The 139,298-nt window shown below is 54.0% G+C and overlaps 2 protein-coding genes across 16 annotated transcripts; one reads left to right on the plus strand and one right to left on the minus strand.

The window, feature by feature from the left end:
• Nucleotides 1-25,984: 25,984 nt before the first annotated feature.
• Nucleotides 25,985-72,068, plus strand: ADCY7 (adenylate cyclase 7). 8 transcript variants are annotated; one of them, XM_062177326.1, is made up of 26 exons: nucleotides 25,985-26,074; nucleotides 50,271-50,677; nucleotides 52,370-52,581; nucleotides 53,270-53,378; nucleotides 54,081-54,230; nucleotides 54,458-54,606; nucleotides 55,329-55,440; nucleotides 57,066-57,193; nucleotides 58,219-58,377; nucleotides 58,547-58,679; nucleotides 61,498-61,689; nucleotides 61,965-61,999; nucleotides 62,264-62,347; nucleotides 62,538-62,610; nucleotides 63,267-63,364; nucleotides 63,954-64,038; nucleotides 64,272-64,397; nucleotides 64,665-64,763; nucleotides 65,435-65,628; nucleotides 66,134-66,227; nucleotides 66,505-66,660; nucleotides 66,966-67,112; nucleotides 67,935-68,039; nucleotides 68,133-68,247; nucleotides 68,699-68,823; nucleotides 68,956-72,068. In XM_062177326.1, exons 2-26 carry the CDS (start codon nucleotides 50,507-50,509, stop codon nucleotides 69,100-69,102), a joined length of 3,198 nt encoding a protein of 1,065 aa, XP_062033310.1. In that variant the 5' UTR covers nucleotides 25,985-26,074; nucleotides 50,271-50,506; the 3' UTR covers nucleotides 69,103-72,068. The 8 variants fall into 8 exon arrangements, with proteins under 8 accessions (XP_062033310.1, XP_062033304.1, XP_062033306.1 ...); XM_062177320.1 differs by having other exon boundaries at nucleotides 52,370-52,573; nucleotides 53,217-53,378; XM_062177322.1 differs by having other exon boundaries at nucleotides 52,370-52,573; nucleotides 53,217-53,378; nucleotides 66,137-66,227.
• Nucleotides 67,470-115,497, minus strand: BRD7 (bromodomain containing 7). 8 transcript variants are annotated; one of them, XM_062177331.1, is made up of 19 exons: nucleotides 115,387-115,497; nucleotides 114,797-115,005; nucleotides 105,263-105,439; nucleotides 100,503-100,632; nucleotides 99,804-99,861; nucleotides 96,806-96,950; nucleotides 92,495-92,605; nucleotides 87,316-87,500; nucleotides 86,122-86,245; nucleotides 85,131-85,206; nucleotides 81,892-81,999; nucleotides 81,374-81,509; nucleotides 78,768-78,879; nucleotides 76,739-76,795; nucleotides 73,928-74,039; nucleotides 73,570-73,713; nucleotides 73,237-73,380; nucleotides 72,594-72,658; nucleotides 67,470-67,663 (listed from the first exon to the last, which is right to left on the minus strand). In XM_062177331.1, exons 1-18 carry the CDS (start codon nucleotides 115,433-115,435, stop codon nucleotides 72,597-72,599), a joined length of 2,139 nt encoding a protein of 712 aa, XP_062033315.1. In that variant the 5' UTR covers nucleotides 115,436-115,497; the 3' UTR covers nucleotides 67,470-67,663; nucleotides 72,594-72,596. The 8 variants fall into 8 exon arrangements, with proteins under 8 accessions (XP_062033315.1, XP_062033316.1, XP_062033314.1 ...); XM_062177332.1 differs by lacking the exon at nucleotides 67,470-67,663 and adding an exon at nucleotides 68,741-68,759; XM_062177330.1 differs by lacking the exon at nucleotides 67,470-67,663 and adding an exon at nucleotides 72,044-72,289.
• Nucleotides 115,498-139,298: the final 23,801 nt, after the last annotated feature.

Genomic DNA, 139,298 nt, shown 5'->3' on the forward strand with positions numbered 1-139,298 from the left:
GTTGTCCACTTGCTGCTCACATCTGGGAGCTGCAGCTTTTCTGTGTGGTTCCCCTCCAGTCTTCCAACAGTTGATCATAATTCCATTTTTTTGTCCTAATTGTGTGTATTTGACCTTTGCTTGCATTTTGAGCCTTGGTGGATTTTGTTCGGCTCTCCACGCACTCCTGGATGAAGTCTTCGTAGGGCAAAGCAGGTGTAGGGAGATCGGTTTTCACAGTAGCTTTCCTCCGGAGGCCTGCGTCTCCTGTGTTCTGTTCTCATTCCCTTCCCCACGTGTTGGTAAGCAGGAGTTGTGTTTGCCGTCACCCATAGCCTAGGGTTTCCAGAGATGCAAGATGGTCAGGAGAGAGGAAGATCCCCTTGACAGCAGAACACCTGCTCCTGCTGAGGCCTCCCGGTGGTTCGGAGGTGTTAGCTTTGCTCTGTGGAAATCTCTGGAAATCACCACAATCGGGTGTCCCCGAGAAGCATTGCTGATATTTGTCGTTCACGACTGCATGTCTCAGCTGCTTTCCACGGTGATGTGCGCTTGGTGCCTGCCTTGGGTTCTGCCGTGTGGTTGATGGCCCAGCGTCTCAGGCCTTAACGTTTCCAGGGAAGGGGTTGCTTCCCAGTTAGCTTTTCAGAAATTAAATAATAAGCTCTAAAAGAGACATTCCAGTTTTGCTGTGACAGACGTTGAAATGTTAGAATTAATTATGACAATAATTTATTGTTAGCCATCTATTTTTTTTTTTTTTTAACAGAGTTAGAGAGACAGAGAGAAAGGTCTTCTTTCCGTTGGTTCATCCCCCAAATGGCCGATACGGCTGGCGCACTGCACCCATCCGAAGCCAGGAGCCAGGTGCTTCCTCCTGGTCTCCCATGCGGGTGCAGGGCCCAAGCACTTGGGCCATCCTCCACTGCCTTCCCGGGCCACAGCAGAGAGCTGGCCTGGAAGAGGGGCAACCGGGACAGAATCCGGTGCCCCAACTGGGACTAGAACCAGGTGTGCCAGCACCACAAGCAGAGGATTAGCCTAGTGAGCCGCAGCGCCGGCCAGCCATCTATTCTTAAATTTCCGGCTCAGAAAGTATTTTGTGAGCAAGGTATTCTGTAAATGGCACTATTAAAATGAATTGAGGGGCTGGCGCTGTGGCTCAGCAGGTTAAAGTCCTGGCCTGAAGCACCAGCACCCTATATGGGTGCCAGTTCTAGTCCCGGCTGCTCCTCTTCCAATCCAGCTCTCTGCTGTGGCCTGGGAATGCAGTGGAAAATGGCGTAAGTGCTTGGGCCCTGCACCCATGTGGGAGACTCAGAGGAAGCTCCTGGCTCCTGACTAGATCGGCTCTGCCCCAGCCATTTTGGCCATTTGGGGAGTGAACCAGCAGATGGAAGACCTTTCTGTCTCTACCTGTCTCTGTAACTCTGTCTTTCAAATAAATAAAAATAAATCTTAAAAAAAAAAAGAACTGAGGAGAAAAGTTACATGTAACGGTTACTCATTCAGGTGATTTTCCTCAGTAGCGGGGCTCGGAGGGCGGTGTAGAGTGGCTGGTGGTGAGTGGGGGCCAGAGCAGGGCAGTGGTCCCTGGCCAGTGTCAGCTCTGTCCTGTCTCTACCTCGTAAACTTCAAGCTAGCTGCCTACCATTTTGTCATGGCATCTATGGGTGGCATAAATGTTGGACAAATTTTATTTATCTTTTTTAAAGAACACCTTTTATTTATTTATTTGAAAGATGGAGTTACAGAGACAGAGGTCGTCCATCCTCTGGTTCACTCCCCAATGGCCACAACAGCAAGACCTGTGCTAATCTGGAGCCAGGAGCCAGGAGCTGCTTCTGGGTCTTCCACATGGATGCAGGGGCCCAAGCACTTAGACCATCCTCTATTGCTTTCCCAGGCGCATTAGCAGGGAGCTGGGTTGAAAGTGGAGCAGCCAGGACTTGAATCGACGCCCAGACAGGATGCTGGCACCGCAGATGGTGGCTTTATGTGCTATGCTATGGTGCCGACCCTAAAGAACAAATTTTATAAGCTCCTTGATGCTTCGCACAGCTGACACCAGCCAGATTGGACTGTGGACGTTATTTGCATGGCTCAAGAATGTGGCATATCTGGAAACTTTCTCTCGAGCTGTCTTGACTTCTCGCCTTAAGCAACTTTTTGTTTTTGGTCCAAGATCAGGAGCTAGCTGGGATGGACATTTGGCACAGCGGACCAGATGCTGCCCAGGACGCCTGTATTCTGTATCAGAGCAGTAGCTTCCAGTCCTGCTTCCGATCCCAGCGTCCTGCTCATGTACACCCTGGGAGGCGGCGGGTGAGGGCCCAAGTGCTTGTCTCCCTGCCACCCACGTGGGAAGCCCAGATGCAGTTCCAAGCTCCTGGCTATGGCCGGGCCCAGCAGCCCCTACTATTCTGGGCTTTTGGGGAGTGAAGCAGCAGATGGAAGATCTCCGTTTCTCTCTCTCTCCTTGTTTGCCTTTCAAATAAAACAAGGAAAAGAAATGAGCTAAATGTATGTATATACTGTGTTGGTAAAATTATTAGGAAAACTGCTTTAAAAAAAAAAAAAGGTTTGTTTATTTTTTTAGAGAGGCAGAGTTACAGATTTTCCATGGGCTGGTTCATTCCCCAAATGGCCTCAATGGCTGGAGCTGGGCTGATCCGAAGCCAGGAGCTTTTTCCAGGTCTCCCACCTGGGTGCAGGGCCCTAAGCACTTGGATCATCTTCCTCTGCTTTCCCAGGTACATTAGCAGGGAGCTGGATCAAAAGTGGAGCAGCCGGGACTTGAACTAGTGTCCATATGGGATGCCAGCACTGCAGGTGGAGGCTATTTGAGATATAGTATTAAATTTTTTTTTAAAAAAGATTTATTTGAAAGAGTGACAGAAAGAGCTCTTCCATCCACTGGCTCACTCTCCAAATGTCTGCAACAGCCAGGGCAGGGCCAGGCTGAAGCCAGGAACTGGTCTCCCAAGCAGACTTAGGCCTCACCCGCTGCCTCCACTTCCGTTAGTAGGGAGCTGGATGGGAAGTGGCAGGAGCCAGGACTGGAACAGAAGCACGCAGATGTGAGATGCCAGTGTCCCAGACAGCGGCTTAGCCCGCTCTGCTCAGTGCCTGTCCCCCGGAATCGAATGCTTATTTAAGGATAGTTTCTAGTTTGTAAGTTGCTAATGTTTATCTTGCTCTATCAGGTTTGGTGTTTTAAAAAAACATATTTGGTCTTTCCATTTGCTGCTTACGTCTGTGCCAGGATGAGTTTAATTCAGAATCTCCCAGCCTGAAGAGGGAACACTAGAGAGGGCCCAGCAGAGGTGAACCGGTGGGTGCGTCCCTTAGCGCACTGGAAGCCGGCTGTCTCCCGGGCGCACTGAGAGGCCGGTGGCCGTATGGGTTCAGAACAGAGGACCGTGTGAGAGTCAGGTGTTCTCTTGGGTATTGCAGTGAGAGCTGTGCTTGGCACGCGCTTCCATTTTAACTGAAGTCCTGTGTTCCCGCACGTTGGCTGCTTTTCTCTGGCCCAGCTTCTGGCGGGCCTGGTAGGAGGGAGGGTCTTCCCAGGAGACACTGGGCGGTTTTTAGAAACAAAGTAACATGCAGTATCCTGCCTGGGAGGGGGGGGCGGAGGAGCAGGGCTCCCAGAGAGGATTTCTCTAAAGCCAGGAACGTGGTGGCCAGCAGGCAGCCCCGGTTGTGGGATCTCAGCCGCATTCTTGGAGTTTAAGACCGGCTTCAGCTTTCGGTTTGGGTTCTGTTCAGTCCATGGCTGTTCCCCTAAGGTCATTTCATAACCACCTTTTACATTTACCTGCGACTTAGTGCAATACCGCTTTGTTCTTGAACCCCCAGTTTTGGGAGCAAGAGAGCGAGTGAGCATGTGCTCCTATCCAGAGAGAGCACATATCTCCTAGTTTTTTTTGTTTGTTTGTTTTGTTTTTTAATATTTATTTATTTGAAAGAGTTACACAGAGAAAGAGAGACGGAGGGCGGGAGAGAGGTCCTCCATCCTTGGGTCACTCCCCAATTGGCCACAATGGCCGGAGTTGCACCAATCAGGAGCCAGGAGCTTCTTCCTGGTCTCCCATGAGGGTACAGGGGCCCAAGCACTTGGGCCATCTTCTACTGCTTTCCCAGGCCATAGCAGAGAGCTGGATCGGAAGTGGAGCAGCTGGGACTAGAACCGGTGCCCATATGGGATGCCACACTGCAGGCGGCGGCTTTACCTCCTACACCACAGTGCTGGCCCCAAATATCTCCTAGTTTTAATCCCCGAAATTTCTGCAGTGGCTGGGACTGAGCCAGGCCAGCTGGGATCACAAGCCTGGTCTCCCAAGGGGGTGGCAGGAACCTGATCAGAGGAGTCTTACCCACTTGACCAAAAGCCCGCCCCCTAATCTCCAAATTTTAAGATTCCCTCTCTTTGTGGTTCCAAGTACCCGAATCTTCACCCGTCACTGTTGGAAAGGTAGCCTGTTACAGGTGACAGGTGAGGGGCACCAGTGTGATTTCAGGATGAAAAATTGGAAGGGCCATGGGGATAAGTGTTTTCTGGTGGAGTAGACATAGATCGGTGGGGTTGGAAAGCTGAGTGAAGCCGAGTCCGTTGTTAATAACCTTATTTATTTCCTCTTTTGATTAGCGTTGCCGTCCGTGTTAAGGAATTCGGACTCCTGCGAGGTGCTGGAGGTCTGAGCCGCCTTGAGAACTTTCCAGTCTTGTCTAGTTCCCGCCGCAGAGGGAGGCACTCAGGAATTTGCCAGAGAAAAGATTTGATACAAATGATTGATGAAGTCGCCACATGTCCTGGGGCCCTGTCACTGGGCCCCAGTTCTGAAAACTCAATGAATTGCACACACCTGCAAAAAAAATTTTTTTTTAAGTTCATGACTCTTGTCTTCAAGAATGTCCATTATCTGCCTTGGAATTTTTATAAATTGTGTTTCTATGCACGTCTGCCTCCAGTGCTTACCACGGGGTTTATTTATCATCATCTACAACTCAATAAAGGCCTTGTACTTTCATTCCTGCTATGAGCCTTTATGTAAAACCTGAAGGACTACTTTTTTTTTTTTTAATACTAATTCTAAAGACAGCCCTATTTAGGCCAATGGGAGGTTTTCCTGTGCCCATAGCATTTCTGTGGCTGGTTCTGGAATAATCACTAAGCGAGCTTTCACTCTTGCTTTAATGCCAGCAATGAAGAGTGGGGGTACTTTGGGGTGCTCCTCTGTCCTAGACAGTTGTGTCTCCCTGACTGCCCCCTCAGCCATTGCAGGACCCTGGAAAGTGACCGGCAGAGTTCAACAGTCTGCAAACACTGGCCCCTTTTATGTTTGGCTTCAACATCGAGCTGTGCTCGCTGTGGTAAGAAAGTGACTTTTGGCCGGCGCCGTGGCTCACTAGGCTAATCCTCCACCTTGCGGCGTGGCACACCAGGTTCTAGTCCCGGTCGGGGCACCGGATTCTGTCCCGGTTGCTCCTCTTCCAGGCCAGCTCTCTGCTGTGGCCCGGGAGTGCAGTGGAGGATGGCCCAAGTGCACCCCATGGGAGACCAGGAGAAGCACCTGGCTCCTGGCTTCGGATCAGCGCAGTGCGCCGGCCGCAGTGCACCAGCCGCGGCGGCCATTGGAGGGTGAACTAACGGCAAAGGAAGACCTTTCTCTCTGTCTCTCTCTCACTGTCCACTCTGCCTGTAAAAAAAAAAAAAAAAAAAAAGGAAAGGAAGGAAGGAAGGAAGAGACTTTCCCGAAGGTTCGGGGAAGCCTGAGCCCGGTGGGCCGTGACCATCGAGTGTTGGAAACAGTTCAGAGGCTGCAGCCCCAGCGCAACCTAAGCCATGTTTGCGCAGAATCAGCCCAGTGCTTTGGGCTTGGACTGCGTGCGGGGGCCTTCCAGGGTCCCAAGTGAGTGGTGGTCCCAGCCATACATATACACAGGAGACTAACCCAGGGCCGTGGGACCACAAGTGGCAAGGTGGAGGCTCCCTCACCTCTTCTCCCGTCCGCTCCCAGTGTTTGGGGATGATGTCTCCTGTGCTTGTCTTTCTTAACGTTTATACACAATTTTAGGGATCTTTTTTCCTTTAATATAAGTGAGCTCATACTGTAGTAGAAAACTCAATTTTTTAAAAAATATTTATTTATTTGAAAGGCAGTGGCCAGGAGGGATGGAGGCAGAGAAAGAGATCTTCCATCTTCTGGTTCATGCCCCAAATGCGCCCAGTGGCTAGGCGAGCCCAGGCCTAAGCCAGGGGCCAGGATCTCCGGCCAGGTCTCCCATGTGGGTGGTAGGCACCCAAGTGCTTGGGCCATCATCTGCTGCCTCCCGGGTGCGTTAGCAGGAGCTGGATCGGAAGCACGGAGTAGCCGGGACTCTGATTATGGGGTACGGGTATCCCAAGCCCATGAGATCTTCTAACCCCTGGTTCACTCCCCAAATGCCTGCAGCAACTCGGCAGTTGGCCAGGCTGTCGACAAGAGCTGGGAACTCCGTGCAGGTCTCCCATGTGGGTGCCAGGAATCCAACTACTGGAGTCCTTGACTGCTTCTCCCGGGGTACCCACTGGCAGGGAGCTGGAATGGAGAGCGGAGCCGGGGCAGTCGGGCGTGGGATGTGGGCGTCCCAAGCATCGTGGCTACCACCCCCCTCCAGGCCCCAGGCTCTTTCTGTGTTGTCCTTCCATGTTGTAGCAGAGGCTGCCCTTGCAGAGCTGCTGAATGTTAATAGATTGGGGCCGGCGCTGTGGTGTGGTGGGTAAAGCTGCTGTCTGTAGTGTCCACATTCCATATGGGCACCGGTTCAAGTCCTGGCTGCTCCACTTCCAATCCAGCTCTCTGCTATGGCCTGGGAAAGCAGTAGAACATGGCCCAAGTGCTTGGGCTCCTGCACCTGCTTGGGAGACCCAGAGGAGGCTCCTGGCCTGGCTTCAGATTGGCACAGTTCTGGCTGTTGCAGCCAACTGGGGAGTGAACCAGCGAATGGAAGACCTCTCTCTCTCTCTCTCTCTCTCTCTCTCTCTCTCCTTCTCTCTGTGCGTAACTCTTTCAAATAAATAAATAAATCTAAAAAAAAAAAAAAAAAAAGAAAATGTTAATCGATATTGGCCCTCACCTGCCTCTGAACCGCAGTCTTTTAAGAACTTTTGACAACGGTGGCAGCAGCAAGTCCCAGTCCCTCCTGTCTGAAATTGAAGAGAAAGAAGCCAGGCAGGGAGGGGGGAGGGGGGCCGAGGGCGGACCAGCCTGGGTTTGGTTGGGAAGTCTGGAGGCGGGGCTGTAAGGGAGCCTCGGGAAGTTCCAGGCAGCGGCTCCCTGAGCCTCCTGGCACAGCGTGGCTTGGTTTTCCTGAAAATCACCCTGGAGCCACTTCCATCCCTAGGCGATGTTCTGTGTTTACCAGCTCAGCTTAGGGATGCTTTGAGTTTTAAATTGGGAACATTTCACCTTTTAAGTAAAATGTTTATACTTCTTGCTTGTCAAAGAAAACCATTTTAAACTCTTATTAATAATATGAAATAATCCAGTTATTTGTGTGTGTGTGTATGTGCTTTAAAGCATGTACCTGCTGTGTGAAAACGTGGGGAGCGGGCTGGCCTGCGGCACAGTGGGTTCAGCTGCTGCCTGTAACGCTGGCTTCCTGTATGAGCACAGGTTCCAGTCCCAGCTGCTCCACTTACTTCTGCTCCAGCTCTGCTGATGTACCTGGGAAAGCAGTGGAAGACGGCTCGTGGGCTTGGGGTCCTGGCACCCCCGTGGGAGACCCAGGTGAAGCTCCTGGCTTCTGGCTTCAGCCTGGCCCAGCCCCAGCCTCGCAGCCATTTGGGGAGTGAACCAGTGGATGGGAGATCCATCTCTCTCTTACTCACTCATTCTCTGTTGCTCTCTGCCTTTCAAGTAGATGAAAATAAGCAGGGTGGCCGGCGCCGCGGCTCACTAGGCTAGTACTCTGCCTGCGGCGCTGGCACCCTGGGTTCTAGTCCTGATTGGGGCGCCTGATTCTGTCCCGGTTGCCCCTCTTCCAGGCCAGCTCTCTGCTGTGGCCCTGGAAGGCAGTGGAGGATGGCCCAAGTGCTTGGGCCCCGCACCCGCATGGGAGACCAGGAGAAAGCACCTGGCTCCTGGCTTCGGATCAGCACAGCGCGCTGCCCGTATCAGCCATTTGGGGGGTGAACCAACGGAAGGAAGACCTTTCTATCTGTCTCTCTCAGTGTGTAATTCTGCCTGTCCAAGAAAGAAAGAGAGAGAGAGAAAAAGGAAAGAAAGAAAGGAAGAAAAGAAAGAAAGAAAGAAAGAAAGAAAGAAAGAAAGAAAGAAAGAAAGAAAGAAAGAAAGAAAATAAGCAGGGGGCTGGCACTGTGGTGCAGCAGGTTAGGGCTCCAGCCTGCAGTGTGGGTGTCCAATATGGGTGCTGGTTCGAATCCTGGCTGCTCCACTTCTGATCCAGCTCTCTCCTGTGGCCTGGGAAAGCAGTAGTTGCACCTGTGTGGGAGACCTGGAGGAAGCTCCTGGCTCCTGGCTTCAGATCAGATCAGCTCTGGCTGCTGCAGTTATCTGGGGAGTGAACCAGCAGATGGAAGACCTCTCTCTTAAAAAAAAAAAAAAAAAAAGCATTTTTAAAGTGACCATATTGTTAAAAAAAATACGAATAAAACTGTGTTGAAGAGGAACCATGCAAAGCTCAGAGGAGCATAGATGAGGATGTTTAATGTCAATGTTCAGATGAGGCCGGAGGCTTATTAAAAGCATCAGGTTGCCCCCTAACCCTGCACAGCCACGTGCAATGAGTGGTGGTTTCTGTGGAGAGACACAGGGGTCTCAGCAGTACACCGCCAAGGCCAGCCCTTGCCTCTGAGTGCTTGAAGTGTTCACCTCCACCGCCCGGAACGTCTACGCCCCAGCCTCCCAAGAGTTTTACCCAGCACAATATTGAGTGATTGCACGGCTGTGCCAGTGCCCCAGCCGCTCTGATCAACCGACAACCGAGTTGTGCACAGGTGTTTCTGTTTGTTTCTGCTTTCCCAGGAGTTTGCTGTCCCAGCTTTCCAGGCGTCTGGCGAGGCCCCCTGCACTCTGCAGTGTTCGAGCCCCGCGAGTGCTTGGCAGCCTTAGGGCACTTGCACATCCATCTGCCCAGCGGGCCTGCTGGGCCCGGTGCACAGCTGTCATCCTGGCCCCTGCCCCTTCCCCCCGGAGCCCCTTCCCCCACCCGGGCCATAGCCCCATTCTCTGGGCCCTGTTTCCATCTTTATTGAGATGAACTCTCCGCGGTCCTTGGTGCACATCCGCCAGAAGCTTCCGGAAGTGCACAGGCGGTAAACAGCCGAGAACCGAGTGTTCTTCAGTGATGCTCAGTTGACAGTTTGGATATGAAAGTCTGGGTTGAAAGATTTTTTTAAAAAGATTTTTTAAAAATCTAATTTATTTGACAGGTAGAGTTATAGATAGCGAGAGAGAGAGACAGAGAGAAAGGTCTTCCTTCCGCTGGTTCACTCCCCAAATGGCCACTATGGCTGGCACACCGCGCCAATCCGAAGTCAGGTTCCAGGTGCTTCCTCCTGGTCTCCCATGCGGGTGCAGGGCCCAAGCACTGGGCCATCCTCCACTGCCCTCCCGGGCCACAGCAGAGAGCTGGACTGGAAGAGGAGCAACTGGGACAGAATCCAGCGCCCATATGGGATGCCGGCGCAGCAGGCGGAGGATTAACCATGTGAGCCATGGTGCCAGCCCCAGATTTTTTAAATTTTAAAGTCAGAGTTACACTGAGAGAGGAAGAGAAAGAGAGAGTAAGAGAATCTTTGATTCACTGGTTCACTCCCCAGATGACCACAACGGCCAGGGCGGGGCCAGGCTGAAGCCAGGAGTCAAGAGCTTCTTTTGGATTTCCTACATGGGTGTCGGGCTCAGCACTTGCGCCATCTTCCACTGCTTCCCCAGGCCATTAGCAGGGAGCTGGATCAGAAATGGAGCAGCCGGGACTCAAACCAATGCCCATATGGGATGCTGGCACTGCAGGCGGCAGCTTTACCTGGTACTCCACAACACCAGCCCCCAAAGACATTTTTCTTCAATATTGATTTCTTTTCATCTCTTGAATGGCAGAGAGAAAGAGAGCTCTTCTATCTGCCAACTGGCGGCAACAGCCAGGGTTGGGCCAGGTGGAAGAGGGGCCTGGAGCTCCACCCAGGTCTCCCACGTGGGTGGCTGGCAGGGGCTGGAGCACTTGAGCCATCATCTACTGCCTCCTAGGATACATTAACAGGAAGCTGGATCGAAGTGGGCACTCTGTTTTGGGATGTGGGCGGCCCAGGCAGTGGCCTAACCTGCTGTGTCGCAACCCGCACTCCAACGTTTTCTTTTTAGAAATTGGAAGCTCCCGGTGCTACGAGAAGCCTCAAGGGAGTCACCTGGTTTTCCTCTTGACACTTGTGGGGACTTTGTTTCCATGTGAGATGTCGCCTCCACGGAAGTTAGGCAGATCTATTCTCATCCGCTGTTCTGGGCCCGGGTTGCGGCTGCATTTATCCTGTGCCACGTGTCCTTCAGTCCCTGGAAATCTTGAATTCTTATTTTTTTAAAAAAGATTTATTTATTTGAGAGTGAGAGTTACACAGAGAGAGGAGAGGCAGAGAGAGAGAGGGAGAGAGGTCTTCCATCCACTGGTTCAATCCCCAATTGGCTGCAGTGGCCAGAGCCATGCTGATCCGAAGCCAGGAGCCAGGAGCTTCTTCCGGGTCTCCCACATGGGTACAGGGGCCCAAGGACTTGGGCCATCCTCCGCTGTTACCCCAGGCCATAGCAGAGACTGGATTGGAAGAGGAGCAGCCGGGACTAGAACCGGTGCCTATATGTGATGCCAGTGCTGTAGCCAGGGCATCAACCTACTGTGCCACAGCGCCGGCCCCCTTGGGCTGTCTTCTACTGCTTTCCCAGGCCATAGCAGAAAGCTGGATCTGAAGTGGAGCAACTGGGTCTCGAACTGGTGCCCATATGGGATGCCAACATTGCAGGCCAGGGTGTTAACCTGCTGCACCATAGCACCAGCCCCTTGAATTCTTATTTTATTACACACTTTAAAAAAATTTTTTGTAGGTATTTATGTATTTGAAAGGCAGAGAGATTAGCCATCCCAAATTCACACAATAGCCAGGGCTGCGCTAAGCCCAAGCCTGGAGCTGGGAACCCATCCGGGTCTCCCACATTGGGGGCAGGGACCCAAGTACTTGAACCATCCCTTGCTGCTTTCCAGGGACATTAGTAGGAAGCTGGATTTGAAGCTGAGACAGGACTTGACCCAAGACACTTGACACTAGATACAGGCATCCCACGAGGTGGCTTAACCCCCTAGGCCATGGCGCTGGCCCCCAAAGAATTTATTTTTTTAAAAGAAATGGCTGGGGCTGGGGCTGTGGCACACTAGGTTAATCCTCCGCCTGCGGCGCCAGCATCCCATATGGGCGCTGGTTCGAGTCCTGGCTGCTCCTCTTCCAATTCAGCTCTCTGCTGTGGCCTGAGAAAGCAGTAGAAGATGGCCCAAGTCCTTGGGCCCCTGCACCCATGTGGGATACGCGGAAGAAGCTCCTGGCTCCTGGCTTCGGATCAGCTCAGTCCGGCCGATGCAGCCATTTGGGAAGTGAACCAGCGGATGGAAGACTCTCCTTTTTGCCTCTCTCTTTCACTGTCTGTAACTCTACCTCTCAAATAAACAAAATCTTTTTTTAAAGAATCGCATTGTTGACATTTTAGTGGCCTTCAGGAAGCAGCATGCATAGGTCATGGGCTCAATCCACTCTGTCCTGGCCATTTTTCTGACATAAAATTTTTTTACAGATTGATTTGTTTATCTGAGAGGGAGAGAAACAGAGGGACAGGGAAGGGGAGAGAAAGACACCTTACGTCCCCTGGGTCATTCCCCATATGATGATGACAACCAGGGCTGGGTCAGAACTCCATCCGGGTGGCAGGAACTCAAGCCCTTGCGTCATCGCCTGCTGCTCCTGGGTGCATTCGCGGAAGCTGGACGGGAAGCAGAGGCAGGGCTGGGTCCCAGGCACTCTGATGTGGGACACCCGTGTCCCCAGCAATGGCTTCACCCACTGCACCACAACCCCTGTTCGTCTCCTGATGTCAGAGTGCATGGCCAGGGGAGAAGGGTGTACTTCAAAAGGTTTGTGGAAAGTGGAATTAAAAGATGTTTATTTTGGTGCAAAAAACAAAAAACAAAAAACACTTTGGAAATCCCTGCATAGTTTTTTCCTGAAATGCATTTTCCATGAACTTTTTAAAAAAAGATTTATTTATTTATTTGAAAGGCAGAGTTACACAGACACACAGACACACACACACACAGGTCTTCCATCCGATGGTTCACTCCCTAATTGGCCGCAACAGCCAGAGCTGTGCCGATTGGAAGCCAGGAGCCAGGAGCTTCCTCCTGGTATCCCACACGGGTGCAGGGGCCCAAGGACTTGGGCCATCTTTGACTGCTTTCCCAGGCCATAGCAGAGAGCTGGATCAGAAGAGGAGCAGCCAGGACTTGAACCAGTGCTCATATGGGATGCCGGCGCTTCAGTCCAAAGTGTTAACCCGCTGTGCCACAGCACCGGCCCCTCCATGAACGTTTGAAGGCTCCTCAGAGGACTTCAGAATCTGGCATCTTGAGGAGTCGAGGAGCGGCTGAGACTGGGGGTGGGGCACAGGCCCACTGTGGACAGCAATTCTTATCTCTCGGGCCTATCAGCTTCTGCTCCGAAGGGCCTATCTCTGTTCAAATTAAAAACCGTGAGCCAGAAACAGGCACTGTGGTGTGGTGAGCTGAGCCGCTGCTTGGGACGTCGCATCCCGTGTCAGAGTGCCTGGTGTGAGTCCTGCTTTTCCACTTCCCATCCAGCTCCCTGCTAATGCACCTGGGAAGGCAGCAGATGATGGCCCCAATGCTGAGACACCCGGATGGAGTTCAAGGCTCCTGGCTTTGGCCTGGCCCAGGCCTGGCTGCTGTGGCCATTTGGGGGAGTGAACCAGGGGACAGAGGATTTCTCTCTCTCTCTCTTTTAAAAACCATTGGCTGCATTGCCCGTGCCTGGTGCTCCCAGAGCGTCTATGGCAAGGTGAGCACCCCTGGAGGACCCAAGGCAGGGGAGGAGGCCCCTCCCTCCGCGGGGGCAGTGGCGAGGACCTTCTGGGAGGCAAGCAGCAGCCCACACAGTGCTCTGCACAGGGACTGGAGATGGTGGCCAGGACAGCGCCGGCTTGGGGGCCTCGTGTGCTGTCTGCCTTGGCCCTAAGTCCCACTGCTGAGGAAAGTGGCGGGATGGAGACACAGTGGTGGAGACTGACTCCCAGTGCCTCCAGGGTCTGCACACCGCACATAATGAAAATCACAGGCACAGGTGGCGGGGGCCTCCGGAGCCCTCCTCACGGGATGGGGAGGGTGAGCGGTGAGCGGCAGCCTCCAGCGTGGACTCGGCTTCCCGTGCTGACTCCTTCAAAATGAGTACAACTTTTCTCCTGTAAGTTTTCAAATAATCCTATCCTTAGGGGTGGCACTGTGGTGTAGTGGGTAAAGCCGCTGCCAGCAGTGCCAGCATCCCATATGGGCGCCGGTTCTAGTCCCGGCTGCTCCACTTCTGATCCAGCTCTCTGCTATGGCCTGCGAAAGCAGTAGAAGATGGCCCAAGTCCTTGGGCCCCTGCACCCATGTGGGAGAGAGACCAGGATGGAGTTCCTGGCTCCTGGCTGGAGCCAGGAGTTCCAAGGCCTGGTCATTGCCATTTGGGCAGTGAACCAGCAGATGGAAGATCTCTCTCTCTCTCTCTCTCTGCCTCTGCCTCTCTGTAACGCTGCCTTTCAAATAAATAAATACATCTTTTTTTAAAAAAAGTCTTATAATAAAAAAAATAAATGTACGGGTAGCAAGTGGACTTAACTATTTCTCCCCTCAATCTACTACCAGTTCATCCAACACCATGTGTTGAGAAGCCGTTGCTTTTCCTGTCTGATTCGAGAGGCATCCTTGTCACTAACTAAACTCACCCAGGTTTCAAAACAACACATCTTCCCAGCCCGCAGATCATGATCAGACTCTTCATCACCTGAGAGCCAGCGGCATTGGCATCCCCTGGGGCAGGAGGAGGTGAAAAGCCCAGTGCCCACCCCGGCTCTGCAGTGGGCCTGGCGGTACCCACCACAGTGGGAGAAGCACTGAGGACCAGGCCATCTTCCCACCCCGAGATGCCACCTGCAGGGATGGGGGTGGAGGTCTCAACAGGTGACAACAGTGAGTGCTGGTGAAGTGTCACTCACTGTCTCCATCTCTGTCTCCATCTCCCTGTGTCTGGTCAGCAGTGTTGATCACAGATTTTGTGGGAAGATGATACACAGGTGCTGGGGTGGGAAGCCACAGCACTGCTCCCCGCTCTGTGTGCCACAAACAGATCAGGGGCTCCTGGCGCTCTGCTGGGAGAGGAGAAGCCCAGGGTACACACAGCTGGGGTGCAGAGGCACTGGCTGTTCGGGGGGCCTTGAGGCCAACAGGTGGGCCCAGTTGCTTCTGGGAGGCTGATGCCTGCTGCTCTCGGGGCAAGGTGGGGAGGGCTTGCTGCAGAGACGGGAGCCTAACCTGAGACTGCTCGCTTGCTTGCCGGCTGCAAGGGGAGCTGGCTTCCAAACGTGATGCCTCAGCCTGGTTTCAAAGAGGGGGCCTCTGAGCCAGGTTCCAGGCCTGCCGTGGGCAGCAAGACTATGCCACACCAGGAACGTGGGGGTATGGAACTCCAGGATGCCACCATAGGGTTCCAGTAGACCAGGAGTTCTCCAATAGATGGCCGGGGCTGGGGGCAGGCATGCAACGCAGCGCTTCGAATAGCACTTGCGATGTCTGCACTGGGTCCAAACCACTCTGCTTCCCATCCACTTCATCCACTTCCTGTTAACGCACACGCTGGGAGCCAGCAGCAGGTGGCTCCATGCTTGGATCCCTGCCACCCACATGGGAGAGCCGGGTTGAGTTTCCAGCTCTTGGCCCAGCTGCTGCAAGCAGGTGAGGAGTAAACCAGTAGCTGAACATGGCCCTCTGTCTCTTGGCCTTTCAAATAAAATGAAAGTAAGTTTTTTTATATGTTAAAGATTTATTTATTTTACTTGAAAGGCAGAGTTACGGGGAGGTTCAGTCCCCAAAGCTGGGCTTTCTGAAGCCAGGAGCCAGGAGCTTCTTCTGGGTCTCCCACCTGGGCACAGGGGCCCAAGGACTTGGGTCATCTTCCACTGTTTTCCTAGGCCATAGCAGAGAGCTGGATCAGAAGTGGAGGTGCCAGGACTTGAACCAGAGGCCATATGGCATGCCGGCGCAGCAGGTGGCAGCTTTACCTGCTAGGGTACAGCGCCGGCACCAAGTTAAAGTTAAAGTACAGATTGGCTGGTTCCTCCTGTGGCGATCTGGCTGGCAGGGGGAACCGGAGGTTGGACCTGAGACCTGGGCACGACAGATGCCCTTGTGACCCCCCTCCCAGCCATGAGCGAGCCCTGACCACCGGCCCCACCCCCCATTTGAGGGAACACTGGCTGGGCCGGGTGCGAGGGACTCTCTGAGGTCGGAGTGCCAGGCCCTCCTGGACTTGATGACCCCGCCTTTGGTCCCCTCCCTCCCTGGTGACTCAGAGGAGCTTTCTTGCTCGCTACCATTTCTGGGGCCCCGCCCTGGGTGGCAGGGGTCACAGCAAGGCTACCACACCTACTTTCTTAGGCAGGCTTTGTCTTCCGGGCTCGGGGCAGGGTCACCCGGAGCGGCAAGGCTGGGGGTGGGCGGCAGCCCCCTGCGGACCCCCTGGGAGGGCACGTGCCCGCCGACCGCGGAGGATTCCAGAAACAGGGGCAGGCGCAACTGAAGGAGTTTGCTAGAAAGAGTTTTCCTGGGGCTGGGGCGGGCCCGCGCTCCGAACACGTGCGTGAGTCACTGGGGGAAAATACTTCTGCAAAGCTTTTATTTCCTGCCGGTGTCCGAAGGTGGCCGGGGAGGCGGCGCCTCCAGCCTCTCCGGGGCCGGCAGGGGCAAGCCGCACCCCGGCCGCCTCCGCCGCCTGGGCCCCGCCGCCCGCGCCCGCGGCCTGGGCCCGGCGGCCAGCGGGGGGCGCCTGCGGTCGCTCCCGCCCTCCACCCAGCCACCCACCCACCCGCAGCGCCGGGCCCGCCCGCGGACACTCGGGCGGCGGTGGTGGCGGCGGCGGAGCGGAGCCGCGAGGCAGGTGAGAGCGCTCGGGCCGCGGCTCGGGGGCGCAGGGGCCGGAGACCCGCGCCAGGGCGGGTGTGGGCTCGGGGCGCCTCCAGCCGCTCCCCTTTCTTGACCCCGAGGGGTGGGAGTGAGGGGATGAGGGGTCGCGGGCCTGAGCGGGGCTGCCCGGGGAAGCCCCTCCCAGCGTGTGTGTGCCAGCTGCCGCTGAGGCTTGGTTGGGTCTTCTCCGATGCCCGCTCGCTTGGCCCCCAAGCCTGCCGCCTTCCCGCAGGGAGAGGCTCCGTGGACAGTGCCCCAAGCCCACTTCCCTGATGGCAAGACTGAGACCGGAGCGATGCGCAGGGTGCCCCGGCGCTGTCCTCCTCGGGGCTCCCTGGCATGCTCGCTGACCGAGGATGGCAGAGTCGCCCTGCTGGCTCTGTCTGGCTGCTCAGGGCCCGGCTACAATCTCACCAGGGAGAGAGGCTGGGTGAGGGCCTCGGTGAGCCCCAGCAGGGGTGAGGTGGGGACAGGCGGTGAACCCCAACCGTCCCCACAGGAAGGGGAGGGCACAGGTGCCCTGCTGGAGCCTGTCACGCGTGATGTGGGCTCTTCCCCCTCCTCTCGTCCATCCGGGTCTCCTCTCTCAAAACCTCAGGACTCGGAGTGAAAACTGAGGGTGAGCCCCTGGCGCTGTGCTGCACAGGGCATTGGCTGGCCGTGGTCTCCGGGCCTGCCGTGAGGGACTCTGGACTCGCTGTGGCTTTCAAAGGTGGCCAGGTGCCCTCGTGGGAGAGGGGCTTGCTTGGGGGAGGGATGAGAACCCAGGTCTGACAAACAGGGTCCAGGTGCAGACCGCCGCTGCCCCCAGTGCTGTGCGCAGGATTCGCACCGGCCCTGGTGCCCAGTGTCTGTGCACTGGTGAGAGGGGCTGCCCCCCACCCCCACCCCGGGCGGGTTCTGGGGGAGGGCGGGGAGAAGGGGAAGGCCAGGAAGTCCTCCGGTCCACAGCTGCTGCCCCTCCCTTGTTTCATTCGAGGTGAATTAGGCTGGGCTGGGAGCAGCGGCCCCTTTTACAGGTGGGGGAAGCTGAGACCCTCACAAACCTCACCGAGTTGGGCCAGGAGCTGGAAGTAGGGCCGGTCTTGCCGTGCGCTCAGATGTGGTTTGGGGGTTCTGATTGAATATAGGTCAGTGAGCCTGGCCCTGTGTGCCCCTGCAGGCGGAGCTCAGAGGTTCTCTAAAATTCCCCACCAAGGGCAAAACCCTTCAGCTCCCCGCCCACCCCACTCCTACCCACACCTGACCCTGTGCTCTGGACTCCCCAACCCCCGTTGGATCCCCTGTCCGTTAGCTGGTGCAGGGACTGTGCATGGGGACACGGTGGCTGTGTTGGCTCCCGGCTGAATCGGTGGGGCTGCCTGTGTCTGGGCAGGAGGCGGAGAGCTGAGTTCTGAGCCCCTTGGCCAATGGTGGGGACAGGGTGGCCACACTTTGGCCCCGGACGCTCACCCAGCAGGCAGGCCGAGCTGAGCCGTGCGTCATGCGTGGATGCCGGGGCAGGGCCCTGTGCGTGTGTGTGTGTATTGGGGGGTGGATCTTTGGGGTTGCTTTGTCCACAGGTCATTTTCTTTTATTCATGCTTTCCGTAGTCCCAGGGTTATCTGTGATGAGGAAGAAGCAGAACGCTCTTTCGTTTCTGTCCGTCCTGGTACCTTTTCCAGAGCAGTTCTCCTGCCTCACACTTGGAGTTGGTTTGCAGGTGAGCGTGCGAGGCTGCTGCAGACTTCTCAGCCTCCTGGGGTGTCCAGTGGTGCAGCCCCAGAATTTGGAGCTCTTTCAGTACAGACGGGTCTCACGGCCCGGACAGAATGGGCAGAAGGTGCCCTAATGGGGGGCCTGTCCTTGTCCCCTGGGTGTCTGCTGGCATCTATGGCTCAGGCCATTGGGAAGCTGTCTGATGAGCCCTCCCTGGAGGGAACCAGGCGTGCTGGTGGCCCCTCTCGTGAGGGGCACTGGGTGAGGGCGATGGCCCTGAGCCGCCGCCCCCTCCCCGAATTCGAGAGTCAAAGGCAGTGATTTTCTTTTTTTTTTTTTTTAAAGATTTATTTATTTATTTGAAAGAGTTACACAGAGAGAGAAGGAGAGGCAAAGAGAAAGAGAGAGAGAGAGAGAAAGAGAGAGAGAGAGAGGTCTTCCATCGGATGGTTCACTCCCCAGATGGCCACAACGGCTGGAGCTGTGCCAATCCGAAGCCAGGAGCCAGGAGCTTCCTCCGGGACTCCCATGCGGGTGCAGGGGCCCAAGGACTTGGGCCGCCTTCTACTGCTTCCCCAGGCCATAGCAGAGAGCTGGATCCGAAGTGGAGCAGCCGGGTCTCGAACTGGCACCCATATGGGATGCCAGCACACAGGTGGCAGCTTTAACCCGCTATGCCACAGTGCCGGCCCCAGGAAGTGATTTTCTAGGATGATGTTGCCAGGCCTGGGTTAGAATTGTGGGGCGGGAGTTCTGGGCCCCATGGGGAGTGGACACTGCACCCACATCCCTGTGGGCTGGGCCCTGGGCAGTACCCCGAGGACCCTCGCTGAGGAGGCTGAGTTCGTGTGGTCTGCCTGTAGGTGGCAGGCCCTGCTGCGGCTCCCTGGGGTCCTGTCTGCTCTGTGCTGTGAGAACTTGCAGCTCCCAGCCTCCCAGCCCTCGCTCCAGCTCTTCCTGGCCCCTTCTCTCCAGCGCAGTCGCATCCTGTGGCTGCGACAGAGCTCACAGCCCTCCTGATGCCAGGAGCCCCCTCCAGCCTGGTCAGGCTCTGTGGCAGGGCTGTGGTCTGGGGACTCTGAGGACTTCCGGTTGTGCCTCTGGGGCTCCACCTTCCTCTGCCTTTTGGATGGACGTGGGCACTTGGGCCTGGGCGTTGCTAAAAAAGAAGAGAAATGCGAGCCCAGTCCTCCAGACCTGAGCGCATTCTTTACCTGGAAATGTCTCGGTGCAGCCCCACGGGGGTGGGGGTGGGCATCCAGCCAGGGCCATGGCCAGGTGCAGGGAGCTGGTGACAGGAAGCCGAGTGTGTGCACAGGAGGCTACCCCTTCAGTTCATGGCCACCTGCCCGGCGAGGTGGCCTGAGCGGCCATCTAGCTGTTTGCAGAGGGAGCCGCCGCTGTGTTCTGTTAGCAACAACAAAGGCTATTTGCTAACTCTTAGGTCTGGAGGACCAGAGCCAGGCTCTTGAGGCTGGAGCCCCTGGGCCTGAGGCCCAGCTGTGTGAGTCTAGGTGAGCGCTTTCGCCTCTCATAGGCTCAGTTGCCCATATGTAAAATGGGGACGATACGAGAACTCCCCTCAGAGGTTGGGGAGACCAAAGAGATGCGACAAACGCAGTGTGTGAGCCCAGGCTGCAAAGAAGGGTGCAGAGGGCGTCATTGGGACAGCTGCGAAGGCTGTGGGTTCTGTGTCGCATCGGCATACAGAGTGCAGCTGTTGGTCGTGGGAACCGTGCACCATTTAGGAATAACGCAACAGCCACTCTCAAAAAGAAGCCAGTATGTATGGGGGCACCTGGAAGAGTTGGTGGAAATGGAATGAAGATGTTGGTGCGGTTTGGCCTTGGTGGGTTGTGTGTAGGTATAGTCTTTTCTCTCCTGCCTGCCTCTGCTTCTCTGGGGTTCGGGGTGGGGGGGACCTTGCCACTTCCTGGAGGGCGGTGGGAGGGATCTGGCCGCGGCTGGTCGGCCGTGAGCAGGCCAAGCTCTGCAGGCTTGTGGCCCTGGTGCGGGCTCCCCAGCAGCAGGTGCGGGTCGGTGGGAGGGTTGAGCACAGGCAGGAAAGGGGTGTGCCTGCTCGTGGGGAGGGCAGTGGCAGGGCCAGCATGGCTCACATGACCTTGTTAGTGGGCCCTGAGGTCCCTCTGACAGAGGAGGAAGCAGGCTCAGTGCGGGTGTTGGGGGAGCTCACTGGGAGTTTAGTGCGTGAATACTGGGGAAACTAAAGGCCCGGGGCCCCCCAAATGGGCGGCCGCAATGTCTGGTTGGAAGCCAGCGTTCCTGCTTCCTGGACCGAAGCTACGAGCTGCAATTCCAGGAGGAGGAGAAAGTCAGCTCATTTCTCATGTTTAAATGGTTCTAATTTTTATAAAATGTATTTGAGACAGAGAGAGAGAGAGAGAGAGAGAGAGAGACAGACAGACAGACAGAAGGTACAGGTGGAAGGGAGAGACAGACAGAGGCAGACACACGGAAACATAGAGGCAGACACCAAGATGAAGAGACTGAGAGAGAGCTTCCATCTGCTAGTTCAATCCCCACATGCCTGCGACAGCCTGGCGGAAGCCGGGCACCAGGAACTCCCTCCAGGCTTCTCATGTTAGTGCCAGCCATCACCGCTGCCTCTCAGGGTGTGCATTAGCAGGAGCTGGAGTCGGGACTCGAACCCAGGCACTCTGATGTGGGATGCGGCCGTCTTAACTGCTAGGCTTCAAGGAGCTTTAATTTTTAATTAAAGGAATAATGCACATTTAATTATTGAAAAATCATAAAATATAAGCAAGAAGTGGGAGAAACCTTGGAACCTGTTGTTTTTGCAGTAACTCCTTCCAGCTGACTTTGTAACCAATACTAAGAAAGCGAACATGAGGTGCACGGTGCTCCCCACGGTCCTCCATGGAGAGCCCTGTGCCTGCGGGGCTGTGTGTGCTGAGTTGGGCGGGGGAAGAGGCCACGTCTCTGATCCACCCCCTGGGCTGGATTCAGGCTGTTTCTGAGGGCTCTACTGAGCGGCTGGCAGCTGTGCCCTTGTTCGTGGATTCCCTTTTTTTCAGGGTAAAACGGGTCCGTTCCTCAACCTGGTGGCGCCTGCAGGTGGGATGCGGCAGCGCCATGTCTTGGGGCGTGGATGTCCCCAGCGCCAAGGGCCTCCTGTTCCCCCGGTCAACTCCTTAGTGGAGGATGAGACAGGGAGGAGTTCCCAGGAGAGCGCTAAGATGCTGCCAGGGCTGCTGTGGAAGCTGTTAGGGGGCGGGGCTGTTAGGGGGCGGGGAAGGTGGACGGCTGCCCCCTGCGGGTGGTCTCCGGGAGCTGGCACCTGTGGCCTCCTGTGCTTCCTGCCAGAGGCCTGTGGAAGCTGCGGGGAGGGCTGCACCTGTCCCTGTTTCTCTCTCCCATCCGTAGGGAGTGGGGTCGCGTCCCTGGCTCTAAGATCTGGGCGAGTCACTTTGCTTTGACATCGCCGTGGTCCTCCGCTGTGAGAAGGGGCTAAACTCGATCCCTTCACTGTGTGACTCAAGGGAGAGCAGGGGCCCTGAGCTCGGGTGACGACAGCGTTTCCACGTTTCCGGCCGGAAAGGTGAGAGAGAGAAGGTGGAACAGCGTGCCTGCCCCTCAGCCAACCCTGGCCAAGCTCAGCCCCTCCCGACGTGGGATCACGTCATCTGTCAAAATTGTAGGCCACAGCGTGGAACGATAAGGACTCTCGTACAAGCACACGGGCCCCGAATGGCTGTTAGAACACAGAACAGCTGCAGGGTGCCGGCCAGGCGCGCAGAGGCGGCAGTGTTTCTGTGCCATTCACTTTCCAAAAACAAAACCAAGGAAACCGTCCCATGTAGTATAGCATCAAGAACAGCGAAATGCTTAGGAGTAAACAGTGCAGGGACGGGAAGGGTTTGCACGCAGAAACTAGGACGAATTAATGAGACGCGGGAGGCAGAGTGGAAAATGTTCACAGATCGGAAGGATTAATCCTTAAAGTGATGCGCGGAGTCAATGCGGTGCCCATCAAAATTCCAAGGACCTGTTTTCATGGAAATGGAAAATGAGCCTAAAATTCTTGTGACACCTCAGACTCCCAGTGCCCAAAGCAATTTTGAACAAAGCTGGAGACGTTACATTATCTGATTCCAAACTATATTACAAAGCTGTAGTAATTACGACAGCATGGCACCGGCATAAAGATAAACACATTGGGGGCCGGCGCTGTGGCTCACTTGGTTAATCCTCCACCTGTGGCGCCAGCATCCCATGTGGGTGCCGGTTATGGTCTTGGTTGCTCCTCTTCCAGTCTAGCTCTCTGCTGTGGCCAGGGAGTGCAGTGGAGGAAGGCCCAAGTGCTTGGGCCCTGCACCCACATGGGAGACCAAGAGGAAGCACCTGGCTCCTGGCTTCGGATTGGCGCAGCGCCAGCCGTAGCGGCCATTTGGGGGGTGAACCAATGGAAGGAAGACCTTTCTCTCTGTCATTCTCTTACTGTCTGTAACTCTACCTCTCAAGTAAAAAAAAAAAAAAAAAAAAAAGATAAACACATTGGCTAGTGGAGCAAAATGGAAAGCCTAGGAGTGAACCCATGCGTTTATGGTCAGTTGATATTTGACAGAGGCTCTAGAAAGGAAGTTTCTTCAATAGAGGGATTTGAGAAGACTGGGTGTCCACATTCAGAAGAATAACACTGAACCCTTGTTTCAAACCATACGCAGAAATCAACTCAAAACGCATTAAAGACTTCATGTGACGCTTGAACCTATACAACTACTAGGAGGAAACTTACACAACGTTGGTCTGGGCGGGGCTGGCATGGCATAGCAGATGGGGCTGCCGCTTCCGATGTCATCGGCCTATCCTGGGGAGCGCCGGTTCAAGTCCCGGCTGCTCCACTTCTGGTCCAGTCCTTTGCTAATGCGCCTGGGAAAGCAATGGATGATGCCTCAAGTACTCAGGCTCCTGCCACCATGTGGGAGACCCGGATGGAGTTCCAGGCTCCTGGTCTGGGCCCAGGACTAGTCTCAGCCATTGTGGTCATTTGGAGAGTGAACTGCAGATGGAAACTTTCTCTCTTTCTCTTTCACCTTTCAAATAAAGAAAGAAATCTTAAAACAAGGGGCCGGTGCTATGGCGTAGTGGGTACGGCCACTGCCTGTAGTGCCGGCATCATATGTAGGCACTAGTTCAGGTCCTGGCTGCTCCACTTCCAATCCAGCTCTCTGCTGTGGCCTGGGAAAGCAGTAGAAGATGGCCCATGTCCGTGGGCCCCTGCACCTGCGTGGGAGACCCAGAGGAAGCTCCTGGCTTCAGATTAGTGTAGCTCCTGCTGTTGCAACTATTTGGGGAGTGAACCAGCAGATGGAACACTTCTCTCTCTCTCTGCCTCTCTGTAACTCTTAACTAAATAAAAAATCTTTCAAAACAAAACATTGGCTTGGGCAATTTTTTTTATTTGACCTGAGAAGCTCAGGCAACAAAAGCAAAAATAGACAAATAAGGTTATATCAAATAAAGTTTCTTTACAACAAAGGAAAGACCAGAGTGAAGAGGCAGCAAAATATTTGCAAGCCAGATATTTGACAAAAGTTTATTATTGAAGGCATATAAGGAACCCAACTCAATAGCCAGAAAACAAATATCCTGAATTAAAAAATGGTCAATGACCTTAACTAGATACATTTTAGAAGACATACAGATGGCCAGGAGATACATTTTTTTTTTTTAAATGTGGCATAGGTAAAGGCACCACCTGCAGTACCAGCATTGCATGTGGTGCTGGTTCATGTCCCTGCTGCTCTACTTCTGATCCAGTCCCCTGCCAACATGCCTTGGGCCCCTGCCACCTATGTAGGAGACTCAGATGAAGCTCTTGGTGCCAGCCTAGTCCTGCCATGGCTGTTGCAGCCATCTGAAGTGTGAACCCATGGATGGAAGATTTCTCTTTTTCTCTTTCTCTCTGTAACTCTTTCAAATCAAATACATCTTTTTTTTATTTTTAAAATCTTTTTAAAGATTTATTTATTTTTATTTGAAAGTCACAGTTACCTGGAGAGAGGAGAGGCAGAGAGAGAGAGAGAGAGAGAGGTCTTCCATCTGCTGGTTCACTCCCCAATTGGCTACTACGGCCAGAGCTGTGCTGATCAGGAGCCAGGAGCCAGAAGCTTCTTCCAGGTCTCCCACGTGGTACAGGGACTCAAACACTTGGGCCATCTTCCACTGCTTTCCCAGACCATAGCAGAGAGCTGTATGGAAAGTGGAGCAGCTGGGACTTGAACCAGTGCGCCCACATGGGATGCCAGCACTGCAGGCAGCTTTACCCACTACACCACAGCTTTGAAAGGCATAGTTACAGAGAGAGAAGGAAAGAAAGAGAGGTCTTTTATCTGGTGGTTCACTCCCCAAAGGACCACAGTGACTAGGGCTGGGCCAAGCTGAAGCCAGGAGCCAGGAGCTTCTTCTGGGTCTCCCATGTACGTTCAGGGGCTCAGGGACTTGGGCCATCTTCTGCTGCTTTCCCAGGAGCATTAGCAGAGAACTGGATTGGAGCTGGAGCAGCTAGGACTCAAACCGGCACTGCAGGCCGCAGCTTAACCTGCGGTGTCAAAGAGCCAGCCGCCTGCTATTCAGCTCCCTGCCAATGTGCCTGGGAAAGCAGCAGGTGATGGCCCAAGAACTTGAGTCCCTGCCACCCAGGTGGGAGACCCCGATGGAGTTCCTGGCTCATGGCTTCAGCCTAGCCCAGCCCCAACTCCCCAGCCATTTGGGGAGTGATCAAGCAGATGGAAGCTCTGTCTGTTTGTCTCTGTCACTCTGCCTTTCAGAAAAATGAATCATAAAAGATAAAAAATATTAGCCAAGATGTGTAGGCAAAGGAAGCCTTGTTCACTGTTCGTGGAAATAGACATTGGACTATAGTGTGATCAGCAAGCCCACTCCTGGGTATTTATCCAAAGGAGCTGAAATCGCTGTGTTGGAGAGCTGGCTTTGTGCCATGGCCATTGCAGCACTGTTCCCAATAGCCAAGTGTCCGCCGCCACGCGAGTGGGTGAAGAGAGCGCAGTGGATAGCCTCAAAGGACGGAATTCTGTCCCTCGAAAACACGTGTGCGCCCGGAGGATACTCTTACGTAAAATGAGCCAGGCACAGGGAGGAGTGCTGCCGGAGGTCCCTTGTGAGTGGAAACTGAAACAGTTGCACTCAGAAGCCGAGGTGCAGGTTAGCAGAGGGCCATGTGGGGGGAACGGAGGTGCTGGTCAAAGGTGTGAACTTTCCATTAGGGAGGGGAACACTTTTTTTTATACCGTGGTCCCTATAGTTAACAGTGCACGTTCTAAAATTGTTAAATTTCAAATGTCTTCATCACAAAAAAAGTCTTTGAGATGTTGGAAATGTTAACTGGCTTGATGTAAACCAGATTATATGTATCATAACATCACGTTGTACCTCATTAATTATGCAACCACAGTCGGTCAGTTTATATAATAAAATAGTCAAATATGTAATATGATATCTGAAAACCAGCAATAATTCCTTAAGATCATAACTATCCAACGTTCAGATTTCCAATGCTTTCACAAGCATCGACAATACATCCTTACTACTTTTTGTATTAATTTCATGTTGTTTGAAAGAGAGAGAGAGAGAGAGAGAGAGATCTTCCATCGGCTGGTTCACTCCCCCAGTGCCAGCAATATCCAGGGCTGGGCCAGGCTGAAGCCAGGAGCCAGGAATTCAACCAAGGTCTCCCACGTGAGTGGCAGACATCCGAGTACTTGAGCTGTCGCCTTGCAGGGTGTGGATTAGCAGGAAGCTGGGGCTGGGAGTGGTGCCAGGACTCGAACCGGGCACTCCAATGTGGGATGAGGCATTCCCAGCAATGTCCCAGCTGTCACACCAGATGTCTGCCTGCTCTTTGACTTTTTTAGAATCAGGATCCGAATGAGGTCCACACGGTGAGGCAGGCTGTGTTTCAGCAGGGTTTCCCACGTGGGACTGACACGTGTTCTGTGTCTCTTCCAGTGGTTTTGTTGCAGCTGGGTTCCCTCACCTGTCAGAGCCTCCTGTGATGTCTCAAGTGCTCCGGACCCCTGAGTGCTGTAAATCGTTACTGTTTCCAGAGGCTGGATCTCATCTGGTATTGACGGTTTCAGGCAGCTGTGGGAGGTGGTGGGAACCCTTTGTGGAAGGCTTGCATGGTCTGCTTGAGTCTCCTTTAGTGACACTGACAGCTGATGTGCGATGGCTTTAATATATTTTTAAGGATCACAAAAACTTTCAATTTTCACCCAGTTACAGGCGCTGCTGATTTTGGCTGTGAGTGGAGAATTCCCAATCTTGTACTTGCCTTTTTTTTTTTTTTTCCCATTGTAACTTCCCTCCTTTTTTTTTTTTTTTTTTTTGACAGGCAGAGTGGACAGTGAGAGAGACAGAGAGAAAGGTCTTCCTTTTGCCGTTGGTTCACCCTCCAATGGCCGCCGCGGTAGCACGCTGCGGCCGGTGCACTGCGCTGATCCGATGGCAGGAGCCAGGTGCTTCTCCTGGTCTCCCATGGGATGCAGGGCCCAAGCACTTGGGCCATCCTCCACTGCACTCCTGGACCACAGCAGAGAGCTGGCCTGGAAGAGGGGCAACCGGGACAGAATCCAGCGCCCCGACCGGGACTAGAACCCGGTGTGCTGGCGCTGCAAGGCGGAGGATTAGCCTAGTGAGCCGCGGCGCCAGCCTTTTTTTTTTTTTTTTTAGTATTATTACTTTTTATTTTATTGAGAGGCAATGAGAGAGACAGACAGACAGTTCCCATCTGCTGGTTCACTTCCCAAATGCCCACAACAACCAGGCTGCGCTGGGGTCAAAGCCAGAAGCTGGGAACTCAGTTCAGGTCTCTCGTGTGGGAGGCAGGAACCCAGGCACTTGAGCCCTCACCGTCACCGCCTGTGGTCCGCACTGACAGGAAGCAGAGGTTGAGAGGCGGAGCCCGGTGTGGAACCCAGGTGCTCCGAGGTGACACAGGCACTCTCACCGGGAGGCCCCATGCCCGCTCTGCTGTTGACTTTTATGTGGGGATTATGTTTTCATAGTGAAGAGTTGGAGACACAAACAAAAATGCAAATGTTAAATTACTCTTATCCCCTGGAAAAAACTCTTAAGAATTGGAATGTATTCTTGGTTTTTTTCAAATGCAAAAAAACCACATAGGCACCTGTGTAACATAATCAGACCACAGAAAGCTCCCCTGCCCTTTTTTTTATGAATTATTTATTGGGGCCGGCGCCGTGGCTCAATAGGCTAATCCTCCACCTTGCGGCGCCAGCACTCCAGGTTCTAGTCCTGGTTGGGGCGCCGGATTCTGTCCTGGTTGCTCCTCTTCCTGGCCAGCTCTCTGCTGTGGCCTGGGAGTGCAGTGAAGGATGGCTCAAGTGCTTGGGCCCTGCACCCACATGGGAGACCAGGAGAAGCACCTGGTTCCTGGCTTCGGATCAGCGCGGTGCGCCGGCCGCAGTGTGCCAGCCGCAGCGCGCTACCGCGGCGGCCATTGGAGGATGAACCAACAGTAAAGGAAGACCTTTCTCTCTGTCTCTCTCTCTCTCACTGTCCACTCTGCCTGTCAAAAAAAAAAAATTAAAAAAAAAAAAAAAGATTTATTTATTGGGGCCGGCGCTGTGGTGTAGTGGGTAAAGCCGCTGCTTGCAGTGCCGTCATCCCATATGGGCACCGGTTTGAGTCCTGGCTGCTCCAATTCCAATCCAGCTCTCTGCTATGGCCTGGGAAAGCAGAAGAAGATGGCCCAAGTCCTTGGGCCCCTGCACCCATGTGGGAGACCCAGAAGAAGCTCCTGGCTCCTGGTTTTGGTTTGGCCCAGCTCCAGCCGTTGTGGCCATTTGGGGAGGGAATGCCTCTGCCTCTCTGTAACTCTGCCTTTCAAATAAATAAGTAAATCTTCAAAAAAAAGTTTTATTTATTTATCTGAAGGAGTTGCAGCATGAAGGAAAGAGAGAAACAGAGAGAGACAGACAGACAGATCTTCTATCTGCTAGTTTCACTTCCCAGATGGGAGCAATGGTCAGATCAAAGCCAGGAACTAGGAACTTCTTCCTATCTCCCACATGGGTGCAGGGGCCCAAGTAATTGCTCTCTTCTGCTGCTTTTCCCAGACACATTAGCAGGGAGCTGGATCAGAAGTGGAGCAGCCGGGACTTGAACCGGTGCCCACATGGGATGCTTATGTTGCAGGTGGCGGCTTTACCTCCTACACCACAGTGCCTGGCCCAGGGCTCCCATTCCTGGGTGGTTCTGTGAGCTGCTCTTCTCAGCTCTGCCTTAGCCCCCTTCCCAGGGCCTGTTGGGAGGGGCGTGGTCTTCCTCCCTGCCCTTCCCGGTCATACTGGGCCGGGTGTGGGGAAGGACGGGTGGCTGCTGGTGCGGCCCAGCTGCCAAGTTTTTCAAAGGAAATCAGGCCTTTTGGTTGCCAGGGCAGTTGCTTTCCATCTGTTCTTTGAGGATTCACTGCTGTTACTCAACACCGCGTGGCCTCGGCCGCCCTTCCCTTCTCCTAAGTTCTGACCCCCAGGGCTGGCAAGGACTAGGGCCCGGGGCTGGGTGAGGGTGGGGAGGTCATGACAGCTGGCCCCCTGCCCTTGGGCGGGCTGCACCACCCACATGCCCTAGGCCCACCTGTGCTTGTCCTGCCGCTGGAGCCGGGCTAAGCAGCAGCTATTTCGATGTCCACATGGGAGGAGCAGTGGCTCTGGGGCTCGCCCTGGCGACCCCTCGGGACCACAGCTGGTCAGGGCTCAAAAGGCCCCGCTGGCCTCTGACGGGTAGGTGGCTGCAAGGCCTCAGTTGGCGCCTCTGGAAGCCACACTTCCGGCCCGTGAAATGCAGGCAGAACCCGGGCATTCCTTCAATGCCAGCCTGGCGAGGCAGAGGATCCCCCACACGGCCCTGAGCCCACAGCTGGGGAGAGCCGAGGGCGCAGCCGGAGGAGCTGAGTCGATGCGTTGGAATGCTCCCCAGCCTGCCTGTGACAAATCCATCTGGGGACGGCTGAGTGACAGGACCACAAGGCTGTGCCCGCCCCTGGCCAGGGCTGAGCTCTGTCGTCTGGGGCTGGGGAGCCGGCAAGGGGCTCACACTGCGTTGTGTTTCTGTCCTATGTTCTCCAGGGCAGCATCTGAGCCTGGCAGAAATAGCACGAGGGCTGCCGAGTGAGTGCCCAGTGCAGGGAAGAGAGGGTCTTGGCCCTCAGCAAGGCGGGTCTGATGGGAGAGAAGCTGGGACCCTGCTGGCACCCGAGCAGGCAGGTGCGCGTGAGAGGGTGTGAGTCCGGGGAGCCCTACTGCAAGCGAAGGGAAGGGGAAGACAAGGAGACCTAGTGACTGCCGTAATCCCAGGGGAGATTTTGTGTGCATTCAGGTATGGCTGGATCCAGGGGCTCATCTGGGATCATGAAGACTCTGCTTCTGTCTTGGCTTCATTTTTTGGCGAGTTCTCCTGCCTGATGATCGTATTCAGGATCTATTATCCCACAATTTCCCTAGGCTGGGAATTTAGGGTTCTGGTTTAGTCTCTGGAGGTATAGTCACTAAAGGCTGGGCTGGGCTGAGGCTTTGCCCCCTAGCTGGAGGCTTGCTCGTGTGGATGGAAGGTTGGTGCTGGCTCTTGGCAGGAGGTCATAGTTCCTCACCCCCGGAGGGAGGGATCCAAGAGGGAGCTGGGGGCCGCAGCGAGGCCTTCACGCCCTCAGAGGCCTCGTGGGGTTTCAGAAGCGTTTTAATGACCACTCTGGCGTGGGAGGGGCTTCCAGGGTGGGAACACCAGGAGGCAGGGGTCAGAAGTGGCACAGCCCTGGCCCGGTGACAGGAGGGCGCCTTTCCCCGACTCCCAGTGGCCCGGTCACGTGCCCACTCTGCCGTGAACATGGCCGAGGTTCCCCGGGGAAACGGGGCTGTTACCCGTGGTGCGAATGGCGGCTGCAGTGGAGGGGAGGGCCAGTTATGCGTTCTGTCTCGCGGGAGGCCTGTGGCGCTGTGGCCCAGCGGAGAGAGCAGCAGTGGGTGCAGTGTTGTGGTGGGACGGGGGGGGGGGGGGCAGCATTTGGATCCTTCCAGGAGGCAGTAGGCGACGCAGCAGCGGGAAGGTGGGGTCAAGGAGGGGAAGGGAGGGTGGGTGGGCCAGAGGAGGAGACAGGCCTTGACCTAGGAGGCCCAGGCAAGCTGTGGCAGGCGGGCACGGAGGACAGCTGGGATGCAGGCTCTGGGGCTAAGAAGGCGCCTTCAGCCTGGGCTCCCTAGCCCGCCAGCTGTAATTAAGCCCTTACTGTATGCATCACACAGGTACCTATTAGCCGCCGCTGCCTCCCAGACAGCTGTGTGGTGTTGTCCTGACCACAGTCGGCCGCCTTGAGCTCCCGGCTGGCTCCCGTGGGCTGGGCTGGCCTGGGTTTCTCCATGGAGCCCTCAAGCCCCGGCACCCCTAGAGAGCTGGGAGTGAGTGGCCCACAGCTCAGATCCTGTCTCTGCCGGGCTCCTCTGCGGTTTGGTGAGACCCCGGTTTAGGGAGGGGGGAGGGGTTGTTTTCTCTTCTTATACCCACTCCGCCCCCGGCCCCCCCCATCCCCGCCTGGGTTTAAATCATACTGGGGGCCATGGGCTTCTTCCTGTGGGGGAGGGGCCACACTGTTCGCTCAGCACTCAGTGCTACTTGTCCCTTGGCCAGCAGACAGCGCCGTCTGCCTTGTGTTTGCTGCATTTTGTTCCTTTCTTTGCGCTGTTTCACGGCCTCGGCTTGGGCCCCCTCCCCAGCGAGGCCCTGGTCCCTCCCAAGGCTGGAGCTGCCCGCTCTTCCTTGGGTGAGCAGGTCCTGGCCTCGGAAGTGGCACAGCGGGCGGCTGGCTCCAAGATACCCCTGGGCCCTGTGCACTGGTCGGGGGGTGGGAGCTGCTGAGTGGTGCAGGACACGGTTGGGGCCATGCTGTGAGGCCTGGCCGCTTGAACAAGCGGAAGCAGTGTGCCCCGTGGGATGCCATGAGGCTGCCCTCCTCGGGTGGAGTTTGCTCAGCCTTGGGAGTGCTGGGTGTGAGGGGAGATTGGGCGAGGGCACCTACCGTGGGAGCCTAGTGGGACAGGGGCACCGCATCTCTGAGAGCCCTTTATTTATTTTTATTTGAAGGTTTTAGCAGCCAGTGTTGTGGTGCAGCAGGTTAAGCTGCCACCTGCGATGCCAGTGTCACAAATGAGTGCCAGTTTGTGGCCTGGCTTCTCTACCTCCCATCTGGCTCCCAGCTAATGCACCTGGGAGGCAGCGGAAGATGGCCCAACTGCTTGGGCCCCTGCACCCATGTGGGAGACCCGGAAGAAGCTCCTGGCTTCAGCCTGGCCCAGCCCAGGCTGTTGCGGCCATTTGGGAACCAGTAGATAGAAGACCTTTCTCTCTCTCTCTCTCTTTCTTTCTTTCTCTCTTTCTATAACTCTGCCTTTCAAATAAATTAAAATTTTAAAAAATTTATTTAAAAGGCAGAGTTAGAGAAAGAGGTTGGTCTTCCATCTGCTGGTTCACTCCCCAAATGGCTGCATTGGCCAAGGCTGGGCCAGGCTGAAGCCAGGAGCTAGGGGCTTCTTCCAGGTCTCCCACGTGGGTGCAGGGGCCCAAGGACTTGAGCCATCTTCCGCTGCCCCCCAGGTGCATTAGCAGGGAGCTGGGTGGGAAGCAGAGCAGCTGGGACTCCAGCCGGCGCTCCAAGAGGGAATGCGGTGTCAGGCGGCAGCTTAGCTCCCTGTACCCAAGGAAGCCTTTGTAATGAGTTCCCGGGAGGGCCGGCTGGTGAGCTGCTACGATCACGGGCTGGGCAGTCAGGCGGACCTGAGTTTGAATCCCAGCGCTGCCTTTTCCCGGCTGACCTCGGGCTGGGATGTGGCCCTCGGCGCCTTGGGTCCCTGGTCTGGAACAGGAGAGTCGTGGCGGGGAGTTCCGGGAGTCGGTGCCCGTTGTCTGAGCATGCAGCCCGGGCAGTGCTGGCTGTGGTGCACAGGTCCTGCCCCCTGCGCCTCACTGGGTGGGCTCTCAGGTGCCTGTGGCTTGGGCTGGGGTGCAGCAGGAGAGTCTGAGCACTACGTCCTCCAAGGCCACAGCTGGAAGGAGGCCTGGGGCGGACAGGAGGCCTTGCTGGGTGGGACAGCAGCTTTTGTCATCGCGTGGTGGGTTTGTCTTCCAATGCCCCTGCTGGCAAGGCTGGGCCCCTCAGCTTGCACTGAGAGCGGAGAGCGATCCTCCTGTGTGCAGGCTGCCACGGTGCCCCCTCCAGCCACCTGCCATGCTGCAGCTGAGGCCTCTGGGAGATATCAAGCAGGCAGGTGCCTCCTGACTCCGCCGTCCCAAGGACTCCCAGCCCACCTGGACTTTCCCTATCACCCCCGGCCTCCCCTGTGGCCCTGCTCCTCTGCTCACTGCTGTACCTGTTGCACGCCCGGCTCCCTTCAGGGTTGGCACCCAGGTATCACCTTGCATGCTGGTTCAAGTCAGGCCCGTTGTGTTTCCCAGGTGACTGAGCACCCAGTGCCCTGTCCGCTTGGATAAACCTGTTAAGAAATGGACGTGTAATGTACACACAGTCAGGTGCACGACCTTCAATGTGCAGAGCCGTGAGTTGCACTTGTGCGCACACGAGTGCAGCCAGGTGGGATGTTCGCACCTCAGGGCAGGCGTTCCCACTGCATGGGAAGCCCTCATCCAGTCTCAGAGTGCTGGTCTGGGGAGTCCTAGCTCCTCTGCTTCCAATCCAGCTTCCTGCCAGTGTGCCTGGGAGGCAGCAGGTGCGCTGTGCCTGCCCCCAGTGTGGGAGACCTGGATGGAGTTCCAGGCTCCTGGCTCTGGCCTGGCCCAGCCCCGGCTGGTGTGAACATTTGGGGAGTGAGCCAGCAGATGGAGGATCTCTCTGACTCCCTATCTCTCTGCCACTCTGCCTTTCAAATAAATAACTATTAGGAGGAATAAAGAGAACCTTCTGGCTCCCCAGAGAGTCCCTTTTGCCCCTTCTCCATCTGCAGTTTCCCCAGGGACAACTCCCGCCCGGCTCTGAGCCAGCAGCTTTGCTCCGTCTCTCCTGAAGCTTCGCGTCTGTGGACGCACGCGAGCGTGCTCTCCTACGTGTGCTTCACGCCTGGGGTGTGCATCAGGCGTCTGTTCCTCTATTGTGGAGAAAGTTTCCGTCGTGGGAGTCGGTGCACGCTCGCTTGTCCTGCCTGGCTGGGTTCTCGGGTGACTTCCTGTTTGACTGCGTAAGGACCCAGGTCTGTCTTGGTTGTCGGTTCCTGGATGGTCCCTGGGTCACTGCATTCTTTTGGGTGCAGCCCGGGGTTGGCTTTGGGCCGGCCTGCCCATTTTCCTCCCTGACTGTGCCGTTCTACACAGTTCCTCCCGGCTGGAATTGCTCCACGGCCCTGTCGACACTTGGTGGCCTCTCTTGGATTTCGGCCCTGCTGGCGGCGGAGTGCAAACTCCATGCGGTTTTGTTGATGATTTCTCCGTGTGCATACTGATCGTTCTTGGTATCCTGTTTCTCCAACGACCTGTTGAAGTCCTTTGCCCATCTTTAGTTGGGCCATTTCTATGTTGGTTTGTGGGAGATTTTCTTCCGTCCTGGGGCGGGGTCTCTTGTCAGTCCTGTGCGTGGTGAGTATCTCCCCTAAGAATGTCTGTCCCTTCTCTGCTTGGAATGCCCAGGCCCAGGGGGTGTGTGCTTGGTGAGGGGGCCGGGGCAGGGCCCGGATGGAGGCAGAGCTCCCGGGCTCGTTGGAGTGTCGACATGTAAAGAAAATGAGCTTGGGACCCTGCCATGTGTGCTAGGGAGTGGGCCTTCCCAGTCTGCTGCTCGCCACTGGGCTTCCCCGACCCCAGTGGGGAAACTGAGGCTGGCAGAGCAGAATGGGAGCTGGGGTTTGATTCTTAGCCTCATGGCGTCTGGGGCTGCTGGGGTTCTGCAGGGGCTCCAGCTGTTGGGAAGAAGACCCACGGCTGGGCCTGGGTCTTGCCCCCTGCCCTGCCCCTAGTGCAAGGCATGTGTGGAGTGCAGAGGTGGGAGGCTCACCTGGATGACCTGTGGCGTCCCAGGCTCTCCTGGACCCTTCTTGGAGGTGGACAGGGCCACCTCCCTGCACAGACGGGGAAACTGAGGTCCAGGCGGGGCCGATGATGAGGCTCGGTGCCAAGGATGAGGAGCCAGGATGAGGCTCGGTGCCAAGCTACTGGTCTAATAGCTCGTTAAGACTGCGTCGACTCCCTGCGTGGAACACACGACTCGCAGCTTCTAATGAAGGCTCTTGGTGCTTGTATTATTTTTTTTTTCAAAATTGTTCCAGTTTCAAGCTTCAAATTTCCATGAAGTCATTGGAGCCGGGAGCCTGGCGGCTCCCCTCACTGCTGCAGAGGGCTGTGCTGCGGCTGGGAGGGCTCCCTGCCCCCGCCCGCACCCCGCTAGGCGCCCAGCTGAGGCCCCCGTGCTGCCACCACCGCCAGAGCAGGAAGTGGCAGGTCCCCTATGTGACTCACTCGCAGTAGGTAGCCGGGGACGGAGCCTTCCCATGTGTGAGTCTGGACGCCATCCGAGGAAGCCCAGGCGCGAGCCACACCACCTCCCTGCCGGTGCGGACCCTGGCCCAGCTGCAGAGGGGCCCCGGGACGACCAGGTAAAGCGGGCGTGGTGCTGGGGTGTTATTAGCCGGGGTGGCAGGCCGTGCAGCCCCAGGCAGACGGAGGCGGGCTCGGCCTGCGGGCCTGGCTGCGAGAGGACCGGGCAGGCTGGCCCGGGGGAGGCCGTCTGCTGGAAGCTGGACAGACACAGCTCGTCACTGGCTCCCAGCCTGCTGAGGAAATGCTCTGTGACCACCGTGCTGTGGGCCGGGCCCCTCCACTCAGAGTTCTGTGCGCCGCAGACTCTCAGACGTCTGTATGTCGTCTCAAGGTGGTGATTTTGTATTGTATTTTTTTCTTTTAAGATTTATGTATTTATTTGAAAGTCAGAGTTACAGAGAAGAGGGAGAAACAGAGAGAGAGAGATCTTCCATCCACTATTTCACTCCCCAGGGTGAAGCCAGGAACCGGGAGCTTCTTCCAGGTCTCCCATGCAGGTGCAGGGGTCCAAGCACTTGGGCCATTTTCCACTGTGTTCCCAGGCCACAGCTGGGAGCTGGATTGGAAGTGGAGCAGCCAGGACTCGAACTGGCGCCCATATGGGATGCTGGTGTTGGAGGTGGTAGCTTTTCCCGCCATGCCACAGCGCTGGTCCCATGATTTTACATTTACAAGTGCACTTCTTTTTTCTCAAAGAAATAAAAAATTGGCAAGGGAAGGGCAGCTCAGCTTAGTTTATGAAGCCAAATAACAAGTAACAGACAAAAAGCTCTCAAAGCGGCCGGTGGCCAAGACAGAGCCAGGACGGCCCCCGAGGGGGAGCTCTTTGTTCTGTGGCTGTGGAATGGGCTTTCCCGGGTGCCCCTGTGCTCATCACAACACTCGGACCCGGGGAGCAGCTGCCTCTCGGTGCCAGCACGCTGGGTTCAGGGCCAGGGAGGCAGAGGCTCGAAGGTGGCTGAACGTGTCTGTTTGGGACAAAAATGTCCATGAGGAGGATGCTGAGTCTGCGAGGTCATGAACGTGTGACAGGCTCGGACACGAAGAAGACGCCCAGGCGAGCAGACCTAGAGGAAGTCCCTAGAGACCGGCAGGAAGTGCTGCGTCTGGGACCTGCAGCCTGGGGTTGCTGCCTCCCCGCCCCCACCCCCACAGAGCCCTGGGGTTTCCTGTGGCTCCTGGTGCTGGGGCAGGGCAGGCTCTCCGTTGCTGCAGACCCCGTGGCCCTCAGAAAGGAAAAGGTTAGGTGGCTGGAGGCCCAGTCGCCAGGGGTGTTTTATGGAAAAGCAGCAGCCATGGGGGGCTGGGCTTGGGGTAGCAGGGCATAGCTGGGAGGGGTTTGCTTGGGGGTTCTGGGGGATGGGTTTGTAGGCAGGGAGAGGTAGGATGGGGCAGGGGTGAGCCCTCTGTAGAGGCCAAAGGTGCTTCTCAGAAGGGCTGACCTGATGGCTCCTTCACAGTCTGTAGCTATTGGTTTACCCCCTGCTCCCCACAACCCACACTTGATGGGAGGAGGGCAGAGACCCCCGGGACCCACTCACATGTCTTCAGGTGTGGTCAGCTAGAGCCCTGCCAGGATGCTGGGCCTCGCGCGGGCAGGGCAGCCCTGAGGAGGGGGCTCTGGGTGGTGCTCCCCACTGCGGGAGGGTTGGGGTCAGACCAAGCTTTGGTGGCTGGGTCGAGGGAGCTGCACCGTGTGCCCTGCGCAGGCTTGGGGGGGGGGATTTCCCATGCCTCGCCATTCCACGTTACCAAGGAGCCTGCACATGTGGCTGAGTGGTCCAACGCCTGGCGCTGGGCTTCTCCTTGTCAGCTCGGCCTGGAGGAGGTGGACGTGGGGCTTGCCCACGCTGCAGCCGCGGCAGCCTTTGCCACGCTGTTGCGATGTTGCGCCTGGCTGCAGAGGGCCCCGGGCTTCCGGGGGAGCAGGCAGCATGTGCCACCCTGGGAGCCTGGATCACGGCCTTCCATGAGGTCAGATCTCAGGGGTGGGAGGGAGAAGACCTTTGTGGCCGGGAGCTGGGGGTCCATGGCATCAGCAGCCCTAGAAGCCAGGGCCTTTGGAGGCCGGGAGGCTCTGGCGCCTGCCTCTGCACACAGCAGGGCAGAGCTCGGGTCTGTCAGTCTGGGTTCGAGCCCCACCCTGCCCCCTCCCAGCTTCTGCTGGTATGCGGCCACCAGCTGGTTGTGAGGATTAAGCAGTGATGGATGTCCAGCACTGGACGCAAGGTGCTGCTACCCCGGTGGAAGTGTTTGTACAACTGGGATCACAAGGTTCCCCCCTGCCTTGGGTGGGAGCCCACATGCCCCTGGGGGAAGCAGAGAGGCGAGCTTGGGTGGAGCCGGGCTGAGGGACATCCTTTAGGTTAGCCACTTGACCCGTCTCTCAGTTTTCCTATCTGTGAAATGGGGCAGATGGCAGTGCTCGGGGAGATTAGTAGGAGGGTAACAGGCGTGGAACATGTCCCTGAAGCATTGGAGACTCGGGAGCTCTGGCTGACAGGTGTGGGTGGGGGAATTCCTCCAGCCGCCCCCTCTGTCCACTGCCCCCCCCCGAAGGGTGGCACAGTGCCTCAGGCTAGCCCTGGGCATCCGGCTCAACCGGCCCCTGCCCACGGATTTCACAACCAGCACGTCATGGCTAGGCCATTGCCCAACCCTGGGCACAGACCTGCTGGGCTGCCGCAGCCCCACTCCCTGGCAGCCCTTCTCCAGGGGGCTGGGGGCTGGGGGTGCCGAGCCTTGGGCTCACTTCTCTCAGGTGGCCCTGCTCCCCTGGACACCTGGGATCTTGCTCTTCTGCCACCACCTGCCGTCCTCCGTGACTGTGTCACAGGCATTGGCGGAGCCCCCCACTTGGGACTGTGCCATGGGATAAAGCTGTTGTGCAGCTGGGGTGGGGCCGGCTGACCCTGGACCCCCAGAGTGGAGGCCAGGGCCCCAGGTTTTTCTGACACAGCCCTTGGGCCAGTTTCTCCTTGCCTGGTCAGGTGTCAATGTTTCTGGCTTCCGCAGCCTTCCTGGCCCTGGCCCTTTCTCTGGTTGCAGTCCCACCTCTGGCCCCCCTCCTGCCCCTCCCCCAACTGCATGCCTTGTGTCCCCCAGGGAGGCGCCTCCTTTGGGAGACCTGGAGCTCTGGGGGTGAGGGGTATGCTGGTGCCTCCTCCTGGGTCGTTTTGGCTGGCCATGTCCCTCCATGAGCTCCCTCCAGAGAGGGTCCCTTTGTCTCCCTCTGTCGCAGCCAGCCCCCCCCCCCACTGGGCCTGGGGGACACGGGGAGCCAACTGAGGTCTTTATTGCGGGACCCCTACTCTCAGCCATGACTCCTGCCCCCCAGGCCCCACCTCTCCTCTTGCCTCCTCCTACGTGCTGGGACTGGAGGCAGAAGGAATGACCATGACCATGGACACAGGAGGAGCTCATGGCCACGTGGGGTGCAGTGCGCGCTTTGGGGAGCGTGAGGCCCCAGCGGAGGTGCATGTGTGGGTGGTGCCACCTCCTGCCTGCTGTGGTCACTGCATGCAGAGCTCGGATGGGGGCCTCCTTGTCTTCCCCCTCTGCAGAACTTGCCTGCCCATCAGGCTGCCCAGCCACCCTCTCTGAATGGCTCCGTTGTAGCAGCCCAGGCCCCGCTGACTTAAAGATCCATGGTTCCTAGAATTGCTGGCGTTGCTGGGAGAGGCACAGGCGGGGAAACTTGTCCAGGGAGCTCCCAGCCTCAGGCTGGCCTGGGTTTTCCTGGGTGGAGCTGTGTTGGGGGTGCTGACCACCCCCTGCCCGTGTGCCTTCTCCTGGGTCTCCCCCAGAGGGAAGGGTGTGGATTTGGGCCTGTCCCTTGGGCTGGTCCTGGCCCTTCCTGCTGTTCTCTGGGGGACCCTGGGGGCTATTCCTCTTCCCCCTTTGTTCTCCCCACTCTGCAGCGGGCGGGTGGCCCTACCTCTTGCCTGTCCTGCTCCAGGCCTCCCACACTTGCCTCCCCAGGCCCATCTGCTGGAAGAGGAGGAGCCCTTTGAAGTGGAAGGGAGCTAATGGGGAAGTGGCCGTCTTTGAAATGCGCAGACTCCCTGGAGCCACCGCCCTGGCCCCTGGGGAGGGGGTAGAGGGATGGGGGGCGGGGCCAGCACTTTTGCACCCCTAGTCGCCAGGCCAGTGTGGGCAGGAGAGTGAGGGAAGAGAGGAGCTGGCAGGAAGTGGCCCCGAGTGCCAGGGCTTGTAGTGTGTCCCAGGAGGTCTCAGAGCTGTCTCAGGCTGCCCTCCCTCGTGTTGGGAGCCGGCTGGGAGGGCCCTAGGTGGTGGCCCTCACTGTGTGCCGGCCTCTGTGTGAAGTCCCCGAGACAGTGGGGAAACAGGCCCGGAGAGCTTGTGGCCATGACTGGATGCACACCCCATGTTTGGTCTCAGAGCGGCGCTGTGGAGCCCTCGTCTCGCCTGCTTCTCGCCTGCTTCGTCCGCTGTCCGCCTGGGGCTGCACCTTGGCCTGCCCTGGCATTTCTTCTCAGCCTTTCGCTCCTTTACTGCACGTGTCCTCCTGCCCCCAGCATGCGCTCTGCACCCCCCACCCCGTCCGCCTTGCTGGTTGTGGCGTCAGCACCTGGCCCTGTGTTGATGCGGGGCAGGAGCCCAGTGAGTGCTTGCGGGGTGAGGGCCCAGGGATGCCAAGCCGGGGTCTGCCCCCCCCTTGCCACGTGTGGTTTGGGGGTTTATGAGGTTTTGGAGACATGAGGTCATTGACTGCTAGCACAGGCCCGGGGGGGGGGGGGGGAGGTTTTGATGTCGGCCTGTTGATGAATAATTTTCCATATTAATAACCTGTGGGTTCTTGCCATGTATTCAGAGAATTCTGAATGCTGGCTCAAATCGACCAGGCGACATGGGACATTTCTACGCTTTCTATTCAGTGAGAGGAATACACAGGAGAGTGAGGGCTTTATTTAGGGGAGAAAGAGAGGCCTAGAAGCTACGTCTGGTCCGTACCAGGCAGAGAGCAGGCCAGGAGCGAGCCACGTGGAGCAAGCATGTGGTTATGAGCAGCCACAGGTAGCTTAGCAGGGCAGCAAAGCCAAGGCAGGGAGCAGGCCACGAGCCACGTGGAGCAAGCACACAGGCAAGATAGCAGAGAGCAGGCGGCCTGCAGGCCACGCCCATGGGGCCTTTTATATACTCCCAAAGGGGGCGTGGTTACGTAGTCTGATGGGCAGGTGGGCGTGCAGGTGGGATCAGGTAGGGGCGTGGTCTCCCAGCTCACATATCTAATCAATCCTATCCTCTCTGCCCACCTCCATCAGTCTCATCCCCGTTGCTCAGGTGAGAAGCTGTCTTAAGAGGCAGGTGCCTTACCTCATGCAGGTGGGGTGGGGGGCGCCGCCGTGGGGGCCCTGCCCCTGCGGGCTAGGTCCATCCTGGCTGTCTTAGTGCACAGAGGAAGGGGTTTGGGTGGACCCTGGGTGGCCAACAGGGCGGGCGCAGATGGCTCAGCCTTGGAGGGGCCCAGGTGACATGGCCAGTGCCTCCCTGGGAAGTGCAGGTGCCAGGGAAGCTAAGGCAGGCAGGGAGGTCTGATCAGGAAGGAATTAGGCAGCCTTCCTGGGGGAGGTGGCAGGGGAGGCTGGCTCTGAAGGGTGGGCAGGAGCTGCCCGGCAGAGGCCGTGTGTCTAGGTTGCCAGAGTCTGGCGATGGAAGGGTGGGGCTCGTTTGGGGAAGCGAAATAAGTCAGAGCACGCAGCAGTCAAGAAGGCTCCGGAGAAGCTTTTCTGGCTGGGGGTGAGCAAGGACCGGGTTGGGTATTTTGGGGTCCTGGACAGGTGTGGGGGCCCTGGTGGGCTGCCCCACGGGGAGGCCTGGGCTTGGGACCGCAGGGGTTGCTGTGCGCTGCTACCTCCCCTGTGCAGCCTGGGGCTGGAAGGCGGGAGTTTGTGTGAGCCCCCGAGTGGGTGCAGTTCTGGAAGGCAGAAGGGGGAGGCCGGGCGGGGCTTGCCCCCAACCCGCTGTGCACAGGGCCTCTTCGGGCTCTCAGCTGGCTGCACGAGGCAGTGCCTTGCCCCTCATGTGTCCCTTTGGCCTTGACCAGGGTCTCAGGCCCGTGGGTTAGGCCTGGGCGCTCTGGCCGCTGGGCCAGGCGGTGGCTTCGGGCTTCCTGTTGGGACAGGGATGCGCCAGGCAGAGAGGACCTTGGCCTCCCGGGATGGGCTACTGGGCTCTGCATGGTAGCTGCCTCTCCCCCTGGCCTCTCTGTTGGTCTGAGTGGGAAGGGACCACGGAGACCCTGGGAGGAGTGAGGCCCAGAGAGGGGGAAGCACTGTGGTCACACGGCAGTGAGAGGTGGCGCCGGGACTGTCAGCCGTGTTCTCCCTGCACTGCCTTGCGTGTGCCCGGGCTGGGGGAGGGGGTGGATCTGGGCAGGTGCATGGGAGTGGCAGGAAGCCAACAGGAAGATGCCCTGGGGGCTCTCTGCTTGCTGACTCTCCCCAGGCTGGTTTCTTCCCAGCTGGCCCGAAGACTGCCCAAGAGACTGCTCTCTCTGGTGTCTCCTCACCTCTGCCTGGTCCCCACCTGTTGTCAGCTCCCCCAGGCGCTCAGAGAAGGGGAGGAGAGAGGCTTCCATGGGCCCCAGCTCCTAGGGGCTTTCTGAGACTCCAAAGGCAGCGCCTGCCCAAGGAGGTTCGCTAGGGATTCGAGGGAACCAGAAAGGTGCGGACAAGTTTTGCAGGGTTAATTCAGCGAGTCTCTTTGCTGCAGGACTTGTCAGAGCCTTTGCCAGGAACACAGGGCATCTTGAAAGAGGGAAGGGAGACTGTCAAACCCAGCTCCACTTGTGAGCAGGCACTGCTGTGGGGGTGGGGGTGGGGCGCGCCTCAGCAGTTGCAGGTACAGGGTTATGAGAGCCTGGGCTTTCGGTAGGGCGGGCCTGGCTTCAAATCCCAGCTGCATGTTTTCCTGGCCTGTGGGCTTTGGACAAATGGGCTAGGGTCCCACAGTCGGTTCCCCTGGACTCTCCCACACTCAGCTGTGGGGAGTCAGCCTGGGGGGCCCTTGCCCAGCGCCTCCCTGTGCTCCACAGGCTGTCAGAGGCGGGAGGCCAGCCCGTGTTGCTGCTCATGGTCCTGAGCGCTGACCACTGCTCCCTCCAGCCCCACAGGCCAGGCCATTTCCAGGGCAGAAGGGGTCTGGGTCTCCTCCACTCCCTGCAGTGCTGTTGGGCTCATGGCAGGGTTGGGGGTGGGGAAGGAGCAGGCCTGCTCATCTCCGCACCCCACCCCCACCCTTCCTGCTAGCTTTGTAGTAGGTGTTGTGTGCCACAGGTAGGCTCAGCTCTCTGCCCGTGTCGCCGCCATGTAATTCTCAGAGCCCCGTGTGGCGCCCGCCATGCCAAAAGAGGAAACCAAGGCACAGGGGAGGCCAGGCGGCTTGGCCCCGATGGACCTGGGATTTCCGTCTTTCTGTGCAGACTGCTCTTGGTCATGCACACGCAGTGAGCGTAGGAATAGAAAGTGAAAGTGAGACGTGCGCCTCATCCACGCTGTCCACGCAAGGCTCGTTTCTGTCTCGGGCCGGCACCGCTGTACCCTGTGGGCTTTTAAGGGAGCCACCCGGCTCCCGGGGTTCCAAGCTGCCCCTTGCTTTTGGCAGCTGCACGGTGTCCCCTCGTTCGTTCTGGGTCCTGGCCTCTGAGGGCGCCGCTCATCACCTCCTTCTGTACTTAGGCGTCACAGGGTGGTGATGAGTGACCCTGTGCAGGTGCAGTCTCCCGTGGTGGAGAGCGGATCAGGTGGGGCAGGTCCCGGGCACGTGTGCACCTCCGTGGCTTCGCTCGCGCTGAGCCGCTCTAACAGGGTGCATTCCTGCCCGCGGGAGCCCGAGTGCCCGGTTCCAGCCGAGTGCCTGGTTCCGGCCCAGGCTGACAAAATGCTTTGTTCCTTCCCGGTCACACAGGCAAACGTGGTATCCCACGGCGGCTGTAATTTGTCTCATTGCCTGCGAGGTCAGCTTCTTTCCAAATGTCTAAGAGCCACTTGGAGTATCTTTTCTGTAGATGTTTTTTTTTTTTAAACGTTTATTTATTTATTTGAAGGCAGAGTGACAAAGTGAGAGGGAGAGTCGGAAAGGGAGATCTTCCATCTGCTTGTTTACTTCCCAAATGCCTGCAACAGCCCAGGCTGGGCCAGGCCAAAGCCAGAAGCCTGGAACTCCACCCAGCTCTCCCATGTGGCTGGCAGGGCCCCACACACTTGGGCCGTCTCTGTTGTCTCGCAGGTGCGTTAGCAGGGAGCTGGATCAGAAGCTGGGTCCAGGAGCTGGGCCCAGTGCTGTGGCGTGGGTCTGGACGTCTTCGCTCCTGGCCCTGTTTTTCTTTTGGATGCGTAAGGGCTCTTTACATGTCCTGGAAAGAATCTCCCTGTGAGGAGTGGAAATTGTGATTCTCTGGTCTGTCTTTTGGCTTTTGGTGACGTCTTGATAGTTTTTACCATCTAGTCATTTTCAATCTCTCACGTGATTCATTTGTCAGTCTTGTCTTTATGGTTTTTGGATTTCGGTCAGGTCAGGAAGGCCTTTTCTACCAGAGTTAAGTGAGATTCCCTTGAAGTTTCTTGCTCTCTCTGGAAACCGTCCTTGTATAGGTTTTGGCTCCAGCTTGCTCGCTGTCTTCCAGGCTGTGCTGTTTTAAATTTTTTTATGGAGGGAGGTCTTCTGTCTGCTGGTTCATTCCCCAAATGCCCAGTATGGCCAGGGGTGGGCCTAGCTGAAGCCAGGATCCTAGAACTCCATCAGGGTCTCCCATGTGGGTGGCAGGAACCCCAATACTTTCTCCATCACCTGCTGCCTCCCAGGGTGCACGTAAGTAGGAAGCCGGAAGTGGAAGTGGAGGCAGGACTGGAACCCAGCCGCCTGGGTCTGGGACGCGGGCATCCAAGCAGCATCAGGACCGCTATGCCAATGCCTGCCTCAGCCGCTGCCTACAAAGAGGCTGCCAGCAGTGCAGGAGGCAGACTCTCACCAACAGCCTTCCTTCTGCCAGGGCGGGGTGGCTCGAGGGCCTGCGAGGCGTCTCCTGTCCCACCTCGCCATCGCCAGTGCACCTGTCGTCTGAGGGTGTGACGTCAGAGGCAGGACCCGCCCCACACAGGGGCCAGCGGGACCACCCTTCTGTTCCTCCTCCAGGAGGAAAGGCTCAGGGGTCTGTTTCCCGTGGCCGTGGGAGCGCTGCCATGCTAAGGGGAACCTGGCGAGGAGGGTGATGCGGGCGCTGAGTGAAATGAACTCCTGATTGTGGAATCTCAGGCCTGAGTGGAGGGGAAGTGCCGATGTTTTCCCCATCGGGAGCCTGGTGGATTGGCTTGCTAATCAGCACTGTGGGCACAGCCCCGGCATGCACCCGGTGAGTGGGGCACTATCTCTCCCTCCTGGGGCCTTGTGCCTGGAGCCTGGCACACGGGAGGGGCTAATGCGTGTCTGTTGCGGAGTGCACGCGTGAAGCCCTCTGGAGATGGATGAATGGACGGATGAGTTCCCTGGCAGTTGTCTGGAGAGGGGCCTGTGTTGTGGCACAGCAGGTTCAGCTGCTGCTCGCAGCCCACACTGAAGCGCTGGTTCGAGTCCCAGCTGCTCCACTTCCTCTCCAGCTCCCTGCTAATGTGCCTGGGAAAACAGCAAAGGTGGCCCAAATACTTGGACCCCTACCACCCATGTGGGAGACCCAGATGGAGTTCCAGACCCCTGGCTTGGGCCTGGCCATTCTTGGCCATTTAGGGAGTGAACCAGTGGATGGAGGATCTCTGTGTCCCTCGACCTTTCAAATAAATCTCTTTTTAGAGAAAGGACTGGCAGGTGACTGAGCAAACCTGGTGCACATTAGCAGGAAGCTCGGGGGGAGTGAAGTGGAGACTTGATCCAGGCCCTGGCTATAGGAGGCGGGGGTCGCAGGAGGCATGGCCTGCACCGAGGGTGTGCTTTAAAGGGGAGACTGACCGGCTGATGCTGGGCCGCAGCAGTGAAGTGGACCGTAGGCTTCAGGCACGGAGGCCACCAGGCTGGGCCCTCGGAGCCAGGTGACAGCAGCGGGCCCCATCTTTGTGTCGAGAGATTCTGCCTCCACCCCAGCCCAGCTCCCGGAGCCGGGCCTCACAGCTCTGGCACCACCACCCCTTTGTCAGAGGGGAAAGTGAGGCCCCCGGTCATGCCAGGGGCTTGCTCAGCGTCACAGGACTGGAGGCAGAAGTGGGATTGGCACGAAGTCCTCTGGACTCAAAGACTGGCAGGCAGCTTGCGGCATCTGGGGCCTGGGCTGGATCAGCCTGGGAGATCCTAGGGGCCTGAGAGCTGGAGCAGCGCTGGCTGGGGCTGGCGCCTTCGGGAGCTTCAGCTTTTGTTTTGTTCTGTTCATTTTATTTGAAAGATGGAGTTAGAGAAAAGGAGAGAGAGAGAGAGAGGTCTTCCATCCATTGGTTCACTCCCCAGATGACCAAAACGGCCAGGGCTGGGCTAGGCCGAAGCCGGGAGCCAGGAGCTTTAGCCAGGTCTCCTATGTGGGTGCTGGGGCCCAAAAGCTTGCGCCATCCTCTGCTGCTTTCCCAGGCGCATTAGCAGGGAGCTGGAATGGAAATAGAGCCGCTGGGTCTTGGACCCGAGCTGGTGCCCATAAAGGATGTGGTTAACAGCAGTTAACTGCAGGCATCGCAGGTCGCGGCTAACCCACGGCTGCATGGTGCTGGCTGGCCCTGGGAGCTTTCACCCTGCCTGGGGTTTGTCTTTTTTGAGTTTTTAATATGTTCTTTATTTACTTGAGAGGTAGAAAGAGAGAGAGAGTCAGGCAGACAGACAGACAGACAGCGCGAGTTCCCAGCTACTGGTTTACTCCCCCCAGATGATGCCTGCAACAAGCAGGCTGAGCCAGGAACTGGGACCTCAATGCAGGTCTTCCTGTGGGTGGCAGGGACCCGCCTACTTGAGCCATGGCCGCTGCCTCCCAGAGTTCGCATTAGCAGGGAGCTGGAGTCGGGAGCTGCTCTAGGGATCACACCCAGGCACTGAGATATGACGTGGGCTGGCTGCATCCCGAGGCCTTTCCTGCTAGGGTCAGTGCTGCCTGCCCTTGCCTGAGGCTCTGTCGGCTGACGTCAGGAGCTCCTGGGTGGGGGCTGTGATCCTGCAGGGCTTCCGCAGCCCCCGCTTGCTATTTGGGCTTCTTTGCCGCCTTCTCAGCTCCCTTGAGCAGCCAGAGGGTCCCGGAGTGCGAGGCCGGGGCAGCGGCATTGGTAAGGAGCCTGGGTCTCCCCTTGCCTGGCGTACCTGGAGGCCGTGTGCTGCGGGCACTTCCCGCCCCGCCCCCTTCACCCTTCCTCTCTGCCCCACAGCCTCCCTCCCTGCTCACCAGCTCGGGCTGGGGCCGTGTGCTGGCTTCCCTGCCCTGGCGTCTGGCTCAGCGCCGCCTTGCCCGGGCCGGCTACGGACACGGACACGGACACACGGCACGAAGGTTTGGTGAGGCAGTGTGCGCGGGCATTGGGGGTGTGCCTGGGAGAGAAGGCCCTGGGCAGGAGGTCAGTGCTGTGAGCAGAAGCCCAGCAAGGCCTGGGGACAGGGAGGGGACGAGGTGGGGGATGGGGCCTTGAATGCCTGCAAAAGGAGACAAGAATGTCGTGGTGCCCTGAGACATCCCGCAGCACCCTTCGGGCCGAGTGCTGGGCAGAGGGACTCTAGTGTTTAACGCAGCAGAGGGGCTCCTAGGACCACGTGCTGAGGGACGCCTTCGGCAGACAGAGCTCTCCCCGGGGCAACCCCACACACGTCCTGTCCCAGGAGTGGAGCCCCACTGTCTCGGGGCCAGACTGGGCATATGGGCGTTTGCCGCGTGGTTCCCTCTCCTCTCTGCAGGCCTGCCCGGCCCCCCTCGATGCTCCCAGCACCCCACTTCCGCTTTCTGAGGCCATGGGAGCCCCAGGGCCTGCCGGGGCTTGGCCAGAGGAAGCTGGGCTGGGGTTCTTGCCAGCACCGCATGCATGAGGAAGTGGTGCCTGTGTGCCCCTGTGAAAGCTGGGGGTGGCCTAGAGCTCACCCTCCCCGGGGACCAGCAGGGCCCCCGGGGAAGGCTGTCCTGAGGGCCCCTGAGGGCTCTAGCCTGAGCTGAACCATGGAGTCCTAGCCTCCTACTAACAGCAGCCTGCATGGCTCTTCAGCCTGGGCCCGGATGGTCAGGGCTTGGAGAGGAGCCACAGTTCTGTTCAGTCACAAGGAAAGGAGAAGAGGGTGTGTAGGGTATAGTTCAGAGGGCTTCCTGGGGGAGGTGGCCCTGCTGGATCTCCCTGGCCTGACCTTGCTCAGCAAGGGAGAGGGGAGGTCCCCAGTGGGGTCTGCTTGGCCTCCTGTCCCCCTGGCTGACGCTCTGGCCACGGTCTAGTGGCGGGGCAGGCTGGGGAGTGCGGGCATTTTGAAGTTCGAGGGACTTTGGACATGGGGATGTTGCAGAGCAGGACGCGGGGTGGTCCCCAGGTGGCCCGTGCTCAGCTCCCAGCTCTGATGTAGTAGCTGTGTGACCGGGACAAGTGACGGAAGCTCCCTGTGCCTCAGATGCCGCATCAGTGAACGGGGAGGAGCAGTCAGATCCACAGGGCAGAGGAAGTCACAGATCCGGGCACGCAGAAAGAGCCCGGGAGATTTTGCTTACGGCTGTATCACGAGCCCTGGGGCTGGGGACCGCTCAGAGCCACAAGGTGGCCTGGGTGTGGAGAAGTTGATTCCCCTGACGTCTATGTGCGCCTAGGTTCCCTAGACCCCTTCCAGAGGGAGAGGAGTCCCTGGAGGCCCACGGGTGGGGTGTGGGGAGCGCCCTGCTGCTCCCAGGCCCCTGCAGCCTGGGTCTTGTGCTTTCCTGCAGGGGGCCCAGGCCACGGGGAGAGCAGTTAGCTGGGGGGGATAGGGATGTCCCCTCCCTGGCCCAGCTCCTTCACAGAAGGTCCTAGCCAGGGCAGGAAGTGTCTACAGAGCCCACTCGCAGCTCTCTGGGGAGTGGGACCCCTCCCCCGGCTCTGGACCCACGGGGCCGAGGCATCCCCTGGATCAGGATGCCTGATGTCCACCTTGGGACTGGTGCTTGCAAGTGACAAACTCATACTGGCTTCAGGGAGTGACTGTCCCGTGTGATTGGAATACCGGGTGTTTGCTTGAGCTTCAGGTGCACTGGCTCCAGGCTTGGGCTGTTGTGACGACAGCCTCTGTCTCCCTCCAGTTCTCCATGTCGGCTTCCTGTTCAGGTGGGCTGTCTCCTTGTTGCAGCTCGGGTGTGTGCCGGCAGCTCTGGGCCACGGACAAAATAGCACCTCTTTCTTTTCCTAGGTCAGCAAAAGTCTCAAGAGGATTCTCACTGGGGTGGTTTTGGTCATGGGGCTTCTTGGCCATATCTGGGTTGTGTGGCCCCTGAGCCAGGGGACTAAGCATGGTGGGGGTCGGGGGGGGGTGTTACTCAGCAGAAGCAAGAAGCACCCTGCCCCAGCTGGGCCTTGGTGGGGGCCTCTCTCTCAGGGGCTGTGTCTCCAGGGTAGACGGGAGGTGTGAATGCCAGGGAGGGACCCAGCGGGTCACTGTGTCTCCAGGTGAAGGGGCAGATTCCCGCTTTTGGTGGGAAGTGTGGACAGGACTAGAGGGGTGGGGGGTGGGGCGGGAGGCAGGGCTTGGCTCCATACAAGGGTTAGGGTGGAGGGGATGCTTTGCAAGGTAACGGGCTCCCCGTCACTGGGTTTTGCAAGCGGAGGCCTCAGGGTCATTGGCTGGGGACGAGGCATCCAGGGCTTCCGAAGGCCCCTCCTGGTTGCCTGCAGGGTCAGTGACTGGGCCCTGGGCCTGGCCCCCTTTCCCCCGGGGCGGGGGTGGCTCCCAGGTGGGAGGGGCCTGGTGGTGGCTCCCAGGGCCACCTCTCCAGGAGTGATCAGTAAAACCTTTCCTCCCAGCCCCCCGCCTTGCCGCACACTGCATGGCTTGTTCAGGAGCTGGCCAAGGTCCTTGGATGGGCCGCGGTCCCTGCGCCCAGGGCTGTCCATTGTCCACCTCCTTTCCCGCTGGCTGTTGCCTGGGAAGTGGCCTAATTAGATCCCTGAGAGCCGTGTTTACCAGGCCTGGGTTCCCACGGGCCCTCGGGAACCTCTCCATGCCGGGGAGGGCAGGGTGGCATCTGGGCGCAGAGAGTGGCCTGGGCTCAGTGTGTGTGCCTGGCCCTGTGTGCAGGCTCCCATGTCGGGGCCACAGAGGGTGCCCGGGGCGTGGAGCAGCTGTGGGGCATCGTCCCAGGCTTTGCGGTTAAGCAGCACAGGTGTTTGGCAGCAGGGCAGAGGGGCGGGCATTTGCTATTGGTATGCTTGTGTCATCTGTGCCGGCCCCAAGGGTGTCAGAGGGAAGCCTGGGCTGCGGGTTTGAATCCCAGCCGGCTCCTGCCATGTGATCTTTGCCCCTCTGGGCTCAGTTCCGCGACCCTAAACTGGGTGGGCAGCTCCCTCCGCCTTTGCAGGCTCTGAAGACGAGCAGGGGGATGTGTGTACCGATGCGTGGTGGGACAGGAGTCGCTGCTGTCCTTACTGCAAAGCACTGCTTTTCAAATAGTTTTGAGGCTGGCACCGTGGCGTGGTGGGTGAAGCTGCTGTCTCTGGCGCTGGCATCCCTTGTGGCTGCCGGTTTGGGTCCTGGCTGCTCCACTTCTGATCCAGCTCTCTGCTGGTGCACCTGGAAGGGCAGTGGAAGATGGCCCAGGTGCTTGGGCCCCTGCTGCCCACGTGGAGACCAGGAAGAGGCTTCTGGCTTCACCTGGCACAGCCCTGGCCATTGCAGCCATTTGGGGAGTGAACCAGCGGATGGGAGATTCTCTGTCTCTCGCTCTCTCTCTCTCTCTGTCACTCTGCCTTTCAAAATAAGTAAATAAATCTTTTTTTTAATAAATATTTTAAATTTTTAAAAAAAGTTTTTAAAAAAGTTTTCTTTTAAAAAAAGATTTTTTAGAGATTTATTTTATTATTTGAAAGCAGAGTGACAGAGAGGAGGGGCGAGACAGAATCTTCCATCCGCTGGTTTCACTCCCCAAATGGCCACAATGGCCAGGGCTGTGCCAGGCTAAAGCCAGGAGTCTGGACTTCCATCTGGGTCTCCCACGTGGGTGCAGGGGCCCAAGCACTTGGGCCATCTTCTGCTGCCTTCCCAGGTGCATTAGCAGGGAGCTGGATCAGAACTGGAGCAGCTGGGACTTGAACCAAGCACTCCTTAGGGGACGTGGCATCCCCTGCGGTGGCTTACCCTGCTGGGCCACAGCGCTGGCCTGCTACTGTGAGGAAACCACGCAGGCGTTGAACTTTGAACAGAACCGAGGCTTGGTTTTTGGCTTGTGGCCCTGGAGGTTCTCAGTCTAAGATCAGAGGCCCCATTGGCTGGGCCTCTGGTGGTGGTGGTCTTGCTGGCACAGTCCTGCAGTGGCACTCAGCGTCACATGGCAAGACTGGAGTGTGTGTGTCTGGGTCTCCCGCAGAGCCACCAGGATCCGACGGTGGGGCCCCCCAATGATGTAATTCCAAGTAATCACCCCCAAGGACCCCACCTCTAAGCACCAAAGCTGGGTTATGTTCCTGCCCCCTCGGTACTGAACTCCCAGTGTTCCAGGGAAAAACAGTCAAACCCTGGCGGCTGGCAGCTGCACGTGCTCGGCACATTGCAAACCGGGGTCTGCTTTGTCTTTGCAGCGCTGAGGCCTCACGGGCCTGCTCAGCCCAGCCGGGCGCACCGGACAACACCAGCGGCCCAGTGAGCAGAGGCAACCCACATCGCCCATGGAGCTGCAGGCCGCAGAGGCCCCCGCCCGGCCCCACTCGCCAGCCCCGGTGAGGCCAGAGGCCTAGGCCCGGGCCCACGGAGGAGGGTGGGGGCCGCCAGATGCCCCCCAGGCCGAGGCTGGTCCTGAGGGTGCCCAGGGCCAAGGATGCCGGCCAAGGGGCGCTACTTCCTCAATGAGGGCGAGGAGGGCCCGGACCAGGCGGCACTCTATGAGAAGTACCGGCTCACCAGCCAGCACGGGCCGCTGCTGCTCACCCTGCTGGTGGCCGCCACGGCTGCCTGCGGTGCCCTCATCGCCATCGCCTTCAGCCACGGGGTGAGTCCCTGCGCCACGGGCACAGCTGTGTACGGGGGAGGCTGGGGCCAGCCGTGGTGTCTCTCCGCACCTGGAGCACTTGTGGGCTGGCCAGAGATGGGAGTTGCCTTTGGATTTTCAATGCTGAAGTCTGGGGGTGGATGTAGATGACTTTGGCCAAAAACTTCCCCTCGCTTTTCTCCACGAAGAAGCTGAATTTTCCCAAAGACCTGATCAGGGACGCCCTGTGTACCCCACTTCCCCCGGGTCCCCTGGCAGGGCAGGTGTCTGTGGGCCTCAGAAGTCTTCTGTATGACTGTTGGAAAGGCAGAGAGACAGACAGATCCCGTGTTGAGTGGCTCACTCTCCAAATGCTCACCATAACCAGGACTGGACCAGTCCAAAGCCAGGAGCTGGGAGCTCCATCCATATCTCCCACTCGGTGGCAAAGGCCAGAAAGTTGAGGCTGTCATGGCTGGCTCCTGGGGGACTGTGCCGCCAGGAAGCTGGGAGAGGGAGCGGAGTTGAGACTCAAACCCAGGCTCTGCCGTATAGGAAGAGGGCATCCCAAGTGTTGTCATAGCTGCTGTGCGAGACATCTGCCCCTCAGAATCCTTCTTAACCCGGCCCTGAGCTGATGGCATCTCTGACCTGGGCGCTTGCCCTGCTACAGCCGCTGTGTGGGTGCAGCCATCAGATGCTTGCCCTGGGACTAGCACAGCCACAGAGCTGCATGGTTCACTTTCCTTTTAAACTTAGCTCGTTTTTATTTGAAAGGCAGAATGGCAGAGAGGGAAGGAGGGAGGGAGGGAGGGAGGGAGGGGGATCTTCCGTTTGCTGGCCCATCCCCCAAATGCCTGTGGCAGTGGGACTGGGCCAGGTTCCAGCCAGGAGCCTGGAACTTCATCCGGTCCCCACGTGGGTGGCAGGGCCCCGAGTACTTGGGCCAGCCCCTGCTGCCTCCCAGGGTGTGCTTAGGCAGGGTGCTGGGATAGCGGCAGAGGCAGCACGGTGACCCAGCACTGAGAGGGGATGCGGGTGCCCCAGCTGCAGCTTAAGCACTGCACCAATGCCCAGCCCCTCATTTTCTTTCTAATTAATGTCGAGAGTTCTCGAAGAAAACCTCGGAGACCACAGGGTGCTGCTATGTGTAGGGTGGCTGGTTTCCCAGTGGGAGCTCTGTCAGTGCTGCTTGGATCTGTGTGTGTGTGTGCAAACCACGGGACACCGGAGCTTGGGGTGAACAGGGGCACAGGGGCACGCAGAGCCTCCCTGGGCCTCGCCAGCTGTGCAAGTCCTGGCCGATGCCGCCGCTCCCCTCCCGGGCACACTGCTGCGTCCTCGCTCCAGCTCCCTGCTGGGGGGCGTGGGTGCCTTTTCTCCTCAGTGCCCGCCCACACCCAGTGGTGTCCTCTGCTGCCAGTGGCTTTCCATGGCTTTGCCCGTGAGGGAACCGGGCAGCCTGTTCCCAGAGCGTCAAGGGGGCCTGGAGGGGGGCTGGGGCTGGGATGTGGGGATGCCGAGGCCCCTAAGGTGGCCCCTCCCCCCCGGAGATGGAGGTGAGGCGAGGGCCTGGAGGTAAGAGGGAAGCCAGTGTTTGATGTGGAAGTCGTCCGTATTGTAGAGGGTGGACCAACGTAGGCGGGCTTTCTGGAGGAGGTGGTGCCCTGCCGGGGACCACAGAGGCATTTCTGTGCCTGTCTGTCCCCCCAGGACCCCTCTCAGCACCAGGCTGTGCTGGCCACGGCGTTCCTGGCGCTCGCCGTGTTTGTGGCTGTCTACGTGCTGGTGTATGTTGAGTGCCTTGTCCGGCACTGGCTCAGGGCGGTGGCGCTGCTCACCTGGGCCTGCCTGCTGACACTGGGCTACGTGCTGGTCTTCGACTCGTGGACGAAGCAGGCCTGTTCGTGGGAGCAGGTAACAAGGTGGGGGATCCTGGCGTGCCTGGGGGCTGCGGCCAGCCGCTCCGCCTTGGGCATCAGGTCCCTGTAGCAGGGGCTGTGGCTCTGGGTCCTGGGGTGGGCTCTGTGCTGACGGGGCTGCGGTAGACCTGCTGTTCCCAGGTGAGGGCGGAGCTGGCCACAGCAGCCCATACTGTTCAACCTCCAGGTTCCCCCAACCCCAGCCAGGGGGAAGTGGGAGAGAGAGAGAGAGAGAGAGAGAGAACCCTTTCTGCACAAGCTCGTGCCCCAGGCCTGAGTGACGCTGGCCTGGCCCGCGGTGGTCCCCTCTGAGCCGGGCACCTGGGCCGTGTGACCACTCCTGTGGCGGGGGTGGGGTGAGGAAGGCTGCGGGTTGGGGGTGGGGCACTGCTCTCAGGAGGGTGGCTGCAGAGCAGGTGGGGCGAGCAGCTAGGAGCTCCAGCAGTGGACGGAGCCTCCCCTGCTGCCGCCCTGCCCGGTGCTCTGCTGGTTAACCACGATCCTGCGGACGGAGCCCCCTTGTTCTGCTGCTTGTCTTTTGCTGTATTCAGCGCAGCATGCATGAGAGGTGTGGGGGCCGCGGGGAGGACCGAGGTCCCGCCCCTCCGTCAGCTCAGGCTCCCGGGCCCTGTCCCCAGGTGCCCTTCTTCTTGTTCATCATCTTTGTGGTGTACACGCTGCTGCCCTTCAGCATGCAGGGAGCCGTGGCCGTGGGGGTCGTCTCCACTGCCTCCCACCTGCTGGTGATCGGTGCCGTGATGGGGGTCTTCACCGCGCCCAGCGCCCAGGTGTGGCTACAGGTGAGGGGCGGTTCTCGGGCATGGGGGGGCAGGGCCAGGCTGAGGCCTGCTCTCTGGGGAGGGGCATGTGTTTGGGCTGAGAGGCCTGTGAGAGTGAGCTCAGAGCTGTTGGCTCGCACAGGGCCCCAAGGCCAGGCTTTCTCTGCTGCTTGGAAGTTGCCCCCCGCCCCCTCCCAGACAGATGGGGGCCCTGTCCTGCCCATCTTGTCTTTGCTGGCTCCCGGTCCCCCTGCAGGCACAGCCCTTCCCTCCCAGGCCAGCGCCCTGTGTCGGGGGACAACCTGGCCTGAGGTCCTGCTTTGTCCCTGGGAGCCCCATCCTGGCAGGGCAGGGCTGTATTCCGGACCCCCTGTCTGTGTTGAGTGGGCACTCAGAGGTGTGTTCCTCCTCCAGGCCCAAGGGTCCCTTCCAGGGCAGGGCTACTCTTCCAGGCGGCCAGGCAGTGGCAGTGCCTTCCGGGACTGCCCTGTGCACACCCCTCAGGCCCTGGGCTCTGTGTGAGGGGCCGCCTCACTCCCCTGCTCACTGGCCGGGGCAGGTGCCTGGCAGGTGCAGCAAGGGCCGGTGGAGGCTCCTGAGAAGACTGGCCCCTGGCTGCGCCTCGGTTTCCAGGCCTGAGTGGGTTGGGTCAGGGGATGATGGGCGGGGGGCGTCGCCAGTCCCCACCGCAGGAATGCTGAGCCCCCACCCTGGCGCCCACAGCTGCTGGCCAATGCCGCCATCTTCCTGTGCGGCAACTTCACGGGTGCCTTCCACAAGCACCAGCTGCAGGACGCCTCCCGCGACCTCTTCACCTACACGGTCAAGTGCATCCAGATCCGCCGGAAGCTGCGCATCGAGAAGCGTCAGCAGGTGAGGACCCGGCCCCGCCCAGGCCCCCACCCCAGACACCTGCCTAGCAGGGTGCGTGTGCATGTGTGTGTGTGTGTGCGCCTGCGTGGGTGCGTGCATGTCTCTTGTGCACACAGGGCCAGACCCTGGGCTGCTGGGGCCGCGGGAGGCTGTGTGGCCAGGGAGATGGGGGCGTGGTGGGCAGAGCAGGAAGCGCGCTGAGCCCGCCACTCCGCTGCCCGCGCCAGGAGAACTTACTGCTGTCCGTGCTGCCGGCGCACATCTCCATGGGCATGAAGCTGGCCATCATCGAGCGGCTCAAGGAGCACGGGGACCGCCGCTACCTGCCCGACAACAACTTCCACAGCCTCTACGTCAAGCGACACCGGAACGTCAGGTGGGCACCCGCCGTGGGTCCCTCTCCAGGCCTCAGTGTCCCCAGGGGTCGTAGGGTCAGATCAGGGTTAAGTGAGGACTCAGCCGGGTGTAGCTCTGTTGAGGGAAGCAGCCTTGCAGATGGCCTTCAAGGGGCACGGGCCCCCCGAAAAGAGGTGGAGCCCCCAGGCCTGACACCTGTCCTTGGGCTGCCGGCTCTCCCCGGAGCCCTCCAGCCCCAGTTCAGTGTCCGTGTGGGCGCTGCCAGCTCCCGGGGCCTCCGTCTAGGTGGCCGGCCTCCTGCCTGGGCTGCGGACCGGTCCAGGGGCTCACGGACTTGGGATCAGCTTCGAACCACAGCCCTTGGCTTCCCAGCCCGTCTCGGCCTCCCCGGGCCTTCGTTTGCTCGTGCGGAGCCTGGGACCGTGTGCGAGGGTTGAGCAGGTCCCCGAGCCTGTGCTGAAGGGGGAATCCAGGTACAGGAGAGGAGGCAGCAGCTCTGAGCTGCCCATGGGAGCCCGTCATGGTCCACAGTGGTGGGGCAGGGGCGGGGGGACGGTCTTGGGGCCCCCAAAGGGCGTGGGAGTTTTGCTCCATTTTGCTTTATTGTGGAGTCTCTGGAGCTTTAATTTGCCATTAGGGCTGGAAGCATCTGTGCTGACCCAGACTGGGGCCCCGGTGCTCCTGCTCCCGGGCCATCCCAGCCCTGGCTCTGACGGCCCCCTCCCCCGGCCCCGCCCCCAGCATCCTCTACGCGGACATCGTGGGCTTCACGCGCCTGGCCAGCGACTGCTCCCCCAAGGAGCTGGTGGTGGTGCTCAACGAACTTTTCGGCAAGTTTGACCAGATCGCCAAGGTGAGCCCCGCCCGACTGCGCCCTGGGGGGTGCTGAGACCCGTGGCTGGACGGCAGTGTCCCGGCAGCAAACACTCGTGGGCAGCCACGATCCTGTCTCCGCAGAGTGAGACCCGGCCTCGCCCACAGGCTGCTGTGCACGGGCTCCCAGGGGCCTCGTGTGCATGTTAACATTTGGAAAACCTAAACAGGAGACCGGAGCAGGAAAGGGACCGGTGTTGGGGGGGAGGGCAGTGTGCACAGAACGGCAGCTCCGGGTGTGCATGGAACTGAGTGTGAGGGGCCTGTGCCCAAGGTTGGATGTGCAAGGATGGGGGAGCTGAGAGGCAGAGCGGGCCTTGTCCCCAGGACGCTGAAGAGTGTGGCAGGTCCCCGGCAGGGAGGGGTGTCTGGCAGGGTGGTTACTTTACCGATGGTCCCTGCTGAGGGCTGCCCCTTGAGTTTATGTAGGGCCTCCGGCTCACCCTCAAGTTGCTCACTTGAGGTGCTGGGTGCTAGGGAGCACCTAGGCCAGCCTCGGGTGGCCAGGGCAGGCTTCCTGGAGGTGGTGGCTGCTAAGCAGAGGCCGAAGTGTAGGTGTGAAGGCAGTGGCTGAGCCACGTGAAAAGCTGCCCGGTGCCCGCATCCCGTGAGCATGTGTAGTGTTTCACCCAGGTGCAGAGGATTAGAGGCCCAGGGCTCCAGGAGGGGCGAGTCTGGCCCCACGCTGGGAAGTCTTCATGATCAGAGCTGCTCGGGCCTAGGGTGGACTCCCCATTACAGGGGATGAGCTCCCCACCGCAGGAGGCAACCAAATTGCTGAAGGGCAGTGCTGGCCGGGGCGCTCTGGAGAGCTGCCCCACCTTGGACGTTGGGGACCGAGCGACTCAGAGGGCTTGTCTAGCCTGGAGCCTTCTTCTAGGAGCTGTGTGACTTAGCCACCAAGTGGGGCCCCCCAGAGATTGGGCTGTATGAGGCGGGGGTCTGGGTCCCGGGCCACATCTGGCCTCCCCCTGCCATGAAGCCTGAGGACCTGCCCTTGCCCTCTCTCCCGGCAGGCCCAGGAGGCTTGGCCTCATTGCACAGGTGGGAAAAGAGAGGCCGTTGTAGGTGCCAGCTTCCCAGATCTGGGCGGAGACAGGTGGGGCTGGTCCCTCCTCCCCATGGGCAGGACCTCCCCTCTCAGAGGTATCCCTGTAGCCCAGAGACCTGTCATTTGTGGAGAAGAGCTGCCTGGGGGGTGTGGTCTCCCCCGAATCCGTGGTGGCTGGGGTTGGGGGCAGCACTGTGGCTGCGCTGGTGTCCAGGCTCCCTCGGGGCCCCTGTCTGCGACAGCACCATCCTGTGTGCCGTGGTTGCATGGAGTTTTGTTTGCCTCTCTGTCCTAATGCCTGGCCCAGGGCCAGGTACTCAAGACACTCAAACACAAATTGAAAGAAGGTCTCCCTCCCCAGAGGCCCCAGGGCACCCTCGCTTTCAGCCCTGTTGCGTGGCTCCCAGGTCCCCGTCCTTTCGCCAGGCACCGCAGGAGACAGCCCCGAGCAGCCAAGAGCCCCGCTCACCTGTGGGGGGGGGGGGTTGGCTGTGGGTGTGAGTGACCCCAGCCCTGCACTGACCCCGCTGGCCTCCCCTCCCCACCCCTGGCAGGCCAACGAGTGCATGCGGATCAAGATCCTGGGTGACTGCTACTACTGCGTGTCGGGCTTGCCCGTGTCCCTGCCCACCCACGCCCGGAACTGTGTGAAGATGGGGCTGGACATGTGCGAGGCCATTAAGTAGGTGCAGGGCAGGCCTGGCCCTGGGTGGTGGGGCCATGCACTGCTCCCATCTTGTGGATGAGAACACTGAGGCTGGGGTGCGGAAGTGGCTTGCCCAGGCACTCAGCCTGCTGGAGGAGTCCTCTCTGGTCCGCCTGTGACTCCGAGCCCCAGCTGTGTGCCGGGTGGCGTGGGGATGGGCTGTGGGCTCTGTTCCTTCCGAGGACTGAGGGTTTTGGGACAGACAGCAGGAGGACCTGCAGACTCGGGTCCCATCCGAGCCTGTGAGGATGCTGGAGTCAAGACTGACCCCAGGCGCAGGGAGACGCCAGCCCCCTGGGGCTCCTTCCATGGGGGAGGAACTCGTGTGGGTGTGTTCACAGGTGGAAGGCAGTGGCTACACTGACCAGTGTCTGGGGTGGAATAGGGCGTGGCTGCTATGCCTGAAGCTGCCCCTCCCGGGGTAAATCCAAGCCCCACACCTCCCCAAGGTGACGGAGGCCAGGGGACCAGGTCCTCACTTGTCTCTGTCCCGCCTGGGTGGCCTCGGGCAGCTCCGTGCCTGATGGCACAAGGACATGCTACAGGTCCTCTCTGGCCTCCCTGGCGTTGGCCCCGGCTGGCTTGCTTCGCCCTTGCCCTGCTGGTAGACACATGGGGCCGACCACTTCCTCGTCCCTCGCCCACTTGTCTGAGGGACTCAGAGGCCCTGCCTCTGTTTGGGGGGGGGGGGCCCTGCATTCTAGGAGGCTCTAACTTGGGGTTCTTAGGGTTGGCCCCTATGTTCCTTGTGCACGTGGGACTTTGGGGGTTGCCTGGGCCCTATGACCTCAGCAGCTGGGCTGCGGGGCAGGGACCCCCGGAGATGGAGTTAAACAGTGGGGATCCTCTCCCCTCCTTCCTGCCCTGCCCAAGTGCTCTGGGGTGGCCGCATCTGCGTGTACACCCCCGGGGGAGCGGGGTGCTCAGCCCCTTCCAAGGAGGCGTTTGGTTGGGCAGCCTGCTCCTCAGCTGGCTGGGGTGACTGGACCGCTGTGCCCCAGGCAGGTGCGGGAGGCCACGGGCGTGGACATCAGCATGCGTGTGGGCATACACTCGGGGAATGTGCTGTGCGGCGTCATCGGGCTGCGCAAGTGGCAGTACGACGTGTGGTCCCACGACGTGTCGCTGGCCAACAGGATGGAGGCGGCTGGAGTCCCCGGGTGAGCCCTCAGCTGGGCACAGGGGCGATCGGGGCCCATTGGGGGGCTCAGGGGAACTGGGTCAGTCACTGAGTCTGGACCTGCTTGGCACCCCTGGGTGGGCACTGGCCCTCTTGGGAGCGCCCCCCCCCCACTCCCCTCCCGCCTTCCTGACTCAGGTCTCCCGCAGCCGGGTGCACATCACAGAGGCGACGCTGAGCCACCTGGACAAGGCGTACGAGGTGGAGGACGGGCACGGGCAGCAGCGCGACCCCTACCTGAAGGAGATGAACATCCGCACCTACCTGGTCATTGACCCCCGGGTACGCAGGCTCAGATGCAGCGCCCCAGGGGTCCCTGTGGAAGGCTGGTGGTTTCCCCTTCCAGGTGGGCGGGAGGTGGGGAAGGGGTGAGCGTGAGCATCCTGGCACCTGTCCCAGGCACCAGGTAGCCTGCGCTACGCAGTGGGAGTGACAGGTGGAGCGTCCTGACCTGGGGGCTTGTTCCCCCCGGGCTCACTCATCACCCCACTCCTCTTGGCCTGTGATAGAAAGGAGACTCCACGGGGCCTGGGCTGATGGACGGCTCTGCCACGGGGCTGGGAGGCTGTTCTGGGCTCCAGGGCCAGGTGGGGTCTGCCGGGTGGGGGCGGGGTGGGCGGTGCGCCCTGGCCCGACCGCTGCTCGCCCTGCGCCTGCACAGACTGCAGACAGCCGGCGGGTGAATCAGCCTTGGGGCTGGCCCAAGAATGTGGGCCGCGGCAGCCCCGGCCAGCTCTCCCAGCCCGACCGCCAGGCTTCCAGGGCGCCGGGGTGGGGGCAGCCCCGAGCCCCTGCAGTGTCTGCTTTCCTCCCACGGCCTCCTGCAGACCCTGCCCCGGCTCCCAGGGCCCATCCCCTCTCCCTGCCGACTGCACCATCCACGCCGAGCTGGCATCTGGGAAAACCCGCCTGGGTTCCCCACTGTGCTAGAATAAGATGCACCCCTCCTCCTGCACCCCTCCTCTGGGCCCTGCCCGCCCCTCCAGCCGCTGTCCCACTCCCCTCTCCCACCCCTGCCCCTGCCCTTCCAGGCGCTGCCACTGGGGACCCTGTTTCTGTACTCCCTTTGCCTGGAACCCCGGTGCCCCGAGCGCTCCTGTTTATCACCCCTGTCCCCTGGTCACTGCCCCCTCTCCTGCCTGGCCTGGAGCCCGTGCCCAGGTGGCTTTCGAATAAACGAAGCAGAGTCCCGAACCCAAACGGCCACGGCAGCGGCCACAGCTGTGAAACCACCCCCGCTGGCTGCCCGAGGCTCAAGGCCAGCTCCAGGATGCCCGGCAGACTGGAATTTCAGCTCAGCACTGAGGAATGCGTTAGCCTGAGCGTGCCTCCGGCTGCGTTTAATTGGGCAGCCTGCGTTGTCTCCTGCAGCCCTGCCTTCCTTGGTTAATTTCATTCATCACAGTAGTTGCACATTCAGAAGCTGTGCAGGGCCTGTCATACAGGGTTTCTCCTGTGGCCTTGCCCCCCAGCCATCACAGCCCCTGGAGGGGACTAGAGGGGCGACAGCCGTGTATTCTTGCCATGGAGTTTTGTGCGTGCACGCCTGTGTGTGTGTGTGTGTGTGTGTGGGTGGGTGGGTGCGCGCGTTTTAAAGATTTATTTATTTGACAGAGAGATTTTCCATCTGTTAGCTTACTCCCCAAATGGTCACAACAGCCAGGGCTGAGCCAGGCCAAAGCCAGGAGCCAGGAACTCCATCAGGATCTCCCACGCAGGTGGCAGGGGCCCAAGTATCTGGGCCATCTTCCATTGGATCGGAAGCAGAGCAGCCGGGACTTGAACCGGTACTCTGCTGTGGAATGCCGTTCTTATAGCTGGCAGCTTAACCCGCTGTGCCACAGCGCCTGCCCCTACCATGGAGATTTCGTGCAATCTGTGGATGGGCTTGCAAGAAGCCGGCCCGCCCTCCTCGCCCAGGCATTGACACCCAGAGGTGGAGGGGCCACCCATCCTATGTTTGCACTGTTCTCCCAGGGATGCAGCTGCCGCCTGCACATATGGGGTGTTTCCAGCTTTGGCTTCTGCACGCCCCGGCCCTCATTCATTCATTCATATTATTCTCTGTGTGTGTGTATGTGGGGGGTGCTGGTAGCTGTCGACTGCATAGAGGTGCAGGTGTCCCGAGTGGGCGTGTCTTCAGCGTACGTTGCCTTTGACTTTTGGGGAGCAGGGGCTGTCTTGCTTCCCGTGCTGTATAAGGCGTGGTAGCCGACAGGGTAGGGGCGAGACAGGGATGTAGCCCAGCCTGCAGCCCCCAGCCCTGACACGGGGCCCCAGGACACTCATCGGGGCTGAATTCCAAGTGGTCCCCTTGGGCCAGGCATACAGCCGAGGCTAAGATCTAAAGGGAGGTGGGAGTTTCCAGGAAGGCTGTCCCTGGTGGTGCTGGTGTCTGCAGGGGCGGGGGGGCAGGGAGGCCAGGCTGGGGGTGGGGAGAGTAGGGGAATGTGTGCAACGTTGGGGGTGGGTAGGGAGACTTAGCTGACCAGAGATGGCTGTTCGTCTCTGCTGGCCTCGGGGGTCTTTCTCTCCCCTCTGTTTTCCACTCCTGTCCGGCTTGGCCATGCTGATGGCGTGCTCTGTAGGGAGCCAGGGCCTGATGTGAGGCCTGGCTGAGCCCCTGGCCTGGAGCTAGGCTGCGGCGGGCAGGGGGCAGGTGACGAGGCTGTGCCAAGGTTTGAGGGCCACGGGAGTGGAACTCCTGGTACACAGCTCCTCTGCTGAGAGGTCCCCCCGGGGTTGGGCTCCTGCCTCCCGGAAGGGGCATGTGGCTGCCACATGGGGGTGGGTAGGGCTGCATGCCTGTGGCTTCCCCGGATGCCTCCAGAGGCGCCCTAAGCTGGGGACCACAGCCGCTGCTGGTGCAGCAGGCCCGGGGCCTGGGTGCAGGGCTGTGGCCGCCAGCCTCTCCCTGGCCTGCGGGAGGGGACAGGCCACCACACTGGGCTCCACCAGTCGGCCCCAAGGGCACCGCACTGCCGGGGGGCGCCGGGCCCAGAAGGGTTTCTGCACGCTTTGCCCCCGTCAGGCCAGGCGCTCGGGCAGTGGACGGGGCTGAGCGGGTGGTGGCACAGGCCCGTGTCTGTTCTGCCTGCAGAGCCAGCAGCCGCCCCCACCCAGCCAACAGCTGCCCAGGCCCCGGGGGGACGCGGCCCTGAAGATGCGGGCGTCTGTGCGCATGACCCGCTACTTGGAGTCCTGGGGGGCGGCGCGGCCCTTCGCACACCTCAACCACCGCGAGAGCGTGAGCAGCAGCGAGACCCGCATCCCCAATGGCCGGAGGCCCAAGGTAGCTGGGGCCCTCCCTCCGAGCCGCACTCTGCCCGGCTGTAAAATGGCTACAGTTGGCCAGCAGAGGCGCGTGGACAGCGCTCCGGTGGGGGTGGGCCTACCCCGTCCCCTGCCTTCCCCAGGCCGAGGTCAGCTTCAGTGTAGGCTGCCTGAGGCCTGGCCAGTCCCCGACACCTTGCACTGGGAGTCCCGCACATGACGAGCCCCAGGCAGCGATGGATGTCGGGGCTCAGCATGCTGGGGGGTGACCTCCTGTCTCCTCTCCCTTCCCAGGCCATTCCCCTACGGCGTCACCGGACCCCTGACAGGTACGTGTGCTGCCCCCTCCTGGTCCAACCCATGACTGGCAGCCCAGTGGACCCTGCGGGCCTCCTGGTCCTGGCTCTTCCAGGATGACCCTGATGGAGCACCTGTAGGGTACCCACCCTGTGGTGTGCTCGCCATGGGACCCAGTGGGCGTAGCCAGGAATTGGGGCCTCGGCTTCTTGCTGGGCAACGCTGGGCCTCATCCTCCCCTCTGGGAGACGGGATGTGGGGGCCCTGGGGTGACGCAGGCGAGGCTCTGATTCCAGGAGCGCATCCCCCAGGGGGCGGGCGGAGGACGACTCCTACGATGACGAGATGCTGTCAGCCATCGAGGGGCTCAGCTCCACCAGGTGAGGCCCCCCCATACCTCTGCCTGCCCCCACCCCCTCTGCAGTGGGGCCCTCTCTGCAGCAGACCCGCCCTTCCTCCAGACAGCCTCCCAGGGGGCAGCCCCTCCCCCTGCCCCCCTGCCTGCCTGCCTCCCTGCCTGCCACCTCCCTGACCCCTGCCTGCCACCTCCCTGACCCCCTCCCCCCGCAGGCCCTGCTGCTCCAAGTCTGATGACTTCTACACCTTTGGGTCCATCTTCCTGGAGAAGGACTTCGAACGAGAGGTGAGGGCCCCTGGGCTGGGCTGGGGTCCGGGGAGTGTGTGCTGCCAGGGCTGGGCTGGGGCTGATGGCACTGGCCTGGAGGAGCACCCAGCCCCTGCCACCGCCTCCGTCCTTGGGGGGCCCCGCCGGGGTGGCTGCCACCACGGCACAGTCTTTGTGCCAGGACCGAACAGAGCGCCCACCTGGGCCCGGCAGCGAGCGTAGTTTTAGAACCTTTCTGTCGCCGTCGGCCAAGGGGGCTGCTGCTGCCCACTTCACAGCCAGAACCTGGGGGGTCCTGGCCCTCTGTGCTCCGTGTTCGGGGATGGAGAGGAGGAGCCCTCCCCTTCACGGGACTCCTGGGCTCTCACCTCCAAGAGGGCCCTGTGGCCGTGATCATGCAGGGAGCCCCCTGCTGGCCCAGGCCCAGCCTCACTCATGGTTTGGGGTGGGGCCAGGCCCCCCACCCCGCAGGAGCGCTGGGAGCCCAGCTCTCGCTCGTGACCCAGGGCGGTGCGTGTTTCAGGGACCTTGGAAGGAAGTGACAAGTGGGTGGGGCCTCCGACAGGAAGTGCCCAGTGGGAAGGACTGAAGTTGGTCCACGTGGCATTCCCAGGGGGGCCTGAGTCGGGGCAGGGCCTGCAGGGGCCGCCCCTCACTGTTGCTCTCACCCGCAGTACCGCCTGGCGCCCGTGCCCCGTGCCCGCCACGACTTTGCCTGCGCCGGCCTCATCTTTGTCTGCATCCTGCTCGTCCACCTCCTGGTGATGCCCAGGTAGGTGGTGCGGGGAGGGTGGTCCGGCCCTCTGGGGCCTGGGCTGCGTGATGGGGCTGGGAGGAGTTCAGGATCCGGGGCCTTGGGGGACCAGCGCGCATCTACAGTTGGATGAGCACCTCGCCACTCCCTCCTGCCTCTCTCTCCTTCTAAGGCTCCTGTTACCCAGTGGCCCCCTGGGCACTCCAGTTTGCAAACCATGCCCCAGCCCCTGCACTCCCTCTTCTGCTGCTGAGATCCCTGCCTCTGGCTCTGCCCGCTGTTGGTGGGGCACGGGGGCAGGGGCTGAGGTTGGCCACTTGGAGGTTTCTGGAAGGGCTGGGCCCAACACTATGTCTTGGATGCTCACCTAAGCTTTGGTCCCACACGCGAGTCTGGGATGCTGGTGGTGTTGCTCACCACCCAAAACGGTGCTTGGCCCAAAACGGTGACATGATGTTGACCTTGATCTTGTGTTCTGGGCAGGCCTGGGGTGTGTGACCTGGGGACAGGTGGGCCACAGGTGTGCAGAACAGCAGCGAGGTTGGGAGGGACCATGACGGGACCTGGGCAGTTGGTCCCCCAGAACTTGGGTTTCTCTCCTCTGTAGGACGGTGGCCCTGGGTGTGTCCTTCGGGCTGGTGGCCTGCGTGCTGGTGCTGGTGCTAGGCCTGTGCTTTGCCACAGAGCTCTTGGTGAGTGGGGAGGCTGCTGTCCCCATGGCCCCTGCTGCCTTGGTTGGGGACTTGCCCACCGCGGGTGGTAGCAGGTGCTCCTTCGGGGTGCCTGCCCCTCCAGCCTCCATCAGCCTTAGTTGAGTGCTCTGAGGCTTCTCCTGAGGGTCCCGCCTCCCACCCCCAGGCCGGCTGGAGGCACCCTTTCTTGTCCCTCCTGCTGGCTCCAAGTAACTCCACCCATTCCTCCATAGAGGGGCTGCCTGGCCCCCGGGACGTGCCGGGCCATCTCGGAGCGGGTGGAGACGCAGCCCCTGCTGAGGCTGACCCTGGCTGTGCTCACCATCGGCAGTCTGCTCACCGTGGCCGTCGTCAACCTGGTGGGTTCTGGCTGGGCAGGGCAGGCCGGGCCAGAGCCCTGGCACCTGTCTGGGTGGAGGAGCCCATCCTCGCTCTGGGAGCCTTCTAGAATCTGACAGTGGCAGGCGTCAGCCGTGCCTGGCTCGGAGCTCCGCGGGTGGCCCTGGAATCTGGCTGTGGTGGGAAGCCGGGCCTGGCCATGAACCTTGGTGCCTCCCACGGTTGTTGCATTCCTACTGCTCGCAGCCCCTGGGGCAACCTCATGGGGACCTGTCTCTCCTCTGCAGCCCCTGATGCCTCTCCCAGCCTCGGGGCTGCCTGGTGGCAACGAGACGAGTCCAGGGACCTTGAGCGGCAAGGACGCGACCCTGTGTGCCGTCCTCCCGGTGAGTGTGGCCCTGTGGCGGCTGCACCAGTGGGCGTCTCCCGTCACTTCCTGCACGGCAGCGCTTGTTGTCATCTCATTGTTGAGGAAGCTTGGCTCCCAGCACATAGCGGATGTGCTGTGTGGGTGGTGGAGCCGGGCCACAGGCAGCTGACAGCAGGAACCTCTGTCCACGCCTGGTGTGGTTGTGGGTAGGCAGCCGGGATCTCTGAGCTGGCCTCTGACAGGTGCAAGTTTTGTCGGGGGGTGGGGTGTATGGCCAAGGAGCAGTGGGAAAACAGGCTGAGGCATGATGGGACAGGGGAGGGAACCAGGGAGGGAGAACTGGACAGCCACAGCACGATCGGGAGAGGGAGAACGCAGGCAGAGACCCCCTGGTAGGGGCAGGCTCACAGGAGGACCTGGGGAGTGGCTGACCCACATGCACCTCGCCACACACGTGTTTTTATTTGCTGCATTTCCTTCCCTTTCAATGAACTCACTTGCTGGGATTAGAAGTCGCATCACAGCACAGCACCGGGTGGGAACTTACACACCTTGGGGCTGCTCTTGGCCAGCCATGGAGGGCAGCGAGGCGTGTAGACGCTGCAGCCGGGGGCCGGGAAGGCACGCTGGGATGGTGTCGGCGTGGGGGGTGCAGCTCCCTCCTCAACGCCCTCCCTCCCCCCCCAGTATTACACCTGCACTTGCATCCTGGGCTTTGTGGCTTGCTCGGTCTTCCTGCGGATGAGCCTGGAGCTGAAGTTGGTGCTGCTGACAGTGGCCCTGGTGGCCTACCTGCTGCTCTTCAACCTCTCCCCCTGCTGGCAGTGGGACTGCTGCGGCTCGGGCCTGGGCAACCTCACCAGGGGCAACGGCACCCTCAGGTAGGCCCCGCAGCTCTCTGTGCGGCTTCTGCCTGTTTTGGTGCCCATTCCAACTAGGTTGCATTTGCATTCGCGATCCCGTTTGGCCCGGACAGCCCAGGCTTCTGGCATCAGCGCCAATGCAGCCGACTTGTTTTTAGGCTCTGAGAAAGGATGCTGGGTCTGGACTAGGGATGGACAGGGAGGGATCTGGGTTCTAACTTGGTCTGCCTCCCTACATAGAAAGGGTTGAGGTGTGTGCCTCCAGGACTCTGGACTGAGCAGAGGGGCCTGGCTCCCCTGACATAAAAGGCTGGGGGCTCGGGGATCCAGGGAAGAAACCCTGCTCCTACACCCGCCAAGTCCTGTGCCAGTCTCCAAGGGTCTCCGGCTCACGGCACGCTCTGCGCTGCCCTCAGACCCTGGTCAGGGCGTGCTCCTGTGTCATTCAGCGAGGCCTTCCCGCCCACAGCCAGCACATGCGGGTGTAGGGGCTGCGGGTGACTCCTATCTCCCTACACACCAGCAGTGCCCCCACCTGTTCTTGGAGGGATCTGAACACCATGATCAACTTCTACCTGGTCCTGTTTTATGGCACCCTGGTCATGCTCTCCAGACAGGTACACGCTCGCACCCCGGCTCAGCTCTGCCTGCCTTCTCCTCTTCTACTTGGAGGGGAAACCGGAGCAGGGGCGGGTGGGGGTGGCTCAGATGCAGACAGCAGAGTCCTACAGAGAAAGTTTGGGTCCCTGGGCCAGGGCGCCGGCTCCGCATCCCAGCCTCCCCCCAGGACGTGTCTCAGGCTGGCCGGAGGCGGGCGCTTCCTGTGGGCACAGCTCCGCGAGGGCTGTGGCTGCGCCGCTCCGGCCCTTTGCATGGGCGTGCTGTCCCCTGCAGATCGACTACTACTGCCGCCTGGACTGTCTGTGGAAGAAGAAGTTCAAGAAGGAGCACGAGGAGTTTGAAACCATGGAGAACGTGAACCGCCTGCTCCTGGAGAACGTGCTGCCAGCCCACGTGGCCGCCCACTTCATTGGGGACAAACTCAACGAGGTGTGGCAGGGAGACCCAGGGACATGTGGGTGGGGCTGTGGCATGCTCCGAGTCCTTAGGGCTCAGCCTCACCCATGTCCAGGAGGCCCCGTGTGGTATCAGCTATGAGGACACAGGCTTGGATTCAGAGACCTGGATGTGCAGGCTCAGCCGAGCCCAAGTCCAGCCTGAGCCTGATGACACCCTCCCCCGCCCCAGGCCCAGCACTCCTGAGGGCCAGGTCTTAACACCCCTGCCAATGTCCCGTGTGGCCTCCCCTCGCCCGAGTGGCCACGGGACCCCCATGTGCTCTGTGCCCCGTGCAGGACTGGTACCATCAGTCCTACGACTGCGTCTGCGTCATGTTCGCCTCCGTGCCGGACTTCAAGGTGTTCTACACCGAGTGCGACGTCAACAAGGAGGGGCTGGAGTGTCTGCGGCTGCTCAACGAGATCATTGCCGACTTCGACGAGGTGCGGCTCGGGAGGGCGGGGCGGGGCAGCCTGCGTTCCGCCAGGAGTAGAAGGTACAGGTAGCTCCTGGCTGCCCTGTTTGATCCTACCAAACATCACCGCCGTCTCCGTGATGCGCAGCCTGCTAAGTAACTACCTGGTCCGGGTACGGTAGTTTGAGCTCCAGCTAAAGCCGTGACTCAGCCACTGCGGGGGAACCGTCTGGCCTGTACTCTGCTGGAGACAAGGGGGCCACCTGCCTGCGTACCTGAATGGGGAGGGCAAGGGAGGCAGCAGTGTCTGGGGGCCCTGTCCTTGGGGGTTCTTTTTTTAAAATTTTTAAAAAGATTCATTTATTTATTTGAAAGTCAGTTACAGAGAGAGGAGAGGCAGAGAGAAACAGAGAGAGAGAGAGAGAGTCTTCCATTCACTGGGTCACTCCCCAACTGGTCGCAGTGGCCGGAGTGCTGATCCGAAGCCAGGAGCCAGGAGCTTCTTCCAGGTCTCCCACACAGGCGCAGGGGCCCAAGAACTTGGCCATCTTCCACTGCTTTCCCAGGCGTAGCAGAGAGCTGGATCGGAAGAGGAGCAGCCGGGACTAGAACCAGCGCCCACATGGGATGCTGGCACTTTAGGCCAGGGTGTTAACATGCTGCGCCACAGCGCCGGCCCTTGGGGGTTCTTAGCTGGAACTGGGGTGGAAAGGGCCGGCAGGAGCCGATCAGAGAGAGAAGTGGGGAAGAGAGTTTCCTGGCATCTGGGCCGGACCCACCTGGACTGCAGCTGTGGTGGCAGCTGCTCGGCACTGTGGCCCTGCCTTACTCTGTTGCTCTTTGTCCCCAGCTGCTGCTGAAGCCCAAGTTCAGCGGCGTGGAGAAGATCAAGACTATCGGCAGCACGTATATGGCGGCTGCGGGGCTCAGCGTCACCCCAGGGCACGAGAACCAGGTAGGGACCCCCACTGCTGCCGCGGCCCTAGCGCTGGCCAGCTCGGGGTGCTGTGAGGAGCCGAGGCTGACAGCCTGGGGCCATGTCCCGCAGGACCTGGAGCGGCAGCACACCCACATCGGCGTCATGGTGGAGTTCAGCATGGCCCTGATGAGCAAGCTGGATGGCATCAACCGGCACTCCTTCAACTCCTTCCGCCTGCGAGTCGGTGAGGGTGGCACAGGCGCACTGCTGTCCGTGGGCAGGCTGGGCTCTGCCAGCCACCGTGTAGCATCAGGGAACTGCTGGCGGGCCTGGCGGGTCCATCACTCTGAACCTTTCACATCTAAGTAAACACAAGCTTTCCTACAGAACACAGAAACCCCAGGCGACTGGCTGTCAGTGGTCACCTCACAGCCCACTCTGAACAAAGCCCTCTTGTTCGGCCTCACTGGTCCCTGCTAGCTGAAAGCCTAAGGCTGTTGAACCTCTGATAAGAAGGAAACTAGCAGATACCACATCGGGTCCTGTGAAGTCTGAGAAAGGCGGCCAGGGACAGCCGTCCTGGCTTCCCAAACACCACCCTCCATGGCCTGCTGGGAGGCACCTTGGGCGCTTCGTGACTGCTTCCTGTGGCTTTGCCGCTGGGACCGGCCAACTGTCCACATTACCTTTTCCAGGCATAAACCACGGGCCGGTGATCGCTGGAGTGATTGGGGCACGGAAACCTCAGTACGACATCTGGGGAAACACAGTCAATGTTGCCAGCCGAATGGAGAGCACCGGGGAACTCGGCAAAATCCAGGTAAACCCCCAGGGAAGCTCGTGGCCGAGGGGTCAGGAGTGGCGCAGAGGCGAGGGCTCCCCGCCAGCAGCCGTGCGCCCAGCCGCCTCTGCGTCCCTCCGCTCCTGAGCACTGCTGGCCTTCCCCTCTCAGGTGACGGAAGAGACCTGCACCATCCTCCAGGCACTAGGCTACTCCTGCGAATGCCGGGGACTGATCAACGTCAAAGGCAAAGGCGAACTGAGGACTTACTTTGTCTGTACAGACACTGCCAAATGTCAAGGGCTGGGGCTCAACTGAGGGCTCCGGTGGGTTCAGAATGTGCTGGGGGCCAGTTTTCTGCCCTCAGCCTCTTGCCAGTCACACAGCTATTCAAAGGGTTCGGCCATTGCCACCTCTGGCAGATGGCTGTGTGCGGCTCCCTTGGATTTGCACTACAGGATTCCTCAGACACGGGCCTGAGGTGTTGGCTCGAAGTGGCACTGAGCTGGAACATGGCGACAGCCAGGGCCTCAGTGCTGTTGGTCTGCAGTGGTCCCTGGGTCAGCTAGAAAAGGACCACGGGCAGGCCAACTGCTGTCCTGGTGACTCTGAGAGCCTGTGGGCATGCCCAGGACAGACGGGTGTTTCCCAGGGAGGAGGAGGGCTAAGGCAGGGTGGTCCTTTCCCTAGTGCCACAGCTACGCTGCTGCGCGCTGATCACAAAGGCCTCCCGGCGGAGGGCGTTGAGAAAGGGTCTCAAACCCCCCTGTATCTGACTCTGGTCCTTGCTGTCTCTGGCCCGTGGCTGTTTGAAAGGGATACACTAACAGGGTTTTTGTTACGAGACTTAGATGCTCAACAAAGCCTCTGGCCTCCAGCCCATCCGTGGTCTTTGCAGGCACTGACACTTGAGGGCTGCTGTCCAGCGGCGGCTTAGAGCTCAGCCCTGTGGTGGGGATGGAGCTCTGAGGAATGTGGCTCATAGCACACCAGCAGGCAGGGCAAGACCCCTGGCTCCGACTCGGGCAACTCTGCGGCAGCTGGTGGGGCCAGGGGTCAGGGCCAGAGTCGGTGAGCTGACGGTCTAGAACGCAAGGTGCAGCCTTTAGCCTGACCCTGACCGCTCACGTGTTTCTGAGCTCTCAGCAATCTTCCACTACGGCTTCCTTTTACGGGGAAGGAATGGAGCCTGTATACGCAGAGAACTCGGACTTCCTCCTCCCCTCCCCTGGGCTTCACCGCTGACCCCGAAGAGCTCTGGCACTTGTGGGATCTCCTTGGCATTGACAGGGGGCGGAGCTGCCTAAATGTGGGGAGCCAGGCCTCGCACCCCAAAGGAGTGCTGCCTGCTAGAACTCAGTCTCACTCCCCAGCAGGGATTCTCAGCCAGAAGTCATGCAGGCACCGGGCAGCCCAGTGGCAGCTCTCACGAGCTGCATGTAACTGGCACCGGTATGAACACATTCAAAGAGCCTGTTGATAGAGGCGTTTCATGGCCAAAATGGCAGTAAGAGAAACAAGCCTTGCTTCAGCTGTCTTATGTGTTGACTTTTCCCATAAAGGGCTGGTTCTGGGCACGTCCTGTACTGAAACCTGTTCTTGAAAGCTAGCGGGGCCCTCCTGGGGTCGGAAGGGTCCTGCTGCCGCTGTCAGTGCTGGGCCTCTCTGAGGCGGAGTCTGCACAGCAATCCCAACTGAGTTTCAGAGATAACCGGTGAGCACCCTGGAGTTTTCTCTATTTCCAATTACAGCGTTCTGCTCAGACAGGAGGATTTACATGTTTAGGTCACAGGTGCACACTGTACCTTTTCTAACAGTGACCTCCCCGTGGATCAAGGACTGGCCTCAAATTCCTACGAAGGCAGCCTGCCTGACTGCAAACGTAACCGCTGAAGTCTTCTGGTTTACTTGTTAAGCAGACTTCCTAACAGATACTCAGCCAGTGTTTACTTTGTGTACATAACAGGGCAATGTACAGAAATATGCTTTGAGAAGGTGCATGCAAATAACTAGGGTTTACTCTGCATTTGGAATATTTATAAACCTAACATTTATTTCAAAATGTTGTTACATTTTTATGAAGTGCCAATGTTTATAGCTGCCTTTTAAAGATTAAATTAGCAATTTAGAAAACTGTGACCTAAGGGGTTTTAACATTTGACTACTGATCTTCAGGAACTTTATTTATTTGGGTAGATCTAAAATTGAAAAATCAGTCATGACCCGAACCATATTTTAGAAAGTAAAGTTACACTCTTAAAATAGACTTGACAAAAACATTTGAACTGATATTTTGATTCTTTTCATATACTGTTTTAAGTAGGTTTTAAAAAGATCAGGTCATCTTTAGCTCTGTTGAGAGGATCCACCTTCCTTCACTTTACTGGTAGCTAAGTATTAACTCTGAAAGTCCAGACAATGACAATCAGCATGCCTCCGGCCTGGTGCTGGCTGAAGTGGCTCAGTCATGTACAGAATGAGGCTCTTCTATTTCGACTTTTGCCTGCTTCCACAGGCGCTACACTGAACTGGACATGGCAAAGCCAGCCCTCACTCAGCTCAGCCCAGGGACTGCTGACGGGGGGGGAGCCCAGCCTGCAGTCTCCCCTTCAATCGGATTAAAGTGCTCAGGTACTGGCCTTTGCTTTTCAGGTCAAAAGAACAGATGGCTGAGGGTCACTGATTTGTCAAACTTTCCTTTAAGGTCAATAATTCCCTGATGTATTCAAGGATGAGTTAATTTATCTTACTTGGCTTCCCTGTGCTATAGTTCCAAATAACTCTCTGAAACATAGAAAAAACAAAAAGAATCCCAGACATGTTACAGTGCTGTGAAACTCCAACTATGGTTTTTTTTTTTTTTTTTTGGAGGGGAGGAAGGACAGGGGAGGCCCCTAGCTTCCCTACATAAGGATACCATTCCCATCAGGTGCCTAGGGGTCAAGACTACCACTAAATTCTAAAATGATCCGAGGAGCCAGCATTGTGCAGTCTATTAGGGGATGCTGACATCATAGGCATCAGCTTATCAGAGTGTTGGCTTGACGCACATCTGCTCTGCTTCCAATCAAACTCCCTGCTAATGCACCTAGGAGGGCAGTGGAGCATGGTCCAAGTACTTGTGCCCTTGCCACTCATGGCCGAGACCTGGATAAAGTTCCAGGCTCCTGGCTTCACGCTGGCCCAGCCTTGGCTGTTGTGGCCATTTGGGGAATGAATCAGCAGATGGAAGACCACCGCCTCCTCCCTAATCCTGTTGCTCTGCCTTTCAAATAAATAAATTTACAAGTAAAATGACTTGAAGTCTGTTTTCATGGTGTAACCACAGAAAGGGGCTATTTGTAAAAGGCTTCTGTTAGGGTTCTGTCTGGGACACAGGAGGAAGAAGCATTAGCACAAGGCTCCAGGTACGGCAGCAGCCATGTTCCTTCCTCAAAGGGCGAGCCACGTTCAGAGTCATCCAGATGAGAGCTGACAAGCTCGGCACTATTCAGTTACAATGTCTCTAAAGGGGGACAGGGCAAATAATGAACAAGGATTTTAATTATTTGAGACTTGGTTGCTGTTTGTCTCCTCAGCCGCTTATTTCACCCGCGGGGGAGGTCAAGGGGAGACTTAGCTGACAGCACAGTACTGCTCCGAGTCCCAGGTTTGACTTTATTACCTAACAGAAGTCCAACCTCTGGAACACTAAAGTTAACTGTTCCAAAGTTTAATTAAAAACACAATTTACAAATATTTAATATCTTCTGAAAAGCATTTCCAAGTTCAGAATGAAAAAAATATGTACATAATATATAATCAAATACCAGTTAGCTTCCAATCCCATCAGGCCCACACTCGGCAACATCAGTCCTTGGAGGTTCTTCCAAATCTGAAAGGAAAAGGCACCGTTTCATTCAGCATTCCCTCCCTCTGAACTGAAAAAGGGCAGCGACGATAAAGCTAGCAAACAGCTGGCACAGCCCTGCTTTGCTACATTCAAGGTAAGAGCAGGTGCATCATCTGGTTGTTATTATTACTATCGCTTTTTCAGCAAATGTGTAAAGTCTTTAGACAAGATGGAAAGAGAACGGAAGGCTGCTTTACATCTTACAGACAGAGGGCAGCTGTGTGGCACAGCAGTTAAGCCCCTACTTCCCGCGGAGAGAGCCGAGGCTAAGTCCTGGCTCCACTCCTGACCCAGCTTCCTGCTAATGTACACCAGGAGAGGCAGCAGGTGATGCTCAAGTCCTTGGGTCCTTGCCACCTGTGTGGGAAACTGGCTTCAGCCTGCTCCAACCCTGGCTGTGCTGAGTATGTAGGGAATGTGTCTGAATGAGAGCTCCAACTAAAAAAAAAAAAAAAAAAAAATCAAAGTCCCCAAAGACCAAGCCTTCCAAATGTTATCTGAGGGCAGAGGACATCTATTCATGACAGCCTCCCGCCCTCCCCGGGAAACAGGCTGTGTACCTTCTGTTAAATCCACAAGGCCGTCCTCGACGACGGGGGCAGGAATGGAAATCCCCATTGCTTTTCGAACTCCGTATGTGCTTACAATATCGCCTGGAGTTACCTGTTGTGCAAGTTCTTTAAGATTATTGGTCACCTGTTCAGCTACAAAGAAAAAAAAAAAAAAAAGGTCTGAGGTATTAACAGAAAACGTCTCCAACTCTAGGAAAATTTTTAAAAACACAAAGAGTGAATTGACAAATGCAAACAATAAACTCACTACAGACTTTCCCTCACGCTCCCACTCCTGCGCTCCCTCGGGGGGGGGGGGGGGGGGGGAGGGAGGCAACATACCGAGATGCATTTCTCTATACGAGGGACCCAGAAGACAGATCATGTTGGGAGGGGGTCTGGTGCTGAGGCGCTCGTTCTGGGCTTCCTGCAGCTCCCTGAGCAATTTGGTGGTCTCATCAAGTTTCCTCTGGAACACTTCAGCTTCTATGTGGAAGAAAAAGAACACGCTCAAGAAACCATGGACACAACTCTGTTTCACCTCGTGTGGTAGAGCGAGTCCTACTCTCAGAGGAGTTGCTATTTCCTGGTTAGAATCAGCTTTCTGTTCACTTCAGTCAGCCAAGATGTTCTCGTGCTGCTGTGACAATAAGCCCGACGCCTGTGTTAGAGCTTCCACCAACACCGTGGAGGCACTTACCTTCCGAGTCAAAGACTTCAACTGGAGCGCCAAAGCTCGTGACTGCTTTCAGTGCTGTGAGCCTGTCCTGAGAGCTGGGGTCCAAACGCCCTGCTGGTTCTATCTCTGTAATCTGTTTCAGAAGAAAAACAGGACTTGGCTTGCTCACTGACATCAGCAAGATGGGTGTGTTTACAGGCACCTTATTCTACCTGAGTACTAAGGAGGCATAATTCTGAGACCTACAAATACTATCTTCCCAGAACACTTCTAAGAGGCTACTATTTCCGGGGTCAGCATTGTAGCCTAGCAGGTAGAGCTGCTGCCTGCGACACCAGCATCCTGTATGTGTGCTGGTTTATGTCCTGGCTGCTCCACTTCCAATCCAGCTCCCTGCTAATGGCTTGGGAAAAGCAGTGGAAGATGGCCCAAGTACTGACCCTGCCACCTACACAGGAAACCTGGAAGAAGCTCCTGGCTTTGGCCTGGCCCGGTCCTGGCCATATGGCCATCTGGGAAGTGAACCAGCAGATCAAAGACCTCTGTCTTTCTCTCTCTGTAGTTTTTTTTTTTTTTTTTTTTTTTTTTGACAGGCAGAGTGGACAGTGAGAGAGAGAGAAAGGTCTTCCTTTTGCCATTGGTTCACCTTCCAATGGCTGCCGTGGCCAGCGCACCGCGCTGATCCGAAGCCAGGAGCCAGGTGCTTCTCCTGGTCTCCCATGGAGTGCAGGGCCCAAGGACTTGGGCCATCCTCTACTGCATTCCCGGGCCACAGCAGAGAGCTAGCCTGGAAGAGGGGTAACCGGGACAGAATCCCGTGCCCTGACTGGGACTAGAACCTGGTGTGCCGGCGCCGCAGGCGGAGGATTGGCCTGTTGAGCCGCGGCGCTGGCCTAGCTCTTTCAAATAAATAATAAAAAGGGCTATTTCCATAGTTTGGAAAAAAAAAAAATGTATACGCAAATCCATACTTCTGTACTATAACGTAGACAACTTCCATCATTTGTTTCACACCGCAACCATTCTGAAGTAACCAACAGCCTTCTTACTGCCTGAACAGTGAGGCGTTTTTGGCAATTACAACGCAGGTGTGTGCGAGACTGGAAGGCCCGCAGGTCAGCACACCTGGTCACACACGCCTGCTCTCCTACAGCAGGCCTGTAACACAGCACCGTGCTGCCGAGTCTCCTTCAGGCCCCCGCCCAGGCTGGCAGCCCGCAGGGAAGCAACAAGCTTGGAAAGGGCGGAGTTCTGTGTCTGGAATTGTGAGCCTCCCAAGTCCCCACAGCCTCAGCGACGCTCTCGAGGAACGGCGAACCAGATACTGAAGTGACCCGAGCAGAGGGTTCCGTTGACACTACGGCCTTGCACTGCCAGCCCAATCCGAACACCTGGTTTCTCCACTTACACCCATGTACAGGCTGCAAGTGTAAGGTAGAGGAAAACTGACGAGCTGTGCAACTTGGTGTCAGCACGTACTTACGCTGTGCCACCTCAGTGCACGCCTCACAGCCCCATTTATTTGAAAGAGTTCCAGAAAGAGAGGGAGAGAGATCTTCCATTTGCTAGTTCATTCCCCCAGATGGCTGCAGGGTTAGGGCTGGGCCAGACAGAAGCCAGGAGGCCGGCGCTTCCTCCGGCTCTCACGTGGGTGGCCCCAGACATCACCAGGGAGCTGGATTGCAAGGAGAGCAGCCAGGACACAAACTGGTCCCCACATGGGGCGCTGGCATTGGTGTCGCAGGTAGTGGCTTTCCCTGCTGTGCCGCAACGCTGGCCCACCTTTCATTCTTCCCCAACTTCTTGTCCCTTCTCCAATGTCTTTCCCTCTTGCCCCCACTATGATCACAAACTTGCCTGGCTCCTCCTCCTCTGGTGTAAATCCCACTGATAAACTGCGACACGAGGTCGGGTGGGATTTTTCTCCCGCTGTTACAGGGCTAAAGTCTCCCCCTCCTGTCCGACCTCACCAGCCAGTTTCTCCCGCTCCAGTATTTGACTCTCTGAAGCCTCTCTTTCGCACCACCACGTTATGGGAACTGTTTCTCTTGCTTCCGACAGCTACTGCCCTCTGACCTGCTGGGTCTTGCCCAGGCTAACGACCGAAATGAAATTCTCCCTGCACACTAGGAATTGTCAGATGCCCACTGTGGGCTGCAGGCCTATAACCTCCACTGTCCCTGGTCCCACTCACCTCATCTACAACCAAGTGTGACTTCCTTCCCCATCATACAGGGGGTCTTCATCCTGTACTTCCACATGAGACAATGCTACTACCCCCACCCCTCACCTGCCAGGTCATGTCACTTTTGGTGCACGAGTCCTGCAGCTTCTCACAGCGCCTTTTCTTCTCCCTATGTTCTCACAGCACCCTACCTTCCGGGATAAAAGCCTGACTTTGCACTGCGCAAGACTGCTCTCATGCACCTGGCCTCACCAGCCCTCCGTCTTGCCCCAGGGACCTCTCAGGTCACTCATTCTGAGCTCCCGCATGGTTCTGCCCATTTCAGACGCCCGGCCCTGACTGCTGGGAGTGGCCTTGTCACCCTCCTGGCCCAGGTCACTCGGCATCCCCTCTGTGCAGATCTCAGCTGCTGAGGGCGGTGAGTGCCCCCAGCCTAGGCCCACGGCCGGTACATTCACACGCACAGTGGCTGCTCCGGCTCTCTACTGCATTAGGTGCTACTGAGTTCCCTGCAGGCAGAGGTACGTTCTTCGCTCTCAGATGAGTCTCAAAGAATGAGTATTTTTATCCTGATACAAAGCTTTATCGTTTAGGACTTTTAGCTTACTCTCAATTTGACTACTACTTGTAAGGAATAAAACAGCCACCTCCATTTCTTTCGCTGTGTCAAGGGTCCTAGGCTGGCTTTCATCTTCAGGTGATGACTGTGAGGATAAAGGAAAACAATCTTTTAATGAAAAAATACATGCAAAGACAAATATTAAGGAAAAAAGAAAATGAATTTCACTGCAAGAGAAAGAAGTACCAAGAATAGAAACCTCAGGACTACAACTTTTTAAAGCAAAATGAATTAAACATAATTATTAATATTCTGAAGTATTTTTTGAGTTGAGATTCATCTATGCCTGATCAAAAAGCTACACTTTAAGAAAGTTATCCGGTAAACAAACATCAGTATCTCCATCAGTGGAGTCTGCTTTCGACAGCAGGTAGATCTCTGACAAGGAGAAGACAGGAAGGAACCCAAGGGACATTTTCAATTACCAGAGATCACAGAGAACGTGAAAGCCTCCCACAATCCCATTCTTAGAGATAATGCACATGTAAACAAGAGACAAATGTGTCACGGACAGCAAACAAACAGTAAGGCTGGACTGCGATTTATTTACCCAACTGTCAATCTCTACAAATTATAATTACATTACATAGTAACTCTTTTTTCCTAGGATAAATTCTGAAAAGAGGAACCGCTGGATTGAAGGGCAGAGAAATCTTGCATTTTGAAACATGTCAGATTCACCAAATGAAAACTGAGTTATTCATTCAGACTAACCAACAGGAAGGAGAGAGTATAAATTATAAATTTATTTTTAATTAATTTATTTGAAAGGCATAATGGCAGAAGGGGAGAGAAAGAGATGTTCCATTTGCTGGTTTACTTCTCACATCCTCCCAAAAGCCAGGGCTGGGCCAGGAGCCCAGAAATCCATCCTGGTCTCCCACATGGGTGGCAGGGACTCAAGCACTCGGGTCATTATCTGCTGCCTTCCCAGGTGTATTAGCAGGAATGCTGGATCAGAAGCAGAGGAGCCAGGACTCAAACCAGTGTGAATTTTACTATTTTTTCAGGCTGTGGGAAGAAAGTTCAAGTGCTAGGATTTTTATAGCGGTTATCTGGAACTTTTAGTTCTGCCACCAGGATACCCACAGAGCAACAGCTCCCCGTGCAGCTGTGGACAGGCGACCTCCCAAACACAGGGCTCCTCTTGCAATGGTGATATGGACGTTCTGGAGACCAACTCCCCCTGTACCAGGAGGGACATTTTCTGTTTCTAATCTTTGAGTCCAACTCAAGATGCAACTACCCAGACTCTCTCCAAGTGCACTAGAGGTAGTTAACAAGTGCTAATGGAAGACGGCAATAAGGAAGCTGTTCACTTTTTTTTTTTTTTTTTAACAGGCAGAGTGGATAGTGAGAGAGAGAGAGATAGAGAGAAAGGTCTTCTTTTTGCCGTCGGTTCACCCTCCAATGGCTGCTGCGGCCAGTGCATCTCGCTGATCTGAAGCCAGGAGCCAGGTGCTTCTCCTGGTCTCCCATGCGGGTGCAGGGCCCAAGATCTTGGGCCATCCTCCACTGCCTTCCCGGGCCATAGCAGAGAGCTGGCCTGGAAGAGGGGCAACCAGGACAGAATCCGGCGCCCTGACCAGGACTAGAACCTGGTGTGCCGGCGCTGCAGGTGGAAGATTAGCCTATTGAGCCGTGGCGCCGGCCGCTGTTCACTTCTAACTGAGGTTCCCACCACTGCACTGTCACCGCATAATAAGGAAAAGGGCATCCCCTATCATGTCAGCCAACTTGGTTTCAAGCCAGTGAGCAAGCTCTTCCTTTTTTGTCAGGGTACGCGGCACCCTGGTTCTTGAGTTGTAAACTCCACTTCTGAATCTCACATTCCCTAGATTAGGAGCTAATGACCAGGCTCTGGCCCGTGAGTCCTGGCAGCTGAGTTACTCCTTTCTGTTTACTGTCCTGCACCCATGGCCTCCCCAGCGCTGGGCTGCCGTTGCAGGGGAATGGATTCAGCTGTCACACTGGTTAATCCCATGGTTTCACAACACTGAGTGACTAACACTTGAGGGCAGCAATAAATTACCATGTTTCTTTAGCAGCATTCTTACCGTCTCCAACTCCTGCAAGGTCCTGGAGTGCCCTCCTTTTGTTAAAACATCCAGTAAACTATCTGCCATCACGTATGGATAATCTTGGCATGTGGCCAAGAACTCATGGATGCTGAAAGAGAGTTGGAGAAGTCACTTCCATATAAATCATCTCCACTGGCTTAATCTTCCTATTGTAGCCATTACCATTAGATGCCTTAGCTAATATGCCATGATGTAAAAATCTTCTGTCTAGAAAAAACCCTTTATTTGCATATTACTAATGTTAAGTTTAGCATGATGAGAGAATTAAACAGTGTCAAGAAAACAGTGAAGATGAAACGTTGCTGGGAACCCTACAGAGGGAATTGAAACCTCACTGGTGAGGGCCTGGAGCGCAGGCCTTCGGGATCCTTGCTCAGCACTTCACTGTTCACTTCAGACTTTCAGATACATTAAAAGTTCTCAACGTCCTACCTCTAGTTGGACTCAGACCCTCTGCGTAACTCCATCTGGATGTCTAACAGGTATTTCAAGCTTAAAATACCTAAAACTGGAGTGGGCATTTGGCTCAGTGGTTAAGACACGGCTTGGGACATCTGTATGCCATATGGGAGTGCCTGGGTTTGAGTCCCAACTCTGCTTGCAAACCCAGCTTGTTAATGCACATCCCAGGAGGGAGCAGGTGATAGTTTAGGTACTTGGGTCCCTGCCACTCACATGGGCAACCCCTACGGAATTCCAGGCTCCTGGCTTTGGCCTGGCATAGCCCTGGCTATTGTGGGCAATTGGGAGTGAACCAAAAGATGGAAGATCTTTGTCTGCCTTTCAAATAAAGTAAATTTTAAACATTTAAAATATCCAAAACTGACTGATGGATCTCCACTCTAAGGCAGTATTCCAAAGTCTTGCCTTCTCCATAAATAACAACCACATCCTCCTGGCTCAGCCTGCAAACACCAGAGTCACCCTTGACCTCTCTCTCACACCCACTTTAATGGATAAGAGCAATGCTACCGGCAGACTACTGACTGCTTTCCAACATACTGTCACTCCCGTTCTGTTACTCCCTTCAATTTTTTTAAAATTTGTATATGTGGTTCAACTTATTTGAAAAGCAAAGACATAGAGATAGAAATCTTCTATCTGCTGGTTTATTCCCCAAACACTCCAAATAGCCAGGGCTGAGCCAGGAACTCATTCTGGGTCTCCCACCTGGGTAGCAGGGACTCAGCTACTTGAGCTGCAGCCTGCTTCCTCCCAGGGTGCTCAACAGCAGGAAGCTGGAGTTGGAAGCAGAGCCAGGACCTGAACACAGACACTGTGGTAGAGGATGCAGCTGTCCCACGTGGTGGCCAAACCACTGTAACAAACAGCACGCCCCTCGACCCCGCAGTGCCCCGCCCCACTGTGTCCTCCTGCAGTCTATTCTTAACATAGCAGCAATAGATCCTTTTAAAATATAAGCCAGACATGGGTCACTGTACTGTCTAACAACAGAACTCCAAGCCCTTACGAAGCTTCACTCCCACTGATTACCTCTCTGAAACACGTTCCTTTTCACTCCTGCTCCTTGTGGTTCTTCTTGCTGTTCCTCGGGCCCAGCAGTCTTTGCACAGCTATTTCACTGCAAGGATGGATTCCTCCCCACCTTCAGTTTCTGCTCAGCCATCACCAGCAGATTTCCCTGCCTGGCCTCTCCTGCGGCTTTCCCTTCCTCCAAGCACTTAGCACCAGCTGACAAGAGGGGGCAGTCTGCCAGTTTCTCTATGGAACCCCCAGCAGCTACAAGAACGCCTGCCACACAGTGGGCACACAGTACCTACTTGTGGAAGGTACAGAATTTGTTTAAACTGATGAGGTCTGAAGGATATAAATGAGTTCATCTGAAACCATAGTCAGTTTCTGATTTAGGAACTCCTGCCTTGTAACAACTCCACTGGCAGAGCAAAGCCTTGGGGAATCTGTTCATATTCGCCCCTTTGTCAGAAAATCAGGAGACTGGTCAATGATCCATAATGAAAGCTAACAAGACGCCACGGCCAAGAAGGAGTAACATAGGCTCAATGCCCCACCCTGAGCCAGAGCCTTGTGAATCAGGATGGCAGCTCATTATGTTGATGGGATGCAAAGCTCTGTAACCTACCACAGAAACACCTAAAAAGGGACTGCTGCGAGTGATTGCAATGCTCTGTCAGGTATGTGATGGGTCAGCCAGGCTTGTTGTGGGTTGCCTTAGGAACCCACTGTGTCCTTCACTTCCTGTCTTGTGGGAAATGCACTGTGGGTTTCCAAATAGCTCAAGTTTGCAACACAACTCATTGACACACAACACTGTTACGGTAGAGCAGATGGCACATCAACATTTTGAAGTAACAAACTCCTCAATGTGAATCAGCTGAGGTACACAGCATCTTCAAAAACATTTTTTGTAACAATTAAAATGCTGCGAATGCCAAGTTTTCTCTTTAAAATATTTAGTTCTCATTACAGGATGATAATTATGTGTCAATTTATAAAAGGTACTGAAAACACTTTCTACCATTTGGCAGGCCATCCACAAGTTACCTCTGCACACTGTGAGACACAGGGTGTGATGAATATTGATTAGCTAGCTCGTGACTCACCTGAAATCACTTGGGAGATCAGGGTCTTCCCCGTAAGTCGAATAGATTAAGTCAGAGTCGTCCTTGCTGATGTTTGCAAATGTGGAGTCATAATGCGGTGCATAAGAACTGTAGGGTCCATAATTCAAGTATAACACTGTTGGAAAAATTAAACACTGCAATGCTATTCTTTAACCTACATGTCAACCTATCCACTTGTTTCACCAGATTACTTCCTTCTAACTTGACTGCTTTGACAGATATTCAAGACAGTATTTTCTCCCAAACAGACTTCTGTAAAGTTGCAATTAAAGTTGCTACAAAGGGAAGCGGGGGGGGGGGGGGGACACGACACAAAATTTATTCTGAATACGAATACTTGACTCCCCACTTTCTTCTGAAGTTAATGAAACAGCTAAGTGATGTTGTAAAAACATCATCAGGCGAGCTAATGAAAAAGCAATGAGTGGTGATTACAACTCCTTTCCCTAACTTAAGACAGGAAAGAGAAACCACATACTGCAGCGCGGGAGCCTCACCTGGAGTTACTTTGTTCCTCTTATCCTCTTTGAAGCCCTGCAAGGTATTCACTCCCGACTGAAGTCTTCCCGTTGTCATTCCCAATCTTACAGGGCAGTAGCCTGGTTCTAAAACAGAAAACCGAGCACGCTGAAGGAGGCATATGTAGTAATGACCTACAGGGCACTTTGTTGAATGCTTTCCTGTGTATCCATGTCAGCTACAAGACTGCGAAGGTTGGGTAGCCCTTACAAAGTCCATTTATTTATGTATTTATGCATCTATCTATCTATGAATGAGACAGACTGCCCCCATCCGATGGCTGCAATGGCTGGGGCTGGCTCAGGACTGGAGACGGAACCAGAGCCCCACTACTTGAGCCATCATTGCTGCCTCCCATGATCTGCGATAGCGAGACACTGAAGCCAACAGCTGGAGCCAAGAAGCAAACTCCGGTTCTCTGATGATGGATGTGGGTTACATACCTGCCCCTGTTATCTATTTTTAAGAAAGAAAATCAGAGCTCAGAAAGAAATGTAGCCAGGACCAAAACCTGGGACTCTCATTATAGCCTACTGCTTTCTGGAATTCTTTACAACCATGTTAAATTTCACTAAGGGGCCGGCGCTGTGACGCTGGCACCCCATGTGGTTGCTGGTTCAAGTCCCGGCTGCTCCACTTCCCACCCAGCTCTCTGCTATGGCCTGGGAAAGTAGTAGAGGATGGTCTAAGTCCTTGGGCTGCTGCACCCAAGTGGGAGACCTGGAAGAAGCTCCTGGCTCCAGCCTCTGGATCGGTGCAGCTCCGGCCGTTGTGGCCATCTGGGGAGTGAACTAGCGGTTGGAAGACCTCTCTCTGCCTCTGTGACTCTGCCTTTTAAATGAGTTACATGATGCAGGTTAAGCTGCTGCTTGTGACACTAACCAAGCTCAAGACCTAGCTACTCTGCTTCTGATCCAGTTCCCTGCTAATGTGCTAGGGAGGGCAGCGGAAGATGGCCCAAGTGCTCAGGCCCTGGACCCACGTGGGAGACCAGGAGGCAATTTCTGGCTTCGGCCCGGCCCTGTCCAAGTTACTGCGGTCATTTAGGGCAAGTGAACCAGCAGATGGAAAAATCTCTCCCTGCCCCCTGCCATGCTCTGCCTTTCAGATAAATAAATCTTAAAAAGAAAGAAAGAAAGAAAAAAAGAAGAGAACTCACGATGCTCGAAGGATAAATTACTACCTATGAAATGCATACTTGTAGTGCAACGGAGGACAGCCTTTAAAAATGTGATCTGGGGCTGGTGTTATGGTGTAGTGGGTAACGCTGCTGCTGCTGCTTACGACGCCGGCATTCTATGTGGGCGCTGGTTCGAGTCCAGCTGCTCCACTTCCGATCCAGCTCCCTGATAATGCTCCTGGAAAAGCAGTGCAGGATGGCCTAAATCCTTGGGCCCTGATACCCATGTGAGAGGCCTGGAAGAAGCTCCTGGCTTTGGCCTGGCCTAGCCTTAGCAGTTGCAGCCATCTGGGGATTGAAACTGCAGATGGAAGATCTGTCTCTCTGTTTCTACCTCTCTAACTCTGCCTTTCAAATAAAGAAGTATTTTTTAAAAAAATGTGATCTCTATAAACCAGGAATGAATCCCTGTAATGAAACCGGGAATATGGGACATGAACAGGAACAAGAGGTGGGCACCTATGAGAATGGATAAAGCTGAACCAGGCCCAATCCTGCACTATGCAACAGGAAGAACTCTCTCTGGAGGAAGACCCTTGGCTTCTGCAAATCCACACCCTGCAACAGAGGCTGCTGCCAAGGTGACTGTGTGAGCAAAGTGCTGCTGGGCACCTCTAAAGCAGACCTCTCCTTGGAGAACAGTCCAGAATTTGATTTCCTAACAGGTACGGGTAGCTTTACCCTGAGGCTGAAGCTGAAAAGAGGAACAGGGGTATCTTGCTCCTTAAACAAGCAAAGTGGCCATTGAGGAAGCTGTTGTGCCCATGAAGAGTGCAGTCAGCTTTGCTTGCCTTTGATTTGCCTGCTGGAGCTGGAACTCAGGAAACCACACCCAGAGCTGAGAGCAGACACAAGGCCAAGAAAGCAGCAGGTCTTAAAGGGTCACCTAAATCAAGCCAGCTGCATCTCCTACCACCGTATTTCCAACACTGCTGTAATACAAAGGTAACATTCTCAATCCTGAGGCTGTTACTGTGACCTATGATCATATATAATTCTACTATGAAAAGTTCACAGAAAGTAAAAGATGAACTTTGTTTTCAAAACAGAGCACTGGTTCCTTATGCTCCATCAGTGTCCTCCTGCAGAGGCTTAACAGGCTCGTCCTGTCTGTCTTCAAATGCAGCAAGTGGCTTGCACTTTAACGTTCTGTCACCTGCTTGTCTCCGCCATTCTTTCTCTCCCACTAACTTTTCTGGATCACTGAAACATCATCTTCAAACAGTAGGTAGATGCCCTGTGCTATGTACAATGACAGGGATGCTTCTCCTGGGCACTTAGCCTGACACAGACAGTCCTTAGCAATGCTCATACCATAGGCAACTTCTGAGCTGATGACCCCTCCCCCACTATATAAGCAACTCTACCCTTGACAGCGCCTAGGCCAGAGCAAGTAATATTGAAATTCTGTAGTTACTCATTTTTGTATAACCAATTATCTCTCTTCATAACAATATAAAAAGGGGTATTACATGAATCAACAATCTCACATTAGCTTACCATGATTTTCCCCTCAAATGAAGGGCAAAAAGTTCCTATTCTTACATTAATTTTCAAAATATTTCTTACACTATTGCCACTAAAACACCATCCGAGAAAACAGAAATCTGAGTGAGGTTCTGTAAGATTCCCAAGCTTTATAAACTTTTTACTAACCACAGTGCCAAACATTTCATTAAGTTCAAGTACTCTGTTACTATTAAGGCGCTACATGGCACGTTCATGAATTCTATTCACTAAAACAAAAAAAGTAAGCGATGTGAGGATATGAAACATCTCTAGAAATAACCAAGCAGATATACCAGAGTCTGTCAAAACCAGGGCTGAATCCTGTGGTTCTGCTACTGGTGAGTAAATGGCCTTTGAGTTTACAGCAAGCTCGATCTTCAGTGCCTCTCTCAGGATGATGGAAGTCAGGCTGTTACCTTGAAATACGGCTGCTTCACGGATAGTAACACAGATGGGCTTGTCGACCTTCAGGCTGTTACTGTCCACTACCCACAGCACCAAGTTCATGCATTCTCACTGTGCGCCTACCTCCTACAATGGGATCCACAGGATGGAGAAGTCCCAACGTAGTTGTTCCATCTGGTTTCCTTCTTTCAAATTCACACTGCAATGATCCAAAGTATTCAAATGAGATAAACAGGCTTCTACATCCCAATTCTACCTATACTCACACCTATGAGTATATGTGTGACTCACTTTAAACCAAATGAAAATGCTGATTTTTCACATGTGTCTCCACAGACAGGGGCTGATGGGCTACAGAAATGGAGATCAGGGAAACCGCAGAATTGTGAAGAGTTGCGTGGGTCCTGAAGTCCACCTCGTTCTACCCTGACTGTCCAAAAAGGAGCCTACTATCGGACCAGGGAAGGGAAATGACTTGCCCAAAGTCATGTACAAATCCACTTGGTTTTCAAGTTTTAAAACTAATATTGCTGGGGCCAGTGATGTAGTACAGCAGGTTGAAGCCCCATTCTGCAGTGCTGACATCTCATGTGTCCCAGCTGCTCCACTTCCAATCTAGCTCTCTGCTATAGCCTGGGAAAGCAGTGGTATATACCCAAGCACTTGGGCCCCTGTACCCAAATGGGAGACCTGGAAGAAGCTCCGGGCTCCCGGCTTTGGATTGGCCCAGCTCTGGCCGTTGCAGCCATCTTGGGAGTGAACCAGTGGATGGAAGACCTCTCTCACTCTCTGACTTTCAAATAAGTAAATAAATCTTAAAAAACAAAACAAAAAAACCCCAATATGCTAAACAATTTCAAAAGACCACAATATAAATGCTTCTCGCAAACTTAAAAACAGTAGTTCACTTTCCAATTTTGCAACAAATTGTCACACACACACACAAACCACCCAAACCCAAAAACCTAGTAGCAGAGGATAAAACGGATCATGCTCTCTAACAGCAGACATGTTACCAATTTTGCCTGGGTAGATGCTGTGCTCCACGACAGGTGTGGATGAAAGCACAGAAGAACGTTCGGACGGACAGGAGAGAACAGAGAAGCTTGGTCACCTGACTGTTCACCAGCCGCCTGGTCAGCTTTCCTCCAGACTCCTTAACGATGCGGTCAATCTGCTCTTGCTCCCTTTCTAAATTACTGCTTTTAAATTTATCTTCAAGTACATCTTTGTCTTTCCTGAAAATACACATTAATATTAAGTGAAAAAAAAAAAAGCAAATAATATGAAAACATTAAAAGGAATTCCAAATATAAATACAACCAAAGCGGAGACAATTGTATTATCATCCTAATTAGAATTTTGTTCCTTAATGATCTGGTAAGGGCCCCCAAAAATGCTCAAATAACAAGAAAAACCTAGTATGTTGCTGTCAGGCAAGTCCATGTGCTGACGGGATGCCCTTTTCTGAGACAGTTCTGTGTGTGGTTGTCCACACATGGCCCAGGAAACGGGCCAGTGTTACCCATCTAAATGGTTTTCTGAGTACATCCACAGAAATGAATTCTACCTTAAATATTACCTTGAATAGGGAGGCGTATACAATTTGCTTCTTTAAAGTTTAGCTTTTAAAACTAAAATTTAAAATACACACTTAAAAATGTGTAAATCTCAAAAGCAGAACAAAGAACCTGTGACAGGTATTACGTTCTCTGCAACGTGAGAAGAAATTCAAACTGGTAACTACAACCTTTCCCCGAAGTGGACGGTGAGGTGCTGGGCCATCGGAGCTGGCTGTCAGTGGTCTGAGCAGGTGCACGTGACTACCGTCCAGCCATGCTGGCCACTGCCTGCATGGTCCAGACATTCATTACTGCTTCTTCCAGCTGATGTCTAGTGGAAACCACGCACGCCTCCGATAGCCCATCTACTTAGGGAGCAGCTCTAACAGTGCTTATGCTGAACTCCTCCTTTATGGAATGAGAGAACGAATACACATTTTTTTTCTTAAACAAATAGTTCTATTTAAATAAACTCACTGAAAATAGGAGTCCCTAAAAATAACTTACTAGTTCTCAAAGTACTTTGGGAAGAATCCACATTCTAATCCGTTTCCTGGGCCATGTGTGGACAACCACACACAGAACTGTCTCAGAAAAGGGCATCCCGTCAGCACATGGACTTGCCTGACAGGAGGCCACCGTCAGTGACAGGACGACAGTCTTCCCAAGTTAGCCCCAAAACACGACTTCCCCCCTTTGCAGTTTGGAGAGACAGTTTGGCCGTTAGCATTCCCAAGGTTCTTTACTTTTTATTGTCCTTATTCGGACTTCCGAAGGCTTGTGCTTCGGCCTCTCCAGAGTCTTCCCTCTCTCGCGGCCAGCAGCTGCTGTCCTCCCCGCTCTGCGCCGTTTCGGTCCTATCTTTCTGCTTTCGAGTTTTTTGCAAGTCTGCCATGAAGTCTATACTTTGCTTCAGGCTCTGAATCCTTTCCTAAAAATATTCAAAAACAGTCTTATTGTATGCTTGCCATTCACTTTTAAAGTAATGCATTTTTCTCAGTAAGTTTGCACTTGTCATTAACAAGGGAAGAAAAACAATTAAAAGCAATTATACCAACAAAGTATCTATTTAAGAACCAGGACATTAAAATCTATCCCCTCAATTCAGAGAACTTAATTTTCAACAGGAGACAGCTTTACAACTTTATTGCACGAGAGTTAAAGGAAGAGAAAGTATGACTTAAGATTAACTACCCTTGGAGGTACTGAATTTGCATTTAGAAAGTGAAATTTAGTTTAATAGGACATTGAGATTTTTCCATTTATAAAACCTGCTGAAACTTAAGAACTCACTGGGGTATGAAGACAAGGCACCTTTACACTGTGCAACCATAGGCTCAGTCAGGACTGACAACATGATGCCTGAAGAATCAACGCTCACCAGCAGAGCTCCTCTCTCCAAGTGCACACTGTTTCTACTAACTAAGAAGTCTTGTTTCTGTTTTGAGAAACAAGCTTAATTTTCCACTGCAATGACATGCCGTGTGGCTAAGGGCTTGAGGTTTCAAGGTAGTTTTAAAGAGAGAAATCTGCTCCTCCTAGAGACAAGCTGACACTGGGTAAAATACGAAGTGCAGGCTGCACGGCAACGGCAGGGCAGACTCTGTGGATTAACAGACACTGAGATCTGGGGAGGGCCAGAGGTCATTTAACAACAGTGCAGCCCAGAAACACTCTGACTCACCTCATGCCACAGAACTAGTGACTAAAACCAGACCTCTTGTCACTCATGACAGGCCTTTTCTCACTGCACTATGTTCTATTAGTAGTACAGATGGATCCTCAGAACACAGATCCTGCTATTTCTTTTCTTTTTAAGTTATTTATTTGATTTGCAAGAAAGGGGAGATGGTCACTCCCCAAATGCCTACAACAGCTGGGACTGGGCCCGTACCCAATCAGGAAGCTGGGAACTCACATGGCTGGTAGGGATGCTGCCTCCCAGGACGGACATTAGGAGGAAGCTGAGTTGGAAGTGGAGGCAGGATCTGAACCCACACACTCTGACACAAGATGCAGGCAACTCAAGCAGCATCTTAACCACTGTGGCACACACCTGCCCTTCTGTTACTTTTACTGGACTTTTAAAGTAATCTTAAAACTATTTTCCTGTTTCCTATCCTTTAAAAGAAATTTATTTATTTGAAAGTCAGAATTACAAACAGAGATCCTCCATCCATTGGCTTACTCCCCAGATGGCTGCATAGGTCAGGGTTGGGCCAGGCTAAAGCCAGGAGCCAGGAGCTTCACCCAGGTCTCCCATGTGGGTGACAGGGACCTCAATACTTTGGCCATCTTCTGCTGCTTTCCCAGGCCATTGGCCAGGAGGTGGATTGGAAGCGGAGTAGCTGGGACATGAACTGGTGCCCATATGGGATACTGGCACTGCAGGTGGTGGCTTTATCTGCTACACCACACTGCTGGCCCAAAACTATTACATTTACTGTAATCAAATAAAGGTATATGTAGAGGAGAAAACAAAATCTTGTTATCTTACCATCCAGAGGGGAACAGTGCTCACAAGTTTATCATTCCAATACTTTCCTAGGCATTACATATTTAACAAATGGCCCTCCATTATGGCCTGGGAAAGCAGTGAAAGATGGTCCAAGTCCTGTGGCCCCTACACCCACGTGGGAGACCCAGAGGAAGCTCCTGGTTTCGGACTGGCACAGCTCTGGCCAATTGCAGCCATTTGGGGAGTCAACCAGTGGATGGAAGGTCTCTCTCTGTCTCTAACTCTGCCTTTCAAATAAGTAAATAAATCTTTTAACAAATTATTTTCCAGTTGATTATAATAGAACTTTCCACTTTATATCATTAAATATCTTAAAAACTTAATCCTGTGCAAGCATCATGACTGAATTAACAATCTATGACTGTATATTTAGATTTCCAAGTTTCCACTGTTACAAAGTCCCATAAACATCGCTGTAAATAAATCTCTCCAGGAATCTTTTTTCTCTTTAGGATAAATCCTTAGAAGCAGAAACACTAGGTCAAAGGGATTATGTATTTTTAAGGCTTTTGATACTTATTGCCAAACTACCTTCCAGGAAAACTGTGTCAATTTAAATTAGTGTTTGAATATTTCTCTGAATTGTTGCCAAACTGAACAGTATCATTATCATTACTAAAATAATGGCAATCTGATTTTTTAGAAGCATCTCTTACTGTACCACAAACTTTGAAAACATTAGTGAGTTTGATTAATTCTGTAACTGGCCACGGGTCATTTGTGTTTCTCCTCCAATATGCCACTTAGGTCTTATTAGTCATCTCTTTATCCCTACTACCTAAAATAAGGGTCCACACATAGCAGATACTCAGTAACTGTTGTTCTATGAATGGTCTTAGATCACAAAGTTCTCTCCGAACCATTTTTTCCATTTCGGAATTTTATAAAGCAGAATCCACGTTAAGAATACCCTGTGGTTTTAACACAACACAAAATTAAAATAATTCAATTACAGAAATGTTCTAAACTTAGAAATAAGTCACAAGAGTTAGGTTTAATTTTACTTTAAAAATATTTTTGCTTGTTTGTGATTGCTTTTGCTAATTGTCTCCAATCAGCATGCTGCTTACTGACCCTTGATTTTACACTCTTAAATGACTAAAAGGGCCATTCTCTGTCACTAACACAGCTAACATTTACTAAGGGCCTAACTGTGTGTGTACCAGACAGAACTCCATGAGGTAAGTACTATTCTTATCCCTATTTTAGGCTGAGAAAGGCTGAGAAAAGCTGCATGGCCTAAGGTCACGGTGGCTTCCAAAAGGCAGAGCCGGGTCTTGAACTTTGATTGGTCTGATTCCAAAGCCACTAGGCTACAAACAGTACTGTTTGTACGACTTCGTATTATAATCAGCACTCTGAAGTATTTACTGAGATCATCAAAGGGTTCTTCTCAGCTGTTTCTTCTTTATAAAACTAACACATCTAATAAGAGCTGCTATTTAGGTGAAACTGAAAAAAAATGATGAATGGACACTCTAATATTTTCTGTGAACATTCAAAACCAGTCATCTTGGAAAAGATACCATTCAGGGGAAGGCTGTGCTGTGCTCTCTTGGGAGCACTGCTTTTAGCAGAATTAACGCAGAAGGTCTAAATTTAAACATTTTAAAATCACTGTTGTGAGGATTCCTCCCATCTGGGGTGGAGAGAACAGTCAACAGGAAGCTATAGCACAGGATGGGTAGGGCTCCTCAACAGGAAGAGAGCTTAAAAAAAAAAAAAAAAAAAAGACGACAACAGAGAGAGGGAAAGTAGAGAAGAAAGCTCATTTTCTGTGCTTCCAACCAGCCCACCCCCAGTGACTGAAATCTTTTGCATGTTATTAACTACAGTAAAGAAGGTAAAAATAGTGGCAAATCAAAGTTGATTAAAAAATCAGACTTTCTCCCTCAAAATGCAATGTACATATTTGGGAGTACGGCATTTGCTGAATGCAATTTTAGTTCAAATAAAACAAGCATTTCCAGGCTTTTAACCCTAGAATATGGCTTGATTCTAGATTCTCATAGTCTTCCTACAAAGAGTAGAAGAATTTCATATTCCTCCTTCCTCTGCACATTTGGCTTTAAAACGGTAACTAGCTTATATGGTCTCCCAAGGCTTCAGGAAAGGGAGGGAACTGACGCTGTCTAAATATTAGGAGTGCAAGAATAATCATCAATCCAAATGCTTTTCCTTCTCTAGGTAAGTGGATCCAAGAATCTCTCAGCGCCAAGCAGGTCTTTAAACAGAAAACTGTAATACAGCTGATCAGCACAGCGACTGGAAACCACGTGCAGCTGTGCACGACTCACTTACCTTCCTCCAACTCCCTTCAGTCTGAGCCCAAACTCTCTATTCCCGCTCCTTCTACCTGTCCTACACTTACTCACTTTTTTCTGTACAAAATCCCACTTCTATGTTGTTGTTCCTTTTCAGTTTCCTCCTTATTCTAACTCTTATCTATATAATCAGAAAACTGATGCTAAAAATATCTTGGAGATGTAAATTAAACCCTCTTTTTTATAGACAAGAACACAGAGGTCCAGGGTGGCTAACGACTTGCCCAGGGTCCACAATGTAGTAAAACTGACCTAAGCTGGAACCCAGTCTTGCGACTGCCTGCCTGTCACGGTGCCAGGATCACCCTCAATTAGCTTCCCTAAAGTAGTCTCTGAGGTTCCCCTTACTGAAACCTCCGAAGACGTGTCCTGCGAGTTCTGCTCATCGCCACTTTCCCTTCAAGGCTGCTGCCCCAGGACGACACTCGAGCAGTTTTCTGCCCCCATCTACGGTAGTTCCCACAGCTCTCTCATGGAGCTCCATGGCGATGCGCCTGAGCCTCTGCACACCCTTCTACAAGAAATGCTTACTACACACCAATCTTCAGCCACATGGAAGTCTGCTTTTGTGGAAAGGTAGCTGTCAGATTATTTGAAATTATTTGTCATTTGCACATTATGTTCCTTTTCCTTTCTATCAGAAAGTGTACTAAAATTTACTCAGAAGCACAGCACTGACCAGGGTGTTTTATTTCATCATGACACAGAAACAGGGAAACAGAGGGCTCTTCTAAGTGGTCTTACAATTCATTCAGTCACACTCTGGAATTTAGGTTTATTTTTTTCACAGCAAAATGAGGCTGCCCTTCGCAAAACTAAGTCTATCCAGTGAGTATCAATTTAAGAGCCTTGACAGAATTAATCCCGTGTGAATGTCAATATTTATTTGTATTGATTCCAAATGACAATCTTCCTGTTCTAATTTTCTTCTCTTTATTAATTTCTCATTTAATATTTTCTACTTTAATATGGTCTGCTAACAAAATCAGTATCTTACTTGGATCGGTATCACTATGACCAACAAACGTAAGGATATGGATTACATGATAACTGTTACTTATGACAGAGTTTTAATAAATTTACCTGGCTGAGAATTTTCATCCCTGAGTGTAAGAGCTTCTTTGCAGCTTTATAATAAATGGTCTCTGGCTTGTTATAAATCATGGCGTTAGTACACATCAGTTTGAAGTTATCCTGCAGAGAGAAGAAGAAAAATGCACTGAAACAAAGCAGAGTCCCCACAGTCCGTTTTGAAGCCATACAGTCCCCTAGATTCTTTTTCAAAAAACACCACCCCTATTCTTTAAGGTTTATTAAACACTAACAGCAATTTGACAAGTTTTAAGACTTACCAATAAAATACTGCTAAATTTACTTAACTAAGCTACATTCTTTTTTTTTTTTTTTTTTTTTTTTTAAAATAAATGGTATTTACTACAAATATAGAGTAAAGCTAAAGTGGAATCCTAAGTTCACACCAAATGTATAAAGACTTGAGAACTACATGGGTGTCTGATTTGTAATTCAGGTTAAAAAATTTCATTAACATTGTACTATAGGTTAAGTGACTTAAATAACAGAAAGCTTTTCATAGTTTGAGACTATGCTGCCTGAAGTTAACTATGCTACATTCTTTGCCAAACTCTTAATCATTTTATAGCACTTGTGCATAAACTTTATATGTCAGAACGAAATTTTTAAATAGAATTCTTCAGTATAATCTCACTGTAACACAAAAAGACAATATTCCTGTCTCTTACTTAATAATGTCAGCTGAGTAGTTCATGTAATTTTTTTTTTTAAAGATTTATTTCAAAGTCAGAGTTACAAAGAGAGGGCGAGAGAACTTTCACCTGTTGGTTCATTCCCTAGATGGCCTCAACAGCCTAGGCTGGTCCAGGCCAAAGCCAGGAGCCAGGAGCTGCTTCTGGGTCTCCCACTTGGGTGGCAGAGGTCCAAGCACTTGGGCCATCTCTCATTGCTTTCCCAGGTCATTAGCAGGGAGCTGGATCATAAGTAGAGCAGCCAGGACACAAACTGGTGCCCATAAGGGATAAAGGTGTTGGAGGCAGTGGCTGAACCTGCTGTGCCACAATGCCAGAGCCTACTCTTAATTATAAAACAAACATCTTAAGTTTCTATTTAGACATTAAATATTTTATTTCAGATCCTGACTGAACCCTGGGAATAGTGTTAAATTAACATCTTCTGCCAAATTCAAAATAGCTGAGCAAAAATGTTAAAACATTTACACTAATTTTCTCTTCAGAGTTTGGATGCTATCAAAATTTACAGAAGGTTACAAAATCATGTCACTATGAAATTAACCACATAACTTCAAGGAGTTAAAACATATAACTGGAGCAGATAAATTATCAAAACTATATTTTTTGGCTTAAACTTCAATGTATGTGTACATGTGCTGGAGCACTTCAACTCACTGCACTTTTTCATGGTTAAGTAAATTTCGTATCTATGAATGAGAGAGATACACCAAAGCTTAGTAGGTTAAAATAGTAAGAACTAAAGAAAAACAGAGGGGCTGGCGGTATAGTGCACAAGTTAAGCAGCCCCCTGTGATGACAGCATCCCACATGAGCCCTGGTTGCTCCATTTCCAATCTAATTCCCTGCTAATGCCCCTGGGTAAAGTAGCAGAAGAAGGCCCACGTACCTGGGCCCCCGACACCCATGCAGGGACCTGGATGGAGTGCCAGGCTCTTGGCTTTGGCCTGGCCCTGCCCTGGCTGCTGCAGCCATTTGGGGAGGGAATCAGCAGATGGAAGATCCCGCTCTTTCTCTAATTCTGCCTTCCAAATAAGTAAATAATTTTTTCTTTTGAAGATTTATTTATTTATTCGAAAGGCAGAGTTTCAGACAGAGGAGGAGAGGGAGATCTTCCATCCACTGGTTCATTCCCCAAATGGCTACAAACGCCAGAGCTGGGCCAGGCCAAAGCTAGGAGTCTGAAGCTTCTTCCGGGTCTCCCACATGTGTGCAGGGGTCTAAGCACTTGGGCTATCTTCTGTTGCTTTTCCAAGCATATTACCAGGGAGCTGGATTGGGAGTGGAGCAGCCAGTCTCGAACCAGCACCCTTATGGGATGCTGGGCAACACAGGCAGAAGCTTAACCTGCTACACCACAATGCTGGCCCCATAAATAAATTTAAAAAATAAATAAAATAGGAAAAAAATGTGCCCTAACAAACTCCTACAAATAGAGCCATTGTAAAAGAATCACCATGTACCTGAAGTAGTAATTATGAAATGTATGAAGTTTGTAACTATAAAGCTGTATAGTTCTGCATACATTCCTACAGACTTACTTCTAAGGGTACAGTTTAAAAATTTGCCATAGAATGTCAAATCCCCATAAGCAAGGTGGTAAAAAAAAAAGCATTTTAAGTGTTAAAGTGATCACAGGGACAGAATTAAATACTAAAATGATCATATAGATAGGATCAATCATTAAACTGATTATACAAATAGGATTAAGTGTTTGGCAATAATAATAGATAGAATTAAAAAGGCATGAACACTCCAACATGGGAAGCAGTCCATACAGCAGACTCATAGAAAGACAATTGCTTAAAGTAACACTCTGACCTCAGAATTAGCCCTTAAGGCATTCTGATCTGGCCAAAAGGCCCACAAGAGCATTTCAGGCATGCAAAGCCAAACCACTGTGGCAAAGAATCCTAAATGCAGGACCTCTGTGGGAGAGACCCCAAGGGAAAGAAATGGTCATCAAAAGGTGTATTTTGCTTTGAATGGAGGAGAGAACTTCTACCTTGCTTATGGCTTTGTCTAAATATTGAAAGACTCTGTGGATTCAAAAGGCTTCCATAGCCTTGGCAACTCATGTTAAGAGCCTTGGGTGATCACTGACATCAACCATAAGTGTGTTAATTGTTAAATTAACAACAGGAGTCACTGTGCAATAACTTCCCATGGAGGACCTCTGTCCTCAAAGAGTTGTATTATGAGAGTTAATAGTAAAACTTGTTCTCAAAGATCTACCTTGTATTAGTATATTAAGTGGAGGATATTCTTATGTCTCATAAGTTTTAGATAAGTCTAAGTGCCCATTTCCATTGCCTGTTTCCTTAGGTGCTTCTTTGATTAATGATAAAACTTGTCCTCAAAGAAAAAAAAGTATATTATCGCAAAAATTAAAAGAAAAATAAGAAAAGAAGCAGGAGGAAGGGTGGGAACAAGAGAAAGAAGAAGAAAGAAGAGAAAACTTAACCTAAAAGCCATCAAAATAATAATGTATCTAATGTTACAGTTGAGAATTTTTTTTCATCATCTTTCTGTAGTCTTGGTTTGTGTTGATTTCAGAGGTACTTGTTTTATCTTCCAAAGAGAAGGAACCATATATGAAACTTGCTTTACACTAAATCAACCAAATGTAACTGATTTTGGTAATATTTTATCTCGAGGTTTTCCACGTAAACATGTTAGTGCTCATCTGACCTAAGGGTTAGACCCTAATTGGTGAGAACAAGAGAGGGAAGGGGTAGGAAATGGGGGAAACCTGGAAGAAGTTCCTGATTTGGACTGGCTCAGCTCTGGCTGTCACAGCCACTTGGGGAGTGAACCAGTGGATGGAAGACCCCCTAGCTCTCTGTAACTCTGCCTTTCGAATAAATAAATCTTTAGAAAAAAAATTAATTTATACGAAAGACCCAGTTTTCTTTCCTTTTTTTTTTCCTTTTTGACAGGCAGAGTGGACAGTGAGAGAGAGAGAGAGACAGAGAGAAAGGTCTTCCTTTGCCGTTGGTTCACCCTCCAATGGCCGCCGCGGCTGGAGCATCGTGCTGATCTGAAGCCAGGAGCCAGGTGCTTCTCCTGATGGCTTTTAGGTTAAGTTTTATCTTCTTAAAGTTGAAGAAAATATTATTAATACCAGGAAGCAAGTCACTTATCAAACTTGAAACTCTAAGTAAACCTTTAGTATTTCTGGACAAGGCATTTATTCTGCATTTGAGAAGTTTTGTATACCTTATATGTCTAGAAATGGAAAAAGAAACTTTCAATTTTCATTAAAATATCAATTTTACTTGTATTGATCTGAAGTTAAAATAAACCACTTTTTCATTTTAAAACTTGAGAAAAATATATTGTGATCAAGGAAAGTATAAATAGAAGATAGTAATGGGCTCATTTCTTCTTATTTGCATAACTAAGCTCATAAAAAGTTTTCTAAGAAAGAAAAGGCAAATATTTTAAAAATTAAAATAAATGAGTCTTAGTAAAATAAAAGATCAGAAAGATTCTGAATATTAAGTATGCAAATTTCATGTGTAAGATCTAAGAGTCTAACTCTCAATTTAATAAAAAAGATGTTAGCTCTGTCTACTTTCCCAATCAAAACATAAACAAACACAATTACCTTCAGTTCTTCTATGGACTGGTAGTCATTGTTCTTGATCTTTTCTTTCATGGTACTAAAATCCATGGGGTGTTTAATGATCATGGAGTAGCCGGGAGCAATAAAATCAGTCACAGGAAATGAAAAGAAAGCACTTGGGTCTTTTCTGTGAAGACACGCAAAAGGCAATGTTGTATTTTATTTCCACTACAAACACATCTACTGAAGCCACAGGAAACTTCACAGGTACAAAGAATTTGTAGTATGTTTTTTCATGGAAAATTGAAGTGAATTTTGAAAACTAGTAACTACTTTTTATTTTTTTTGACAGGCAGAGTTAGACAGTGAGAGAGACAGAGAGAAAGGTCTTCCTTCCATTGGTTCACCCCCCAAAATGGCTGCTACAGCTGGCGCGCTGCACCATCTGAAGCCAGGAGCCAGGTGCTTCCTCCTGGTCTCCCATGCGGGTGCAGGGCCCAAGCACTTGGGCCATCCTACACTGCCTTCCCGGACCACAGCAGAGAGCTGGACTGGAAGAGGAGCAATCGGGACAGAATCTGGCGCCCCAACTAGGACTAGAACCCGGGGTACCAGTGCCACAGGTGGAGGATTAGCCTGGTGAGCCACGGCGCCGGCCTTGTAGTTGCTATGGGTAACAGTATTCATCTCTGGATAACCTCTTAGAAATACCTTTCAGAGCAAATTACCTTGAAAATTGGTCATTTTAATACACAGTCCACCTAACTTTGACAAAAAATGGAATCACCAAACTTGATTTGTGGCATTTTTTAAAAATCAGGCTTTAGCTGAGTCTCAATGATGAACAATTCTACAATTGCTCAGAGTAATAAAAAAACTCTGGTTCTGGGGCCAGTACTGTGGCACAGTGGGTTACGCCACAGTCAGTAGGCACTGGTTCGAGTTCTTGCTGTTCTACTTCCAATAAACCTCCCTGCTAACATGCCTGGGAAAAGCGGTGAACAGCCCAAGTGCTTGGGCCTCTGCAACATGGGAGAGCAAGCAGCAGCTCCTGGCTTCAGCCTGGCCCAGCCCTAGTTGTTGAGGCCACTGGGGAGTGAACCAGTGGATGGAAGATTTCTCTTTCTCTATAAATCTCCCTTCCAAATAAATAAACCTAAGAAAAATAAAGAGTGCTTCTGTATTCTAATTTCCAAGATGTTCTGAATAATGCTATGGTCCCTGGACTAAGAGATACTTTTTTTTTTCCCATATTTATTTATTTATTTGAAAGGCAAAGTTAGAGGGAAAAGAGAGACAGAGAAGGATCTTCCATCCACTGGTTCACTCCCCAGAAGGCTGCAGTGGCTGGAGCTAAGCTGGTCCAAAGCTAAGAGCCAGGAGCTTCATTCAAGTCTCCCATGTGGGTGCAGCACTCAAATACTTGGGCCACTTCTTGCTGCTTTCCCAGGTACGTTAGCAGATAGCTGGCCCCAAAAGATACTTTCTTAAGGAAACTTCATTAACCTACATTGTGGGCTTATGTTACAAGATATAAAAAGTAAAAAGCAGGAGCCAGTGCTGTGGTAAAGTAGATTAAGCCTCTGCCTGGGGTGTAGGCATCCCATATAGGTGTCAGTTTGAGTCTCGGCTGCTCCACTTCCAATCCAGCTCTCTGCTAATGGCCTGGGACAACAGTGGAGATGGCCCAAGTGCTTGGGCCCTACACCCATGTTGGAGACCTGAAGAAGCTCCTGGGTTCAGATTGGCCCAGCTCTGGCCATTGCGGCCATTTGAGGAGTGAGTGAACCAGTGGATGGAAGACCTCTCTCTCTGTCTCTCCCTCTGTCTGTAACTCTGGCTCTTAAATAAACACACAAATCTTCAAAAAAACAAAAAACAACAAGGCAGCCAAAACGCATTTTTTAGGCATACCTTCTAGATGGGATAGAATATGCAATACTTACCTGTTACCTCCCTCAGGAGAAGTACTGAATAATTTATTCCAGCATGAGACAAGCAATGTGTTTTCTCAACTACTCTATAATACCAAAAAAAAAATCAGACCAGTACCTTTTGTCCTTAACTGCAAAGGTGAATACAGATTACCCTACAGTTTTACTGCAAAAAATTATTTATGATGCATTCCAGACCAACAAAGTACAGCACAGTGAGAAAAAAAAGTCCATCATCAGGATGCATTCCCTTTAACTATGAAACCTACATAAATAATTTAAATATCTCTGAGCTGAAAATTCAAATTTGTAGTAGAGAGATGTTAAAATAAATACTACAGTGGGGGTCAGAGGGTTAAGCTGCTGCATACAATGCCACCATCCCACACTGCAGTGCTGGTTTGAGTCCTGACTGCTCTGCTTCCAGCCTAGCTCCTGTGAACCTACCTGGGAAGGCAGTGGAGCATGGCCCAAATACTTGGTACCCCTCCCAACACTCATATGATAGTCCTGAATGGAGTTCCTGGCTCTGGCCTCACCCTGGCCACTGTGGCCATTTGGAGAGTAAACTAGCATAAGGAAGATCTCTGTCAATCTGCCTTTCAAATAAATAAAAGGTATCTTTAAAAAGATATTGTAATAAAGACTGCTATACTTTTCCCTTTTAAGAACTTGTGGCTGGCCTTGTGATGTAGTATATGAAGCTGCTGCCTGTAGCACTGTCATCCCACATGGGCACTGGCTGGTTTGAGTCCTGGCTGCTCCATTGTCGACCCAGCTCCCTGCTAACAGCCTAGGAAAAGCAGCAGAGATGGCCCAGGTGTTTTGGGCCCCTGCCACCCACGTGGGAGATCTGAATGAAGCTCCTGGTTTCTGGCTTTGGCCTGGCCAAGTGCTGGCCGTTGCTGCCATCTGGAGAGTGACCAGCAGATGGAAGACCTTTTCTTTCTCTCTGTAACTCTTTCAAACAAACAAACAAGTTAAAAACAAAAAACTCTGCCTCCTTTAAAAGAACCAATTAGGTAAATTTTGATTTAGACTGCAAAATACAGCTTAATTACATGGTTAAGACTCTACACATTTATCAAATGTTAGAAAAACATTACCTCTGCAATTGTCTCATCAGTTGATTCAAAGCTTCTTGAAGGGGTGTCTGTTCTACTTCTAAAGCAAAGAAGAAAGGAAAAGGGTATTTTAAAAAGGAAGATTCTGAGTTCTTACTTAGCTTTTTTGTTATGAATTCTATACCTTCATTTTAAAAACATGAAAGTTGAGAGTGTCAATTCAAAACAGGCTAATTTAAAGCTCTTATATAGTGAGAAAAAAAAAAAAATCTTAGAAAACAAGTCAGTTACAAAGCTTTAAAACTTAGGCTGGGCCGGCGCCGTGGCTCAATAGGCTAATCCTCCGCCTTGTGGCGCCGGCACACCGGGTTCTAGTCCCGGTCGGGGCACCAATTCTGTCCCGGATGCCCTTCTTCCAGGCCAGCTCTCTGCTGTGGCCAGGGAGTGCAGTGGAGGATGGCCCAAGCGCTTGGGCTCTGTACCCCACGGGAGACCAGGATAAGCACCTGGCTCCTGCCATCGGATCATCGCGGTGTGCTGGTCGCAGCGTGCCTACCGCAGCGGCCATTGGAGGGTGAACCAACGGCAAAAAAGAAGACCTTTCTCTCTGTCTCTCTCTGTCTCACTGTCCACTCTGCCTGTAAAAAACCAAAACAACAACAACAACAACAACAAAAACAACCTTAGGCTGTCCCAGTCTCTGCTTCCTTGTTCTGGACAGTTAATTCAGGGGACTCTTACCTTCCTGCTTGGCTAAGGAACTTGCAAGAGGCTTCTCAGGAGGGAGGTCTAATCTCACAGGGGTGTGGCACTGGAGGTCTTTTTCTGCCTCATTCTCCACACGGTCTCGATCTCGCTTCTTTTTATCTTCCTAAATGGATCAGAGAGAGATAATTTAGAAATATTTCAGAATCATTATCTTTAAATACACAAATCAAATGTAAGGCACTACTGAAAACAGATTCTTAATTAATGAAATTTTAATGTATCTTACTGCCATCTACTGGAAAATGAGAAAATGACATGTTCATAAAGGGGAAAAAAAAGTACTTTTCTATGCCAGAAATAACCAATTAGAAAACTATTACTATTCACATAAGCAATAACATATCTAGAAATACTGCTAATAAAACATGCCCAAGACGTCTGAAAAAAATTATGAACCATTATTAAAAGCCATAGCAAAAGACACAAATAAAAGATATACCATGTTCATGAACTGAGATAACTAATTCTCTCTCTTTTTTTAAAAGATGTATTTATATTTGAAAGGCAGAGCTACAGAGAAGCAGACACAGAGAGAGTGAGGTCTTCCAGCCGTTGGTTCACTCCCCAGATGGCTGCAAAGGAGCCAGTCCAAATCCAGGAGCTGCTTCTGGGTCTCCTATAGGGGTGCAGGGACTTAGGCCATCTTCTACTGCTTTCCCAGGCCAAAGCAGAGAGCTGGATCAGAAGTGGAGCACCCAAGACTCAAACTGGTGCCCATATGGGATGCTGGCACTGCAGGCCCCCAGCTAATTTTCTTTAATCAACAAATTCAGTGAAACAATCCCTCAAAATTATAAACAAGATTTTCCATGAAATTCATGGAAATGCCAAATGTACAATTTACCTGGAAGAATGAATGATCAAGAACAGAACAGTTTTGAAAAAGGTCACAGAAGGTATCTCAGATATTAAGAGTTTATATAAAGTGGGGTGGGCACTGTAGCTCAGTAGGTACAGCTGCCGTCTGTAGTGCCAGCATCCCATATAAATGCCAGTTTGAGACCTGGCTGTTCCACTTCTGATCCAGCTCTCTGCTATGGCCAGGGAAAGCAGTAGAAAATGGCCCAAGTGCTTGGGCCCCTGCACCCATGTAGGAGACCAGGAAGGAGTTTCTGGCTCCTGGCTTCGGATCAGCCCAGCTCTGGCAGTTGCAGCCATTTGAAGAGTGAATTAACGGATTGAAGACCTATCTCTCTGCCTCTCTGTAACTCTACCTTTCAAAAAAAATAAATCTTAAAAAAAAAAATTCCTAACTTGTCATTAAAAAGGAATTTATAGTGATAATAAAACAGATAAATCAGAGGACAGATCAGACAGCCCAGAAACGGACCCATGCACTTCTTTAGAAAACTGTTAGTATATCATAATGATGGCATCACAAATCAGTGACAGAGAGTGGTGCTGGGAGACACTAAGGAGAAAATAAACTTAGGTCCCAACCGTCTATCATATGTAAAAGTAACATCCAGATTTAAATGTATAAAGATTCTTTAAGATCCAGGGATAGGGAAAGATTTTCTTAAATAAGATACAAAAAAGAATAAATCTTAAAGGAAAAATTCAATAAATCTGACATCAAATTTATTAAGTTTGGTATCTCAACAAACCCATAATCCAATAAAAAAATCTAGCTACAGACTGATATAAAGCAGTTAAAATACAAACAACTCAAAGTATTAACAAAGATTACATAAAAAGCATCTATAAATCCATGTAAAAAGGCAAGAAACCCCCCCCCCCCAACTCACAACACCTGGGTAAAGGATATCATAAGCAACTCACAAAAGATACCTGAAGTGTCAAAAAACACGAAAACTAGTTCATGCTCCCTAAAAGATGGGGAACTACACATTTGAAAAACCAAAGGGCATTTCATGTCTCTAATAAAAATTAAAAGGTCCGAAAATATCAAGTGATTTTAATGATTTAGTTATTTATTTGAGAGGTAGTTACAGAGGGAGAGACTGAGAGAAAAGTCTTCCATCCACAGATTCACTCCCTCAATGGCCACAACGGCTAGAGCTGGGCCGATTCGAAGCCAGAGCTTCTTCCAGGTCTCCCATGCAGGTTCAGAGGCCCAAGGACTCGGGCCATCTTCTATTGCTTTTCCAGGCTGTAGCAGAGAGCTCGATTGGAAATGAAGACTTAAACCTGCGCCTATGTGGGATGCTGGCGCCACAGGCGGAGGCTTAGCCCACACAGGACCGGCCCCGAAAATATAAAGTTTTGATAAAAATGAAGAGAAATGGGGCTCTTAAACCTTATAGATTGTTGAGTAAATTGAGAAATTATAATTATATAAATAAATAATTCCTACAGGAGTTCAGAGATGGGTGGGAGCATAAGATACAAATGGATAACTGAACTTCATGGCTTTGTGAATCCTAAGAGAAGTATGAGGAAACTGTTCCAGGAGGTTTAGGATATCTGGTGGGGTGGGGAGTGGAAGAGAGGACCCCTAGAGACTGACTCTTTCTTCTGAAATGTGGACTGGACAGCTGAAAAGTCAGTATGTACCCTGCCTTCCCCAACGTGAGAAGAACTTATCCCCAAATCTATGCAGGGATATAGCATTCTATTCAGGGATGTGCTCCAAAGTCAGCACATAAATGAAAACTGGGTTCTCAGACCACCTTTGAAAATACAAATACATGAAGTAGTCCATAAAGAAAAACACTCATGGTTTCATACATATGATCTTTTATAGTAAACTGTACACATAATTATATAACAGGAAAAAAATATTTCCACTTACTATTATAGTCATATTACTATTACTACTATTTCCCTTATCGTACCCTGATTTTTAGAAAAAATTTACTTGAGGGGCTGGCACTGTGGCGCAGTGGTTTAAAGCCCTGGCCTGAAGCACTGGCATCCCATATGGGCGCTGGTCCTAGTCCTGGCTGCTCCTCTTCCAATCCAGCTCTCTGTTATGGCCTGGGAAAGCAGTAGAGGATGGTGCAAGTCCTGGGGCCCCTGCACCCGCATGGGGGACCCAGAAGTTCCTGGCTTCAGACTGGCACAGCTCTGGCTGTTGCGGCCATCTGGGGAGTGAACAGTGGGTGGAAGATCTCTCTCTCTCTCTCTCTGCCTCTCCTCTCTCTGTGTAACTCTAACTTTCAAAATAAATATTTACCAAAAAAAAAAAAAAAAAAAAAAAAAAAAAAGAAAAAAAAGAAAAAATGTACTTGAAAGGCAGAGTTAGAGACAGAGAGATGGATTTTCCATCTGCCAGTTCACTCCCTAAATGGCTGCCATGGCCAGGACTGTGCCAGGCAGAAACCAGCAACGTGGAATACCACCTGGTCTCCCATGAGGACAGGAGTAAGACAGTGCAAGTACTATCTTTTGCTACTTTCCCAGACACATTACATTAACAGGGAGCTGGTTCAGAAGTGGAGCAGCTGGGATGCCAACTGGCTCTCACAAACGATGTCAGCTGCAGGTGGTGAGCAGCTTTACCCTCTGTGTCACAACTCTGGCCCTAACCTGATTTCTAAAGGCCAACTCAATCAAACATTTCCCGAGCAAAGTCTTCTGTGACTGCCCAGCCCTATGTAATCTCAGCAGCTTCAGAGCTAGAATGCTGCCTCGGCAGAGATGTTCTTCATTAACGACTCTTATTTTACTGAAGATGTTTTAAGGGCAGAGTGAGATTTCTTGTTTTAGCACTGACAGCTTCATTTTTCTTACCTGTAAAAAAGCTAACAGGATCTGGATATACATCCAAAAGAACTTAAAGCAGGGCTGTGACTAAATTTTTCTAAAACTTATGTTCACAGAAGCATTATTCACAACAGCCAAAGGCGGAAGCAGATCAAATGTCCACTGACCAATGAAAAGATAAACAAAATGTGGCAGGTCCATACAATAGTATTCAGCCTTAAAAAGGAAATTGACACAGCCGGCACCATGGGTCAACAGGCTAATCCTCCGCCTAGCGGCAGCGGCACACCAAATTCTAGTCCCAGTCAGGGCACCGGATTCTGTCCCGGTTGCCCCTCTTCCAGGCCAGCTCTCTGCTGTGGCCAGGGAGTGCAGTGGAGGATGGCCCAAGTGCTTGGGCACTGCACCCCATGGGAGACCAGGAGAAGCACCTGGCTCCTGTCATCGGATCAGCATGGTGTGCCGGCTGCAGCGCGCTGGCTGCGGCGGCCACTGGAGGGTGAACCAACGGCAAAGGAAGACCTTTCTCTCTGTCTCTCTCTCACTGTCCACTCTGCCTGTCAAAAAAAAAAAAAAAAGAAAAAAAAAAAGAAAAGGAAATTGACACAAACCACAACATACATAAATTTTGAGGACATGCTAAGTGAAGTCAGTCAGTTACCAAAAAAAACTGCTGTGAGTCCATAATTATGCAGAGTAATCAAATTCATATAAACAGAAAGTAGATGAGAGTAAAGAGCCCAGTGCTCGGCAAAAAAAAGAAAGTAGGGTGTTGGTTGCCAGGGGTTGGGCAAGAGAGGGGAAATGGGGAATTGAGTGTATGTGAAAAGTTCTAGATATTGGTTGCACAATGCAAATATACTTAAAATTATTGAACTGTAAGCTAAAAATGGCTAAGATAGTTAATCTTATGCTATGTATATTTTATAATTAAAAAAATTATAATACTGGTGGGTGTTGTGGCACAACAAGGCTAAGCCCCTGCCTGCAATACTGGCATCCTATATGGGTGCCAGTTGGAGTCCTGGATGCTACACTTCCAATTTAGCTCCCAACTAATGCACCTGGGAAAGCAGCAGAAGATGGCCCAAGTCCTTGGGCCCCTGTACCCATGCAGAAGATCTGGAGGAGGCTCCTGGCTTCAGCCTGGCACAGCCATGGCCATTTGGGGAGTGAACCAATGGATGAAAGATCTCTGTCCTTTGCTTTCTCTGTAGCTCTTTCAAATAAGTAAAATAAATCTTAAAAACAAAACAAAACAAAAAACCTTAGTATCAATCTCACAGGATTATGGTTAAGGAATAAAGTAACATATGTAAAACACTCAGCACAGAACCTAGAATGTAACATGTGCTTAATAATTAACAGTTGTTATTTGTAAAATGTTATGTGTGGCTTTCCAGTAATCACCATCGAGTATACGTATGGTTGTTCATTTAAAATGACTGGGGTGGGTGCTGTGGCTCAGGGTGTTGAGGCACTACTTGGGTCACCTACATCCTGTATCAGGGTGCCTGGGATTGAGTATTGCCTCTGCTTCAGATCCAGTTTCCTGATAAAGTACCTGCCAGGCAGCAGATGCTGGACCAAGTGCTTGGGTTCTTGCCTCCCACATGGGAGACCCAGAGGCAATTCCTAGCTTTTGGCTTCCAGTCCTGGCTTCTGTGGGCATCTGGGAAGTAAACCAGCAGATGGAAGGGCTCTCTCGCTGTCTCCCCTAGCTCTGTCACTCTGCCTTTCAGATAAAAAAGAAAGAACACTTCTGTGATCATTTTAATAAATCGTTTACCAACTTAACAGCCTACACAGATTTTCATCCACTGCATCTTAGTTTTACTTAACTGTCCTTTTGTGTATATATCACTAGATCTAACAGTCTGAGCATTTTTTCATGAACTGATATTTTAGTTTTTTTTTAAAAAAAGACTTATTTCTTTCTTTTTGAAAGGCAGTTACAGAGAGGCAGAGGCAGAAAGAGAGGTCTTCCATCCACTGGTTCATTCTCCAAATGGCTGCAATGGCCAGTGCTGGGATGATCAAAAGCCTGGAGCTTCTTCTGGATCTCCTACATGGATGCAGGGGTACAAGGACTTCTACTGCTTTTCCAGGCTATAACAGAGGGTTGGACTAGAAGTGGAGCAGCTGAGACTCAAACCAATGCCTCTACGGGGTGCTGGCACTGCAGGCAGCAGCTTTACCCACTATGCTACAGCACCAGCCCCTACTTTACTTTTTTTTTTTTTTTAATTTTTATTTTTGACAGGCAGAGTGGACAGTGAGAGACAGAGACAGAGAGAAAGGTCTTCCTTTTGCCGTTGGTTCACCCTCCAATGGCCGCCGCGGTAGTGCGCTGCGGCCGGCGCACCGCGCTGATCCGATGGCAGGAGCCAGGTGTTTATCCTGGTCTCCCATGTGGTGCAGGGCCCAAGGGCTTGGGCCATCCTCCACTGCACTCCCTGGCCACAGCAGAGAGCTGGCCTGGAAGAGGGGCAACCGGGACAGGATCGGTGCCCCGACCGGGACTAGAACCCGGTGTGCCGGCGCCGCTAGGCGGAGGATTAGCCTATTGAGCCGCGGCACCGGCCCTACTTTACTTTTTTTTAAAACACTTATTTATTTGTTTGAAAGGCAGAGTTACACAGAGATAGGAGAGGCAGAGAGAGAGAGAGGTCTTCCATCCGATGGTTCATTCCCCAGTTGGCTGCAACGGCCGGAACTGTGCCGATCCGAAGCCAGGAGCTTCTTCCAGGTCTCCCATACGGGTGCAGGGGCCCAAAGACTTGGGCCATCTTCCACTGCTTTCCCAGGCCATAGCAGAGAGCTGGATCGGAAGTGGAGCAGCCAGGTCTCGAACTGGCACTCATACAGGATGCTGGTGCTTCAGGCCAGGGCGTTAACCTGCTGCACCACAGCACCCGCCCCCCTATTTTACTTTTTATACAACAGGATAAGTGACTTGAAAAATGCAAGGTTTACGGCTAGCATTGTGGTGCAGTGGGTTAAGCCACCGTCAGCGAGGAAGCATTCCAGAGGGAACACCAATCTCGTCCCGGCTGTTCCCCACTTCTGATCCAGATCCTTGCTAATGCACCTGGGAAGGTGGTGAAAGATGCCACCTGTGCTCCCCAGGAAAGCATTTCTGGCTCCTGGCTTGGGCCTGGCCAATAGCTGACTATTGTGAACATTTAGGGAGTGAACCAGCGGACTGACGATCTGCCTCTGCTTTTTGGTAATGCTAATACAAATTCTTTGTCAACTGCTCAGCATCCAAATGGCTGAAAACAAAATTCAACACATTTTCATAAGAGTGGTATCTAGAATATGGTCTGGTTAAACCAAGGCGTGTTGTATCTAACGCTTTTGTTAACATCAAATATCACTCAGGGTTAAGAACTACTGAGTCTACCTGTTGGGCTTTCAAAAACTAATATGGTCAGGGCTTTTCTACTCAAAAGAAAATCCCCTGGGACCAGCACCATGGCCAAGTAGGTTAATACTCCACCTGCAGCGCTGGCATCCCATATGGGCGCTGGTTCTAGTCCCAGCTGCTCCTCTTCCAATCCAGCTTTCTGCTATGGCCTGGGAAAGCAGTAGAAGATGGCCCAAGTGCTGGGGCCCCTGCACCCGTGTGGGAGACCCGGAAGAAGCTCCTGGCTTCGGATCGGTGCGGCTCTGGCCAGTTGGAGTGAACCGACGGAAGGAAGACCTCTCTCTGTCTCTCCCTCACTGTCTGTAACTCTACCTCTCAAATAAATAAAAAGAAAATCTCCTAACCAAGACACTTCTGAAACATCACAATGCTTTGTGTTACATGTGCATGCTTTCCCAAAACCTTATCTCATTAAGTAACAGATTTCCTGACTGCCAGCTGAGTACAATGCTGTACCTCTTTCCCCACTTAAAAGATTTCCAAGCTTCCCAAGTAACTAGGGTAGTCGACGTGATTAAGCTCTGGCTAATGAAATACAAGCAGGAGTTATGCACGCCTTTTAGGAAAACACTTTAAAGGAAAAGGTCATCCTTTATCCTTCTCTTATGCCCTTCCTCCATTCTGCTGCATGGACCTGAGAGAGTCCACTCCTCAGAGCCAACTTACTCCAGGCCCACAGATGTCACACCGTCGACTTCTTCCAAGAAGAGACCACAAGCAATTTCTGTTCCTGAAACTCCCTGGATATCCAGAACACAGCTCCGAGAGGGAGCTCTTTCTGAAGTTTTCCTCCTCCGCCATGATGAGCACAAAGAACCCGCTCCCCATACCTGGCCTGGCAAGAAAAGGCCCTAACAGCCACTGCAGAGCCAATGGCACCCTCAGAAAACCCAGAAACATCCTACGTTCTGCAGCCTATGGACCCTGGGCAACTTCCTTTCTTTGAGGTTTTCCTTAAGCTGTTGTAAAATGGAAACCCTCATCTACCTGTCCTACTCTACAGGGCGTTATGGCCAGAGGAGACTGAATGCAAACACACCTCACTCCACGATGCCATCGACATAGAAAGAGGGCTAATGATGAGCGCTGCAGTCAAGAAAGGGCAGAGTGGCTGGACCAGAGAGGAAACTCCCAGACATTGATCTCGACGACATCCTTATAAAAGTATAACACTGTGTGTACAACGAGGCCCCTTCAGCAGTATTTTAAACACTCAAAAGTGATATCTCGAGCGGTATTGTGGTGAAGTGGGTTAAGCCACCACCTGTGATGCTGGTATCCCATATAGGCACCAGTTGGAGTCTGGCTGTTCCTTCCACTTTTCTTTAAAAAAAATATTTATTTATTTATTTGAAAGTCAGAGTTACACCTAGAGAGAAGGACAGACCGAGAGAGAGAGAGAGAGAGAGGTCCTCCATCTGCTGGTTCACTCCCCAACCGGCCACAATGGCAGGAGCTGTGCAGATCCAAAACCAGGTGTCAGGAGCTTCTTTTGGGTCTCCCATGCGGGTGCAGGGGCCCAAGGACTTGAGCCCATCTTCTATTACTTTCTTGGACACAGCAGAGACCTGGATCAGAAGGGGAGCAGCTGGGACTTGAACTGGCACCCATATGGGATGCTGGCACTGCAGGTGGCAGCTTTACCCACTATATTACAGAGCTGGCCCTTGTTCCACTTCTGATCCAGCGCCCTGCTAAAACACCTGGGAAAGTGGAAGAAGATAGCCCAAGTGCTTGGGCCCCTGCACCCATGTGCATGACCTGGAAGAAGCTCCTGGTTTCAGGCTGGCACAGCCCTGGGTGGTGCAGCTATTTGAAGAGTGAACCAGCAGATGAAGGCCTCTGTCTCTCCCTCCCTCTCACTCTGTCAAATAAATAAATCTTTTTTAAAAAAGTAGTATTAGTGGCTGGTGCTGTGGCTTAGTGGGCTGAGTCTCTGCCAGTGGCACCGGAATCCCATATGGGTGCCGGTTCTGATCCTGGCTGCTCCTTTTCCGAGGTGTCTGGCTCTTGGCTTTGGAATGGCCCAATTCTGACTTTTGCGGTCATTTGGGGAGTGAGCCAGCAAATGGAATACCTTTTTCTGTCTCTCCTTCTAACTCTACCTCTCAAATAAATAAATAAAATCTAAAAAACAAAAACAAAAACCCCCCAAAAAACCCACTAGTATTAAATAAAAATACAGTGCATCCATATAACAAAATATCATGTAATCAATAAAAAGAATGAGATAACAAGAAATGAATAATATGAGTATAGCAGTGTGTCATGGTGGTGACTGCCAGTACTAAAACCAGAAGTGGGGGCCAACACTGTGGCATAGAAGGTTAAGCCTCCACTTGCAGTGTTGGCATTGCATATGGGCGTGGGTTCAAGTCCCAGCTGCTCCACTTCTGATCAAGCTCCCAGCTAATGGGCCCGGGAAAACAGCAGAAGATGGCCAAAGTCCTTGGGTCCCTACACCTACCCCAAGGGAGACACAGAAAAAGTCCCTGGCTCTTGCTTTTGGCTTGGCCTAGCCTCGGGCCATTTAGGGAGTGAACCAGTGGACAGAATATCAGTCTCTTTCTCTGCCTCTCCTCTGTAACACTGATTTTCAAATAAATAAATAAATAAAAAATGAAAACAAAAAATCAGAAGTGTTTTAAAGTGGTTACTTCAACTTCTATTTAAAGATGCATTGGGGAAAAAAATAAACCATAAAAAAAGATAATAAAAAATATGCAAATATAACAGGGCAAGCAGAAGAGACAAGGGTGTAAAGATGTCAGTATACTCGTGAGGTAGGAGGAGTCTGCAGAACACAGAAAACAAGATACCTCCTGCGGGCAAAGTAGTCAACTGAAGGGAGTCCAAACTCCAGAACACTGGAGAAGCTCAGACATAAGGATTCAGCCACAAGTCAAAAGTGGGGAGACCAGAAATACTGGCAGCCAGGAGGGGAGCATTTTTCTCTGGAGAAACTGAAAAGCCAAGAGGAAGCATCTTGTAGCTCCAGACATTTGGGGCACTCCCCACAATATGATCAGGTCCCTACTAGTCTACGGTGAAGTTCATTAGCTGAGAACATTTGTCTGGACACAAACAGGCTTTACCAAAAAAAAAAAAAAAAGAAAAAAAAAGAAAAAAAAAAAAGAAAAAAAAAAAAGAGAAAAAAAAGAGAGAGAGAAAGAGATTTATTTGAAAGGGATAGTGTAATCCTCCGCCTTGCGGTGCCGGCACACCAGGTTCTAGTCCCGGTCGGGGCTCCGGATTCTATCCCGGTTGCCCCTCTTCCAGGCCAGCTCTCTGCTATGGCCAGGGAGTGCAGTGGAGGATGGCCCAAGTCCTTGGGCCCTGCACCCGCATGGGAGATCAGGAGAAGCACTTGGCTCCTGGCTTCGATCAGCGCTATGCGCTGGCCACAGCGGCCATTGGAGGGTGAACCAACGGCAAAAAGGAAGACCTTTCTCTCTCTCTCTATCCACTCTGCCTGTCAAAAAAAAAAAAAAAAAAAAAAAAGGGGATAGTGACACAGAATAGAGAGACACAGAAAAATCCTCCACATCCTGGTTTATTCCCCAAATGCCCACAATAGCCAGGCCCTGGGTGAAGCCAAGAACACCACCAGGGTCTCTCTCAAGTGGGTGGCAGAGACTCAAGCAATTGAACCACCATCTGCTGCTGCTTCCCAGGTGCATTAGCAGGGAGCTGGGTCAGAAGGGGAGCAGCTGGGACTCAAACCAGCACTCCAAAATGGGGTCTTGGGCACCCAAGCATTGTGCCACACACAATGCTGGCCCTAACAGGCTTTTTTATGCTGCATGTTTAAACACAATCAGACTACAGAAACTAGATAGATAACCAGAGGATGCTTTTAACATAAAAGACCAAACAAACTGAAGAACTCAGGGGAGACAGAGACAATGCAAGGAACAATAAAAACAACTTCAGAGAAAAAAAGGAAAAAATACTTGTATTAGTAACCACAGAAAAAGAAAATTAGATACCACATCTGAAAACAAGAATGCTATTAAAGAAAAGTGAGAGCCTAAAAAAGGATTATTGGAAATTCAAAATGTAAGATCTGAAATAAAGGGAGGTCATTTGGCACAAAGTGTGGCTGCTGGGGCACCCATATCCCTTATCCACGTGTCTGGTTCAAGTCCTGGCTACCTGCTTGTGGTCCAGCCTCCTGCTGGTACACACCCTGGGAGAGGTCCCTGCCACACCACGTGCGAGACCTGCACTGAGTTTCAGGCTCCTGGCTTCACTCGGCCCAGTGTTTGATGTTGTGGGCATCTGGGGGTTGAACCAACTCACAGAAGATATCTGTTTCTCTCTCTGCTGTTCAAATAATAGAAAACATAAGAAAACTGGAAGACAAATCCAGGAGTCCAATATCTAAATGGCAGGGACTCAAACAGAGAAAATGCAAGAAATGAATTACAAAAACACTTCAAGAAAATACCTCGAAATTGAAGGCACAAGTATTCATTGTGAAACAAATTTTTCAAAAGAGTTAGCAACGGTCAGACATGGAGAGCTAAGAATGAGCATGACAATGAGGAATGGGGGTTACGGTGCAGTGCATTAAGCCCCAACTTGAGGTACCTGTACCCCAGATCAAGGTGCCTGGTTTGACTCAGCCTCCTGCTAACGAGCCTGGGAGGCAGCTAATGATGGCTCAAGTAACTAGGTTCCTTCCATCCACGCGGGGGACCCAGGTAAAGTTCCACTTTGTCACTCTGCCTTTCCAATCAACAAATAAATCTTATCTTTTAAAATTATTATTATTATTTTTAAAACCAGAGTTAGAGACACAGAGAGATACTTCATTCACTAGTTCACTATTGAAATGACTGCACAAGCCAGGGCTGGAGCCAGGCTGAAGCCAGGAACCTAGAGTTCCAGCAGGTCTCCCAAATGTGTGCAGGGGCCCAAGCACTTGGGCCATCTTCCTCTGCTTTCTAGGCACATTAGCAGGGAGCTGGATCAAAGTGGGGCAGCAAGGACATGAACCCATCACTTACAGGGCATGATGGCATCACAGGCAGTGCTTAACCCGCTGTGCCACAATGCCAGCCCCGATAAATAAATCTCCAAGGGGGGCGGTGTGTGCCAGCATGTGGTGCAGTGGATTATGCCACTGCTTCTGGTGCCAGTCGAGTCCTGGCTACTCAGCTTTTAACCCAGCTTCCTGATGGTGCAGAAAATGGCTCAAGTACTTGTGCCCCTGCTTCTCATGTGGGAGACCAGGATGAGGCCCTGGCTCCTGGCTTTGGCCTGGATCTAGTTGTTGTACCTACCTGGAGAGTGGGATCAGTGGTCGGAGGATATCTTGGTGTGTCACTCTGCCTTTCAGATAAGTAAATTTTACAAAAAAGGGGGTGTGGGACAGGGAGGGAATGGCACTAGGCTTCTCAATAGCAAATTTGGAAGCCAGAAGACAATACAGCAATGTCTACAAAATTCTGTAAGGAAATAATCTTCAATCTGAAATTCCATTCAGTCACACCATCAACCTGTGAGAGTCTGTGAAGAGCAGAATAAACATTTTCAAACATGTAAGAGCTCAACAAATCTACTTTCATTTTTTATTTATTTATTTTTAAATTTATTTGACAGAGTTAGTGAAAGAGAGAGACAAAGGTCTTCCTTCTGTTGGTTCACCCCCAAATGGCCGCTATGGACGCAGCTACGCCGATCTGAAGCCAGGAGCCAGGTGCTTCCTCCTGGTCTCCCATGCGGATGCAGGGGCCCAAGCACTTGGGCCATCCTCTTCTGCCTTCCAGGGCCACAGCAGAGAGCTGGACTGGAAGAGGAGCAACCGGGACTAGAACCCGGCGCTCATATGGGATGCCGGTACCGCAGGTGGAAGATTAACCAAGTGAGCCACAGCACCAGCCCCCAAATCTACCTTTCATGCTTTGTTAGGAAATCTCTCAAGTTGAGAATCAACCAAAACAGGAGACTAAATCTAGAGGGAGGAAGACATAAGATCCAGGAGGCAAGAGTCTCAGAGGTCTGGTCAGCAACTGACGCAGCTTGAGGAGCCGCAGGGCTACCTGACGCACGTTTCAGAAAAGGATGTGCCTGATCTTCTGGAAAACTCAACTCTGATGGGTTTCAGAAAGCTGCTAAGGGTTTCAGTAAGTGATAATCAAAAAAATGAAAGCAATTAACTGGTCAAGATCAGTTCTGCAGTATTTGTATACTGTTTCTACTCAACAATAATTTAAAAAACCCAATGAATGTAGACTTAACCAGTAACTGTGATGCACCTATGCTTAGGAAGGGAGAAGGGGAGACTGGAGCCAGGAAGTTGTACATGAACACTAATTCCCATCTACTGTTGTCAGCAAAAGATGTCAGTCGAGGGGCCAGTGCTGTGGTGCAGCAGGTTAATGCCCTGGCCTACAGCACCCGCATCCTATATGGGCGCCGGTTTGAGTCCCCGCTGCTCCACTTCTGATCCAGCTCTCTGCTGTGGCCTGGGAAAGCAGTAGAAGATGGGCCAGGTCTTTGGGCCCCTGCACCCACGTGGGAGACCAGAACAAGCTCCTGACTCCAGATCAGCGTAGCTCCGGCCGTTACGGCCAATTGAGGAGAGACCAGCGGATGGAAGACTTGTCTCTCTCTCTGCGTAACTCTTTCAAATTAAAAAAAAAAAAAGTTAATTTTACTAGAACTGGTTACTTCTGCAGAGGACCATATGATAGACTACAGGGAGAAAAAAATGTTTGGTGTTCACTTCTGTACCCCTTGGAGTCTAAACGACAGTTTGGACATACATGACTTTCATGATTTAAGAGAGAACGCACAACAGACTTGTCTGCTGCTTCAGTCTAACTAAAGGCAAGAAAAACGGAGAAGAGATTTAAGGAATTCCAGAGAGGGAAACACGCAAGACCGAGGAACGCAGCAGTGTCTAATCACAAGGAAACTCGTGCTGCACACAGAAGCCAAGGTATACAAGCAGCCTATGGATTTTACAGCCACTCACCGCAGGCTCAACCTGCGAGGGCAGCCGCCTGGCGATCCCCCGGGGCTACCTGGCCCAGCTGGCCAGCCCGGACCCCAGCCGCTCCTTCCCACGCAATCTACTCCAGGCCTCCGACGGTTTCCGCTGCTCCCTTCGACACCACACACGGGACCAGAGAGACCCCGCGAGGCCGCCGCCCCTTACCTTGACCCGCCTGCGTTTGCTGCCCCTCTCCTCCCCGGGACCCTGCTTCTCCCCCTTCTTCCTCTTCTTCCGCTTCCTGTCCTTGTGCTTGTCGTGGTCATTCTTGTCTTCGAAGAGGCTGGAGTCGTGGCCCGAGCTGCCCGTGGAGAGCTCGGTGACTTCGTTCCCTCCCACTTTGAGGACCAGCTTCAAGGGCTTCTCGACATACTCTGAAACGGGGACGGACAGCGCCCGCATGAAGGGGGCCCCGCCGCGCGCGCCCCGCGCCCCCGCCCCCCCCACAAGCACCTGTTGAATGACGGACCCTCGCCGCCGCGGCGCCCCCCGCCCCGAACGCTCCCGGGCCTCTCGGGGCCGGCCCACGCCTCGCCGCCAGACGCCCGCCCACAGCCAGGGGGGTCCCAGGTTCGAACGCCGCGACCACCGCCGCCCGGGGTCTGCGCGGACCCGGGCCGGCCGCGCCCCCTTCGAGGGTCGCGGCCTGCCCCGGGCAGGAGCGGCCCCACGGCCCGCCTCGGGTGCTCGAGGGTCCGTTCCGAAGGACGAAAACCCCGCGGAGCCGCCGCCCCCCGCCGCTGCCCACGCCTCACCCTCGTAGAGGTGTTTGTCCGACTTGTGCTTCTTGTGCTTCTTGCCCATGTCCGACCGGGCCCCGGTGCCCGCCCCCCGCGCCAGGCCCAGGCCGTGCGGCGCCGCTTCCGGTCCGGGCCAGGCGAGCGGAGGGCGGGAGCGGGGCCCGCGAGACCCCGCGCCGCGAGGCAGGGGGACGGCGCGCGCCGCGCGGCGCGAGGCCCCTCACGAGAAGACGGCGCGCGAGACGCGGCCGGAGCCCGAGAGCGGCGGCGGGGCAGCCAGCGGCCGGCGCAGAGGCGGGAGAGAGGGCCCGCCGCGCGCGCGGGGTGACGGCGGCTACGCGTAGCGGCCCCTGGCGGCCGGAGGTGGAGCTACAGCCCTCGGAGGCGGGGCCGGGTTCGGAGGCGGGGCCGGGTTCGGAGGCGGGGCCGGGCCGGAGGCGGGGCCGGGCCGGAGGCGGGGCCGGGCCGGAGGCGGGGTCGGGGCGAGGGCCCTCGCTCTGCTTCGCTTTCTCGCGTTTCTTGCCTGCCTCTCCTTTTTCTATCTCTCCTCTGCGTCTTCCTTCCCTTTTCTCCGGTTTCTTTCTTCCCTTCTTCCTTCCTTCCGGTCCTTCTCTGCCCTCCTTTCCTCCTCCTCTCCAACCCTCCCTTCTCTCCTCTTTTTTATGCTTCCTCCTTCAGGGAGCCCTCCCTGCTTTCCCTTACCTATAATTCTTCCCTTTAACAATGCTCATTGCACTCTATATGTCTACCAGGTCTAGCAAACCCAGGACAATGGTGGCTGCGGGATTCTAATTTTTTTTTAAAGATTTATTTATTTGTTTGAAAGAGAGAGGGAGGGAGAGAGAGAGATCTTCCAGCTGCTGGTTCACTCCCCGGATGGCTGCAACAGCTGAGGCTGGGCCTAGCTGACATCAGGAGCCTGGAACCTCATCCAAGTCCCCAAGCACTTGGGCAATCATCCACTGCCTTCCCAGGTGCATTAGCAGGAAGCTGGATCAGAATGGAGCAGCTGGGACTTGAACTGGCACCCATATAGTTGAAGCTGTTGCAGGCAATGGCTTAACCTGCTGCACCCCAAGCTGGCCCCAGGATTTAATTTTTTTAAATATTTATTTGGAAGGCAGAAATAGAGAAGGAGAGAGATATCTTCCATCTGCTGGTTCACTCCCCAAATGGCCGCAATGGCCAGGAGCGTCATCTGGGTCTCCTATGTGGGTGCAGGGACTCGAGGACTTGGATCATCTTCTTCTGCTTTCCCAGGTGCACTACCAGGGAGCTAGATCAAGAGTGGAGCCACCGGGACTCGAACCAGCGCCCATATGAGATGCTGGCACTGCAGGTGGAGGCTTAACCTATTACACCACAGCACCAGCCCCCAGGATTCTAATCTTAAACAAAGACAAAATCTGAATGCGCTGGGGTTGGCGTGGTGGCAGAGTGAGTTAAGCCGCTGCCTGTGATGCCAACATCCCACATGGGCACAGTTTGAGTTCTGCTGCTTCGCTTCTGATCCCGCTCCCTGCTAATTCACCTGGAGGAGCAGCTGAAGATAGCCCAAGTACTTGGTCCCCTGCACTCACATGGAGACCCAGATGAGCCTCTTGGCTTCGGCCCAGCCCAGATGTGGCTATTGCAGCCATCTGGGGACTGAACTAGTGGATTGAAGATCTCTGTCTCTCCCTCTCTCTGTAAATCTGATTTTCAACATAATTAAGTAAATCTTAAAAAAAAAAAAACTAACATGCACATCAAAATTTTTTTCAAACAATGGAGAGAAACATAAAATACCCCCCACTTCAGTCCTGAAGGTAAACACGAGTTAACCAGTTCCTGTAAGTCCAGCCACAGCCTTTTCTTCCACAGGTCAACATTTAAGTGCACAATGTAATTTGTCAGTCATTTACACTTTAGTAAGAGTTTGGACCCATGGCTCACCACTCCCAGAAAGATGTGTAGCCTTATCTTGAACTCCAGTGGTGAGATGGGAGGTATATATTTTAGGACCCTACTGTTGACAAGCAAGTGATAGGAACCCACTCTGAATTATGCCAAATAATACAGAGGGATTTATTGGTTCACGCGTTCAGAAAGGACAGGAGTAAAGCTTGCCTGGGAGAAGGTGGGGACCAAGGGTTTGATGCTGGGGTGCTCTGTCTCGTCTTTGCTTGCCTCTGTGTCTGTTGGGATCCATCCCCAACACTCCCTCCCACGGACTGGAAACAGGGTCTCTTCTGTACAGGGTCCTGACCAATTGGAACAAGGGTCTCTTTCCGATCACCTTTAGGGGCTGGGAGATTGATCCAACTTGGGTGCAAGTCCACCTCCAGGGCCCTGAGGAGTGGGGTGTGTGATGGTGGCCGTCCTGCCGCCCCTCTGGTCAGAGGAGGAGGAGGGGCCTCTCACGAAGGGAATTGCATTTTCGTGTCTGTTTCCTCCGTGTAGTAATCCTCTCTGGCATCTGTGAAGTCGAGGTGGGGAGGGACGAGGGCTTGTGTTGGTTAAGGAACGTCTCTTCCTTTGAAATCAGGCCACCAAGGCCCCTAAGTAGGGGGCGGAACTTGGTTCAGCTTTTCAGCGGTTGGCTGGAACTTTGTGCTTTAGGCACCCCTGTGCCAGCTCCCAGTGTGGGTCCAGCCTCCGCCACGGCATGCCTCTCTTTAACCAGTTTGCCAGTTTGCCTGTCCCCATCGCCCCGTGTGCTCCCTGAGGACAGGTCTGGTCTCAGTGTCTTGGAACCCACAGCAACTGGTACATTGGCCGCTGTTCACCGGACGCCCCTCCAAGTTAGCCGAACCTCTCCCCGGCCCCCTCTTTAACCACCACACCCACCTCCCTTCTTCACAAAGGAAGCCAGGTCTTGGCAGCGCCCTCACTGGCGTGTTTAGAATGGTGTTAAAGCGAACTCCAGAGGAGGATGAAGACGTTGGCATTCGCGTGTTTGTGCAGTACAGGAGATCGGAGGAGGACTGAAGGAGTGGAGATCTGGGGCCGGCGCCGTGGTGTGGCGGGTAAAGCTGCCGCCTGCAGCGCCGGCATCCCATATGGGTACCAGTTTGTATCCTGGCTGCTCCACTTCCCATCCAGTTCTCTGCTATGGCCTGGGAAAGCTATGGAAGATGGCCCAAGTCCTTGCGACCCTACTCTCGCGTGGGAGACCCAGAGGAGGTTCCTGGCTCCAGGCTTTGGATCGGCGCAGCTCTGGCCATGGCAGTGAACCAGCAGATGGAAGGCCTCTCCCTCTCTCTGCCTCTCCTTCTCTCTCTGTGTAACTCTGACTTTCAAATAAATAACTAAATCTTAAAAAAAAAAAGAGTGGAAATCGTTTCTCTTGGGAGTTTTTAGATCTGGGGTCGGTGGTGGTGGGGTCCTGGGAGCTACATGAACAGAGAACTCGATAAATGACTACTTGACGGAGTTCCGGTTTGGTGATGCCTGGGCAGGGGGTGATTCCAACTTGGGCAGTGAGACGCGGGCTTGGCTGTAGCAGCAAATTGTTCTGCAGAAGGAGATGGAGGCTTTTCTGCTCCTGCCAACTCACGGCCTGCAGAGGAGGAGACAGGGGGATGTTAGGGCGAGGACCAGGCTGGCTCAGGACGTCCTACGTCCTACCCGGTGCCTTCCTCTGTCTGTGGGCCCCCGTCACTTTCCTTACAGCCTGCTCTGCTCCACCGTGGAGGCAGAGGCACAGTGGTTGCCTTCTCTTCCCAGAGTGCACTGGCCTGACACGGGTTGCACCAGATTCCCAGGACACGGCCTTCCAAGCTTGAGGGATGAGTGAGTGGCTTAGTGCTGCCGAGCACCTGCTGTGCACCTGCCCCAGCCGGGACGCTTGCTCACGGGCCTCTCTGCTGCACCGCTGGGAGGAGGACGTGGGGCTGGGGTTCAGTAAGGGCTGCTACACAGCTGGTTGTTGGGGATCAGCCTTGGGACCTGGCCAGGAAAATCGTGCAGCTCTGGGGGTGGGGGTGGGGCAGAACTGGCTTCACACCTGCCAGCTCCGTGACCTTGGACACATCATCCTGCAAGGGTTCCCCTGCCCTGAGCCTCATGGGGCTTGTGCAGTGATCAGATGGTGATAAAGAGGAAGGAGAAGACGCAGAGTGTTACAGTAAGTGTCCAATAAATCTCCCCGCTAACAATGATTTTTACCTATTTGTGATTTTTCTGAAGGATTTACTTATTTGGAAGAGTGACAGGGATTGAGGGGAGGAGAGATGTTCTGTCTGCTAGTTCATTCCTCAAATACTTGCAACAGCCAGGGCTGGGGCAGACCAAAGCCAGGAGCCAGGAGCCAGGAGCCAGGAGCCAGGAGCCAGGAGCCAGGAGCCAGGAGCCAGGAACTCCATCCGGGTCTCCCACATGGGTGGCAGAGACCAAAGTACTTGGGCCATCCTCTGCTGCCTTGCAGGGTACTCCCTAGCAGGGAGCTGGATCAGAAGCAGTGATGAGACTTGATCCCAGGTTGCTCCCATGTGGATCCAAATGATGGTGGCTTAACCTGCTGCCCCTGTGTGTGATCCTTTAAAAGTCCAATTGAGATATAATGTCCCTCCTGTGCTCCAAGCTGCTGCTTCCTGGTCCCCACTTCACTCAGAGCCAAAGTCAAGTCTGGGCCTCCATTGTCTCTCCGGGCCTCCAGTCACCATGGCCCAGCCGCACTGGCCTTGTCACGTGTTTCTGATGGACCAGGGTCACCTCTGCCCAGGAGTCTTGGCCTCTGCTCTTGTCTGTGGGGGAGCACTCTCCCTGGCTCCTGGCATGGCCCCTGCCCTCAACTCATCCTGGTCTACACTGTGAGCCCTCAGAGAAGTTTCCAGATGAGCAATGCACAGCACTGCCCCCTCGGCCCCTGTGCTGCCAGGGTTTGTCTCCTTCACAGCCGTGGACATGATGTGACCCATCCGTCTCCCTGGCCGGCCTCACAGCACCCGAGGGCAAGGACAGGTCTGCCTGCCTCCCAGCCATGCCTCCTGCACCCTGCAGAGCCAGGCTCTGCCCAAGACCTCAAGAGATACGTGCTGGATGAGCCAACCAATCATTGCTACTGCATTGTGATAATGGTTCTCCCCTCCTCCCTCCCCTGGGGTCCTTCTAGGTGGGGACGGGAGGTGACCCGTGGCCTCCGGGAGAGGCTATGGAGGATGAGAGGCACCGAGGAAGACTGGCCACTGGGGGGTGCGGCATCCCAGGAAATCTCTGCTCAGCTCAGCTCCGAGAGGACCCTGTGCAGGGCTGGGCTCTCTGATGAGGCCTTGCTGTCTAGGGGGCCTGAGGCTGGGGCAGGTTCCAGCCCTTAACAAGACCCACGCTCTGTTGCAGGCCTGGTGACCCAAGGACGGGGTGCTCTGGGACACAGCTGCTGTCCTGGCCATCTGACTCTGACTCTGATGGAGGGCGTGGCTACCCTTGGTTGGGGTGGGTGAGGGCAAGCACAACTCAGCAGCCTGGTTCTGGGAGACCCTTTAATAGGTACCCAGAAGCGAGATGCTTGTTCCAAGTCCACTCGTGACCCTGACACCTCAAGAGCCCATGACATTGGGGGCCTCCGGCAGCTGCCCCAGCTTGGCTGTAGAGGCAGAGCTGGGCCTCCTGGTGCTGCTGTGGAGGGGCCGAGGCTGGTCCAGTGGTCAGCCCTTTGGGGAGGCAGTGGCGTTGGGTGACTCTGCTGTGACAGGCTGTTGGCAGTGCGGTTTCCTAGGCTGCTCATGGTCAGTGACGGAGCAGCCCCAGCCCTCTGAGTGAGCCCGAGAGAGGCGGCAGGTGGCAGCCGTTCACGTGGGGATCCCAGAGCAGCTTGTGGGAGGGCAGCGGGCCCCGGCCAGCCACAGTGCCCGTGGCTGCCAACCCCAGACGCCATTTGGACTCGTGTCCTGGCCTTGATCAGCCTGGAATCCTCAACCAAACAAGAAAGGGGCAACAAAAGGGCCTCCTCACCCTCTTAGTGCCCTTCCTTTCTTCTGGCCTGCATCCAGTTTTGATGAGCACCTACTATGTGCAGGGTGCTGGAACACAGTGGGGAGACACAGGCACGGTCCTGTTTACAGCCCGGTGGGGGAGACAGGTGCTGAGCAGGCTGGTGAGCCACACTGGCGCTAGTGGACTGGGCTCCCACACAGCCTGGAGCCCAGGCCCCACCTCCCCAAGGAAGCCACACTTGACCTGGAGGATGAGTCTCAAGTCGCGCCCTTAGAAGAGGGACCTGGCCCGCGGACGGGCTGGGCACGGCAGGCAGAACAAGATTGTGAGGGGGTGAGAGACGCAGGCAAGGGGAGGAAGCAAGGGTGTGGCTCAAGGTGCTGGTGACTTGAGAGGGCAAATGTGGAAGAGAAACCGTACCTGGGGTGGTCCCACCTTGAGGGAAGGGGCGGGGAGGCTGACAGGTGCTCGCTGACCCTCTGTCTCTGTCCAATGACAGTTTCACTTTTCAGATATGTGTGTGTCTTAGGTTTTCCTTGATTCTATTATTCAGTTTGAAACTTATTTACTGCATAAAACAATGCATGTTCAGTACAGATAGACATAAGGAAGAAATTTCATTTTTATTTTTTATTCATTTTAAAGATTTATTTATTTATTTAAAAGGCAGAGATACAGAGAGAGAAGGGAGAGAGAGAGAGAGAAATCTTTCATCTGCTGGTTCACTTCCCAAATGGCTGCAATGGCTGGAACTGGGCTGATCAAAAGCCAGGAGCCAGGAGCTTCCTCTGGGTCTCCCATGTGGGTGCAGGGACCGAAGCATTTGGGCCATCTTCCACTGTTTTCCCAGGTGCATCACCAGGGAGCCGGATTGGAATTGGAGAAGCTGGGACTCGAATCAGCACCCATCTGGGATGCCAGCACTGCAGGTAGAGGGTTAACCTCCTACACCACAGGGCCAGCCCCCAGAAATTTTATTTTTAAAAATATTTATTTATTTCCATTTTATTTGACAGACAGATCTTCCATCATTCCCCAAAGGTCCCCCATAGCCAGAACTGGGCCAGACTGAAACTAGGAACTCCATCCAGGTCTTCCATGTAGGTGACAGGTACCCAACTACCGAGCCATTTTATGCTGCCTCCCAGATTGTATGTTAACAGGAAGTGGATGAAAAACGGAGGAACTAGAAGTCAAACCAGCCGCTCTGATAGGGCATGTGGGTGTCTTAACTGCTGCACCAATTGCCCACCCTACATAAGAAAGAAATTTTCCATTGCTCATAACCCCACCATGTTCTGCAACATTTCGCTATGTCACTCCAGATACTTTCCACTTTGCTCTTCAAGTCAGGGATTCCCTGCCTTGGGAGAGACACTCATGATGCTCTCTTATTGCATATTTTAGAGCCTTGGTACTCAAAGTGAGGTCCGTGGGCCAGGACCTGTGAGCTTGGTGGAAATAATCAAGGGCACTGCCTCAGAACTGTGGAATCGGGGGCCGGCACTGTGGCGTAGCAGGTGATGCTGCCACCTGCAGTGCTGGCATCCCATGTGGATGCTGGTTCGAATCCTGACTTCTTACTTCCCATCTAGATTTCTTTTATGGCCTGGGAAAGCAGTAGAAGATGGCCCATGTCCTTGGGCCCCTGCACCCATGTGGGAGGTCCGGAAGAAGCTCCCGGCTCCTGGCTTTGGATCGGTGCAGCTCCAGCCATTGCAGCCATTTGCGGAGTGAATGAGCAGATGGAAGACCTCTCTCTCTGCCTCTGCCTCTACCTCTCTGTAACTGCCTTTCAAATAAATAAATAAATAAATAAGCCTTTAAAAAAATCATGGAATCAGAATTTGCATTTTTGACAAGAGCCCTGGGTGAACCATAAATATCTAATAACATTTGATGCATTGGGGCCTATGTTGTGGAGCAGAGGGCTAACAGGGATGTAAGCCACCGTCTGCAGTGCTGGCATCCCATATGGGCGCCAATTTGAGACCCACCTGCTTCCAATCCAGCTCCTTGCTGATGGCCCAAGTGCTTGGGCCCCTGCACCCACATGGGAGACCCGGGTGGAGTTTCAGTCTCTTGGCTTTGACCTGGCCTAACTTTAGCCTTGTGGTCATTTGGGGAACAAACCAGTGGATGAAAGATCCCTCTCTCTCTTTCTGTCTCTTTCTCTCTCTCTGTAACTTTGCTTTTTAAATAAATAAATAAACCTTTAAAAAAAGTTTGAAAAGCACCATTCTGGAAAATTGGCTTAGACACAGACTATTTTCTTGGACGAGAAAAAGGAAAGCACTCTATCGCTAGAACAAAGGGACACTTTTGACAAAGCCAAATTCAAACACGGAACAGATCTGAGGGATTTTTCATTTGCTCCTGTTATTTAAAAAGTATTTTAAACTATTTTTAAAAATCCCCACTCATGCAAATGTATTATATAATCAAATTTTATAGCTTAGAAGCAAACAACATGTTTACATTTGGGACTTTATTGATCATAAAAAGTAAACGTTAAAGCTTTTAAAAGATAAAGTACCTTTGTACTAACAAGGTACTGCTTTTATTTTTTATAGGAGTTCTGCTTAAGACTTCATTGGAGGGGCTGGCGTTGTAGCACAGCAGGTTAAGCTGCTGCCTGTGATGCCACAGAGTCCCAGTTCCTCCACTTCCAATCCAGCTTCCTACCGATGTGCCTGGGAAAGCAGTGGAGGATGGCTCCAGTCCTTGGGCCCCTGCACTCATATGAGAGACTTGGGAGAAGCTCCTGGCTCCTGGCTTCAGCCTGGCCCAGTCCTGGCCATTGAGGCCATTTGGGGAGTGAACCAGTGGATGGAAGATACCTCTCTCTCTCTCTCTGTCTCTCTCTCTGTTGCTCTGCCTTTCAAATAATTAAAATAACTATTTTTGAAAGACTTCATTTGAGTCAAGGAGTTGCTAAACATCTTTGAAAACCATGGAATGATCTGACCTCCAGGGGCCCTTCCACAGCTCTGAGTCAGAGAGCTGAAGCACAATTATGATCAGATGTTTTTATTCTTGGAATATCCATCTTTCAGCAGACTATAAAAGCCACACACAGATCAGAGCCAGAATAATGGTCTGGAAGTCATGGAACCTGTTTTTTTTTTTTTAAGATTTACTTTATTAATTTGAAAGACAGAGTTACAGAGAGAGAGAGAGACAGAGAGAGAGACAGAAAGAGAGAAAGAGGGAAATTTTCTATTTGCTGGTTCACTCCCCAAATAGCCACAAAGGCCACTGCTGGGCCACGCTGAAGCCAGAAGTCAGGAGCTTCTTCCAGGTCTCCCACACAGGTGCAGGGGCCCAAGCACTTGGGCCATCCTCCACTGCTTTCCCAGGCACATCATCAGGCAGCTGGAGCAGAAGTGGAGCACCAGGACTCAAACCGGCATCCATATGGGATGCTGGTGCTGCAGGCTGTGGCTTAACCCACGGTGCCACAGTGCCAGCTCCAGGGTGCCTGGTTCTTATCCTTGCACTACTTGTCTTCCATGTGACAGTCAGGTACTCACTCCTGGTGAGGTGAACTTCAGGTGTGGCTCTATCCAGGAGTTCAAATGATGTCATGTGATGCAGGCTTTCTCTTCCCCGTTATTAGACAGGCTGTCTCAGTAAAGACAGGCTGACATCCTCGTAAGTTCCAGTCCAGAGGACAGAGTGCTTCTTCCCCCAGCAGCCCAGCCAAAGTCACGGGGTTAATTTGATTGGACTGAACTAGGCCACGTGCCCATCCAAACGCCGTCAGAAGGTGGCGGGGTGATGGTCACGGTGGTGGGAAGTTCAGGGACAAGCCAAACCCAGATCAGAGCTTGGGTGTGAGGCTAGCGTCCCGAAACCACACAGCCCAAGTTGGGATCCTCAAGAGAAATTAGCGCATTGTTGTCACGAAATTGGAGAATCGGGGCTGGGTGGACAAAGTAACCACGCAGAAACAGAACAAAACGGTTCTGACACCGAGTTTCTCTGGCTGCCTTGAGGGCTGTGGTTGTGAAGGGTCCAGGGGCAGGGGACACGCACAGCCAGGGCCGCTTTCTGTTCCGAGGCTCTAGCTCAGTGTCAGCGGGAGCCAATCGGCAGAGGCGCCACTGGGCACTGTGCATCTAACCAGCTCAATGCATGCCATGCAGCCTTGCCTGGCGTCCCGGAAGGAGCAGGCAGAGAGGGTAGGGTCTCTCCTGGTAACCCAGTTCCGACGGGTTTGGTGGACACTGGCCCGCCCACCGAGATGCACATGTGCTCCTTTGCCCCCGGGAAAGCCAGCAGGGAGGTGGCGTCTGCCTCACTCTGTGTTGCGATCTCGCTTTTCCCAGCCAGTGGGGATCAGCCTCGAAGTTGCTGATATGTCAGCCCCACGAGAGGATGGGTGAGGCTCAGCCGGATCGCTTTACGGCAAATTTTACATCATTGAGCTATTAGCACTGGGGACTGCTGATGGTTGGTGTCCTTGTGGTCTAGCGTTCTGGAATGTTCTGAGGAGTGGGCATCTCCGTCTAAGTTTGGAAGCAGACAGAAAAACAAGTGTTCCCTTCATGGAGCTGGGGAATGCAGCCTTCTCCCTCCTTCCTGCCTGCTCAACTTTCACTGTGGTAAAAAGCCCCTCAGAGTCTTCATAGATGCCCCTGTTCAGAATAACTAGTCCATCATATGTGCGTTCTCTTCCTCCCCCTCCTTCCTCCTTCTCCTTCTTCTAAGATTTTTGGTTTATTTGAAAGGCAGAGTGACAGAGAGACAGAGATGTCTTCCATCTGACAGTTCACTTCACAAATGGCAGCACTGGGCAAGGCTGGGCCAGGCTAAAGCCAGGAGCCAGGGACTCCATCCTGGTCTCCCCTATGGGTGGCAAGAACTCAAGTATGTGGGCCATCATCTGCTTCCCAGGTGAATTAGCAGGGAGCTGGATCCAAAGCAGAGCAGCCAGGGCGACGTGGGATGCTAGGATGACAAGTGTCAGCTTGACCTTGGCACCGCAACACTGGCCCTCACCTATGCATTCATGCACAGGTAGCAACGTACACCATGAGATTTGAGCTTCCAAGCTATAGCAAAGCCCAAAGCTCTTTCTTCCATCCATGTGTTGGGGGCCTACGTTCCATCACAAGAGAGCTAGGGCAGGTTCTAAGAATCATCTTCCCAGCTGTAGCCCTTCTGGAAGGGATACCACCTGAGCTGAGCCTGGCCCTCTCTCTTGGAGAGTGGAGACACAGTCACGTCTCTTCAGTCCCCCAGGCTCTCACTTCAACAGATGTTCATTGAGCACACAGGATACTGTGAGGGTCTTAGGAGCGGGTCCTCAGATAAGCAGAAGACGCAGCCCCTGAACTCAGGAAGCTCAGAGGACACAGCTTAGATGGGAACCCAATGTGAGTCTCCCATTGAACAGCAGGAACTCAACCACGAGAGTGTCACCACTGCTCCCCAGGGTGGACACCAGCAGGAGGCCAGATTCAACAGTGGAGCCAGGACTCACTGGCCCCAGGTATTCCAAAGTAGGATGTGGGTGTCTCAAATTGCTTCCTAACCACTAGGCCAAACACCTGCCACCCTATGTCCTGTTTTTGAGAGCTGCTACAGTCCAGTCTTGCTCGTTTTGAGGTGGCACAGAAGGAACACACCTTCCCACCCTCTCATGCTCTCCATCCTCCTACCCTCCGACCCACCTTCTGTGACTAATTAGCGTATCACATCCGTCTGGGCTCCGTGATTGGTCCAGGAATGAACACAGGACCCAATCAGAACTTGAGGTGCAATGGGATTACTACTGGTGTAGCAGCCGCTGTGTGTCTTTTGCCCACAGCTCCTGGGTAGCTGCTAGTTCCATGCTCACAGGTGCAGCAGGTGAGTGAGAGGGCATTGAGGGCACTGAGGAGCGCCCAGGTAGCGAGGGATAGCAGGGGAGGTTCCTTGGGCACACATTTAAGGAGTCCTAGTCGCAGCCCAGAAGCAGCCCTCCAGACCAGTGGCTGGGAGGTGACGGACAGGCACCCCAATTCCCTCCGAGGGACAGGATCTACTGTCTCTCACAGATCCCCAGTGGAATCAGGCTCAGGGTGCACCCAGATAATAAACTATTGGCCTAATTCCCTTGGCCTCATGTTCCTAACCATACCAGGGTTTCCTGTGCTCCATTCCCAAAGAAGCCACTTGTATGCAAACCCTTGACTCCGTGTCTGCTTCCAGGGGAACCTGCGTGGAGTCACCGAGAGCCTTCCCATTGTCTGAGGTTAGGGGCCATGCAGAGCTCGAGGCCAGCAGACCTCTTGCCAGCTGTGACAGGTGAACCTTCCCAGAATGGAGCCAGCATGGGGAGAGCAGAACTGGGAGATGGCTGGTGCTGTGACCTTGGGGACATTCTGCCATCGGGATCACACACCACAGTCAGCCACTTGATGGAATTCCTCTGTGTGTGCTGTAATTTTTCGCCTACAACTGCCAACTCCTGTCTCGTCTCCCTTCTGAAAGTTCCACTGTCCGCAGCTCTGCAGGTCTCAGCCTCTGAGCCCCACTCCGAATGAGCATCACAGAAATTGTTCTGACGTGGTAGGGGCTCAGAAAAAGCATGAAGCAGCGAGCGAATGCTGGGATGGCGGGAGGCGGGGTGTGTGTGTCTGAGTTTGTGCTTTGCAGCAGGACTCACGGGGACAGCCCTGTCCACTGGGAACTCACGAGCAAACCCGAAACACAGACCCCCACCTTCTCTCCCCGTGTCCTCTAGCCCTGAGTTATAGGGACCTCTCTCCTGCTGGTCTCACTTCTTGGTCTGAACCTCTCTCCCTCCTTCTTCTCCTTCTATTTGGCCTAGTATGATCATCAGTCCACACCACCTGACCCCAGTTCAGGGTCGCCACAGAGTCCGATAGGCTTTGCTCAACAGCCAATAGGTGAGCTTCCCTTGGGCCAAGTCCTACTCCTTTTGCAATCAGCTGTGGCTTTGGTGCTGGGGGTGGCCTTGGCCCAGGAAGTCAATGAAACACCCTCAGCAGCTCCACCCACTACAGAGGAGGCTCTTAGGGTATCAGTGCTTCCTGGCAATATCTGGGAGGGATGATAGTAATGATAATAAGAGTCAATAGTTATGGAGTGCTTACTTTAAATCAGCTCAGTATATGTACTTGTGTGTGTATTTAGTGTTAAGTTTTTATTCTGTTTGAGGAAGGGAGAGAGAGAGATTGAGGGCATGTGTTCATCCTCTGGCTCACTCCCTACAAGCCTGGGAGCTGGGAACTCGATCCTGGTCTCCTACATGGGTGGCAGGGACCCATCTACTTGAGCCATCACCTGCTGCCTCCTGAATGCTCATTAGCAGGAAGCTGGAATCAGGAGCAGAGCTGGGACTCAAACCCAGACACTGCAATACGGGAAGCAGGTGTCCAAAGCAGGATCTCTACCACCACCATACACCCACCTCGTACCACTTTTAATTCTCGCAGCAACCCTGTGCCATGGGTGTGATTGTTAGCATATCCGGAGGACAGACAGGAACACTCAGCAAAGTCAATTCACTCACCTGAAGCAAGTCTGGGGTGGAAACCCAAGCAGTGCGCCTCTGGTGTCTGTCTATTGCTCCTGTTCCCAGGTCACCTTCAAGGGTCGGCACAACCCAGCGTGGCCCTGACAGTGACGGTGAGACAGACCAGGTGACGTGAACCTCCTGCGCGGGCAGGGTGTCGGCTGGAACAGTCCCCGCCTGGCCCCGCCCCTCTTGGCCATCCTCATTCTCACCCTGGCCTCCCCCACTCCCCACCCCCGCAGCCACTTGGTGCCTTCCTCTGCCTTTCCCGGGCGACACAGCCGCAGCTGGAGGCAGCCCCTGGGAACCACCATGCGGCTTTATGATGTGCAGATGGCGTTTCCGCCGAGCCCCTCGCTTTTCATGTCGGTGGCCTCCGGGAGCCGTGCCAGCCCAGATGTCCCTGATCGTGAGAAAGCCTCCCCTGGCAGGGCTGGCACGAGATGCCAGTCACGGGGGCCTGGGGCCAGCTCTGGCTTGGATTGCCAGGGGAGAGGACTTGGCTGGATGCTCGCAAGGCGGAGGATTCTGTGTCATTTGTGTCCAGCCCCGTGGATTAGGACGTCTGCAGAGCCGGGGCGATTGCCTTTGAGCGCACAGGCACCCAGACGGAGCCATGGCACAGCTAGCTTTTCCGAGGGGCCCTGGATTCCTGTCTTCCGTTCCGTGTGTATTGTCGTATCTGACTCAAGCTAACCATGATCACAGACTGCCTCCCCCATCACCCTCGTGGGTGACGGACCAGGCCAAGACTGGGAGCCCTGTGTCCCTGTTATCAGGAACACAGGGCTCTGTTCTTTGCCGTCAGACTGGGAGTTGCACAAACCAGGAGAACGTGACTCTTCCATCTGATTAGGAGGTTCTGAGTTGGATAAGCATGTTTCTGTGTCTTCCACTAGGCTGGGATGTCTTCCTCTTCCAGGGATGAAGTGAACCAGGAACTCCCTGCGAGTGGTGATGATGGCTCCTCTTCCTCTCACCCTGCCCCCCTCCCTCGCAGTGTTCAGACTGCCCTCCGGGGACTCCTAGTGCTGGACAGAGGCCTGGACTTAGGGGGCAGACGACTCAGCCTGGACCTCAGAAGACCTCTTAGCCAACAGTGGGGACAGTGTCAGCCAGAGCAGGTGCTGGAGACATGTGGGGGAGGGCGACCAACTGTGAGAGCCAGAGGCCCCCAGGCAGTGTGTCTGTGGCCTGCTGGGTGACCCAGCTCCTGGCTCAGGGCTTGGTCCTCGGATGAATGAATGAATGAATGAGTGCGTGATTCAGTGAGTGAGTGAGTCCGTGGTTCCCGTCTTTGAGAAGCGCACTCCTACCGAGGTTCCCTTCCCTTGGACATCTCTCTGTTAAGTGTAATTGTCGGCTCTTCCACATACAGGCCTGGAGGAGGGTCTGTTCTCTCTACCTTACAGACAGGGGAATGGGCTATTGGAAAGGCAAGATGACCGTCCAAGGCCTCACGGCTGATGAGTATGGCCCTGACCTTTGAACTGGGGTCCTTCGACTTCCAGACCGGTGACCTCTTCTGGCAACAGTGCTGCCCCAGCTCAGAGGTGGGTGGAGTGACGTGTGAGCCAAGGGAGAGCGAAGGCCTCATGGATGGAGCAATGGTGGAGATTTTTTTTCTTTTTTAAAAGATTTATTTATTTATTTGAAAGGCAGAGTTAAAAGAGAGGCAGAGGCAGAGAGAGAGAAAGAGAGAGAGAGAGAGAGAGGTCTTCCATCCGATGGTTCACTCCCCAGATGGCTGCAACAGCTGGAGATGCACCGACTTGAAGCCAGGAGCCAGGAGCTTCTTCCGGGTCTCCCACATGGGTGCAGGGGCCCAAGGACTCCGGCCATCTTCTACTGCTTTCCAAGGCCATAGCAGAGAGCTGGATTGGAAGAGGAGCAGCCAAGACTAGAACCGGCAGCCATATGGGATGCCGGCGCTGCAGGCGATGGCTTTACCCTGGAGATGGGTGTTGAAGGATGAGTGGGAGCTTCCAAGACTAGGACTGTGGAGGCAGTGTCAGGAAACAGCCTGCACGGGATGATGCCTCCAGGGGTTGGTGCGCCCTGCTGCAGCCCTGTCTCTCTGCTCAGCTGGACTTCCTGTCTGTCTCTCAGGGAAGCCTAGTAGCGTGCGGGCACATCCCTAAATGGCAGGAAATCTTTGTTGTGAGCCTCCTTCTCTAACTCTGGGCCAGCTGTGCTCCGGGAGGAAGGAAGGGCGGGGTTGGGGAGCATATGTGATGAGAAATTTCCTCTTGGGTCTTCTGGGACCAAAGGGGGCTGGGACCCTGGGCCTGCTCGTGGCCAGAAGGAGACGCAGTGTGGGTCAGTTGTCTCCAAGGTCCGTGACCAGGAGCCCTCTCTCCCTGGTTTAAATTCATTTCATTTTACAAATATTCTTTGGAGCAAGAGATACAGAGAAGACAGAGGGGGTGCCCTCATCCTTTGGTTCACTCCCTAAATGCCTGTCTATAATGGCTGAGGCTAACCCAGGCCAAAGGTGGGTGCCAGGAACTCCATCCGGGTCTCCTACACATCTGCCTGGTGTAGGAGGCAGATGGCAACTTGTTCCACTGCCCAGGAGGGGAGCATCCTTTAGGTCTTTCCCGGGCCTGTTGTCTGAGGACAAGCAGGAGGGCATTTCTCTGGCTGGGAGCACAGGGTAGGTCTTCAGTGGCTTCTTGGTAGTTGGTCAGTGGTCAGATCTTGTGAATTTTGCTGTACCTGGTGGAGTGAGTGCCGTTGAACTCTTACGGAGCTCATCCAGGTCTGGTTAGAAGCCCAGGTTCAAGGAGGTTGGCAGGAAGGAGCGAGGCCCTTCTGGCCGTGGCATTTAACTTACAGCACCGGCCTGGAGATTTGGCCCTGAAGCCCAGTGTGTGTCAGCTCACAGCACAGCAGCTGTGCCCGCACTGAGCCAGAGCACCAAGGGACCACCTGCCCTGCTCCCTGTTGGTCCACACAACCCCTTCAGGAATATTCATGGAACCCCACTTCTCCCAGCACTTGCTGTCTCTGGTCTCCTCGACCCTTGAGTATTGAGGCCCCAAGAGGGCGTGTTTGGTCTGTGGCCACACAGCAGTGGCCGTGCGGGGGTGCTGTCTCCCAGATTCCTGGGCGTGAGCTCAGGGCGACATGGTCTATTCAGTGTGGTCCTGGCTCTGACACCACCTCCTCCAGGCCTCCCAGCCAGGGCCAGAGGAAGAACACCTGTGAGCCAAGGCACTGGGCTCCAGGCACCGCCACCCAACTGGATAAGAGAAAGTCTGCCCTGTCGGGTAGTCCCTGTCCTTTGGCAGGAGGGCCAAGCCTAGGCCCAGCTCCGGGGACCGCGGGCGTCCGGCAGGGTGTTGACACGGAGTACTGGGTCAGAGCTATCCTGGGCAGGTTCAGGGGTCAGTCTGTTGGGGGAGACCCTCCCTTGAGCCCGGCAGCCAGCCATCTGCCCAGGCCTCGCCCAGCCGGGAGCCGGGAGCCGGGAGCGAGCGGCGAGTTCTGATACCGGAGCTGCCAGGGCGTTACTAAGCGGCTGTCGGTTGCAATCAAGGCAGCAGCCTTTCATCTCGGCCCCTCCCCGCCTGCTCAGGCCAGCCTCGCAGCAGCTTCCTGCCCTGACTCTGTCTGCTCGGTGTCAGGAGGTGGGACCCGAGGAGGGGGCTGGGATGGGGGGGTGAGGAGCAGGCCTTGCTGGAACACCCCCACCCCCCGCCCCTGCGCTGGCCCCCGTTGCTGACTTTCCCAGGGCCCACCTCCAGCAGCCATGAGTCCATCCCTCGGCCCCCGGCGCGCCCTGGCCCTGGAAGGCTGCATCCACTCCAGTCAGGCCCGCCCGAGATTACCTAGGTGTTCTGGTGACTTCTGAGGGCCTCGCGTGAAAGATAACGCCCAAATCAACAAATCTGCCGTTGTGGCTTTGAAGAGAGTGTTTCAATCACTTTATTTTGTCTTTATGTCAGGTTTGCCAGATGGCTTGGGTCTTTCTGAGGTCCAGTACCGAGGGGGTGCAGAGAGAGCTGGTACAGCTTCAAAGCTCCTTTTTAATCTTTAGCAACATCACAGCGGCTGGGAAACTGCCTCGGCTCCCTCAAGTCTCTCCCACAAAAGAGGCACGGCCCGGGCTCTAATGAAAGCCAGATAAAGGGATGGCTGGAATCAGAAACAGAGGGAAAAGAGCAGTCGCTCGTCTTTCTTGTAGCTGTTTCAAAAGAAATTCTAAGACAAATTATGGCTTTGGGTGTTTTTCTGAAAGGACTGAAACAGGGAGCGGAGCCGGGGGAGGATGCTTTGACCCCTCAGCACCCTTCCCCTCGCATGAAAGGCAGAGGAGAGTGAAAAAAAGGCCGAAATACAACAATAAACTTGGCGCGTGTGCGCGTGCGGATGAAAGCGCGCTGGCATAATTACGGCGAGGGCGGCCGGGCCGGCCGGGCGCCTTTACCTTGCCGCCAGCGCTATTAATGATGAGGCTCCCTCTTTTTCTTCTCTGGAAGGGGCGCCTTTGGCTTGCGGGGGGGCAGGGTGGGGCAGTGGCTGTGCCCTGTGTGGCTCCCTCCCCGAAGGGCCCAAGCACCCTCGTCTGTGGCACTGGCCGCCCTCCCTCGGGGCGGCGGGGCTGGGGGTGGTCCTCAGGGTTTCAAGGCCTAGTGTGTCAGGCACCAGGGAGGGAACTTCTGCCGGGCAATGCCAGCTCCGCTCGCTCTCCTGCAGAGGAGTCAATGCTCCTGGCTGGGGAGTGAGAGGCCTGGGCAGCGCCGCCCGTCCTGAGCTGGCTGTGCTGTCCTGAGCTCCCACAGGTGACTGAAACTCCAGGCCTGGTCTGTGCTGCTGGGATCTCAAGTGCACAGCGCTTCTCACCTCCCGCCTCATCTCGGTCATCTCTGCACAGATGTGTGGTCGGTTACTTGGCCGGCCCTTGAGGGAGTTGACAGCTATGGTTTGATAGGCAGGTGGGCAGGTGCACCGTGGTGGAGGAGGAGGGGGAGGAGGGAGGAGCTTCTAGAAGAGGGGCGGGGGGGCAGTGGGGGCTTCCAGGGGGAGAAGCAGGTGCACTGTGTGTGTGTGCATGTGTGTGCGCGGGGGAGGAGCGGGAATGCTGAATAGCATCTCTGTGGGGAACCACTAGTTTGAAGACTTTGAAGACCAACAAAACTGTAGTACTGTGGAGTGCCAGCCCTGGAAGGGCCCATTGCTGCAGAGCTGGCAGACTGAGGCCCTGGGGGTCACACAGCTAGTGAGGGACGAGGTCAGGCCTCAAGTCCGTGTTCCACTGGAAACGTCTGATATGCTGAGAGGAGGGGGTCGTGGGGTCAGGAGAGAGTTCCCATGCCGGGGAGAGGTGGCTGGGCTCTGGCGAGCTCCCCGCCTGCTGTCCCTTTGCCTTGGCATCCTGAGCATCTGGCCCATTCTTCAAGGTGGGGTCTGGCGGGCGTCTGTCCTGGATAAATTTGCTTCTGGGGACTAAATCCCCTGCTGTAGGACAGCAAAGAAAGGTAACCGCTCAACTTTTACCTGCCTGTTTTTTTTCTTTTTTTTTTTAAAGATTAATTTATTTATTCGAAAGACAGAGTAACAGATGGGGAAGGGGTAAAAGGTATCTTCCATTCATTGGTTCACTTCCCAAATGTCCACCATAGCCAGAGCTGGTCCAGGCAGAAGTCAGGAGCCTGGAACTCCATCTGGGTCTCCCACATGGGTGGCAGGGGCTCAAACACTTGGGCCATCTCCCACTGCCTTCCCAGGTGCATTAGCAGGGAGCAGCCTGGACTTGAACCCGTGCTCTGATACGGGATGCAAGTGTGGCAAGTAGCGACCTAGTCCCCAGCGCCACAACGCTGGCCCCTATTTGCTGGAAAAGTGCTTCCCATTCCCCTTCTCTCTCTCTCTCTCTCTCTCACTCTTTTGGACAGGCAGAGTTAGAGAGAGAGACAGAGAGAAAGGTCTTCCTTCTGTTGGTTCACCCCCCAAATGGCTGCTACGGCCGGTGCCCTGCGCCGATCTGAAGCCAGGAGCCAGGTGCTTCCTCCTGGTCTCCCATGCGGGTGCAGGGCCCAAGCACTTGGGCCATCCTCCACTGCACTCCCAGGCCACAGCAGAGAGCTGGACTGGAAGAGGAACAGCCAGGACAGAATCCGGCGCCCCAACCGGGACTAGAACCCAGGGTGCCAGCGCCGCAGGCAGAGGATTAGCCTAGTGAGCCGCGGCGCCAGCCCCCATCCCCCTTCTCATCCTGACTCCAGAGAGGAGTTGGATTTGTTGATGGTCTCTGGGTCTCCATCTCTGTCTCTCTCTGCCTTGGCTCTCTCTCCTGTGAGTGTCTCCCTTTCACTGTCTGGCCCCTCCTCACCCCTCTCCAGGGATGCTCTGGCTGGTGGCTCCGCTTTCTGTTCCAGGCACTGGGGCCTTGGTGGCTTCCTGTCTCCCGCAGCTTCCCAGTGCTTCTGGGCCTTCCTCTCTCTGCTGCACCTGTGGCGGAGGGGCTGGGGCTGCTGAGAGGTGGAGACCCTAGAGGTGCTGGGGGCTCAAGGTGGTGAGTGCTAGGGCGTCCTATGACCCCACATCCTCGTGGTCAGAGAGCAGAGCTGGGGTAGGAGGAGCCAGTTGCCAGACCTGTGGATTACATTAGTGAAGGGCAGTCTGGGCCAAATGGAGGTTCTGACCACATGGACACAGATTCCTCTTGCCCTCCTGCAGGCACAGTGCACACTGAACATCACCAAGCTCTCCTCGTAGAGGCAGTGGGCAGTGGGGAGGCACAGGATCTGGGACCTGGCTTCTGGGATTTGAATCCTGGTTCCGTCACTTCTTAGCTGGGGGACACTGGGCAAGGGGCTTACCCATTTTGTACCACCGTTTACTCTGTAAAATGAGCCCAATGATTAAACTTACCTCCAACAGTTGTCACCAGGAATAAATGAGTCAATAATGTCAAGTGCTTTTAGGAGAGTGCCTGCCCACAGCTGCTCAACATATGTGAGCAGTCACCGCTGGTGTCCCCAGCTGAAGCTCACCTTGGCTGGCAGCAGTGAGGGGCTGATCCACCACCTGACTCACGCTTCACGCTTGGGCGTTGTGAGGCTGGGGGGGGGGGGGGAGTGAATGCTCTCTTTTTCCTCTCTTTTCTTGTTTCTGGGCAGTCCCTCTTTCCCTGGATGGGATGGGGACATGGACATCTGACACAGGCCTGGCTGATCAGAGGCCAATGATTGGCCCAAGGAAGATCATCTGACCCAGGCCAGGCCAGGCCAGGGTCCACCCCAGAATTTTGCTGCCAGAAGTGTCAGGGGAGAAGTCTTGTATCCTCTGAGATCCTGAGCTGTGAGGCTGCCGGAGGCTGGGGTCATGGAAGCCGCCTTCCAAGGCTGTGTGAAGGAAGTGGTCACCACTAGGAGGAAATACGACCATCGTGTCAAGAAAAGCAGAAGGGGGCTGGCACTGTGGTGTAGCAGGTAAAGCCATATGGGCACTGGTTCAAGTCCCGGCTGCTCCACTTCTGATCCAGCTCTCTGCTATGGCCTGGGAAAACAGTAGAAGATGGCCCAAGTCCTTGGGACCCTGCACCTGTGTGGGAGGCCCAGAAGAAGCTCCTGGCTCCTGGCTTCGGTTCGGCGCAGCTATGGCTGTTGTGGCCAATTGGGGAATAAACCAGTGGATGGAAGACCTCTCTCCCTCTCTTTCTGCCTCTCCTTCGCTCTCTGTGTAATTTTGACTTTCAAATTAATAAGTCTTTAAAAAAAAAAAAAGCAGAAGAGGGTTACTGCTGTGGCACAGCGGGTTAAACCACTGCTTACAGCACCAGCGTCCCATATGGGCACTAGTTCGAGTCCTGGCTGCTCCACTTCCAATCCAGCTCCCTGCTAATGCTCCTGGGAAAGAAGTGGAAGATAGCCCAAGTGCTTGGGGCCCCTGCACCTACGTGGGAGACCTGGATGAAACTCCTGGCTTCGGCCTGGCCAAGCCCTGGCCACCGCAGGCATTTGGGGAGTGAACCAGTGGATGGAAGATCTCTCTCTCTCTCTCTCTATGTAACTCTGCCTTGCCAATAAATGAATAAATCTTAAAAAGAAAAGCAGAAGTAAGTTTTGTAGGGTGGGAGAGAGAGAAGTACCATGCTCTGAATCCATGGCCACGACACCTGTTCTGTGTATATTTGTGACTGAGCCCATTCTTTTTACACTGAAAGAGACTCAGACTGGGTTTCTTGCAATTCAGAGTCCTAATGAATCTGGAGGCTGGAGTGGAGCTCAGAGTCTGTTTCATAGGTGAACTGAGAGAGACGAGGGCCAGGTGGCAAAGGTTGAGAGTCAGAGGCAGGAGAAGAGCTGGAGAAGTGGAGTTGCTGTGACTTTGCGGATTAGGAATGAGCCCTTCTGGGGGCGGTGACCACTGAGAGAACAGGAGACGGGAGTCAGGGAGCCTTCCAGGGGGAAGGGCACAGCGTGAGGAAAGGCTCAGAGGAGAGAAAAGACAAGACTTACTGGAAGAATGGCAGCTGAAACGTTGGCCGAGCACGCGAAGGAAAGCTGAAGGTGAGGAGGCTGCAGAGTTGTGTTGGGGTCAATCATTCAGTTGCTCAAGAGGGGGCTCAGAGATCACCAGGTGGGGATGATTTGGAAAGCCTTCTTGGCAGGACAGGCTGGGGGCTAAGGGGAGCGAGGCCCCAGGGTGTGTGAGTCATGGGTTCTGGCATCGACTGCATCTGGATTCTCATCTGGCCCGAGCATGAAATTTCTGAATTTCAGTTCTCAGACCTTGGATTTGATGCGTTGGACAACAGGGAAATAGTAGAGAGAGAGTGTGTGTGTGTGTGTTTTAACTTGAGAGATTCAGAGTTATGCAGAGGGTGGTTGAGATGGGGAGGACAAGGGCCAGTGCTGTGGCACAACATCTTAAGCCACCACCTGCAGCGCTGGCATTCCATGTGGGTATTGGTTCGATTCCCAGTTGCTCCAGTTTCAATCCAGTCTCTGCTAATGCACCTGGGAAAGCAGCAGAAAATGGCCCAAGTGCCTGGACCCCTGCATCCACGTGGGAAACCTGAAAGAAGCTCCTGGCTCCTGGCTTCGGCCTGGCCCCACCCTGGCTGTTGTGGCCATCTGGGGAGTGAATCAATGGATGGAAGACTTTTCTCTCTTTGTCTCCCCCTTTCTCTCTCTGTAAGTCTGCCTTGAAAATAAATAAAAAATAAATATTAAAAATCAAATAAATTAAAAAAAGATGGCGAGGACAAAGGCGGGGGGGATGGTTACAGGTGAAAAATAATGGTGGTCTCAGGCTTGGGCAGTGGGCCAGAATAGACACGATATCATAGGAATTGGTTGTGCTTAGTTCAGCAGCCACTCTTGCTTCTTCTGCTAAGAACTTGCTCATTTTCCTTAGGGAAACCACTCCTCCCTACAAACCGAGTCCACGTGGTCGGGTGGGACCGAGCCCGCGCTCAGACCCAGGGCACGGTGTGCGACCATGGTGTAAGCTAACCCATGCATCCATCCACAGCAGCTGTTTCCAAGATGGCCGTGTCCCAATCTCAGTCAGGCCAAGCACTTTCTTCTGATGAGTTAGGGAAAGGGACTTCTATTTCCAGTGGGTGACAGGGAGTGAGCCTGCTTGGAGCTTCTGTGCCCCTGTTACAGTCTGGATAAGAGTCTGGATGGCCCTCCCTAGGTCACAAGGTCTTATGTTCGGGGCTGATTAGTGGACGAAGAGTGGTGACTTGATCTGATTGTGGCAGCTAGGAGGCAAGCCCAGTGGGAGGTCTTTAGGTCATGGAGGACAAGCCCTTAGAGGGTGGCTCTCTCACAAGAGGGTTTGTGGTGTATGCTGGGTTCAGCCTGGTTTCCCCCCTGCTTCCTGGCTTGCCAAGTAGTTGTTCCTCTGCACCTGCTCTGCCATCACCAGCCTCCATCAGATGCCAGACTGGGCAGCTGGCCCATCTTGCACTGTGAGTCTCAGGTCCATGAGCTGAAAGAAACCTCCTTCCCTCCTAAGCAGTGCATCTCGTGTGTCTTAGTTGTGCTAATGAAAAGCCGATTGCTACTGCTCTTGCTTGGCAGAATGGAGTGGCCCAGTTGAAAACAGAGATGAGAAGTGAGACCCAGTCCTGAGGCTGTCATTGGAACCCCCAGGTCAGACACCACCGTGGATATTTCTGGAACCCGAGACAAGGAATTTGAGTTGAGTTTCCCATAATCTGCCAACAAGAGTCCCGAGACCAGGACAGCTGCCTGACGAGCCCCGTGTGAGCCCCGGGGTGCTCAGAGGAAAGGGAGGGACAAAGGAGAAAGGGGTGGTCTCAGTCCCTGAGAGGTCGGTGGGATAGCTCACAGGGCCTAAGGGAGAAGCCGCCATACAGCAAGAACCCAAGGGGCCGGACCCTTTCTCCACTGTGGGAGAGAGGAGCAAGAGACCATGTTGGCTGTGAGGACTTGGTCATCAGCTCAACCTATCCTGGGCCAAAGTTGTTTGAGTCGGTGGAGCGTGGGCCGGAGCTGGG

This window comes from Lepus europaeus, chromosome 19 (genome assembly GCF_033115175.1).
Source record: "Lepus europaeus isolate LE1 chromosome 19, mLepTim1.pri, whole genome shotgun sequence".
Classification (NCBI taxonomy): domain Eukaryota; kingdom Metazoa; phylum Chordata; class Mammalia; order Lagomorpha; family Leporidae; genus Lepus; species Lepus europaeus.

Bases quoted from the DNA above. Each gene is read 5' to 3' on its own strand.
- ADCY7 (XM_062177320.1), top strand. From the start codon at position 50,507: ATGCCGGCCAAGGGGCGCTACTTCCTCAATGAGGGCGAGGAGGGCCCG. The intron at 50,678-52,369 runs GTGAGTCCCTGC...CTGTCCCCCCAG, and splicing joins CCATCGCCTTCAGCCACGGG to GACCCCTCTCAGCACCAGGC. The intron at 65,629-66,133 runs GTAGGCCCCGCA...CCTACACACCAG, and splicing joins AGGGGCAACGGCACCCTCAG to CAGTGCCCCCACCTGTTCTT.
- BRD7 (XM_062177331.1), bottom strand. From the start codon at position 115,435: ATGGGCAAGAAGCACAAGAAGCACAAGTCGGACAAACACCTCTACGAG. The intron at 92,606-96,805 runs GTAATTGTGTTT...TTCTCTCTGCAG, and splicing joins AGTCCATAGAAGAACTGAAG to GATAACTTCAAACTGATGTG. The intron at 87,501-92,494 runs GTAAATTTATTA...GAATATTTTTAG, and splicing joins GGATGAAAATTCTCAGCCAG to GAAAGGATTCAGAGCCTGAA.